Genomic DNA, 143,202 nt, shown 5'->3' on the forward strand with positions numbered 1-143,202 from the left:
AAGGTCTCGTCTCAAAGGTAGCTTCCAAGGTGGAGCCGATGACATATTCACCAGATCTGCATACCAAGTCCTGCGTGGCCACGCAGGAGCTATCAAGATCACCGACGCCCTCTCCTGATTGATCCTGGCTACCAGCCTGGGGATGAGAGGAAACGGCGGGAACACATAAGCTAGTTTGAAGGTCCAAGGTGCTACTAGTGCATCCACTAGAGCCGCCTTGGGATCCCTGGATCTGGACCCGTAGCAAGGAACTTTGAAGTTCTGACGAGAGGCCATCAGATCCATGTCTGGAATGCCCCATAGTTGAGTGACTTGGGCAAAGATTTCCGGATGGAGTTCCCACTCCCCCGGATGCAATGTCTGACGACTCAGAAAATCCGCTTCCCAATTTTCCACTCCCGGGATGTGGATAGCAGACAGGTGGCAGGAGTGAGACTCCGCCCATAGAATAATCTTGGTCACTTCTTCCATCGCTAGGGAACTCCTTGTTCCCCCCTGATGGTTGATGTACGCAACAGTCGTCATGTTGTCTGATTGAAACCGTATGAACTTGGTCCTCGCTAGGTGAGGCCAAGCCTTGAGAGCATTGAATATCGCTCTCAGTTCCAGAATATTTATCGGTAGAAGAGATTCTTCCCGAGACCAAAGACCCTGAGCTTTCAGGGATCCCCAGACCGCGCCCCAGCCCATCAGACTGGCGTCAGGTCGTGACAATGACCCCACTCTGGTCTGCGGAATGTCATCCCTCGTGACAGGTTGTCCAGGGACAGCCACCAACGGAGTGAGTCTCTGGTCCTCTGATTTACTTGTATCTTTGGAGACAAGTCTGTATAGTCCCCATTCCACTGACTGAGCATGCACAGTTGTAATGGTCTTAGATGAATGCGCGCAAAAGGAACTATGTCCATTGCCGCTACCATCAACCCGATCACTTCCATGCACTGAGCTACGGAAGGAAGAGGAACGGAATGAAGAATTCGACAAGAGTCCAGAAGTTTTGTCTTTCTGGCCTCTGTTAGAAAAATCCTCATTTCTGAGGAGTCTATAATTGTTCCCAAGAAGGGAACCCTTGTTGACGGGGATAGAGAACTCTTTTCCACGTTCACTTTCCAGCCGTGAGATCTGAGAAAGGCCAGGACAATGTCCGTGTGAGCCTTTGCTCGAGGGAGGGACGACGCTTGAATCAGAATGTCGTCCAGGTAAGGTACTACTGCAATGCCCCTTGGTCTTAGCACCGCTAGAAGGGACCCTAGTACCTTTGTGAAAATCCTTGGAGCAGTGGCTAATCCGAAAGGAAGCGCCACGAACTGGTAATGTTTGTCCAGGAATGCAAACCTTAGGAACCGATGATGTTCCTTGTGGATAGGAATATGTAGATACGCATCCTTTAAATCCACCGTGGTCATGAATTGACCTTCCTGGATGGAAGGAAGGATAGTTCGAATGGTTTCCATCTTGAACGATGGGACCTTGAGAAATTTGTTTAAGATCTTGAGATCTAGGATTGGTCTGAACGTTCCCTCTTTTTTGGGAACTATGAACAGATTGGAGTAGAACCCCATCCCTTGTTCTCTCAATGGAACAGGATGAATCACTCCCATTTTTAACAGGTCTTCTACACAATGTAAGAACGCCTGTCTTTTTATGTGGTCTGAAGACAACTGAGACCTGTGGAACCTCCCCCTTGGGGGAAGTCCCTTGAATTCCAGAAGATAACCCTGGGAGACTATTTCTAGCGCCCAAGGATCCAGAACATCTCTTGCCCAAGCCTGAGCGAAGAGAGAGAGTCTGCCCCCCACCAGATCCGGTCCCGGATCGGGGGCGAATATTTCATGCTGTCTTGGTAGCAGTGGCAGGTTTCTTGGCCTGCTTTCCCTTGTTCCAGCCTTGCATTGGTCTCCAAGCTGGCTTGGCCTGAGAAGTATTACCCTCTTGCTTAGAGGACGTAGCACCTTGGGCTGGTCCGTTTTTACGAAAGGGACGAAAATTAGGTCTATTTTTTGCCTTGAAAGGCCGATCCTGAGGAAGGGCATGGCCCTTACCCCCAGTGATATCAGAGATAATCTCTTTCAAGTCAGGACCAAACAGCGTTTTCCCCTTGAAAGGAATGTTTAGTAGCTTGTTCTTGGAAGACGCATCAGCCGACCAAGATTTCAACCAAAGCGCTCTGCGCGCCACAATAGCAAACCCAGAATTCTTAGCCGCTAACTTAGCCAATTGCAAAGAGGCGTCTAGAGTGAAAGAATTAGCCAATTTGAGAGCATTGACTCTGTCCATAATCTCCTCATAAGGAGGAGAGTCACTATCGAGCACCTTAATCAGTTCATCAAACCAGAAATATGCGGCTGTAGTGACAGGGACAATGCATGAAATGGGTTGTAGAAGGTTACCTGCTGAACAAACATCTTTTTAAGCAAACCTTCTAATTTTTTATCCATAGGATCTTTGAAAGCACAACTATCCTCTATGGGAATAGTGGTGCGTTTGTTTAAAGTAGAAACCGCTCCCTCGACCTGGGGACTGACTGCCATAAGTCCTTTCTGGGGTCGACCATAGGAAACAATTTTTTAAATATGGGGGGAGGGACGAAAGGAATACCGGGCCTTTCCCATTCTTTATTAACAATGTCCGCCACCCGCTTTGGGTATAGGAAAAGCTTCTGGGAGCCCCGGCACCTCTAGGAACTTGTCCATTTTACATAGTTTCTCTGGGATGACCAAATTTTCACAATCATCCAGAGTGGATAATACCTCCTTAAGCAAATGCGGAGATGTTCCAATTTAAATTTAAAAGTAATCACATCAGATTCAGCCTGCTGAGAAATGTTCCCTAAATCAGTAATTTCTCCCTCAGACAAAACCTCCCTGGCCCCCTCAGATTGGGTTAGGGGCCCTTCAGAGATATTAATATCAGCGTCGTCATGCTCTTCAGTAACTAAAACAGAGCATCCACGCTTACGCTGACAAGGGTTCATTTTGGCTAAAATGTTTTTGACAGAATTATCCATTACAGCCGTTAATTGTTGCATAGTAAGGAGTATTGGCGCGCTAGATGTACTAGGGGCCTCCCTGAGTGGGCAAGACTCGTGTAGACGAAGGAGGGAATGATGCAGTACCATGCTTACTCCCCTCACTTGAGGAATCATCTTGGGCATCATTGTCATTATCACATAAATCACATTTATTTAAATGAATAGGAATTCTGGCTTCCCCACATTCAGAACACAGTCTATCTGGTAGTTCAGACATGTTAAACAGGCATAAACTTGATAAGAAAGTACAAAAAAACGTTTTGAAATAAAACCGTTACTGTCACTTTAAATTTTAAACTGAACACACTTTATTACTGCAATTGCGAAAAAACATGAAGGAATTGTTCAAAATTCACCAAACTTTCACCACAGTGTCTTAAAGCCTTGAAAATATTGCACACCAATTTTGGAAGCTTTAACCCTTTAAATAACGGAACCGGAGCCGTTTTAAGCTTTTAACCCCTTTACAGTCCCTGGTATCTGCTTTGCTGAGACCCAACCAAACCCAAAGGGGAATACGATACCAAATGACGCCTTCAGAAGTCTTTTATAAGTATCAGAGCTCCTCTCACATGCGACTGCATGCCATGCCTCTCAAAAACAAGTGCGCAACACCGGCGCGAAAATGAGACTCTGCCTATGCTTTGGGAAAGCCCCTAAAGAATAAGGTGTCTAAAACAGTGCCTGCCGATATTATTATATCAAAATACCCAGAATAAATGATTCCTCAAGGCTAAATAAGTGTTAATATCAATCGATTTAGCCCAAAAAAGGTCTACAGTCTAAATAAGCCCTTGTGAAGCCCTTATTTACAATCGTAATAAACATGGCTTACCGGATCCCATAGGGAAAATGACAGCTTCCAGCATTACATCGTCTTGTTAGAATGTGTATACCTCAAGCAGCAAAGGACTGCAAACTGTTCCCCCAACTGAAGTTAATTGCTCTCAACAGTCCTGTGTGGAACAGCCATGGATTTTAGTTACGGTTGCTAAAATCATTTTCCTCATACAAACAGAATTCTTCATCTCTTTTCTGTTTCTGAGTAAATAGTACGTACCAGCACTATTTGAAAATAACAAACTCTTGATTGAATAATGAAAAACTACAGTTAAACACTAAAAAACTCTAAGCCATCTCCGTGGAGATGTTGCCTGTACAACGGCAAAGAGAATGACTGGGGTAGGCGGAGCCTAGGAGGGATCATGTGACCAGCTTTGCTGGGCTCTTTGCCATTTCCTGTTGGGGAAGAGAATATCCCACAAGTAAGGATGACGCCGTGGACCGGACACACCTATGTTGGAGAAATTTATAAGCATTTTCCCAAAAAAATTATACTGGCAGTCTGAAAGAAGGAATACTGATTATCCTGAATCATGGCAAATATAAGTTTAAACACATATATTTAGAACTTTACATATAAAGTGCCCAACCATAGCTTTGAGTGTCATGAAAAGAAATAAGACTTACTTACCCTAAGACACTCATCTACATATAGTAGATAGCCAAACCAGTACTGAAACGAGAATCAGTAGAGGTAATGGTATATGAGTATATCGTCGATCTGAAAAGGGAGGTAGGAGAAGAAATCTCTACGACCGATAACAGAGAACCTATGAAATAGATCCCCTAGAGGAAGACCATGGTAATCAAATAGGCAATACTCTCTTCACATCCCTCTGACATTCACTGCACTCTGAGAGGAAAACCGGGCTTCAGCCTGCTGCGAAGCGCATATCAACGTAGAAATCTAGCACAAACTTACTTCACCACCTTCATGGGAGGCAAAGTTTGTAAAACTGAATTGTGGGTGTGGTGAGGGGTGTATTTATAGGCATTTTGAGGTTTGGGAAACTTTGCCCCTCCTGGTAGGAATGTATATCCCATACGTCACTAGCTCATGGACTCTTACTAATTACATGAAAGAAACACCTTTCTCTGAAGAATCTTCTTTCTTCAACCACCTCCACTAGAGGCAAAGTAAAGACTGAGGTATGTGTGGAGTTTTATAGAGCTCTTGGGGTTTGGGACTCTTTGCTGTGGTAAGGAAGGGTAATTCCCATGAGTAATGGATCGTGGACTCTCACTACCTGTATGAAAGAAATCAAATTGTTATCAGTTATTATTAAAGGCTAATGTAAGGTAGTGTGGACAAATTTTAGCATGCTCCATGAAATACACAAATGAAATAAATGAAGACAACCACCATTTTTTTTACTGTACATACATGTAAAAACAGTATATAAAATGTTTGGAAACAATGCAACTGGGACCGTGTAGAATAAAGTCAGACATATGAGATATACAACCTTGGACAATAAGAATTATGTATTGTGTAATAATATAATAATGAAGTACTCTTAGAGCTTTTGGGGATCTTTGTCTCCTCCTAGTGGCCAGAAGTTGAATCCAAGGAGTGATGGCTTATGGACTCATCACCTTTTGAAAGAAAATCAACAAACATTAATTTGCATGCTGTAGAATCTGCTAACTTTTGAGTTACTGTTTCCTCACTAATATTACCTTTATCTTAGGAAATCAGGACGCTGCTTGATGAAATTATTTCTTTTATTATACAGAAAATAAGTATTTACATAGAAACAAGTTACTGACTAATTTAAGGGGAGGAAAGGGAAGGGGGAGAGAGAGAGATGGAAGGGAAGAGGTGAGTGAGAAGAGAGCTTAGCCTACATACAATGGCAACTTACTAACATATATCCATTCTCTCACACATCCCAGCCCACACTCAGCTGTACATTCCTCAGTCAGAGACAAGATGACTTTATTATATGAGTGGGGGTAGAAGTCACTTTCTTAGGCTATTGGTGAACAGAGATAACATCAGGGCCTTGTACACCATCTGTGCTAAAAAGGCCATCTGTGTTGAAATGCTAAATTTTGTAAGGGTTGTAAAATGTCTTAGTGAATCCTGTGGTATCCTTCTGATCTATTGTTTACATACAGTGGTTCATCAGATTTCCAACTGGTTTCCACTTATCTTTGTCTTGTCACCTCTGAACTGGAAAAGCTGGTTAACTGAGGTCAGTGTGCATTTAACCCTTTGTATCCTTGATGTTGTAGACAAATGTCCCTTAGCATTTCAATATTCAATAATGTCCATGGAAATAACAGTCTGATATTAAAGTTAGGTGTGTTCATAAAATACAACACATGCTTTGTATTTATTCAGTCGGTGTCTACATAATTCATTCTCTCTCTCAAATTTACTATTGTGATTCAGACAGAGCATGCTATTTAAAAAAAACTAAATGTATGCTTACCTGATAAATTTCTTTCTTTTCGAACATAGAGAGTCCACAAAGTCATTCCAATTACTAGTGGGATATTCAACTCATGGCCAGCAGGAGGAGACAAAGAGCACCCCAGCAAAGCTGTTAAGTGTAACTTCCCTTACCCACAATCCCCAGTCATTGATGTAAAAAGAAGAAACAAGGGTGTAAAGGTGCCTGAGGTTTACTCAAAAAACTGCTAAATTAAAAATAAAAAAGGAGGACGGGGCCGTGGACTCTCCATATCCCGAAAGAAAATTATCAGGTAAGCATAAATTTTGTTTTCTTTCCTAGGACATGGAGAATCCACGTCATTCCAATTACTAGTGGGAACCAATACCCAAGCTAGAGGACACGGAATGAACAGGGAGGGAGAAAAAAGGCAGGAGGACCTAAACAGAAGGCACCACCGCTTGAAGAACCTTTCTCCCAAAAGAAGCCTAAGCTGAGGCAAATGTATCAAATTTGTAGAATTTGAAAACAGTATGCAAAGAGGACCAAGTAGCAGCCTTGCAAATCTGTTCCACAGAAGCTTCATTTTTGAAAGCCCAAGAAGAAGAGACAGCCCTGGTGGAATGAGCCGTAATTCTCTCAGGAGGCTGCTGTCCAGTAGTATCATAAGCCAAACGAATCAAACTTCTCAACCAAAGAGATAGAGTAGAAGTGGCCTTCTGACCCTTACGCTTTCCAGAGAAAGCGACAAAAAGGGCAGAAGTTTGTCTAAAATCTTTAGTAGCTTATAAGTAAAATTTTAGAACCCGCATAACATCCAAGTTATGCAAAAGACATTTCTTATAAGGAGGATTAGGACAAAAGGAAGGATCTACAATTTCCTGATTAATGTTCCGATCTGACACTACCTTAGGGAGAAACCCCAAGTTAGTGCAAAGGACCGCCTTATCTGCATGAAAGATAAGGTACGGCGAATCACACTGCAGAGCTGAATGTTCAGAAACTCTGCAAGCGGAAGAAATATCAAGGAGAAACAAAACCTTCCAAGATAACAACTTGATATCAACAACATGCATCGGCTCAAACGGAGCCTGCTGTAAAACTATAAGAACTAGGTTAAGGCTCCATGGAGGAGCAACAGGTTGAACGCCAGACGTTTATGCAAAAGGATAGACAAGGCAGAAATATGACCCTTGAGAGTACTGACCGACAAACCCTTTCCCTTTACGCCATATCGTGTGGCAAATCTTACGAGTAACTGGTTTGCGAGCTTGAAGCATAGTCTCAATGATCGCTTCAAAAAAAACCACGCCTAGACAGAACTAAACGTTCAATCTCCACGCAGTCGGCTTCAGAGAAGCTAGATTTGGATGGAGGAAAGGACCCTGAATTAGAAGTTCCTTCCTCAGAAGTAACCTCCAAGGAGGTAGAGATGACTTGCGACCCAGATCCTGCAAGGTCATGCAGGAGCTATTAGGATCACCGACGCTCTCTCCTGTTTGATACAAGCAATGACTCGTGAAAGGAGAGCAAACGGAGGAAATAGATATGCCAGAGAGTACGACCAAGGAACCGCTAGAGGATCTATCAGAGCGGCCTGAGAATCTCTTGACCTTGAAACGTACTTTGGAGTCACCTCCTTCATGGCTAAGGAACTCCTAGTCCCTCCTTGGTGGTTGATGTACGCCACTGAGGTGATGTCTGACTGGAATCTAATAAACCGGACCAAGGATAATTGAGGCCACGCAGTAAGGGCATTGAAGATTGCTCCCAACTCCAAGATGTTTATGGGGAAAGAGGACTCTTCCCGAGACCACAGGCCTTGAGCCTTTTTGAGGACCCCAGACCTCCCCAGCCTAACAGGCTGGTGTCCGTAGTCACAATCTCCCAGGAAGCAAGTGCCCTGAGACAGATGTTCCCGAGACATCCACCACGAGAGTCTCTTGTTAGGGGGTCCAGACTTATCCTCTGTGACAAATCTGAATGGTCTCTGTTCCATTGACAGAGCATGCAAAGCTGCAGCGGTCTTAGGTGGAACCATGCAAAAGGGATGATGTCCATGAAAGCAACCATCAGACCAATCCCCTCCATGCTTTGAGCCACGGATGGGTGAAAGGCAGACTGAAGGGAAAGGCAGGAAGCAAGAAGTTTGGATTTTCTGACCTCCGTCAAGAAAATCTTCATGGACATGGAATCTATTATTGTCCCTAGGAAAACACAGTTGTAGATGGAATTAGAGAACTCTTTTACATTTTCACCTTCCACCCGTAGGAACGTAGAAAAGACAACAGCATCTCTGTATGAGATTGGGCTAGCTGAAAAGATGACGCCTGAACCAAGATGTCGTCTAGATAGGGCGCCACAGCAATTCCCTTAGATTTGATCACTGCCGATAGCGCCCCCAGAACTTGTGAATGTTCTGGGAGCCGTGGCCAGACCAAACTGAAGCGCAACAAACTGGAAATGCTTGTCCAGAAAGGCAAATCTCAAGAACTGGTGATGTTCCCTGTGAATGGGAACATGAAGGTATGCGTCCTTTAGGTCTATCATAAACTTACCTTCCTGTACCAAAGGAAGAATGGAACAAATAGTTCCCATCTTGAAGGAATGGACCCAAAGAAATTTGTTGAGGCACTTGAGATCTAGGATTGTACGAAAAGTTCCTCCTTTTTGGGAACCACAAATAGATTTGAATAAAATTCTAGACCCTGTTCTCATAGAGGGACTGGTACAATAACTCCCAGGGAGGATAGGTCCTTTACACAATTTCAGAAGGCCTCCTTTACCTGGTTTGAGGATAGTTTTGACAGGAGAAATCTGCCCCTTGGAGGGCAAGACTTGAATCCCATTCTATAACCCTGGGATACTATGTCCACCGCCCATGGATCTGGGACATCGCGTATCATGGCTTGACGAAAAAGGGAAAGCCTGACCCCCACCTGATCCAAACTTGAATTGGGGGCGGAAACTTCATGCTGATTTAGAGTCAGCGGAAGGTTTCTTGTTCTGCTTTCCCTTATTCCAGGGCTGATTGGATTTCCAAGAGGACCTGGATTGGTCTGGTTTTGCAGAGGAAGAGGACGTCTGTCCTTTAAAGTTGCGAAAGGAACGAAAATTAGAAATCTGTTGACCCCTAGGTCTATTCTTCTTATACTGAGGCAGGAAAGAACCCTTTCCACCTGTAATTTCTGAAATCATCTCCACCAGACCTGGTCCAAACAGAGTCTTACCCTTATAGGGTAAACCCAAAAGATTGGCCTTAGAAGAAACATCAGCCAACCAGGACTTTAACCACAAAGCCCTGCAAGCTAGTACAGTGAAGCACTGGCATCACAGATAAAAGGTATTCGCCAGTTTGAGAGCTTTGATCCTATCTTGGATCTCCTCAACCGTAGTTTCCTCTGTAATAAGATCAGCCAAGGCATTGCACCAATAAGACACTGCTCCCGCAATCGTGGCGATACTTGCTGCAGGTTGCCGCTGTAATCCTTGATGGATATACATCTTTTTTAAGTAAGCCTCAAGCTTCTTATCCATGGGATCCTTTAAAGAGCAACTATCCTCTATAGCAGTGTTTCCAAACCGCGGTCCTCAAGTACCCCCAACAGTCCTGGTTTTCATTATAGCTGAACTAGAGCACAAGTGAAATAATCAGCTGATGGATGAGAGCAGGTTGGTTACTGATTAGCTGATTTCACCTGTGCACTGGTTCAGCTATAATGAAAACCAGGCCTGTTGGGGGTACTTGAGGACAGGAGTTGGGAAACACTGCTCTATAGGAATGGCAGTTCTCTTGGCAAGAGTAGAAATAGCTCCTTCTACTTTAGGTACAATACGCCAAGAGTCACAAATAGAGTCAGCAACAGGAAACATTTTCTTGAAAACAGAAGAAGGGTAAAAAGGAACCCCTGGCTTATCCCACTCCTGAGTCATAATTTCAGACATTTTCCTTGGAACTGGAAAAACTTCCTCTGAAGAATCAAACTATCCAATTTAGAAGACGTTGAGGGGTTGACAGCAACCGAAAGTTCAGAGTCGTCTATAGTAGCTAAAACCTACGGGATATGACAAGGTGTTGGACTGGGAAGGGCTCAAAGATGTATACGTGTGTGTATGTAAATATGTTTATGTATATTTAACACATTCATATGGTGTTTGTATATTTTACATCTCTCATACTGGACACAAGGTAAAAAAAAAGCACAAATATATTCCAGAAGGATGATGCTGACAGATCTGGGTTTATTTAGTTAGAATAGGTCACTGTCAATAAAACATCCTCTCAAGTAAGTAGTGCATTAATGGGTTACAAAAAGGCCCATTGTATATAAATGGACAATTCTATTCATTGGTCCCTTTAAAGAATGGGAAAATAAAACTACTGCAGTTCAACGGATAACACCAGAGACAGGCACTTATGTTCCTAACTCACATTTTCCTTAACATACTGCAATATATAATTATACTTACAGCATAATAAATATATATTATATATATATATATATATATATATATATAATATATATATACACACTCACATACACATATAAACACACACACACATACAGATGTTTAAAATGCCACAGTGATGTAAGCCAAGGCACACCGCACAGTATTTAGTGATATATTCTATATTATATAGAACTAATGTCTGTTGCTTTGGAATAAAAATAAAAGTGCTGTTTAGTAAGCGATTCCATGACAGCCTGGTTGTGAATAATCACCAGGTTTTAAACGCATGAGAGAAAAACAGGCTTGCGTTACATATAAAAAGCAAAACTTTAATGTGGCTCAGATGGTCTATTACTAAAAATTTTGCAAAATCAAAATGAACTTGCAGTATTAAACAATTAAAACACAAACCTAATTCCTCATTACTAACATTGTGGGGTTTTTGTCCCACATTTTTGTTGCATAAGGAAAAACATTTTGAATAGCTAGTCTTTTAAAATTGCAAGAAACAAAATAAAGCATATACTAACACAGAGTACCAAAATGATACTTTAAATAAATAGTTCATCATTTTGATGAATATATACAATTACACATTGTCCCATTGCTTAGTCCAGAAGTGGCATATCACTGTCCAGAGGAGTTGGGGCCAGTTCACATAAATAGAACAGTGTGGCTTCGCTGGCCTCTGCTTCAGTCAATGGCTCCAATCGCACTAATTTGCTTTGTGTAGGTTCTGAGTCCAAGCTAGAGTCTAGAAATGTGTCTACTTCAAGAGGCTGGTCTGTTTGTGCTTCTGCTGTTAATTCTCCAGAATCTCCGTCAAGAAGAGCCAGAAGAGGAAATGTGGAATATTGCACAAGTTGATGGTCTATGGATTTAAACACAAGAGTTTTTTTTTTTAATTATTATTATTTACAAACGTGCCAGCAAATATTTTACAATGTATTTTTTTTGGAACAAACCCTTACTATAAAAACATAATTTATGCTTACCTGATAAATTCCTTTCTTCTGTTGTGTGATCAGTCCACGGGTCATCATTACTTCTGGGATATAACTCCTCCCCAACAGGAAATGCAAGAGGATTCACCCCAGCAGAGCTGCATATAGCTCCTCCCCTCTACGTCACTCCCAGTCATTCGACCAAGAATCAATGAGAAAGGAGAAACCAAGGGTGAAGTGGTGACTGGAGTATAATTTAAAAGATATTTACCTGCCTTAAAAAACAGGGCGGGCCGTGGACTGATCACACAACAGAAGAAAGGAATTTATCAGGTAAGCATAAATTATGTTTTCTTCTGTTATGTGTGATCAGTCCACGGGTCATCATTACTTCTGGGATACCAATACCAAAGCAAAAGTACACGGATGACAGGAGGGATAGGCAGGCTCATTATACAGAAGGAACCACTGCCTGAAGAACCTTTCTCCCAAAAATAGCCTCCGAAGAAGCAAAAGTGTCAAATTTGTAAAATTTGGAAAAAGTATGAAGCGAAGACCCAAGTTGCAGCCTTGCAAATCTGTTCAACAGAGGCCTCATTCTTAAAGGCCCAAGTGGAAGCCACAGCTCTAGTAGAATGAGCTGTAATTCTTTCAGAAGGCTGCTGTCCAGCAGTCTCAGAGGCTAAACGAATTATGCTACGAAGCCAGAAGGAGAGAGAGGTAGCCGAAGCCTTATGACCTCTCCTCTGACCAGAGTACACGACAAACAGGGAAGACATTTGTCGAAAATCCTTAGTTGCCTGCAAGTAGAACTTGAGGGGCACGAACTACATCCAGTTTGTGTAGAAGTCGTTCCTTCTTTGTAGAAGGATTCGGGCACAGGGAAGGCACCACGATCTCTTGATTGATGTTCCTGTTAGTGACTACCTTAGGTAAGAACCCAGGTTTTGTACGCAGAACTACCTTATCTGAATGAAAAATCAAATAAAGAGAATCACAATGTAAAGCTGATAACTCAGAGACTCTCCGAGCCGAAGAAATAGCCATTAAAAAAAACACTTTCCAAGATAACAACTTTATATCAATGGAATGAAGGGGTTCAACGGAACTCCTTGTAGAACGTTAAGAACAAGGTTTAAACTCCATGGCGGAGCAACAGTTTTAAACACAGGCTTGATCCTAGCTAAAGCCTGACAAAAGGCCTGGACGTCTGGATTTTTGACAGACGCCTGTGTAACAAGATGGACAGAGCTGAGATCTGTCCCTTTAATGAACTAGCCGATAAACCCTTTTCTAAACCTTCTTGTAGAAAGGACAATATCCTAGGAATCCTAACCTTACTCCAGGAGTAAACCTTTGGATTCGCACCAGTATAGGTATTTACGCCATATCTTATGGTAATCCCTTCTGGTAAACAGGCTTCCTAGCCTGTATCAGGGTATCAATAACCGACTCAGAAAAACCACGTTTTGATAAAATCAAGCGTTCAATTTCCAAGCAGTCAGCTTCAGAGAAGTTAGATTTTGATGTTTGAATGGACCCTGTATCAGAAGGTCCTGTCTTAGAGGTATAGACCAAGGCGGACAGGATGACATGTCCACTAGATCTGCATACCAAAGTCCTGCGTGGCCATGCAGGCGCTATTAGAATCACTGATGCTCTCTCCTGTTTGATTTTGGCAATCAATCGAGGAAGCAGCGGGAAGGGTGGAAACACATAAGCCATCCCGAAGTTCCAAGGTGCTGTCAAAGCATCTATCAGAACCGCTCCCGGATCCCTGGATCTGGACCCGTAGCGAGGAGAGTTTGGCGTTCTGGCGAGACGCCATGAGATCTATCTCTGGTTTGCCCCAACGTCGAAGTATTTGGGGCAAAGACCTCCGGATGAAGTTCCCACTCCCCCGGATGAAAAGTCTGGCGACTCAAGAAATCCGCCTCCCAGTTCTCCACTCCCGGGATGTGGATTGCTGACAGGTGGCAAGAGTGAGACTCTGCCCAGCGAATTATCTTTGATACTTCCATCATTGCTAGGGAGCTTCTTGTCCCTCCTTGATGGTTGATGTAAGCTACAGTCGTGATGTTGTCCGACTGAAACCTGATGAACCCCCGAGTTTTTTAACTGGGGCCAAGCCAGAAGGGCATTGAGAACTGCTCTCAATTCCAGAATGTTTATTGGCAGGAGACATTCCTCCTGATTCCATTGTCCCTGAGCCTTCAGAGAATTCCAGACAGCGCCCCCAACCTAGTAGGCTGGCGTCTGTTGTTACAATTGTCCAGTCCGGCCTGCTGAATGGCATCCCCCTGGACAGATGTGGCCGAGAAAGCCACCATAGAAGAGAGTTTCTGGTCTCTTGATCCAGATTCAGAGTAGGGGACAAGTCTGAGTAATCCCCATTCCACTGACTCAGCATGCACAATTGCAGCGGTCTGAGATGTAGACGTGCAAAGGGTACTATGTCCATTGCTGCTACCATTAAGCCGATCACCTCCATGCATTGAGCTACTGACGGGAGTTGAATGGAATGAAGGACACGGCATGCATTTAGAAGCTTTGTTAATCTGTCTTCTGTCAGATAAATCTTCATTTCTACAGAATCTATAAGAGTCCCCAAGAATGGAACTCTTGTGAGAGGAAAGAGAGAACTCTTCTTTTCGTTCACTTTCCATCCATGCGACCTTAGAAATGCCAGAACTAACTCTGTATGAGACTTGGCAGTTTGAAAGCTTGAAGCTTGTATCAGAATGTCGTCTAGGTACGGAGCTACCGAAATTCCTCGCGGTCTTAGTACCGCCAGAAGGGCCACCCAGAACCTTTGTGAAGATTCTTGGAGCCGTAGCCAATCCGAATGGAAGAGCTACAAACTGGTAATGCCTGTCTAAGAAGGCAAACCTTAGATACGGTAATGATCTTTGTGAATCGGTATGTGAAGGTAAGCATCCTTTAAATCCACTGTGGTCATGTACTGACCCTTTTGGATCATGGGTAAGATTGTCCGAATAGTTTCCATTTTGAACGATGGAACTCTTAGGAATTTGTTTAGGATCTTTAAATCCAAGATTGGCCTGAAAGTTCCCTCTTTTTTGGGAACCACAAACAGGTTTGAGTAAAACCCTTGTCCTTGTTCCGACCGCGGAACGGATGGATCACTCCCATTAATAACAGATCTTGTACACAGCGTAGAAACGCTTCTTTCTTTATCTGGTTTGTTGACAACCTTGACAGATGAAATCTCCCTCTTGGGGGAGAGAATTTGAAGTCTAGAAGGTATCCCTGAGATATGATCTCTAGCGCCCAGGGATCCTGAACATCTCTTGCCCAAGCCTGGGCGAAGAGAGAGAGTCTGCCCCCCACTAGATCCGGTCCCGGATCGGGGGCCCTCGATTCATGCTGTCTTTGGGGCAGCAACAGGTTTCCTGGCCTGCTTGCCCTTGTTCCAGGACTGGTTAGGTTTCCAGCCTTGTCTGTAACGAGCAACAGCTCCTTCCTGTTTTGGTGCAGTGGAAGTTGGTGCTGCTCCTGCTTTGAAATTCCGAAAGGGACGAAAATTAGACTGTCTAGCCTTAGCTTTGGCTTTGTCTTGAGGCAGGGCGTGGCCCTTACCTCCTGTAATGTCAGCGATAATTTCTTTCAAACCGGGCCCAAATAAAGTTAGCCCCTTGAAAGGTATATTAAGTAATTTGGACTTAGAAGTTACATCAGCTGACCAGGATTTTAGCCACAGCGCCCTACGTGCCTGAATGGCGAATCCTGAGTTCTTAGCCGTAAGTTTGGTTAAATGTACTACGGCCTCCGAAATGAATGAATTAGCTAGTTTAAGGACTCTAAGCCTGTCCGTAATGTCGTCCAGCGTAGCTGAACTAAGGTTCTCTTCCAGAGACTCAATCCAAAATGCTGCCGCAGCCGTAATCGGCGCGATGCATGCAAGGGGTTGCAATATAAAACCTTGTTGAACAAACATTTTCTTAAGGTAACCCTCTAATTTTTTATCCATTGGATCTGAAAAAGCACAGCTATCCTCCACCGGGATAGTGGTACGCTTAGCTAAAGTAGAAACTGCTCCCTCCACCTTAGGGACCGTTTGCCATAAGTCCCGTGTGGTGGCGTCTATTGGAAACATCTTTCTAAATATTGGAGGGGGTGAGAACGGCACAACCGGGTCTATCCCACTCCTTAGTAACAATTTCAGTTAGGAAAAAACGTCAGTACTCGCCGGTTACCGCAAAGTATTTATCCAACCTACACAATTTCTCTGGTATTGCAACAGTGTTACAATCATTAAGAGCCGCTAAAACCTCCCCTAGTAATACACGGAGGTTCTCCAATTTAAATTTAAAATTTGAAATATCTGAATCCAATCTGTTTGGATCAGAACCGTCACCCACAGAATGAAGCTCTCCGTCCTCATGCTCTGCAAGCTGTGACGCAGTATCAGACATGGCCCTAGTATTATCAGCGCACTCTGTTCTCACCCCAGAGTGATCACGCTTGCCTCTTAGTTCTGGTAATTTAGCCAAAACTTCAGTCATAACAGTAGCCATATCTTGTAATGTTATCTGTAATGGCCGCCCAGATGTACTAGGCGCCACAATATCACGCACCTCCCGGGCGGGAAGATGCAGGTACTGACACGTGAGGCGAGTTAGTCGGCATAACTCTCCCCTCGCTGTTTGGTGAAATTTGTTCAATTTGTACAGATTGGCTTTTATTTAAAGTAGCATCAATACAGTTAGTACATAAATTTCTATTGGGCTCCACCTTGGCATTGGAACAAATGACACAGGTATCCTCCTCTGAATCAGACATGTTTAACACACTAGCAATAAACTTGCAACTTGGTTACAATCTTATTTAACAAAAACGTACTGTGCCTCAAAGAAGCACTAAACGATTAAATGACAGTTGAAATAATGAACTGAAAAACAGTTATAGCATCAATCCTTGAAAACAACACAACTTTTAGCAAAGGTTTGTTCCCATTAGAAAGTAACAATAATTAAATTTGAAACATAAAAATTACAGAGCAACGTTTTTAATCACAGTCAATATATAAGTCTCACAGCTCTACTGAGAGAATCTACCTCCCTCTCAAAGAAGTTTGAAGACCCCTGAGTTCTGTTAGAGATGAAACCGGATCATGCAGGAAAATACAAGAGTAACTGACTGGAAATTTTTGATGCGTAGCAAAGAGCGCCAAAAACGGCCCCCTCCCCCTCACACACAGCAGTGAGAGAGAAACCAAAACTGTCACAATTAAAACAAGCAACTGCCAAGTGGAAAAAATAATGCCCAAACATTTATTCACTCAGTACCTCAGAAAATGCAAACGATTCTACATACCAGCAAAAACGTTTAACATAATAAATACCTATTAAAAAGGTTTAATGTACTTTTAACAGAGTAATTCCAGTGAATACCATCCCCAGAATACTGAAGTGTAGAGTATACATACATGTCATAACGGTATGGCAGGATTTTCTCATCAATTCCATTCAGAAAATAAAAAACTGCTACATACCTCAATGCAGATTCATCTGCCCGCTGTCCCCTGATCTGAAGCTTTTACCTCCCTCAGAAGGCGAGAAACAGCAATATGATCTTAACTACTCCGGTTAAAATCATAGTAAAAAACTCTGGTAGATTCTTCTTCAAACTCTGCCAGAGAGGTAATAACACGCTCCGGTGCTATTGTAAAATAACAAACTTTTGATTGAAGTTATAAAAACTAAGTATAATCACCATAGTCCTCTCACACATCCTATCTAGTCGTTGGGTGCAAGAGAATGACTGGGAGTGACGTAGAGGGGAGGAGCTATATGCAGCTCTGCTGGGTGAATCCTCTTGCATTTCCTGTTGGGGAGGAGTTATATCCCAGAAGTAATGATGACCCGTGGACTGATCACACATAACAGAAGAAATACTGTTTTTGTAATAAGTGTGCAACATGTATGAGAATATTAAGAGACAATATATATGTATTAAAAAGCTTTAATCATATGGGTTATTATTATATGATGATGTAAGGTGAAAATTAATTCTCTCTACCTACCTCTAAAGATGTCTGGTCTACCTGTCTTTCCTGTTAAATAGAGTGAAGTGTGCCACTCAACTTCCTTAAAAGGGACATTAAACACGAAATACATTTAATAAAGCATAGTACTGAGCTTATTCCCTGTCGCCATGTTGAAATTTGTCTTTCACTACAATCCAGTGCTGATGTGTTTGCAGATGTGCAGCAACTCTCCTTAAGATACCTGCAGTATAACCTAGATTCCATAATGGCAGCACTCATGATTAAAGGGAGGTGCATGAAATGTATTTAGCGTCCCATTATACATTGTTTTGAACCATACATTATGACATACAGAATATAACCACCCATAAAACTCAAACTGCTTAAATAAGTATTTAATAAAGTGAAAAGGTAAAAAGTGCAAAAAATAAAATAAATAACATGCTTACCTGATAAAACATCATTTATGCAAGGACTTACCTGATAAATTCATTTCTTTCATATTGGCAAGAGTCCATGAGCTAGTGACGTATGGGATATACATTCCTACCAGGAGGGGCAAAGTTTCCCAAACCTCAAAATGCCTATAAATACACCCCTACACCACACCCACAATTCAGTTTAACGAATAGCCAAGAAGTGGGGTGATAAGAAAGGAGCGAAAGCATCAACAAGGAATTGGAATAATTGTGCTTTATACAAAAAAAACATAACCACCACAAAAAAGGGTGGGTCTCATGGACTCTTGACAATATGAAAGAAATGAATTTATCAGGTAAGTTCTTACATAAATTATGTTTTCTTTCATGTAATTGGCAAGAGTCCATGAGCTAGTGACGTATGGGATAGCAAATACCCAAGATATGGAACTCCACGCAAGAGTCACTAGAGAGGGAGGGATAAAATAAAGAAAGCCAATTCCGCTGAAAAAACAACCCACAACCCAAATCAAAAGTTTTAATCTTTATAATGAAAAAAAAACTGAAATTATAAGCAGAAGAATCAGACTGAAACAGCTGCCTGAAGTACTTTTCTACCAAAAACTGCTTCTGAAGAAGAAAAAACATCAAAATGGTAGAATTTAGTAAAAGTATGCAAAGAAGACCAAGTTGCTGCTTTGCAAATCTGATCAACAGAAGCTTCATTCTTAAAAGCCCAGGAAGTAGAAACTGACCTAGTAGAATGAGCCGTAATCCTTTGAGGCGGGGATTTACCCGACTCCACATAAGCATGATGAATCAAAAGCTTTAACCAAGACGCCAAAGAAATGGCAGAAGCCTTCTGACCTTTCCTAAAACCAGAAAAGATAACAAATAGACTAGACATCTTACTGAAATCTTAGTAGCTTCAACATAATATTTCAAAACTCTGACCACATCCAAAGAATGTAAGGATATTTCCAAAGAATTCTTAGGATTTAGGACACAAGGAAGGAACAATAATTCCTCTATTAATGTTGTTAGAATTCACAACTTGAGGTAAAAATTTAAATAAAGACAGCAAAAACCGCCTTATCCTGATGAAAAATCAGAAAAGGAGACTTACAAGAAAGAGCAGATAATTCAAAAACTCTTCTAGCAGAAGAGATGGCCAAAAAGAACAATACTTTCCAAGAAAGTAATTTAATGTCCAAAGAATGCATATGCTCAAACAGAAGAGCCTGGTAAGCCCTCAGAACCAAATTAAGACTCCAAGGAGGAGAAATTGGCTTAATGACAGGCTTGATACGAACCAAAGCCTGAACAAAACAATGAATATATCAGAAAGATTAGCAATTTTTTCTGTGAAACAGCACAGAAAGAGCAGAGATTTGTCCTTTCAAGAAACTTGCAAACAAAACCTTATGAAGAAACTATAAAATCCTAGAAATTCTAAAAGAATGCCAAGAGAAATTATGAGAAGAGCATCATAAGATGTAAGTCTTCCAAACTCGATAATAAATCTTTCTAGACACAGATTTACAAACCTGCAACATAGTATTAATCACTGAGTCAGAGAAACCTCTATGACTAAACACTAAACGTTTTAATTTCCATACCATCAAATTTAATAATTTGATTTCCTGACGGAAAAAAAACGAATCTTAAGGTCTGGCCTAAATGGAAGTGACCAAGGTTGGCAACTGGACATCCGAACAAGAACCATATACCAAAAACCTGAGCGGCCATGCTGGAGCCACCAGCAGCACAAACGATTGCTCCATAATGATTTTGAAAAATCATTCTTAAAAAGAAGAACCAGAAGGAGCAAAAATATAGGCAGATTGATAACTCCAAGGAAGTGTCAATGCATACACTGCTTCCGCCTGAGGATCCCCGGACCTGAATAGGTACCTGGGAAGTTTTCTTGTTTAGATGAGATACCATCAGAACTAAAACTGGAAACCCTCACATCTGAACAATTTGAAAAAACACATCTGGGTAAAGAGACCATTCTCCCGGATGTAAAGCTTGATTGACAGAGATAATCCGCTTCCCAATTGTCTAAACCTGGGATATGGACCGCAGAAATTAGACAGGAGCTGGATTTAGCCCAAGCAAGTATCCGAGATACTTCTTTCACAGCCTAAGGACTGAGAGTCCCACCCTGATGATTGACATACGCCACAGTTGTGACATTGTCTGTCTGAAAAACAATAACGTCTCTCTCTTCAAAAAGAAGCCAAAACTGACGAACTCTGAGAATGCACGGAGTTCCAAAATATTGAATGGTAATCTCGCCTCCTGAGATTTCCAAACCCCTTGTGCTGACAGAGATCCCCAGACAGCCTCCCAACCTAGAAGACTTGCATCTGTAGTGATCAAGGTCCAGGTTGGATGAATCGAAGAAACCCGTAGAACTATATGATGGTGATCTAACCACCAAGTCAAAAGATAGTTGAACATTGGAATTCAAAGATATTAAAAATGATATCCTAGAATCCCTGTACCATTAATTCAGCATAAAAAACTGGAAAGGTTTCATATGAAAATGAGCAAAGGGAATCGAATCCAATGCTGCAGCCATGAGACCTAAAACTTCCATGCATATAGCTACTGAAGGAAATAATAGAGACTGAAGGTTCCGACAAACTGAACCCAATATAATTGTCTCCTGTCTGTTAGAGACAAAGACATTGACACAATCTATCTGGAAACCTAAAAAAAGGTGACCCTTGTCTGAGCAATCAAGGATCTTTTGATAAAAAGATCCTCCAACCATGTCTTAGAAGAAACAACAAAAGTTGAATTGTATGAGATTCTGGAGAACGAAAAGACTGAGCCAGTACCACGAGATCGTCCAAATAAGGAAACACTGAGAACCTTGAAAAGATTCTCAGAGCGGTCGATAGACCAGAAGGAAAAGCAACAAATTGGTAATGCTTGTCAAAAAAAAGAGAATCTCAGAAAATGAAAATAATCTGAATGAAAACAGAAGAAGAAGATATGCATCTATTGTATCTATTGTAAACAAATAATGCCCCTTACTGACCAAAAAGGCAGAATAGACCATATAAACACCATTCTGAAAGAAGGAACTCTTATATGAGAAATCAAAAAGATTTTCTTTCTTTGGGACAATGAATAGTTTTGAACAAAACCCCCAAACCCTGTTCCTGAAATGGAACTGGTATGAATTACCCCAGATAACTCCAGGTCTGAGCAGCGCCCTTGAGACCCCAACGGGTAACCAGCCGCGCCTCACAAGACCCAACGCATACAGGTCTGAAACATACTCAGAAAAGTAGTGAGCCTTTACTGGAATAGCTGGAACATGCTAGAGAGAAAAAAAAAACTTCTCACAGGCGGTTTTACTCTGAATCCTATTCAGTACCCCAATCTAAGAAGTTTGGACCGAATTGAACCAAACAAATTAAAAAAAAAAAAAAATCTTAACCTGCCCCTTACCAGCTAAGCTGGAATAAAAAAACCGCACCTACATGCAAATTTGGGGGGCTGACTTTGATCTTTTAAATAGCTTAAATTCATACCATGTTGAAGAAAGCTTCCAATTATAAACATGTTACTTGGGGAAGAATTAGGATTCCGTTCCCTATTAAGAACAAACTAATATAAGCTTAAGATTTACTCTTAGAACTCAATCTTGAAGCAACAAAAAACTCCCCTTCCTCAGAGTAACAGTTTGAAAAAAATGAATCCAATTGTGAACCAAATAATTGATTACCTTGGAAAAAAAGAAATATGGATTTTAGAAATCAAATTAGCATTCCAAGATTAAGTCACAAAGTTCTTCTAGCTAAAATAGCTAAAGACATAGATTAACCTCATTTGTGAAAATATAAAAAAAAATGACGACACAAATGAATTATTAGCATGTTGTTCAACTTAACCAACGCTAAAACAAATCATAATCCGACTATTGTTGCCACAAAGTACCCAAACCAGAAAGTTGAAGCATTTGCAAAATCAGCCAAATAAATTTCAGGCCTAAGAAAAGGACCTGAAATAAAATATTTTTCCTTAATAAGATACAAGTTTCCCATCTGAAGAAAAAAATTAAATACTATTTTCTATAGGACTAGTAGTATGTTTTAAGGAAGAGTAGAGATAGCCCATTAACTTTGGGGATCTTTCCTCAAAACTTTTTAAAACCTAACTGCCGGCAAAGGATACAATTTAAAAACCTTAAAGAAGGAATAAAAGAAGTCCCAGGCCTATTCCATTCCCTAGTATCATGAACTGGGAAAAAAAACCTCTGAAGAAACCACAGGAGGATAATGAGCAGAATTTAAATGTTAGCTAGTCTTAAATCAAAAGAACTAGACTCCTCAATATCCAATATAATCAACACCTTTTCAACAACGAATGTACTCTATTTAAAAATAAAAAAGTAGATTTGTTAGTGTCAAATATCTGATGAAGTATATTCTAAATGAGAAAAAACAAAATTTATGCTTACCTGATAAATTTATTTCTCTTGTGGTGTATCCAGTCCACAGGTTCATCCATTACTTGTGGGATATTCTCCTTCCCAACAGGAAGTTGCAAGAGGACACCCACAGCAGAGCTGTCTATATAGCTCCTCCCCTAACTGCCACCCCCAGTCATTCGACCGAAGACAAGCAAGAAAAAAGGAGAAACTATAGGGTGCAGTGGTAACTGTAGTTTAAAAATAAAAAACACCAGCCTAAAAATGACAGGGCGGGCCGTGGACTGGATACACCACAAGAGAAATAAATTTATCAGGTAAGCATAAATGTTGTTTTCTCTTGTAAAGGTGTATCCAGTCCACGGGTTCATCCATTACTTGTGGGATACCAATACCAAAGCTTTAGGACACGGATGAAGCGAGGGACAAGGCAGGCACTTAAATGGAGGGCACCACTGCCTGTAAGACCTTTCTCCCAAAAATAGCCTCTGAAGAAGCAAAAGTATCGAATTTGTAGAATTTAGAAATAGTATGAAGCGAAGACCAAGTCGCCGCCTTACAAATCTGTTCAACAGAGGCCTCATTTTTAAAAGCCCATGTGGAAGCCACCGCTCTAGTGGAATGAGCTGTAATTCTTTCAGCAGGCTGCTGGCCAGCAGTCTCATAAGCTAAGCGGATTATGCTTCTTAGCCAAAGAGAAAGAGAAGTTGCCAAACCCTTTTGGCCTCTCCTCTGTCCAGAGTAGACAACAAACAAAGCAGATGTTTGTCGAAAATCCTTAGTAGCTTGTAAATAAAACTTTAAAGCACAAACCACATCAAGATTGTGTAAAAGACGTTCCTTCTTTGAGGAAGGATTAGGACATAATGAAGGAACAACAATCTCCTGATTGATATTCCGTTTAGATACTACCTTAGGAAGAAACCCAGGTTTGGTACGCAAAACTACCTTATCTGCATGGAAAATCAGAATAGGGGAATCACACTGTAAAGCAGATAACTCCGAAACTCTTCGAGCAGAGGAGATAGCTACTAAAAACAGAACTTTCCAAGATAAAAGTTTAATATCTATGGAATGCAAAGGTTCAAACGGAACCCCTTGAAGAACTAAATTTAAACTCCATGGCGGAGCAACAGGTTTAAACACAGGCTTGATTCTAACTAAAGCCTGACAAAAACGCCTGAACGTCTGGAACCTCAGCCAGACGTTTGTGCAAAAGAATAGACAGAGTAGAAATCTGTCCCTTTAAGGAACTAGCAGATAATCCTTTCTCCAATCCCTCTTGGAGAAAGGATAAAATTCTAGGAATCCTGATTTTACTCCATGAGTAACCCTTGGATTCACACCAATGAAGATATTTACACCATATCTTATGATAGATTTTCCTGGTGACAGGCTTTCGAGCCTGAATTAAGGTATCAATGACCGATTCGGAAAAAACCACCGCTTCGATAGAATCAAGCGTTCAATCTCCAAGCAGTCAGACGCAGAGAATTTAGATTTGGATGTTTGAAATGGACCTTGAAGTAGAAGGTTCCTGCCATAGTGGCAGAGTCCATGGTGGAAAGGATGGACATGTCCACCAGATCTGCATACCAGTCCTGCGTGGCCATGCAGGAGCTAACAAAATCACTGAAGCTCTCTCCCTGCTTGATCTTGGCAATCAGCCGAGGGAGCAGAGGAAACGGTGGAAACACATAAGCCAGGCTGAAGGACCAGGGCGCTGCTAGAGCATCTATCAGCAACTGCCTTGGGATACCTGGACCCCGTAACGAGGAAGCTTGGCGTTCTGACCGAGACGCCAGGAGATCCAGTTCTGGTTTGCCCCATAGTTGAATCAACTGCGGCAAATTCCCTCCGGATGGAGCTCCACTCCCCCGGATGAAAAGTCTGCCGACTTAAAAATCCGCCTCCGAACTGAGCAGACGTGTTTTTTTACAGCTCCGGCTCTAAGCCGACAAATTATATGTTTCTAACTGCTCAATATCATCTATTTTGCGATATGGCTGCTGCTAACAAACTGCACCCTGACAAAAGGATAACTCTAACTCTGAAAAAAACAACCTAAAGTGCGCTAAATGTCGTTTTGCTTCCACATCACAGCCAGACCGTTTGGAGTACTGGTGAGCGGCCATCTTTAATATCTAAGCAGCACCCCTACTATTATGCGATCCCCTACAGAGGTGTGAATTGGTTTGCAGTCTATCCACACATGGAACCTGCTACTTTCTCAGAGCTTTGGAGGGACTCCTACACCAGCATTTTCATAAGCTGGAAAGACACATGGCGGCGGGCTTTCAGCTTCAGCCCAGATCCCTTTTCAGAGACCCCCTTGAAGCTGGGTGCTGACAACGAAGAACCACCTGATGGTCTCAAATATCCTGGCGACCGAGTGGACTCCCGGACCACCCAGGGCATAACAACAGTGGACTCTCAGGTACTCAGTATGGCCCCACTGCGCACTCATCTTAAGGGACAAATCAGATGCTCGCGCTCAGCTGCTGCACGCGAGCCGACACAGTGTTCCTTGCTAGCCACGCACCTGAAACTGACCCTCAATTTACTCACCATCCTCCTTGAAAGCCTTACCCGCGTGGGTGACGGAGCACAACTGTCACAGTCGCCTGTCCAACAACCCTGCCGCCACTACCGCTATGCCCAATGCTTCGATAGGCAGTGGGACCCTGGAGGCACTTTTTTTTTGTGAGGATAACCTGAGGGGCTGATAGCCCTGATAGAACCATTAACAGACTGACACATCTCATTCTAATCCTACACAAGTTCTGGGACGCTTTCACATCTGGCGAGCAGATGTAGGGTGAGATCGTGCAGCCGGTGAAATCTTGTGCCGCTGTACTATTGAACTCTCTTACTGCACTTCTTCCCAGTGAACTTTATAGATAGCCCATGTTAGATACTGGTTATTACGTTCTGCAGTTATGTCCAGTTGAATGTTTTACTGTGCTTAGTACTTCTGTATGTTTTTAGTTACAAGTGAGCAATTTTGACATATATAAAGATCTGTAGACGCTCAGACTCTAACGCTATTTTTCCACTTTACCCTACACCTAGTAGGTTAGCAGCGTGTTTGTTCACATATACATATTTAACCTCTAGATATAGGTGGCATAACATTATTACGGATGTGTATTCATTTGTGAGTCCCCTTGAACTGACTTCATAAGAACTGACTAGTTGTACCAAGGACGCCTTTTTACCGTTTATTGCAGGTTTGCATTGGGTGCTGGACATTATGTTTTATGGATATTCCTTAGTTCCATGTTATATATTATGTTCATTATACTTTTAATCATACTACTGTCTAACTCCTAAACTAGCATTTTACTACAGTTTTCCTCATGTCTCTTATTGTTTGCCTGCATACTGTACCTCTCAACTGTTAACTAAGATATTCAGATGGAGAGACTTAGCCATAATAGGCATGCACATTCAGATTGTTATTTATAATAGCCTGCAGACTGAGAGATACTAAAAACTGTATGACATGTATACGGTGCACATGTTTTATCTGTTGTGCAGGTTGCTGGGGTATCTTCTTGCTTTAAGATTCAAATGTTATGGTTATAGAGATGAAACATTTTAAACTGCTTTTGTTATCACAACTAAGGATCTCTTCTATATTTATAAGTTTGCTAGGAGCAATATTCTGTATAGCTTGTGACTGTTTTTATGGCTGTTTACAATTACCATACTTAAGCCTGTAATGTTCTGTACTTTCTTGCAATATAGTCCTATTTGTGGTTGTAAGGACATTCCTATAAATTCATAGCTACAAGACATACTCTGACCATAATCACATTTTCTTTTCCACCCATATAAGCCTGATGCTTTGACAAATGCAGAGACTGTTTGGTTGCTATCTAACCTTCCTAAATATATTATGAAACCTATTACGTTAACCTTTTACTGTAAGTTTCATCTGTAGGTAATGCCCTTTTAAAGGGGTTGCTTGCAGCTACATACTGCCCTGTTACAACACAACATTGGCAACTTTCTGTTAGTTATGAGCAAACTATTGTACTCCTCAATGTGTTATTAATAGTATGCTACTTCTCATTTATTGTATGCTTTGAAAGGTTGACTATTATTATGTTTAATGTTCATAGCCATCTGACATGTAACCGTTACAGCACTTATATTTGTGTATGAATGCTGACTATACCAGGCGCCAACAATTTTTTTTTTTTTTTTTTTTGCCGCAGATCCTGTAAAATTATAGCTAACCCCCCTCTATATAGTGCGTGCTAAAACCTACAGTTTAACTACCCCTATAGCCAAGATCACTAATCGATTTCTCATAGACCCCTCAGCAACAGCCGCCATCCCCGCAGAGACATAAAGATCACCCAGATTTTAATTGCACTACATTATAATTAATACAAAGGGTATTGAATAAATCATTTGACCAAGTTGAGACGGGCGAGTGAGCAACTTGTGGGAATAATTCATCTATACACATAAGAGTTGTGCCTGTTGTCTAGACATAGGGCCCGTGCCTGGGCGGCAGTGCATAACAGCCACAAGTTTGTAAAACAGCCGTATTCCCTATTCTTACTATAATGCCCTTCATGAAGTCTGTTAACCCTTGGTTTATGCTATGTTCTACAGTCTCCCACATATCACTGCAGGGATAGTACTTCCTGTAGAGGTTGGGATATCTATCAAGCCTGGTCTACCAATGTATATAATTCTTATGACTGGTCCTACTAGCTAATGTCACATAGTGAGGGAACTCTTGTCCCCGATTTCACTTAGTTACATCTAACTCCTCTTCTTACACCGCATTTCTCAATATGCCCTGTTGCACAACCAGAAGTATAACTATCTCACTATTAGCATATATAACGTATTATATCCCATTATATTGCATTTGCATAGCTTATCAGTATGTGTTTAAATTCTCCCAATTCATGCTTTTTATGACAAGGATAGTTCTATGTCCATTCCATTATGTTTCGGTGCTCCTAAATAAGGAGATAATGCTGAAAACATGAAAACCACCACCTCCCCCCCCCCCCAACAATAATGTATCCCTTACTATAGGGGAACTAACAAAGCGGTTTATCTCGTTTATACCGCACCTAAATTATAGCTCTTAATTGCTCCCTAAGTACCCAACCCTCCATAACATAATAGCAATACGTTTATATGCCCTGTCTTGATCAGCAGGACTGATCACTGTTACGTATCGCCTACGCATGCAACTTTAACATAGCTGGTAGTTAACTTTATGGAGGTGTTCCAATGTTTCATTATAAATCTATCTCTTAGTAAGGGGGCTCGACATTATATTACTCTAGAAAATAAAAAAAAATAAAAAAATGAGGTCGGTTTGAGGCCCAAATGTGGTCTCCCTTATCCTATATTAACCTTCAGCAGTTGTTTTATTTTGCTTATGTTTGAGGTTCTGGAGAGGCCTCTAGAGTTCATTAGAAGGTTCACATTTAAATTGGCAAATCACACCTGTAATCTAGTGTTGGTCACTAATGCTTGTTCTACTTCCTAGATTGTTTGTATACACTCAACATTATAATGTATTTGACATTCTTTGTAATGACTAATTGTGCATACTGTATTTTCTTCTTTTATTGTGATTTGCTTTTTGAAACCTCAATAAAAAAATATTAAAAAAAAAAAAAAAAAAAAAAAAAAAAAATCCGCCTCCCAGTTCTCTACTCCTGGGATATGGATAGCTAAAAGATGGCAAGAGTGAACCTCTGCCCATAGAATTATCTTTGAAACCTCCAACATTGCCAGGGGGCTTCTTGTCCCCCCCTGATGGTTGATATAGGCTACAGTTGTGATATTGTCCGACTGAAATCTGATGAACCTGACCTCCGCTAGCTGAGGCCAAGCCTGAAGAGCATTGAACATCGCTCTTAGTTCCAGAATGTTTATCGGAAGGAGGGCTTCCTCCTGAGTCCACGAACCCTGAGCCTTCAGGGAGTTCCAGACTGCGCCCCCGCCCAGAAGGCTGGCATCTGTCGTCACTATAGTCCATTCTGGCCTGCAGAAGCTCATTCCCCTTGACAGATGGACCCGAGATAGCCACCAGAGAAGAGAATCCCTGGTATCCTGATCCAGATTTAGCAGTGGGGACAAATCTGTGTAATCCCCATTCCACTGACTGAGCATGCAAATTTGCAGCGTTCTGAGATGTAGGCGGGCAAACGGAACTATGTCCATTGCCGCTACCATTAAGCTGATTGCTTCCATACACTGAGCCACTGACGGCTGAGAAGTGGAACAAAGAGCACGGCAGGAAGTTAGAAGTTTTGACAACCTGACTTCTGTCAGAAAAATCTTAATTTCTACTGAATCTATCAGAGTTCCTAGGAAGGAAACTCTTGTGAGAGGGGAGAGAGAACTCTTTTCTTCGTTCACCTTCCACCCGTGAGACCTCAGGAATGCCAGAACAATGTCCGTATGGGACTTGGCGATTTGAAAAGTCGACGCCTGTATCAGAATGTCGTCTAGGTAAGGAGCCACCGCTATGCCTCGTGGCCTTAGAACTGCCAGTAGGGACCCTAGAACCTTCGTAAAGATTCTTGGTGCCGTGGCTAACCCGAAGGGAAGAGCCACAAACTGGTAATGCCTGTCTAGGAAGGCAAACCTGAGAAACCGATGATGATCTCTGTGTATCGGAATGTGGAGATAAGCATCCTTTAGATCCACGGTAGTCATATATTGACCCTCCTGGATCATAGGTAGGATGGTCTTGAAGGATGGGACCCTGAGAAATTTGTTTAGGATCTTGAGATCCAAGATTGGTCTGAAAGTTCCCTCTTTTTTGGGAACTATGAACAGATTTGAATAGAATCCCTGCCCCTGTTCCTCCCTTGGAACTGGGTGGATCACTCCCATGACCAGAAGGCCTTGAACACAACGTAAGAATGCCTCTCTCTTTATCTGGCTTGCAGATAATTGTGAGAGATGAAATCTCCCCTTTGGAGACAAGGCTCTGAAATCCAGAAGATATCCCTGGGAAACAATCTCCAGAGCCCAGGGATCATGGACGTCTCTTGCCCAAGCCTGGGCGAAGAGAGAAAGTCTGCCCCAACTAGATCCGGTCCCGGATCAGGGGCTACTCCTTCATGCTGTCTTAGAGGCAGCAGCAGGTTTTTTGGCCTGCTTTCCCTTGTTCCAAGCCTGATTAGGTCTCCAGACTGGCTTGGACTGGGCAAAATTTCCTTCTTGTTTTGCAGCAGAGAAAGTTGAAGCTGCGCCACTCTTGAAGTTTCGAAAGGAACGAAAATTGGTCTGTTTGGTCCTTGATTTGTTGGACCTATCCTGGGGAAGGGCGTGGCCTTTTCCTCCAGTAATATCAGAAATGATCTCCTTCAATCCAGGCCCGAATAGGGTCTGCCCTTTGAAGGGGATGTTAAGAAGCTTAGACTTTGAAGTAACGTCAGCTGACCAGGATTTAAGCCATAGCACCCTACGCGCCTGAATGGCAAAACCTGAATTCTTAGCCGTTAGCTTTGTTAAATGAAAAACGGCGTCAGAAATAAATGAATTGGCTAACTTAAGAGCTCTAAGCCTGTCTAGGATATCATCCAACGGGGTCTCCACCTGTAGAGCCTCTTCAAGAAACTCGAACCAGAAAGCCGCTGCAGCAGTGACTGGGGCAATGCATGCAAGAGGCTGGAGAATAAAACCTTGTTGTATAAAGATTTTCTTAAGGAAACCCTCTAGTTTTTTATCCATTGGATCTAGGAAAACACAACTGTCCTCGACGGGAATAGTTGTACGTTTAGCTAGGGTAGAGACTGCTCCCTCCACCTTAGGGACCGTCTGCCACGAGTCCCGTGTAGCGGCATCTATGGGAAACATCTTTTTAAAAGCAGGAGGGGGAGAGAACGGTACACCTGGTCTATCCCATTCCTTCGTAATAATTTCTGAAAACCTCTTAGGGATTGGAAAAACATCAGTGTAAACAGGCACTGCAAAGTATTTGTCCATTTTACACAACTAAAACCTCCCTGAGCAACACGCGGAGGTAATTTAGTTTTGAATATGGCAGCTGAGAGTTGGTTTGTATAGCCTGTTGAAACAGTGTGTTGCACTGAGAAACGCGTTGCCGTTTTTATTATAATAAATTTTAATCCTTTTTTTAACTCTCCATCTGCTGCTGACTCATTATATTTGTCCTTGGTGAAATATTCCCTGGACTTTCTCCACACGTTGCATTGAACTTCTGGACCTGCTGGTTGATCCCCACTGACTCCCGCTCCATTGGCATATTCTAACCACTCCATTCTGGGTATCTCTGGACTCTCCCTGGTGAGACGAGGATTCCCATTGGTGATATCTTCTGCTGGTCTACCGGACGACGTGTGGTTCCGGACTGCTGGTACTGCACATCTGTGCTTTACTTTGTGTGAGTAGGATTTCACTTATCTTACCGCTCACCATTTAAAGTTGTTTATGATCTGCACTATGTGGCGCCCTCTATTCTGTTCCTCTTAGATTATCATTCTGAGAGACATGAGACTCAGCAAGAAGAAGTTTTATCTTTACATTTTAAAGTCTGTTCTAAACATGAGGAACAAAATTGCATAGGTAAAACAATTTTGACCTCAAGACACAATAAGCATTTATCCATAGGAGCAGACCCCTGTTCCATGTCCATGATAAAAAGAATACCAAATTAACTGGAATGACCGGAAAATAAAATGACAATGTCAGTTTAAAATTATTCTTTAATTTTTATTTCCTCAGAAAGATCTCTCATAGAATTGAAGTTTACTCGCTATCTTAAACAAAAAATAAAATGGTACTTTGACTGAGGTATCCTACCTGCCCCTTGATCTCAAGAGATAGGAAAACAGCTGCACAATCGATCGATAAACTATCAGACACTTAGAGGCAGCTTAAAATGGCGCTGCTCCGTTCAGGAACTCAGCCGGATGAAGGGGAGGGGTCATGAGATCGGCAGAAAATAAAATGTGCAGCAAAACGAAAAGTGCGCTTTTTTCAACATAACTGCCGAGTACATCTAGACAAAGATGACAAAGCTAGATAGAACAATCTTGCCCATAATAAAATAACGGTCCCAAAGTTTAAAAGTCTTGCTGAAAAAAAACTTATATAAACGGCCTCAGGGGAGACATCCCAAAACCATATTGAAATGAACCCCTTAGTCTTACACATATATCAAGTGCCTGCACACTGCCAAATAAAATCCTTCCTAAAGGATTAAATCTGTCCCAATAATTACTGCAGAAAACTCTTCAGTGCAAGTCTCTAACACCTAGAAGACAAAAGCACTTACCTACAATCTAGCTGTCTGGCAGGAAGACGCTCACCAGGCATAACAGGACACATACTCCTTACAGAGACCTGTGGAAAAAGAAAGAACAGAGTAACCAACTCTGACTTTCTGTGACTAGGGCAGCAAATATGTTAGGGAAACAAAGCAAGGACCACCTCACCACTTCCTAACTGCTTAAAAGCCACCACTATTCTTACTCAAGAGATTAACGTGGACACAGCTAAACCCAATATCTTCAGACATCAAACTTCACCTCCTCCATTGACAGAGGCAAAGAGAATGATTGGGGGTTATGGGTAAGGGAAGTGAAGTGAAACTTAACAGCTTTGCTGTGGTGCTCTTTGCTGCCTCCTGCTGGCCAGGAGTGAATATCCCACTAGTAATTGGAATGACGCTGTGGACTCTCCATGTCTTAGAAAAGAGACAGATGATTCATTACAACCTGGTTAATATCAAGCCACCGCATAGAAAAAGATAGAAGATTCAGAACAAACTACCTTAGAGCAGGAATCCCTTCGTATTCCGTCCATTTCTCTTTTAGGCATGATGTGTCTCTGTCCACAGTGAGGAAGAGTTGCTCAGTTAGAGACCACAGAGGTTTGATTTACAGCTTACTAGTTTGGGTTGGTGGGTGGTGAGTTGGAGTCTGTCTGGAGCTGCTCTGTGCAGGATTTTTAATTTACAACATTCCAGTACCAGTAATAAAACATAATTTATGCTTACCTGATAAATTTATTTCTCTTGTAGTGTAGTCAGTCCACGGGTCATCCATTACTTATGGGATTATATCTCTCCCCAACAGGAAGTTGCAAGAGGATCACCCAAGCAGAGCTGCTATATAGCTCCTCCCCTCACATGTCATATCCAGTCATTTGACCGAAACAAGACGAGAAAGGAGAAACCATAGGGTGCAGTGGTGACTGGAGTTTAATTAAAATTTAGGTCTGCCTTAAAAGACAGGGCGGGCCGTGGACTGACTACACTACAAGAGAAATAAAATTTATCAGGTAAGCATAAATTATGTTTTCTCTTGTTAAGTGTAGTCAGTCCACGGGTCATCCATTACTTATGGGATACCAATACCAAAGCTAAAGCACACGGATGATGGGAGGGACAAGGCAGGAACTTTAAACGGAAGGAACCACTGCCTGAAGCACCTTTCTCCCAAAAATAGCCTCCGAAGAAGCAAAAGTGTCAAATTTGTAAAATTTTGAAAAAGTGTGAAGTGAAGACCAAGTTGCAGCCTTGCAAATCTGTTCAACAGAGGCCTCATTTTTAAAGGCCCAGGTGGAAGCCACAGCTCTAGTGGAATGAGCTGTAATTCTTTCAGGAGGCTGCTGTCCAGCAGTCTCATAGGCTAAACGTATTATGCTACGAAGCCAAAAGGAGAGAGAGGTAGCCGAAGCCTTTTGACCTCTCCTCTGTCCCGAGTAAACAACAAACAGGGAAGAAGTTTGACGAAAATCTTTAGTTGCCTGTAAATAGAACTTCAGGGCACGGACTACGTCCAGATTATGCAAAAGTCGTTCCTTCTTTGAAGAAGGGTTAGGACATAATGATGGAACAACAATCTCTTGATTGATATTCCTGTTAGAAACCACCTTAGGTAAAAACCCAGGTTTAGTACGCAGAACTACCTTGTCTGAATGGAAAATCAGATAAGGAAAATCACAGTGTAGGGCAGATAACTCAGAGACTCTTCGAGCCGAGGAAATAGCCATCAAAAACAGAACTTTCCAAGATAACAGCTTAATATCAATGGAATGAAGGGGTTCAAACGGAACACCTTGAAGAACTTTAAGAACTAAGTTTAAGCTCCACGGCGGAGCAACAGTCTTAAACACAGGCTTAATCCTAGCCAAAGCCTGACAAAAAGCCTGAACGTCTGGAACATCTGCCAGACGTTTGTGTAACAGAATAGACAGAGCAGAAATCTGTCCCTTTAATGAACTAGCAGATAAACCCTTTTCTAAACCCTCTTGTAGAAAGGACAAAATCCTAGGAATCCTAACTTTACTCCATGAGTAACGCTTGGATTCACACCAATATAAGTATTTACGCCATATTTTATGGTAAATTTTTCTGGTAACAGGTTTCCGAGCCTGTATTAAGGTATCAATAACCGACTCCGAGAAGCCACGCTTTGATAGAATCAAGCGTTCAATCTCCATGCAGTCAGCCTCAGAGAAATTAGATCTGGATGGTTGAAAGGACCCTGAATTAGAAGGTCCTGTCTCAGAGGTAGAGACCATGGTGGACAGGACGACATGCCCACTAGATCTGCATACCAGGTCCTGCGTGGCCACGCAGGTGCTATCAGAATCACTGATGCTCTCTCCTGTTTGTGAATTAGTTGAGCAAAGACCTCCGGATGAAGTTCCCACTCCCCCGGATGAAAAGTCTGACGACTTAGGAAGTCCGCCTCCCAGTTCTCCACGCCTGGGATATAGATCGCCGACAGGTGGCAAGAGCTGGACTCTGCCCAGCGAATTATCTTTGATACTTCCAACATCGCTAGGGAACTCCTGGTTCCCCCTTGATGGTTGATGTAAGCCACAGTCGTGATATTGTCCGACTGAAATCTGATGAACCTCAGTGTTGCCAACTGAGGCCAAGCTAGAAGAGCATTGAATATCGCTCTTAATTCCAGAATATTTATTGGGAGGAGTTTCTCCTCCTGAGTCCACGATCCCTGAGCCTTCAGGGAGTTCCAGACTGCGCCCCAACCTAGAAGGCTGGCATCTGTTATTACAATCGTCCAATCTGGCCTGCGAAAGGTCATCCCTTTGGACAGATGGAGTCGAGAAAGCCACCAGTGAAGAGAATCCCTGGTCTCTTGATCCAGATTTATTAGAGGGGACAAATCTGAGTAATCCCCATTCCACTGACTGAGCATGCATAATTGCAGCGGTCTGAGATGCAGGCGCGCAAATGGTACTATGTCCATTGCTGCTACCATTAAGCTGATTACTTCCATGCACTGGGCTACTGACGGGTGTGGAATGGAATGAAGGGCACGGCAAGCATTTAGAAGTTTTGATAACCTGGCCTCCGTCAGATAAATTTTCATCTCTACAGAATCTATAAGAGTCCCTAAGAAGGGAACCCTTGTGAGTGGTAATAGAGAACTCTTTTCCACGTTCACCTTCCACCCATGCGACCTCAGAAATGCCAGAACTATCTCTGTATGAGACTTGGCAGTTTGAAAACTTGACGCTTGTATCAGAATGTCGTCTAGGTACGGAGCCACCGCTATGCCTCGCGGTCTTAGTACCGCCAGAAGTGAGCCCAGAACCTTTGTAAAGATTCTTGGGGCCGTAGCTAACCCAGAAGGGAAGAGCTACAAACTGGTAATGCCTGTCTAGGAAGGCAAATCTTAGATACCGATAATGATCCTTGTGAATCGGTATGTGAAGGTAGGCATCCTTTAAGTCCACTGTGGTCATGTACTGACCCTCTTGGATCATGGGTAGGATGGTTCGAATAGTTTCCATTTTGAATGATGGAACTCTTAGGAACTTGTTTAGGATCTTTAAGTCCAAGATTGGTCTGAAGGTTCCCTCTTTCTTGGGAACCACAAACAGATTTGAATAAAATCCTTGCCCTTGTTCCGACTGCGGAACTGGGTGGATCACCCCCATTAATAAGAGGTCTTGTACACAGCGTAGAAACGCCTCTTTCTTTATTTGGTTTGCTGATAACCTTGAAAGATGAAATCTCCCTTGTGGAGGAGAAGCTTTGAAGTCCAGAAGATATCCCTGAGATATGATCTCCAACGCCCAGGGATCCTGGACATCTCTTGCCCAAGCTTGGGCAAAGAGAGAAAGTCTGCCCCCCACTAGATCCGTTTCCGGACAGGGGGCCCTTACTTCATGCTGTCTTAGGGGCAGCAGCAGGTTTTCTGGCCTGCTTGCCCTTGTTCCAAGACTGGTTGCCTTTCCAACCCTGTCTAACGAGTAGCAGTCCCTTCCTGTTTTGGGGCGGAGGAAGTTGATGCTGCTCCTGCCTTGAAATTACGAAAGGCACGAAAATTAGACTGTTTGGACTTTGATTTGGCCCTGTCCTGAGGAAGGGAGTGACCCTTACCTCCAGTAATGTCAGCAATAATTTCTTTCAAGCCAGGCCCGAATAAGGTTTGCCCTTTGAAAGGAATATTAAGCAATTTAGATTTAGAAGTTACATCTGCTGACCAGGATTTAAGCCATAGCGCTCTGCGCGCCCGGATGGCGAATCCGGAGTTCTTAGCCGTTAGTTTGGTTAAATGCACCACGGCATCCGAAACAAATGCATTAGCTAGCTTAAGGGCTTTAAGCTTGTTCATAATCTCATCCAATGGAGCTGTGCGAATAGCCTCTTCCAGAGACTCAAACCAGAATGCCGCCGCAGCAGTGACGGGCGCAATGCATGCAAGGGGCTGTAATATAAAACCTTGTTGAACAAACATTTTCTTAAGGTAACCTAATTTTTTATCCATTGGATCTGAGAAAGCACAACTATCCTCCACCGGGATAGTGGTACGCTTGGCTAAAGTAGAAACTGCTCCCTCCACCTTAGGGACCGTCTGCCATAAGTCTCGTGTGGTGGCGTCTATTGGGAACATTTTTCTAAATATCGGAGGAGGGGAAAAAGGCACACCGGGTCTATCCCACTCCTTGCTAATAATCTCTGTAAGCCTTTTAGGTATAGGAAAAACGTCAGTACACACCGGTACCGCATAGTATTTATCCAGCCTACATAATTTCTCTGGGATTGCCACCGTGTCGCAATCATTCAGAGCCGCTAACACCTCCCCTAGCAATACACGGAGGTTCTCAAGCTTAAATTTAAAATTTGAAATTTCTGAATCCGGTCTCCCCGGATCAGATCCGTCACCCACAGAATGAAGCTCTCCGTCCTCATGTTCTGCAAATTGTGACGCAGTATCTGACATGGCTCTTGTGTCATCGGCGCGCTCTGTCCTAAACCCAGAGCTATCGCGCTTGCCTCTTAACTCAGGCAAATTAGATAATACTTCTTTCATAACATTAGCCATATCATGCAAAGTGATTTGTAAGGGCCTTGATGTACTTGGCGCCACAATCTCACGCACCTCCTGAGCGGGAGGCGAAGGTACTGACACGTGAGGAGAGTTAGACGGCATAACTTCCCCCTCGATGTCTGGTGATAATTTCTTTACCGGTAAAGACTGACTTTTATTTAAAGTAACATCAATACAATTGGTACACAAATTTCTATTGAGCTCCACATTGGCTTTTAAACATAATGAACAAGTAGATTCATCTGTATCAGACATGTTTAACAGACTAGCAATGAAGGCTAGCAAGCTTGGAAAAAAACTGTCAGTGAATTTACAAGCAATATGAAAAAACGCAGCAGCGCTTTTAAAAACACAAAAAAAAACTGTCACAGTTGAAATAACAATGAACTAATTCAGTTATAGCCAACAATTTTAACAATAAATGTATGAATTTAGCAGAGGATTGCACCCACTAGCAAACGGATGATTAACCCCTCAATACCCACAACCGGATAATCAATTTTAGATTTAACGTTTTTCTCACAGTCAAACACACTGTCACAGGTCTGCTGTGACGGATTACCTCCCTCAAAATTGAATTTTGAAGACCCCTGAGCTCTCTGGAGACGTCCTGGATCAAGGAGGAAAAGGCAGGAAGACTGTGCTAGAATTTTATCTGCGCAACAAGGCGCTAAAAAAGGCCCCTCCCACTCATATTACAACAGTGGGAGACCTGTTACAACGGTTTCTATGCAGAAATAAACGTTAGCCATGTGGAAAAAAAATCATGCCCAAAAAGATTTATCACCAAAGTACCTCACAAAACGAATAACATGCCAGTAAACGTTTTAAAAACAACTTTTCCAGTGTTATGTAAAGTTATCACTAAGCCTGCTACCAGTCGCTTCTACTGCAGTTAAGGCCTATACATTTATTTCAGTATTAACAGTATTTTCTCAGTCAAATTCTAGTCCCTAGAAAATAACTCAACTGTGCATACATTTAACAGCCTGATACCAGTCGCTACTACTGCATTAAAGGCTGTACTTACATCATATGGGTAACGGCAGTGTTTTCTTAGTCAATTCCATTCCTAGAAAATATTTTACTGCACATACCTCATTTGCGGAGGACCCCGCATGCTATTCCCCTTTCTGAAGTTACCCCTCCTCAGAATGCGCGAGAACAGCCAGTGGATCTTAGTTACGTCTGCTAAGATCATAGAAAACGCAGGCAGATCTTCTTCTTCTAAATACTGCCTGAGAGAAAAAACAGCACACTCCGGTGCCATTTTAAAATAACAAACTTTTGATTGAAGTATTAAGTAAAAAACTCCTGTCTCCTCTCACAACCTCCTTTGTTGAGACTTGCAAGAGAATGACTGGATATGACATGTGAGGGGAGGAGCTATATAGCAGCTCTGCTTGGGTGATCCTCTTGCAACTTCCTGTTGGGGAGAGATATAATCCCATAAGTAATGGATGACCCGTGGACTGACTACACTTAACAAGAGAAAGCTGATTTTTGTGTGTGATCTAATAATGCTAAAAATGAAATTTATGTTTACCTGATAAATTTGTTTCTTTTACGATATGACGAGTCCATGGATTTCATCCTTACTTGTGGGATATCGCCTCCTGGTCAGCAGGAGGAGGCAAAGAGCACCACAGCAGAGCTGTATATATAGCTCCTCCCTTCCCTCCCACTCCAGTCATTCGACCGAAGTTAGGAAGAGAAAGGAAAAGCCAAGGTGCAGAGGTGACTGAAGTTAAACAAAATTAAAGACCTGTCTTAGAAAAAAACAGGGTGGGCCGTGGACTCATCGTATCGTAAAAGAAACAAATTTATCAGGTAAGCATAAATTTAATTTTCTTTTACAAGATACGATGAGTCCACAGATTTCATCCTTACTTGTGGGATACAATACCAAAGCTATAGTACAAGGAAGAAAAGGGAGGGACAAGACAGGGAACCTAAACAGAAGGCACCACTGCTTGAAGAACTTTCCTCCCAAAAACAGCCTCAGACGAGGCAAAAGTATCGAATTTGTAAAATTTGGAATAAGTGTGAAGAGAAGACCAAGTTGCAGCTTTGCAAATCTGTTCGACAGATGCATCATTTTTGAATGCCCATGAGGAAGCCACAGCCCTAGTAGAATGAGCCGTAATTCGTTCAGGAGGCTGCAGTCCAACAGTCTCATATGCAAACCAGATGATACTCTTCAGCCAAAACGAAAGAGAGGTAGCCGTAGCCTTCTGACCCCTACGCTTCTCAGAAAACACAATAAACAGGGAAGACGATTGACGAAAATCCTTAGTGGCCTGTAAGTAAAACTTTAAAGCACGGACCACGTCCAAATTATGTAACAGCCGATCCTTCTTAGAAAAAGGGTTAGGACACAAGGAAGGAACAACAATTTCCTGATTAATATTTTTATTAGAAACAACCTTAGGAAGAAAACCAGGTTTGGTACGTAACACCACCTTATCAGACTGGAAAATAAGATAAGAAGAATCACATTGTAATGCCGAAAGCTCAGAAACTCTGCGAGCAGAAGAAATAGCAACCAAAAATAAAACCTTCCAAGATAACTTAATATCTATGGAATGCATAGGTTCAAACGGAACCCCTTGAAGAACATTAAGAACTAACTTCAAACTCCAAGGAGGAGCAATTGGTCTAAACACAGGCCTGATTCTAGTCAAAGCCAGACAAAAAGATTGAACATCTGGAACATCTGCCAGACGCTTGTGTAGTAAAATAGACAGAGCAGAAATCTGTCCCTTTAAGGAACTTGCTGACAATCCTTTCTCCAATCCTTCTTGGAGAAAAGACAAAATCCTGGGAATCCTAACCCTACTCCATGAGTAGCCCTTGGATTCGCACCAATAAAGATATTTACGCCATATCTTATGGTAAATCTTTCTAGTAACAGGCTTACGTGCATGAATCAAGGTATCTATGAACGAATCAGAAAACCCTTGTTGAGATAAAATCAAGCGTTCAATCTCCAAGCAGTTAGCTGCAGAGAAACTAGATTCGGATAATGGAAGGGTCCCTGAATGAGGTCTCAAGGTGGCTGAGATGACATGTCCACCAGATCGGCATACCAAGTCCTGCGAGGCCACGCAGGCGCGTTTAGGATAACTTATGCCCTCGCCTGTTTGACTCTAGCAATCACCCGGGGAAGGAGAACAAATGGAGGGAACACATAAGCTAGGCTGAAAGACCGAGGAACTGCCAAGGCATCTATCAGCTCGGCCTGGGGATCCCTGGACCCATCTCGGAAGCTTGGCATTCTGACGAGATGCCATAAGATCCAACTCCGGCCTGCCCCACTTGAGAATCAGGTTGGCAAATACCTCCGGATGGAGTTCCCATTTCCCCAGATGAAAAGTCTGTCTGCTCAGAAAATCCGCTTTCCAGTTTTCCACTCCTGGGATGTAGATTGCCGACAGATAACAAGAGTAAGCCTACGCACACTGAATTATCTTGGCTACTTCTGTCATCGCTAAGGAACTTCTTGTTCCTCCCTGATGATTGATGTAGGCTACAGTCGTGATGTTGTCCGACGGGAATCTGATGAATTTGGCCGAAGCCAACTGAGGCCAAGCCTGAAGCGCATTGAATATTGCTCTCAACTCCAGGATATTGATGGGAAGTAGAGACTCCGATCGAGTCCACACACCATGAGCCCTCAGGGAGTTCCAGACTGCTCCCCAACCTATCAGGCTGGCGTCCGTTGTCACCATCACCCATGAAGGTCTGCGGAAGCATGTCCCTTGGGACAGATGATCCGGCGACAACCACCATAGAAGAGAGTCCCTTGTCTCGTGATCTAGATCTATTTGAGGAGACAAATTTGCATAATCTCCATTCCATTGTCTGAGCATGTTCAGCTGTAGAGGTCTGAGATGAAAACGAGCAAACGGAATGATGTCCATTGCCACTACCATCAATCCAATTGCCTCCATGCACTGAGCCACTGACGGCCGAGGATTGGACTGAAGGGTTCGGCAGGTATTCAGAATCTTTAACTTTCTGACGTCCGTCAAAAAGATCTTCATGGACAGAGAGTCAATTAGAGTTCCCAAGAAAGGAACCCTGGTCTGTGGAACCATCAAACTCTTTTCTAGATTCACTTTCCACCCGTGAGTCCTTAGAAAGGACAAAACAATGTCGGTATGAGACTTGTTAGCTGATAAGACGACGCCTGGATCAGAATATCGTCCAGATAAGGCGCCACTGTAATGCCCCGCGGCCTGAGAACCACTAGCAGAGACCCCAGAACCTTCGTGAAAATTCTGGGCGCCGTGGCCAGACCAAAAGGAAGAGCCACTAACTGAAAATGTTTGTCCAGAAAGGCAAAACGGAGGAACTTGTGATGATCTTTGTGGATAGGAACATGAAGATATGCATCCTTTAGATCCATGGTAGTCATAAATTGACCCTCCTGGATCAATGGAAGAATGGTACGAATAGTTTCCATCTTGAAAGATGGAACCCTGAGAAACATTTTTGAGATCTAAAATGGGTCAGAACGTTCCCTCCTTTTTGGGAACTACAAACAGATTTGAATAAAATCCCTGTCCCTGTGTTGGAACGGGACATATTACTCCCATGGAAAAAGAGGTCTCCTACACAACGTAAGAACGCCTCTATTTTTATCTGGTCTACAGATAATCGAGAAAGAAGAAACCTTCCTCTGGGGGGAGAATTTCTGAACTCCAGCTGATAACTCTGAGACACAATTTCTAGTGTCCAGGGATCCTGAACATCTCTTATCCAAGCCTAATAATTCCCTTCCTGTTTAGCAGAAGAGGAAGAGGGAACTGCCTTGAAATTTCGAAAGGAACGAAAATTACTCTGTCGCCCAATCTGTTTGGACTTTTTATCCCGAGGGAGGAGATGACCCTTGCCTCCCGTTATGTCAGAAATAATTTCCTTCAAGTCAGGCCCGAACAGGGTCTTCCCCTTGTAAGGAATAGCCAAAAGCTTAGACACATCCGCAGACCAAGACTTCAACCATAAAGCCCTGCGTACTAAGATGGCAAAGCCTGAACTCTTAGCCGCCAATTTAGTGATCTGCAGAGAAGCATCCGTAATAAACAAAATTAGCTAACTTAAGAGCTTTAATCCGATCCTGTATCTCCTCCGGAGGAGTCTCCATCTTAAGAGACTCTTCCAGGGCATCGAACCAATAAGCGGCCGCGGTGGTAACTAACAATACAGGCCAACGGCTGCAAAATGAATCCCTGGTGAACATACATCTTCTTAAGGAGACCCTCCAACTTCTTATCCTTGGGGTCCTTAAAAGCACAACTATACTCAATAGGGATAGTAGTCCGTTTGGCAAGGGTAGATATGGCTCCCTCAACCTTGGGAACCGTCTGCCAAGAATCCCTAATAGCGTCAGTTATAGGGTACATTTTCTTAAAAATAGGAGAAGGGGAGAATGGAATACCTGGCCTCTCCCACTCTTTAGCAAGGATCTCCGAAGTTCTCTTAGGAACTGGAAAAACATCAGAGTAAGAAGGAACTTCCAAATATTTGTCTAACTTACTCAATTTTTCTGGAGGGACCACTATTGAGTCACAATCATCCAGAGTAACCAACACCTCCCTTAGTAATAGGCAAAGGTGTTCAAGCTTAAACCTGAAAGATACTTCAGAGTCAGTCATGGGCAAGGCGCTCCCAGAATCAGAGAGTTCACCCTCAGACAGGACCTCCGTGTCCTCCCGTTCACTGCGGACGCGGACATCCTCAATTGCCATCAGAGAATCAGAGGCTGAATTGACCACACAATGGTCTCTTCTTGAACGCTTGCCGTGTGATATATTTGGAAAATTAGATAACGCATCAGAAAGAGTAGAAGACATCACTGCAGCAATGTCTTAATGTAAATGCGTCAGGAACTGGCAAAATACCTGGCACCGCTTGAGCGGGAGTTAAAGGCTGTGACGCTTGGGGAGAAAGCTGCAGCATACTCTGCATCTCATCTGTAGACTCTTGAGAAGCATCCGCTTTAGGCAATGATGTATCAAAAAAAATATGGGCTTTATAGTGTAAAGCCCTCTGAACACATGAAGGGCAAAAAGGAACAGGAGGTTCCACAGGGGCATTCAAACAAATAGAACATGGAACAGTTTGAATTACATCTGAATCCATTATTTGACAGAGAAACATAAACAACAACTTGTCTCTTTAAAATAAAATATTTTTTAACTGAAAGAGAAAAACTAACTGTCAGTACCCAGATACACCGGATGGAACTCACTGACACAATAATAGTAGGGAAAATGCTTGTTACTAGCAAAGGGCAATAATTTTGAAAGACTTCAGACACCCATGAAAAATACTGGCACCTCGCCTCAGCAGCTCTGATCGACTAACAGTCAAATCCACCTCTAAATTCAGGTCCGGATCAGTACTATGACGCTGCAAACCGCTTGCTTCTAAACCATGCGGTTGTAGCGTTTCACTATCATTACATAACAGCAACTTCCAGAAGTGAGTGCTGCACGGAATAACTACAGCCCCAGCACGCCAAGAAAGTTCCGCCTATCGTGGGCGTGATCTAAGCCCATAGTAATCAGTGATACTGCCATATTGTCAGACCGGGCAAGAATGTAAATGAAGCCCACGAGGTTGTGACGTCTCCGCAATAGGAAACACAGAAATTAGCCCTATAATGTGAACCGGATGGCTCCGGCAATAAAAAAGGCACATAACATCCCCAGCGTCCGCCAAAAAAAACAAACTTGAGGCATACACATCAATAACCATGAGCCCTATAATCGTGTCATCTTTAAGTAACACACAGCTTTAGGGAGAGTAACATATCAGTGTGGGCGCTACCTAACCCTAAGAGCACCCACACTCTGTAGACAAGGAGCCCTGTGAGAGCCCATGATCTGTCCAGCAGAACAAAAACGTACAGCCATATCTGAGATTTTTTGCACCCAGAAAAAGTAAGGCTGCACTTACCTCAATGCTGAGTAACAGCATAAAAACGTCCCACAGTGTCAAGAGGTCTTCTCCCTCCAGCAGCTCTGTGGACACAGAAGGGCCTTAATTACTATATGCTAAGACCATAATCCAGAAGGGCAGCACAAGTATGGGAGGCGCAGTGAGGCTAAAACCCCACCAGTTCCCACTGCTCTAAAGCCACCTGTAGCTCTACTCAAGAGGCTGACAAGGAATACGGCTACACCCTATAGTAAAATAGTACACTTTGGCACCATTTTAAAAATAATAAACTCTTGACTGAAGAATCTAAACTAACACCTCACTTTACCTCTTCCTATCACTAACACAGGCAAAGAGAATGACTGGAGTGGGAGGGAAAAGAGGAGATAGAGATATATATATATATATATAAATATAAATAAAACACACATATATATATATATATATATATATATATATATACACACACACTCCTAATAGGAAGGCGGATTTGTCATCGATATGCTAATAAAGCAGCAGATGAGGGCGGAGGATCGGCGTTATGTTTACCATAACGCAAAGATAAGTATTTTAAAAAATAAGCATCTTTGTAAACTTTATTGAATTAAAGTACCCCGGTTTAAGAGTATTATGTGATACTGAGCTTTTACTCGTTCCATAAGCCAGGATCACATGGGCTCATTTAATATCATTGGTCTGGGACAATAAGAATTAGAGCTATGCTGAACTACAGGCTGGCTGACGTAACAGAGAATGCAAAGTACGAGCAGCACAATCAAAACTAATAAAAACTAAAATGTATCCAAACTATTGAAGGGACTATTATTTTAATGGTTTGAATACATTTTAATTAGATGGTTTGCTACTGCTGTTCATACTTTGTATTTTTTGTTGACAGAGTCAATGGAAATCTCTGTACCTGGCATGGACCAAACAATTTACCTCAACGGAACAGAGCGATCAGTAAGATCCAGCTAAGAAGTAATGGTAGAATCCTTGCAGTTTACATGAATGGAAAAGACAGAGTTGTGTATACAAGAGAAATAATTAATCCAGTAGTATGAGAATTATAAAAGGAGAAATGTTAAATAAAACAGGAGAAGAAAGCAGGCAGGAATAGTAAAGCTGTTTCTCTTAAGCAGTTTGTATGCAGTTGTGATAACTTGCCATAGAACAAGCTATTAAGCTGGTAGAGCACTTTTCTATGCAATGTCTGCCTTTTTTAAGTTATGGCTTGATATAGTAGTAACAAATTACAATACTACATTATGTGTAGTCATATAATATGTGAGAGATTTAATTACAGTTTATACATTGCACACTCTTTCATAGCAATTTACTTTAAAAAAAAAAAAAAAAAAATACTTGTGGCTTGGACTAGGGTTGCTAAATACAAGGGAGAAAAAAAAACAAAAAAACACCCACATACCAGATTTGTAGTTATCCCCTTTGCAACCTTCAGATTCTTTAAAGCCAGTGCTTTTCAGAGACTCCAAACCTTTTGATTCCAGCTGTAAGCAAAAAAAAAATCAGAAAAGGTATTTATGAAATCATAAGCAAGAAATGCAAATGATGTTGTTTATATTGAGCATTTTTTTAAGTAAAATGTAAACAAGAGAGGTTATTTTTCTGACAAAGTTAAACATGCATAAAATGAGAGCTTACCGAGAGAAGCAGATGTCTCAGGCTACAAACTATATGATTAAACACACTCTTTAGAACACAAAGGAAATTCACATTTTGCTGCAACACAATGAAAAGTTCCCTGTGAAGGTATGCAGTGGTACATGGGCAAATGCAAAGTGTTTGTACTGATCACAGATTTTCAGACTTCCAAAACAGCACCTACTCAGAGAGCATAGAAGTGCATGTACATTCAATGGTGACACAAACTGAATTAGCACCAACACAATATACGCTCTTTGAGCAGGCCGTTTTTGAATGCACATGCATAAGGCATATAGGGATAGGTTTTACTAGAAGAAGTTTTACCAATAAAAACAAACATTCTAGTAATAGTTCTATTAAAAACACATTAAGCTGCTGGACACAACTACCCTAGAATAGTTACTACTCAAAATCGTATTGCATTTGATCCAGCAAGTCTTTTCAAATCTGTTCTTTCTTAATAGCTTAAAGGTGCCAGATACTGAAGCTCCACCTCTTTGTATTGGGGGCTGCCATCTCGGAGCTAAGGTATTCTCTCAGCCCGTGACAGAAGCTGTGCACACTCACAGATCAGTAATATTGCCTATTTTTTACAGCTGTATAATGTATTTGAGGTCAGGATGCATGATACAAAGCAGGAGCTATTAATTTTTTGCTGTGGCTGCATTGCTTTATATAACTGTTGAATGCTTTTCTAAATATATTTTGTGTAAATGTAAAACTGTGTAAAAAATTTAAAATGTAAAGCTGCCATTGTATCATGCACACTAACATGAATCACATTACAGAGCTGTAAAAAAAGTGGACAATTTTAATGATCTGTGAGTGTGCACAGCTTTTGTCACAGGCTGTGAAAATACCTGCGTTCCAAGATGGCAGCCCATAATACAAAGAGGCAGAGCTTCAGTATCTAGCACCTTTAACCCTTTAAGGACACAGCTTTCAGTTTGCTCAATTGTTTTATGACGGAAAAATTCCGTCATATGTCCTTAAGAGGTTAAAGCTATTAAATCAGGAGAACCGATTTGTAAAGAGCTGCAGGGACAAGATAAAATGCAATAGCATGGTGAGTAGTTGCTATTCATTTGTACACAGCAATTTAATGTCTCTTTAACTCATGTATGTTTTCAATTTTGCGTTTTAAGTCCCTTTAATAAAGTAAAGGATATTTCGTAGTAATGGACATAACTTGATTAAAGGAACGAGAAACCCAAACTATTTCTTTCATGATTCGGTTAGAGCATCCAATTTTTTTTTAAAAAAAATTCCAGTTGCCGTCTTTTATCAAATTTATTTCATTCTCTTGATATATTTTGCTAAAAGAGAAGCAATGCACTACTGGGAGCTAGCTGAGCCAATGAGGAGGTGGCATATATGTGCAGCCACTAATCAGCAGAACATTGCTGCTCGTAAGCCTGCCTAGGTATGCTTTTCAACAAAGGATACCAAAAGAACAATGCAAATTTGATGATAGATGTAAATTGAAAAGCTATTTAAAATGACATGCTCTATCTAAATCTTGAAAGTTTAATTTTAACTTTACTCTGCATTTAATATATGACACTTGATTTTCTTCTTTTCTTGAACAAGAGCCATAAGCAACCGGATATTTAGGGCTCTATTTATCAAAGCTGAGGCGGACAGGGGCGCATATACGCGCCTCTGCGGGGCGAATTTCTCTGGAGGAAATTACCATTGCACACAAGCGCTATTTTGCACTCACGTGCAATCCCGCCCCTTGCCCATGAACAGCCAATCATACGTTGGCAGGAGCTGTCAATCTCCTCGGGTCGGACTAGACCGCAGAGACTGAATTTCGTCACCTTAGAGGTGGCGAAGAGGTTAAGAAAGCAGCGGTCTAATGACTGCCGCTTGTTAAATACGGCGAGCAGGTTCTTGTGAGAACTTGCAGCTGTAGGGGCTTTGATAAATTGAGCCCTTAGACTACACTGCCTGTTATTGCTCTGAGCAGGGAAACTCAGATGCAATAAGGAGGCTGTATCCATTTTGAGATACATACCTTTGAACCATTTAAGTCTGTAGAACTAATTTGCACACTACTGGAGAAAATCTAAAAAAGGAAAAGTAAAAAATATGAAAAAGAACAAGAAAAAAACAAACAAAAAAAAAAACCGGTCAGCAAAGTTTCAGTTTTTGCAACTTGAATGTTGTCAAAGGAAGTAGTAAGTCAATCCAGTAAACCAATATAATATATATATATATATATATATATATATATATATATATATATATATATATATATATATATATATATATATATATATATATATATATATATATACCCTGTATTCAACAAGTATTTGGATTTCAGTATTGCCAAGCAAAATGTTTTTTCCGTCAAGTATTTGCATGTATTGCTTGAAAAATAAAAATTATATGTGTGTGAATTAGATATACTATAATTTGATTCATTAACTAAAATATATAGGTATGATGATGGATACATTTGGAAAATCCACAGCGATTGCAAATTCAAACAGCATGCTGTTACATATTATACATATTACTAGAATAGTTGGACCTCAATTCACCCCACTACAATATTGTTGGGATTAGCATAAAGCTAATCTGAAAAACTTTCCATGCAAATCAATAACAAAATATACATGAAACCATACTTACCATAATTTTCATAGGTTAGCTCCTCAATGAATATTAGTCCCTTTTAATGAGGGCCATAAACATAAAAAATAAGCAAGGTGGATGTCAGTCTCCTTTCCTTCTTATATTTATCTTGGCTCACTCTAGTAGCATTCACCAACAAAAGTTAAAATACATTGTTGGTGCAAAAAATGTCAAGCAAGCATCAATTTATGCTGACAATATATTCTTTATTTGAAAGGGAAGAACTTTTCTGCAGAACTTGGCTTCAAACAACAGTACTCAAACATTAAAATGAGAACTTCACCTGTTTCACCTGCTCAAGCAAGATAAGAAAGAAAATGTCATCAAAGATGTAGGACATCTCTCATTTACTAGATACTGAAAGAAAAACAGATGGGAAGACATCTGTCCTTAGGGACATGAAATGGACTACTAAGAGTTGAGGCGGATCTAAAAACAGTGGAAGTCACGCAAAAGGCAAAAGGTGCCTGGTTCAGTTTACTAAACATGAAAAGAGCATGTCGATTTCAATTTGAACAGTAATACAGGGCCTGCAGTTATGTTTGGCTTTCTATGTTTCTAATGCAAAACAAATAAGACAGCAGCATATAAAAGTTTTAAAAGGCACCGTCACTCTCAGTGCAGTCATAACAAGAAAGAAAAGAAAGGCGGTGTAATTTGTACCTTCATATTTCCCAGGTAGATATAGTGTACAAAAATAAATAATGCAATAAAAAAAAAAATCCAATTATCTAGCATCTGCTGTTAACTAATAGCCAGTATTCTCAACTATATGTATTGCCAGCCTATACAACGAATAGAAACACAAGTGAAAACGACTGAAAGCAGCTAATACTCCTATCAAATAACATTAAATATTGCACATATATGAGTCAGAAAGCATGATGTGACACCCAATCCTTGCATCAGAGAAAAAAAAGTGTGTGCACCGTGCACACTTGTGTTTGAGCCCCAAAACAGATGTGTATCACTGCGTCTAAAAAAGTTGGACCTCCAACATAGATGCAAAGCTGAATTAAAAAAACTGTCAAACAATAATAAGAATTGAGGGTTTCAACATATTGGGCAACCTACTGAATGTGGAAAAATCCTAGAGTTCCAGATTAGACAAACCCAACCACTTCAACTATTATGAAGAGAGAGGATAAAAAAAAAACAAAAAAAAAAATGAAAAAGAAAAAAAAACCTTGTAGCAGAAAGGGGAAGAGTCAAAGGGATTTAGGTTCTCTCTTTTGGGCCCCTTTTAAAACAGTCCTGTAAATGCTACTAGGATAAACCAAAATAGTACTCTTGCTTCAGTTGTACTACAATCTCGCACTTAGGATACTAAACTTTATTTTTAAATATAAAAATAGCCACCAATCAGCAAGCGCTACCCAGGATGCTGAATCAAAAATGGGCCGGCTTCTAAGCTTACTTTCTTGCTTTTTCAAATAAAGAGACCAAGAGAACTAAGAAACATTGATAATATAAGTAATTTACAAAGTTGCTTAAAATTGCATGCTCTATCTGAATCATAAAGGAAAAATTGTGGATTCAATATCACTTTAATTACTAAGCACATTATGTAAAATCCAAAATTGTAACTCTGCGCCTAAACAACCAGAATGTAGTAAAGATCTGCATAACTGCTCTGAAAATACCAAAATGGATGCCCAGCAGATAAAACCTGGACTATTCTGGAAGAACAAAGACAGACTTAAGACTACACAGAAAACCAATAGAAAAAAAACTTATTTGGGACCATTATATGTGTTGCTCTGATAGCACCATATTTCGTAACCCCTGTAAAAGAGCATATTTAATTAAACATTTCATCTATGAATATTTTTACTGTCAGGGTTTTATCTACTTAACCAATTGATCTTGTGGTGCAAAATACTTCAGGATTATGTAGTCACACTGCACTTACTTCATATACTGCAGTCAAGTTTTTTTATGTATCTGATTACCTAGAGATTTATTAATGTTGGTCTATATAACACAACAGGAATTTTACCCTTTATTTCGAAATAGTAAACAATTAATTCATTGTAAAAATGTGGGAAAATGTTTGTCAAGTTGTTTAAAATATATCAATGTCATCTACTTAATTCCATGGCCCTAGTAGTCCATTATAAAGAAAACCTGGACAATTCACATTAATATTCTGCGCCAAACAAAATAAATGCACAGAAATAACTGAAACTTAAAGACTTATTTACTGCTATTAGCCATGATGAGCAATTTACCTATTTGCACAACTATCTTTAAAGAGCTGCTAATGCTGCATAAGGACTATAAACTACAGACCACAACATTTACAACTTTCTAGACTCATCTACAGATTTGAATGCCTGCTTTAAGTAACGTATTAATTTATTCATTCAGATTTTCAGCCTGTATTTTTTATTTTTTTTACCATAGGATTTATTCAATATAACCAATATCTTATTTTTAATTTCAAAGAACACAAAATAAATTTGAATAAATTGTGTTATTTACTGGACTAAAACAAGTTAAAAATATATAGATAGTATACTATAGCAATAAACACAGGGCTAGATGTATCCATTTGTTAAAATACAGGGTTCACATGTTGTAAACCAGTCCGCATTACATTAAAATTGTTTAAACCACTGCTTTATAAATATAATTTGAAGGCTCAAATGAGAAAGCCTGCAGCCAATCAGGGCATTCAGACAATGCTAAATCTAGTCTGCAATATGTTGCTTTAAGAGGTACTTAATACATTCTATACCTCAATACACTTGAGATCTAAAGATATAGAAAAGATACAGAAAAAATTATAACACTTTTTTTTGCGTTAATAATTAATGTTAGTATACCGCACATTGTTTTGCCTTTGTTATAGGGTAAAGCAAATTAAATATATGTAGCAAAGTAAGCCTTGGGAAGTCAGCAGGGTACGTTACAAGTTCTGAGAGCGATAAAATCCTTAATATTCATAGCTAAATTTCAAGACAAAGGGGCAAAATATTGAAAGTATATTGCAAAGCAATTCTACTATGTATTACTAAACATTTTTATTAAAAATCTCGAGGTATTTACTGTCCCTTTTTACACTTTGAATGTTAATGTTCAAATTTTACACTCAGTATTCAAACTGTATGGAAAATTGAAGATGTATAAACAATCATCAGCATGGGGTATAGAGACGTTGTTTTACAGGCCTATACGTTATTGTTATCAATGCATATATTAAGTTAAAAAATATCTTACATCTAACAGCAAATCTCGCTCTAGGCCAAACTGTCTCCCAGAAAGTAGAGCTCTGAAATCGTCTAGGGTGCAGTCAATACTGTCCAAATAATCCAACAATTCCACTCTGGGTGGGAAACAAAAAAAAATGTGGTTACTTGTGCATAAGTGTATTTGTGTGTGTTTTAATGTAAATTCTGTAAACACTCTCATTTATGACTTTATTTAAAACAAAAACTGTAATTTGAACCTGTGTTCTATCCCTGTGAATATTTCTTTTTGCAGGTTACTATTTTACGACTCTCCCGAGATGTAGAGTTTTGGTGTATTAAACGCAACGGTTGCAAACATATTACATTTGAAGATTACCATAAAATAAGCTACTTTTATTTTTTTCCTATTTCTTTTAAATATGAAATTATCAGGTTTATTCCAGTTAGTTGGTTCCACAGTCGAGGTGTGGAGAACTCCCCAAGACAGAGAGTAGTCAGAAGTTTAATGCTAGAAGCACATTGCATTGTCCATAGCTCTGGTAGTAGTGGGCTGTTTTAAGCAGTAAAATATCAGCTTGCCTGCGTAGCACAACTGTGTACACTATATCAATTCTTCTACAATATAAACTATGTGGGGCCCTCTGTTATGATGTGTTTCATATTTGAGACTTAGACGTTATAGAGCTATTGATCACCCTAAGAAGTTTAAATGATATGAAATGTACACCTTCTAATTACTGGAAGCTATTATATTATTCTTAACTGTGTACCAAAATGTGACTTGTTTAACAGCACGGCAGACAATACTATGCATGTATTTGCAACAATTAAAAAATATTTCAAAGCAAGTATCTTCTACAAATGAAATTTAAGTAGAAGCATGAACTCACTTGCCAAGTAGGTTTATGTTCTGGGAAATGACGCCACTTTCTTTGAGAATAGAATCCATCATAGCAACAGGGTCTTCTGAGTTTAAAAAAGATTGGCTATTTAACTGCAAAGCACTGGACATGAGAGGATTTGAAAACCCCTCATCAAGTGGGCTCAATGGACCAATTTCATCTGTCTTTTTTTTTTCTTGTACAACTGGGATATCATCTTCCTCACTGTCATCTTCTACAATTACAATTTCAGGTGAAAGCCTGTCCCTAAAAAAAAATAAAAAAAATAATAATAATAAATAAATATAATCCAAAATGGTACAATTCAAAATGCACCCATACATAACACCATGTAATATGTTTTTAAAGAAACAGTGTACTGTAAAGTTGTTTTTTTAATTGCATGCTCTATGCTTTCAATTTAAGTTTAATTTTGACTTTACTGTCCCATGAAGGAGACAGAATGTATTTAATATATATATATATATATATATATATATATATATATATATATATATATATATATATATATATATATATATATATATTTGCAGTCTTAAACTATACAATGCTGCTAGTGTTTGCTCTAGTGCCACAAACATACATTCCCACCCAAATGTTTCAGTTCAGAAACACTTTGACGGCAGATAAGAACCATAGGCCCAACAAGTGTGTCCAAAATTTCCTAGAAGTATAAACTTATTTTGTGGGTAGGATAGCCTTATTTTTATCCCAGGCATCCTTGAAGCCCCACCAGTGTTTGTCATTACCACCTCTTGGAGAAGTATTTTCCATGAATCCATCACCCTTTCTGTAAAGAAGTGCTTTCGCAAATTACTGCTGAATCAAACCACGGACCGAATTAAATTCATCCAGACACCACTGTTGATCCCACAGAGAGAAAACTCCCCGAACACACCTCGGAAAAGTCCATGTGTAAAGTATTGCATCACAGAACCACCACAAGGTGAAAGGACATGCACTGTGAAGGACAGCCATAGCCGGAATTTAACTCAATTATCAGTTTACAAGCCCACAAAGCCCATCAACTAGACCATTGCGGGACCCTTCCAAGGACAAAATAGGCCATAAGGAACATGCCAGCACCCGAAGGTGAACGCCAATCCCGGCTCAGCTGCTTGCAGGCTCAACTAGCAAGCCATTAAGCCAACGCCTGTGTTCCTGGGAAAAATTGGGTCACCCTGAACCAGTCTGCAGGATCATAAGTCCCCAGACATCCCTAATATCCAAGACAAGAACCCTGTGCCCCAGATCGTCTAAAATCAAACACCCCAGGGAACACCCATACCTCGTCTGAAGGAATCAGACCTCACAGAGGAAGATAATCGTACTAAACCAGAGACCGGGAACAAGACTAACTTGTAATTCCCAGCCCAAGGGAAAAGACACCCCTAGCAGAGTCCACCCTCCAAAAAAGCTAGGGCCCGACAGTCGTGCAAATACTCTAGAACCTAAGGGCGTCAAGGACAACACACAGGAAGTCCAAGACCAAGGGAAAAAACCAAGGACAGAGTCACCTGAAGGTAGGGGTAGAACAAAGGCTAGTCTCCATAGTCCCCTCAGGATACATAACTAGAGGACCACACCCAAGGAAAAAGAATGCAGAGCATCCCAAACCCCAGTAGAAAGACCCCTAAACGAAGCTTGGAGAAGGAGACAACACAGCCTATCGTCCATGACATGGAGACGACTAACTCCCGGAAATAGGAAAAGCCACGAGGCCCTCACTCCTAATAAGACGGCAAAGCCATCAAAAAGACAAGACCCAAACAGGGGCAATTCCAAAGAGCCCCTGAAGGCAAGATCGGCAGGAACCAGCAGCAAGTAGGTCTGAAGTCCTCCTAACCTCCAACCCACGCGGGCAAGGAGACACTCCAAGACCCGACAGAAAAACGGATCAATCGAGTGTGTCGTCGTAGAACTCCTAGTCCCCGCAGACCAACAAGAAGACTGAGGACTGAATTAATTCCCCATGTCTCACGGACCCTCAGATCCTCTCAAAATGCTTAGCTGAGACTTGTTAAAAAAAACAAGAATTAACACAATAATAATGTGAAGCACTCGGTGCCCTAACCTGGCCAGCTAGGCAAACAGGTGCCACATGTATGATTAGGCCTCAAGACAGAAGATCTGAACCCAATCAGGACCAGCCTGAAAACAAGGGCCCTCACTGTCAAAGCCGCATAGAATCTCCCCTAGACCGCAGACAAATAGAGGACTAAAACGCTTCCAGAAAAAACTTCCTTAGAAATAACAGTGCAATCAAACAATCGCGAGTATCGATTCCAGATAAAATTCCCGAAGGAATATATAACTAACATGAGCTTTAAACCAAATAAAAACAATCCTCACCAGATAAATAAAAGATAAGGCAACCCACAGGTTATCACTTAAAAAGAACAGGCGCACCCGCAGGACCAGTCCAACAGGGACCCTGTTCTTCCAAGCTCAGAACTGGAAAAGAACTCAATAAACAAGACTATAAGAAGATTACTTCATCCTCTTACGTCTAATTCTGTAAGCTATTCGAATAAGCAGACTGAAAATTCTCAGATCCATTAAGGATGGGATCTTCCGACAACGCCACAGCGTGCCTCAATAAAACACGAAGGCACACAAGTCTATACGGAAAAGCACAGCATACCCCCACTGGAGCAAAAGACGACTCCGGCCCTGAAGGTTGACCCCCTGAAGCCTCAGGGACAGTCGTTCCCCCGAGAGCTGAACAAGCCATTCCATGCCTGAAGAGCCCTGGATAACAGAACACGAACAATATCTTAAGCCACCTTCTGAAATTTGTAGATTCGCCAGCACCAAAATTATGGACATACAACATCGTGCCGAAAACCCCCGGCGGGAACAAGCCACCTTCCAGAGAAGGATAAGCAAAGTCTGGGTTACCTGCATGCGTAGTAAGCGATGGTGGAAGGGAACTCGACACTCGGAGGACAGAAGCACCAGAACCTGAGGAATTGAGCACTCTAATATGGCATTCAGAACATAACTGATAGGCTTGTATTATGCGGGGCAATACGCATTCTGCGCAAGGAGTAGAAAATGAGACAGACGTCTATCTCCACAATATCAGACTCATCCATAACTAGGATATTAAACAAAAATCTAAATGGCACCTGACACCCACAATGGCTGGGACACCCGCCACCTCCTATGAACCCGACACCAGCAGAATTTCTCTATCTCCACACGGTCAGGAATGCGGAAATGGAGGCCAAAAACGTGACCACCCCCGGTCACCAGGACAACCGTATAGTCCAAAAAACCATAAGCCGTTATGTTCCACAGCCATGAGCCAAATACACTACACATAAGCAGGTTGAATCATATAACAGACATGATTAAACCCCCACACCCCTGTTCAATAACTCCCCTCAGGAGATATCACCCTTGATTCCAAGATACAAAAGAAGCCTCACTGAGATGCTGTGTTATAAGTTAAGCCTGTGAGCTGGTAGCCCGTCCAGAAAACATCTTTTACAGTACATTTCATGTTGAAAGTAAAATGAAACGATCTTACCGGAGTCTATGCCATGGAACAGGAACACAGCCCTTCAAGTGTGACACATAGTAGCATCGCTTCTGCCATGGACTTAAAAGAAGAAAGCAGGCAGCGAAACTCGTCAATGCCGATTGTTTGTGGAGCTGGTAATATGAGCCGGGATGGTTTTGCAGAAAGACTCTCCCAGCATCTCCGGACTCTAACTTTCATCCAAGCTTTCACTGAAAGGCTGACAGGACTACTTAAAACTCCAGTCCCATGCCGAAGAGTACTACCCTCCATAAGAGACTAAATCAAAACTTCTGACACTTCTCTGCCAACCTCCAGGGACAAAAGGCAAAGAATGACTGTGGGATGAGGGAAGTGGGGGAGGTATTTAAGCCTTTGGCTGGAGTGTCTTTGCCTCCTCCTGGTGGCCAGGTTACTGAATTCCCAAAAGTAATGAATGCAGCTGTGGACTCTTTCCATTTATGAAGAAAAAACAGAATTTATGTTTACCTGATAAATTACTTTCTCCAACGGTGTGTCCGGTCCACGGCGTCATCCTTACTTGTGGGATATTCTCTTCCCCAACAGGAAATGGCAAAGAGCCCAGCAAAGCTGGTCACATGATCCCTCCTAGGCTCCGCCTTCCCCAGTCATTCGACCGACGTAAAGGAGGAATATTTGCATAGGAGAAATCATATGATACCGTGGTGACTGTAGTTAAAGAAAATAAATTATCAGACCTGATTAAAAAACCAGGGCGGGCCGTGGACCGGACACACCGTTGGAGAAAGTAATTTATCAGGTAAACATAAATTCTGTTTTCTCCAACATAGGTGTGTCCGGTCCACGGCGTCATCCTTACTTGTGGGAACCAATAACAAAGCTTTAGGACACGGATGATGGGAGGGAGCAAATCAGGTCACCTAGATGGAAGGCACCACGGCTTGCAAAACCTTTCTCCCAAAAATAGCCTCAGAAGAAGCAAAAGTATCAAATTTGTAAAATTTAGTAAAAGTGTGCAGTGAAGACCAAGTCGCTGCCTTACATATCTGATCAACAGAAGCCTCGTTCTTGAAGGCCCATGTGGAAGCCACGGCCCTAGTGGAATGAGCTGTGATTCTTTCAGGAGGCTGCCGTCCGGCAGTCTCATAAGCCAATCTGATGATGCTTTTAAGCCAAAAAGAGAGAGAGGTAGAAGTTGCTTTTTGACCTCTCCTTTTACCAGAATAAACAACAAACAAGGAAGATGTTTGTCTGAAATCCTTTGTAGCATCTAAATAGAATTTTAGAGCACGAACTACATCCAAATTGTGCAACAAACGTTCCTTCTTTGAAACTGGATTCGGACACAAAGAAGGCACGACTATCTCCTGGTTAATGTTTTTGTTAGAAACAACTTTCGGAAGAAAACCAGGTTTAGTACGCAAAACCACCTTATCTGCATGGAACACTCTTCTTGAAGAAAGGATAGAATCTTAGGAATTTTTATCTTGTTCCATGGGAATCCTTTAGATTCACACCAACAGATATATTTTTTCCATATTTTATGGTAGATTTTTCTAGTTACAGGCTTTCTGGCCTGAACAAGAGTATCAATGACAGAATCTGAGAACCCTCGCTTTGATAAAATCAAGCGTTCAATCTCCAAGCAGTCAGTTGGAGTGAGGCCAGATTCGGATGTTCGAACGGACCTTGAACAAGAAGGTCCTGTCTCAAAGGTAGCTTCCATGGTGGAGCCGATGACATATTCACCAGGTCTGCATACCAAGTCCTGCGTGGCCACGCAGGAGCTATCAAGATCACCGATGCCCTCTCCTGATTGATCCTGGCTACCAGCCTGGGGATGAGAGGAAACGGTGGGAATACATAAGCTAGGTTGAAGGTCCAAGGTGCTACTAGTGCATCTACTAGAGTCGCCTTGGGATCCCTGGATCTGGACCCGTAGCAAGGAACCTTGAAGTTCTGACGAGAGGCCATCAGATCCATGTCTGGAATGCCCCACAATTGAGTAATTTGGGCAAAGATTTCCGGATGGAGTTCCCACTCCCCCGGATGAAATGTCTGACGACTCAGAAAATCCGCTTCCCAATTTTCCACTCCTGGGATGTGGATTGCAGACAAGTGGCAGGAGTGAGTCTCCGCCCATTGAATGATTTTGGTCACTTCTTCCATCGCCAGGGAACTCCTTGTTCCCCCCTGATGGTTGATATACGCAACAGTCGTCATGTTGTCTGATTGAAACCGTATGAATTTGGCCTTTGCTAGCTGAGGCCAAGCCTTGAGAGCATTGAATATCGCTCTCAGTTCCAGAATATTTATCGGGAGAAGAGATTCTTCCCGAGACCAAAGACCCTGAGCTTTCAGGAGTTCCCAGACCGCGCCCCAGCCCACCAGACTGGCGTCGGTCGTGACAATGACCCACTCTGGTCTGCGGAAGCTCATCCCCTGTGACAGGTTGTCCAGGGTCAGCCACCAACGGAGTGAATCTCTGGTCCTCTGATCTACTTGTATCGTCGGAGACAAGTCTGTATAATCCCCATTCCACTGACTGAGCATGCACAGTTGTAATGGTCTCAGATGAATTTGCGCAAAAGGAACTATGTCCATTGCCGCGACCATCAAACCTATTACTTCCATGCACTGCGCTATGGAAGGAAGAGGAACAGAATGAAGTACTTGACAAGAGCTTAGAAGTTTTGATTTTCTGGCCTCTGTCAGAAAAATCCTCATTTCTAAGGAGTCTATTATTGTTCCCAAGAAGAGAACTCTCGTTGACGGAGATAGAGAACTTTTTTCTACGTTCACTTTCCACCCGGGAGATCTGAGAAAGGCCAGGACAATGTCCGTATGAGCCTTTGCTTGTGGTAGGGACGACGCTTGAATCAGTATGTCGTCCAAGTAAGGTACTACTGCAATGCCCCTTGGTCGTAGCACCGCTAGAAGGGACCCTAGTACCTTTGTGAAAATTCTTGGAGCAGTGGCTAATCCGAATGGAAGTGCCACAAACTGGTAATGCTTGTCCAGAAAGGCGAACCTTAGGAACCGATGATGTTCCTTGTGGATAGGAATATGTAGATACGCATCCTTTAAATCCACCGTGGTCATGAATTGACCTTCCTGGATGGAAGGAAGAATTGTCCGAATGGTTTCCATTTTGAACGATGGAACCTTGAGAAACTTGTTTAGGATCTTGAGATCTAAGATTGGTCTGAATGTTCCCTCTTTTTTGGGAACTATGAACAGATTGGAGTAGAATCCCATCCCTTGTTCTCCTAATGGAACAGGATGAATCACTCCCATTTTTAACAGGTCTTCTACACAATGTAAGAATGCCTGTCTTTTTATGTGGTCTGAAGACAATTGAGACCTGTGGAACCTCCCCCTTGGGGGAAGCTCCTTGAATTCCAGAAGATAACCTTGGGAGACTATTTCTAGCGCCCAAGGATCCAGAACATCTCTTGCCCAAGCCTGAGCGAAGAGAGAAAGTCTGCCCCCCACCAGATCCGGTCCCGGATCGGGTGCCAACATCTCATGCTGTCTTGGTAGCAGTGGCAGGTTTCTTGGCCTGCTTACCTTTGTTCCAGCCTTGCATTGGCCTCCAGGCTGGCTTGGTTTGAGAAGTATTACCCTCTTGCTTAGAGGATGTAGCACTTGGGGCTGGTCCGTTTCTGCGAAAGGGACGAAAATTTGGTTTATTTTTAGCCTTGAAAGACCTATCCTGAGGAAGGGCGTGGCCCTTACCCCCAGTGATATCAGAAATAATCTCTTTCAAGTCAGGGCCAAACAGCGTTTTCCCCTTGAAAGGTATGTTAAGCAATTTGTTCTTGGAAGACGCATCCGCTGACCAAGATTTTAGCCAAAGCGCTCTGCGCGCCACAATAGCAAACCCTGAATTTTTCGCCGCTAATCTAGCCAATTGCAAAGTGGCGTCTAAAGTAAAAGAGTTAGCCAATTTGAGAGCATGAATTCTGTCCATAATCTCCTCATAAGAAGAATCTTTATTGAGCGACTTTTCTAGTTCATCGAACCAGAAACACGCTGCTGTAGTGACAGGAACCATGCATGAAATTGGTTGTAGAAGGTAACCTTGCTGAACAAACATCTTTTTAAGCAAACCCTCTAATTTTTTATCCATAGGATCTTTGAAAGCACAACTATCTTCTATAGGGATAGTAGTGCGTTTGTTTAGAGTAGAAACCGCCCCCTCGACCTTGGGGACTGTCTGCCATAAGTCCTTTCTGGGGTCGACCATAGGAAACAATTTCTTAAATATAGGGGGAGGGACAAAAGGTATGCCGGGCCTTTCCCATTCTTTGTTTACAATGTCCGCCACCCGCTTGGGTATAGGAAAAGCTTCGGGGGGCCCCGGGACCTCTAGGAACTTGTCCATCTTACATAATTTCTCTGGAATGACCAAATTCTCACAATCATCCAGAGTAGATAACACCTCCTTAAGCAGAGCGCGGAGATGTTCCAATTTAAATTTGAATGTAATCACATCAGGTTCAGCTTGTTGAGAAATTTTCCCTGAATCTGAAATTTCTCCCTCAGACAAAACCTCCCTGGCCCCCTCAGACTGGTGTAGGGGCACTTCAGAACCAATATCATCAGCGTCCTCATGCTCTTCAGTATTTTCTAAAACAGAGCAGTCGCGCTTTCGCTGATAAGTGGGCATTTTGGCTAAAATGTTTTTGATGGATAATGCAAGACTGGCGTAGACGAAGGAGGGGATGATGCAGTACCATGCTTACTCCCCTCACTTGAGGAATCATCTTGGGCATCATTTTCTCTAAATTTTGTGTCACATAAATCACATCTATTTAAATGAGAAGGAACCTTGGCTTCCCCACATACAGAACATAGTCTATCTGATAGTTCAGACATGTTAAACAGGCATAAACTTGATAAAGTACAAAAAACGTTTTAAAATAAAACCGTTACTGTCACTTTAAATTTTAAACTGAACACACTTTATTACTGAAAATGTGAAAAAGTATGAAGGAATTGTTCAAAATTCACCAAAATTTCACCACAGTGTCTTAAAGCCTTAAAAGTATTGCACACCAAATTTGAAAGCTTTAACTCTTAAAATAACGGAACCGGAGCCGTTTTTATATTTAACCCCTATACAGTCCCTGGTATCTGCTTTGCTGAGACCCAACCAAGCCCAAAGGGGAATACGATACCAAATGACGCCTTCAGTAAGCTTTTTCTATGTATCTGAGCTCCTCACACATGCATCTGCATGTCTTGCTTCCCAAAAACAACTGCGCAATAGAGGCGCGAAAATGAGGCTCTGCCTATGATTAGAGAAGGCCCCCAGTGAAAAAGGTGTCCAATACAGTGCCTGCCGTTTTTTTTACATAATTCCCAAGAATAAAATAACTCCTCAAAACTATGAAGTATTAAAAATGCTTATATATCAAAGGTTTTAGCCCAGAAAAATGTCTACCAGTCTTTAAAGCCCTTGTGAAGCCCTTTATTCTTATTTAATAAAAATGGCTTACCGGATCCCATAGGGAAAATGACAGCTTCCAGCATTACCAAGTCTTGTTAGAAATGTGTCATACCTCAAGCAGCAAAAGTCTGCTCACTGTTTCCCCCAACTGAAGTTAATTCCTCTCAACAGTCCTGTGTGGAAACAGCCATCGATTTTAGTAACGGTTGCTAAAATCATTTTCCTCTTACAAACAGAAATCTTCATCTCTTTTCTGTTTCAGAGTAAATAGTACATACCAGCACTATTTTAAAATAACAAACTCTTGATTGAAGAATAAAAACTACATTTAAACACCAAAAAACTCTAAGCCATCTCCGTGGAGATGTTGCCTGTACAACGGCAAAGAGAATGACTGGGGAAGGCGGAGCCTAGGAGGGATCATGTGACCAGCTTTGCTGGGCTCTTTGCCATTTCCTGTTGGGGAAGAGAATATCCCACAAGTAAGGATGACGCCGTGGACCGGACACACCTATGTTGGAGAAACCAAATATACTTCAATTGAGTGCAAAAGAAAATATATAATAAAAACATAATTTATGCTTACCTGATAAAATTCTCTCTTGTGATGTATCGAGTCCACGGATTCATCGAGCACCCACAGCAGAGCTGTCCATATAGCTCCTCCCTTAGCTCCAACCCCCAGTCATTCGACCGAAGGCTAGGAAGAAAAAGGAGAAACTATAGGGTGCAGTGGTGACTGAAGTTTTTTAAATAAAAATATACTACCTGTCTTAAATAGACAAGGAGGGCCGTGGACTCGATACATCACAAGAGAAATTTTTTTATCAGGTAAGCATAAATTCTGTTTTCTCTTGTAAGATGTATTGAGTCCACGGATTCATCCATACTTATGAGATACCAATACCAAAGCTTTAGGACACGGATGAAGGGAGGGACAAGACAGGTACCTTAAACGAAAGGCACCACTACTTGTAGAACCTGTCTCCCAAAAATAGCCTCCGAAGAAGCAAAAGTATCAAATTTGTAAAAATTTTGAAAAAGTATGAAGCGAAGACCAAGTCGCCGCCTAACAAATCTGTTCAACAGAAGCCTTATTTTTAAAAGCCCATGTGGAAGCCACTGCTTTAGTAGAATGAGCAGTAATTCTTTCAGGAGGCTGCTGGCCAGCAGTCTCATAAGCCAAACGGATGAAGCTTTTCAGCCAAAAGGACAGAGAGGTAGCCGTAGCCTTTTGACCTCTCCGTTTACCAGAATAAACAACAAACAATGAAGATGTTTTACGGAAATCTTTAGTTGCTTGTAAGTAGAACTTTAAAGCACGAACCACATCAAGATTGTGCAACAGACGTTCCTTCTTTGATGAAGGATTAGGACACAGAGAAGGAACAACAATCTCCTGATTGATATTCCTATTAGAAACAAACTTAGGAAGAAACCTAGGTTTGGTACGCAAAACCACCTTATCTGCATGGAAAACTAGGTAAGGTGAGTCACACTGTAAAGCAGATAACTCAGAAACTCTTCGAGCCGAAGAGATAGCTATTAAAAACAAAACTTTCCAAGATAGAAGCTTAATATCTATGGAATGCATAGGTTCAAACGGAACCCCTTGAAGAACTTTAAGAACCAAGTTTAGGCTCCATGGCGGGGGAGCAGCAGGTTTAAATACAGGCTTGATCCTGACTAAATGCTTGAACGTCTGGAACATCTGCCAGACGTTTGTGTAAAAGAATAGACAAAGCAGATATTTGTCCCTTTAAGGAACTAGCTGATAATCCTTTCTCCAATCCTTCTTGGAGAAAGGACAAAATTCTAGGAATCCTAATCTTACTCCATGAGTAACCCTTGGATTCACACCAACAAAGATATTTGCGCCAAAACTTATGATAGATTTTCCTGGTAACAGGCTTTCTAGCCTGAATCAGGGTATCAATGACCGACTCAGAGAAACCACACTTTGATAGAATCAGGCGTTCAATCTCCAAGCAGTCAGACGCAGAGAAATTAGATTTGGATGCTTGAACGGACCTTGGATTAGAAGGTCCTGCCTCATTGGCAGAGTCCACGGTGGAACAGATGACATGTCCACCAGGTCTGCATACCAAGTCCTGCGTGGCCACGCAGGCGCTATCAGAATCACTGAAGCTCTCTCCTGTTTGATTCTGGCAACCAGACGTGGGAGGAGAGGAAACGGTGGAAATACATAAGCCAGATTGAAGGACCAGGGCACTGCTAGAGCATCTATCAGTACCGCCTGGGGATCCCGGGACCTGTAACGAGGAAGTTTGGCATTCTGTCGGTACGCCATCAGATCCAATTCTGGTGTGCCCCATAGCTGAGTCAGCTGGGCAAATATCTCCGGATGGAGCTCCCACTCCCCCGGATGAAAAGTTTGACGACTTAGGAAATCCGCCTCCCAGTTCTCTCCCCCTGGGATATGGATTGCTGAGAGATGGCAAGAGTGATCCTCCACCCATCGGATTATTTTGGTTACCTCCATCATCGCTAGAGAACTCCGTGTTCCTCCTTGATGATTGATATAGGCTACAGTCGTGATGTTGTCCGACTGAAATCTGATGAATTTGGCTGAAGCCAGCTGAGGCCACGCCTGAAGCGCATTGAATATCGCTCTCAGTTCTAGAATGTTTATCGGGAGGAGATTCCTCCCGAGACCATAAGCCCTGTGCTTTCAGGGATTTCCAGACTGCACCCAAGCCTAGCAGGCTGGCATCTGTCGTTACTATGAGCCACTCTGGCCTACGGAAACACATTCCCTGAGACAGGTGGTCCTGAGACAACCACCAGAGAAGAGAATCTCTGGTCTCTTGGTCCAGATGCAGTTGAGGAGATAAATCTGCATAATCCCCATTCCACTGTTTGAGCATGCATAGTTGCAGTGGTCTGAGGTGTAGGCGGGCATAGGGAACTATGTCCACTGCCGCTACCATGAGTCCGATTACCTCCATACACTGAGCCACTGATGGCCGAGGAATGGAATGAAGAGCTCGGCAAGTGATTAAAAGTTTGGCTTTTCTGACCTCCGTCAGAAATATTTTCATTTCTACCGAGTCTATCAGAGTCCCTAGGAAGGAAACTCTTGTGAGAGGGATGAGAGAACTCTTTTTTTATGTTCACCTTCCACCCGTGAGATCTCAGAAAAGCCAACACGATGTCAGTGTGAGACTTGGCTAGCTGGAAAGTCGACGCCTGAATTAAGATGTCATCTAGATAAGGCGCCACTGCTATACCCCGCGGTCTTAGAATCGCCAAAAGGGACCCTAGCACCTTTGTGAAAATTCTGGGAGCCGTGGCCAACCCAAAGGGAAGGGCCACAAACTGGTAATGCCTATCCAGAAGGCGAATCTGAGGAATTGATGATTTCTGTGAATAGGGATGTGTAGATACGCATCCTTTAAATCCACAGTAGTCATATATTGACCCTCCTGGATCAGAGGAAGAATAGTCCGAATAGTCTCCATCCTGAAAGAAGGTACTCTGAGGAATTTGTTTAGAATTTTGAGATCCAAGATTGGTCTGAAAGTTCCCTCTTTTTTGGGAACCACAAACAGCTTGGAGTAAAAACCTAGCCCTTGTTCAGCTCTTGGAACTGGGCGGATCACTCCCATGGTATGTAGGTCTTCTACACAGCGTAAGAACGCCTCTCTCTTTGTCTGGTTTGCAGACAATTGAGAAATGTGAAATCTCCCCCTGGGGGGGGGGGGGGGGGGGAGTCTTTGAAGTCCAGAAGATATCCTTGGGACACAATTTCTAAAGCCCAGGAATCGTGAACATCTCTTGCCCAAGCCTGAGCAGAGAGAGAGAGAGAGAGTCTGCCCCCTACTAGATCCGGTCCCGGATCGGGGCTACCCCTTTATGCTGTCTTACAGGCAGCAGCAGGCTTCTTGGCCTGTTTACCTTTGTTCCAAGCCTGGTTAGGTCTCCAGACTGATTTGGATTGGACAGAATTCCCCTCTTGCTTTGCTGCAGGGGAAGCTGAAGAGGGACCACCCTTGAAGTTCCGAAAGGAACGAAAATTATTTTGTTTGGTCCTCATCTTATTTGTTTTATCCTGAGGGAGGGCATGGCCTTTCCCTCCAGTGATGTCTGAAATAATTTCTTTCAGTGCAGGCCCGAATAGGGTCTTTCCTTTGAAAGGGATGTTCAACAATTTAGATTTTGATGACACATCAGCAGACCAGGACTTAAGCCATAACGCCCTGCGTGCTAAAATGGCAAAACCTGAATTCTTTGCCGCTAATTTAGCCATTTGGAAAGCGGCATCTGTAATGAAAGAATTAGCCAACTTAAGGGCCTTAATTCTATCCATAATATCCTCTAATGGAGTCTCCACCTGAAGAGCCTCTTCTAGAGCCTCAAACAAGAAAGCATCTGCAGTAGTTACAGGAACAATAGTTGTACACTTAGCAAGAGTAGAAATAGCTCCCTCCACCTTAGGAACAGTCTGCCACGAGTCCTGTATGGTGTCAGATATGGGAAACATTTTCTTAAAAACAGGAGGGGGAGCGAACGGAATACCTGGTCTATCCCACTCCTTAGTAACAATAGTCACAATCCTCTTAGGGACTGGAAAAACATCAGTGTAAACAGGAACCTCTAAGTATACGTTCATTTTACACAATTTCTCTGAGACCACTATAGGGTCACAATCGTCTAGAGTAGCCAATACCTCCTTGAGCAATAAGCGGAGGTGTTCAAGCTTAAAAATGTAAAGGCCGTCGTATCAGAATCTGTCTGAGGGAGCGTCTTTCCTGAAATCTCTTCCTCAGATAACAAATCCCTTACCCCTACTTCAGAACATTGTGAGGGTATATCGGATACGGCTACTAAAGCGTCAGATGGCTCAGCATTTGTTCTTAACCCAGAGCTGTCACGCTTTCCTTGTAAACCAGGCAGTTTAGAGAAAACCTCTGTGAGGGTTTTATTCATAACTGTGGCCATGTCTTGTAAAGTAAATGAATTAGACGCACTAGAGGTACTTGGCGTCACTTGTGCAGGCGTTACTGGTTGTGACACTTGGGGAGAGCTAGATGCTAAACCCTCATTTCCTTCTAACTGAGAATCATCTATTGCAATCTTTTTAAGTGCTAAAATATGCTCTTTATAATTTATAGACATATCAGTGCAAGTGGGACACATTCTAAGAGGGGGTTCCACAATGGCTTCTAAACACATAGAACAAGGATTTTCCTTGGTGTCAGACATGTTAAACAGGCTAGTAATGTAACAAGCAAGCTTGGAAAACACTTTAATCAAAGTAAATAACACTTTAAACAAAAACGGTACTGTGCCTTTAAGAGAAAAAAAGCTGCACAAACTCTGCAAAACAGTGTAAAAAAGCAGTAAACACAACAATATTTTTTACAGTAGCATCATAAAGCCTTAGTAACTTGGCACCACTATGCAAATAAACAATTAACCCCTTAAAGTAAAAACTGGATTGAAAAAACTTCAAAACCGGTAAAACAACGTTCAGCACCTTGCCACAGCTCTGCTGTGCCGCCTACCTGCCCTTTAGGAACGATTTGTGGGGGAAAAAACCTCTTTACAGCCCTCAAATACAGCAGGAATCTCTGGAGAAGTAGCTGGATGCTTCTGAGGTAAATAAACTGTGCAACTGAAAATAGGCCCCTCCCACCTCACTCGAAGTTATGGGGCCTAAAAAACACCACAGAGTGTTTGTTTCTTAAACTAGCCATGCGGGTTAATAACCCTTAAACAAGCCACAAAGACCCCTTAAAGTCCCTCAAAAAACGTTTTATTTGTAATTAAACCAAAATGTTTTTTCCTATTAGTGTCACCAGTAACTATGAGCCCTTTATGCAAGCTTGGATTCCTCTTTTACTGAATACAGCTTACCATTCCCTCATGGGGATATTGCCAGCCTTTTCTAGAAATAACAAAGTCTGTCTAGAAAAAAATAGATTGAACATACCTTAATGCAGTTTAGCCTGCAAACCGTTCCCCCAACTGAAGTTTTCCTGTACTCTTCAGCCCTTGTGAGAACAGCAGTGGATCTTAGTTACAAAATGCTAAGATCATCATCCTCCTTGCAGAAATCTTCATCCCTTTTCTGCCAGAGAGTAAATAGTACACACCGGTACCATTTAAAATAAACTTTTGCTTGAGAAAATAAAAACTAACATTTTTGTCACCACACTCACTTTGCCCTTCCTAGCAGTTAAGCAGGCAGAGAGAATGACTGGGGGGTGGAGCTAAGGGAGGAGCTATATGGACAGCTCTGCTGTGGGGGCTCTCTCTGCCACTTCCTGTAGGGAAGGAGAATATCCCATAAGTATGGATGAATCCGTAAACTCGATACATCTTACAATAGAAAGTAACATATTTTAGCAACTACTTTTACAGGATGTTTGAGTACATGTTTGAGTACTGCTTTGTTTGTCAGCGCAGCCTCAATTTAATTGTTTAAAAAAAATAAAAAAAAATAAAGTACAGAGCGCAGTAGCAGAAGTTACATGAGCTTACGTTAAAGTATCAGAGGTACTTTCATCAGAAATTTCAGGAGTGGGTTGACTGCTTGTTTCCTGTTGGTCATCATCCTCCATATTGTCTGTGATGTCATATATTATAATGTCTTCAGAAATGTCTCCCCTCTTTTTTAATCCTTCTGCCATAATGGGAACCTAAAAGGTAGGTGTATTTAAAAGGGAGAAAAAAAACAAACAAAACATGCTTATTGCAATTAAGATGACATTTTTAAAACTTTTTTTAATTGTTTTTTTATGGCTGCATAGTTACTGCTTATGTTCAGACTGAGCATTCAAAGTAACTAACTCTACCTACGACTTTACATAGAGGGGGTTAATAAACCTCATCAAAATAGTTATCACCTGCCCCAATAGACACCACTAATTTGGGCACAAAAATTCCAGGCAGTGATTCTCAATTAGCCAAAATTGAAAATGAAAAATTAATTGCCAAGGATTCTAAGTCTAACCCTAAAAGGTTCTTTAAGTACATAAATAGCAAAAAATCTAAGAAGGATAATATAGGTACATTAAAATGTGTGGAGGGTAGCATGATAAATAATGACAGGGAGAAGGCTGAGGTACTAAACCATTTTTTTTCTTCAGTATACACAAGAGAGGAACCATTGAATGATACTTTGGAACAGAATAGAACATGCCAGTCCATACCACTAACTGGGTTTTGTTTAGAGGATATCAGGAAAAAACTAAAAAATATTAAAGGTAAATAAAACTCCAGGCCCAGATGGAATACACCCAAGGGTGTTAAGTGAACTTAGCACTGTTATAGACAAACCTTTACTCTTAATTTTTCAAGACTCATTATCCTCAGGCATGGTACCCCGGGATTGGCGTAAAGCTGATGTGCTGCCACTCTTCAAAAAGGGAAGCAGGGATGATCCAGGAAGCTATAGACCAGTTAGTCTGACATCAATAGTGGGGAAGATATTTGAAGGGATTATATTGATGAGCATATTTGTGTAAACAAGATTATGAGTTCTAATCAGCATGGCTTTAGGAGAAATAGATCATGTCAAACTAATCTAATTAGATTCTACGAGGAAGTAAGTAAAAATATAGATAAAGGGGAATCAGATTTTGCAAAGGCATTTGATACAGTGCCACATGAGAGATTAATGCACAAAATTAAGGGACTGGGAATAGCTGAAAATGTTAGCTCATGGATAAATAACTGGATAAAAGATAGGGAGCAACGAGTAGTAGTAAATGGATCATACTCAGATTGGACAAAGGTAATCAGTGGCGTCCCCCAGGGATCAGTACTGGGCCCTGTTCTTTTTAATATTTTTATAAATGACTTGGAGCAAGGATTAAATAGCGACATCTCTATTTTTGCAGATGATACTAAGTTAAGTAAGGTCATTAGGTCAGAGCAGGACGAACTCTCTTTACAAAGGGATTTGCTAAAATTAGAACTATGGGCAAGTGAATGGAAAATGAGATTTAATACGGAAAAATGTAAGGTTCTACATTTTGGAAGTAAAAATAAGCAGGCTACGTACTTTTTAAATGGGACAAGACTTAGCCAAACACAGGAGGAAAGGGATTTGGGAGTAGTAATAGATAACAAGCTAAAGATGAGTGCACAATGCAGGGCAGCGGCTTCAAAGGCTAATAAGATACTAGCATGTATTAAAAGAGGCATTGATTCAAGGGAGGAAAGCATAATTCTGTCATTATATAAAGCCCTGGTAAGACCTCACCTTGAGTTTGGAGTGCAGTTCTGGGGACCGATTGCTAAAAAAGATATTGCAGAACTAGAAAAAGTTCAGAGAAGGGCCACAAAGCTAATAAGGGGATTGGAGAAATTAACCTATGAGGAGAGGCTAGCCAAACTGGGTCTGTTCTCTTTAGAAAAAAGGCGCTTGAGAGGTGACATGATTACTTTATATAAATATATTCAAGGCCCATATACAGAGATGGCAGAAGCTCTTTTTATTCCAAGAAAATTGTTTCTGACAAGAGGTCATAATTTAAGGTTGGAGGAAAGGAGATTTAATCTCCTGCAATGGAAACGTTTTTTCACTGTAAGAGCAATAAAATTGTGGAACTCATTACCAAAGGAGGTAGTGAATGCCAATACCATAGATTCATTTAAAAATAGTCTGGATAAATTTCTGTATATAAACAAAATTCATGGATATGATTGCTAGTATTAAATGGGTCACATTTTAATGGGGCTATTTAAGCTTAACTGGAGCTTTTTGTAAGTATTTTAGATTTGTATAGGTTGAACTCGATGGACTTCAGTCTTTTTTCAACCTTATCTACTATGTTACTATGTTCTTGCATTATTTTTAAATTACTCATCCTGTTTAACATTACATATGAATTTAATATGTAGAAATATTTACGTGATGGTTGTCTTTATCTGCTTCCTTTACAATTGGCTGCAAAAGGGAGGACTTTGAAGAACTGTTTGTGTTGAGAAGCAGTGGCCTAAAAAGAAAGAACATATTACATTACTAAAACATTTTACACAAAAAGAGGATAAATCAGCATTGTTTTGTGCAGTAAGTAATTTCAGAAGATTTTATTAATGTATTATTAATTTAAGAATGTGGATCTACGAAGTGTCAAAAAAGCTTACTGTTTCCGCTTTAGGCTGACTAATCTGTTATTCTGTACCAAGGTCACAATAAATTGAACAATCTGCATTTAAAAAAAGAAAAGAAAAAAATACAGCATTAACCATTACAGCATATAAGTGAAACGTGAACAAAATTAAGATATGTATGACAATTTGTACAGTACATTTTAAAATCAACTCACATGCACATTTTAAAAAGGTCCATAACTCCACAGTCTCCAACCAAAAACACTTCCTAATGATTACTATAAGCTTATAAAATGTTTTGTATCTGTTATCTTTCAGAGCTCAAAAGCCTTGGGTAAAATATTTATCAAGGTTAAATGTTAGACACAAAGATTACTGTAGATAGCCACATGTGTTCTATTTTTAACTGTAGAGCTATGCATCAAAGCATATCAAAGGTTATTTTAAAAGTATGGGTTAGAATGATGAAGAGATTTTTTATTCAAGTCAGATTAGAAAAGGAGAAAAACTGGATGTGAACTAGACTAATGAACTAAGCAGGACTCCTAAAATAAAATGGCAGCATATTACCCTGGTAAGGTCAGTGTGTTTCATAAGAATAAAAGAATGGGTACAATTAAATGAGATACCTGCTAATTTGATTTACATTAAAAAAAAAAAAAAAAACACACAAAAAAAAACTCCTAAACAGACTTGTCCAACCTAAGTATCAGGTGCCTCACTGAAGACCCCCTTTGTTTTTTGAGATAAATGGTATATGTATCTAAGCCTGGGAGATATATTTGATCACTGTGATTTTCTAATATAAATACAACACTTCTAGCAGAAAATGTGTGATAAAAATATAGAAGGTGGAAAAAATAGAGGATATCTTGTGTGTCTGACATGCCTCTACAATATCTCTTCATAATGTTATTGCATAGACTCTGAAACCTGTACATACCAGATTATTGTTATAAAGCATTGCACTTTTTAAGTTTGCTCTATTCCATTGGAGAATTTTTTTTTGTAAACAAATTCCATTTGACTATGCGATAACCCTTTAGGAATGTTGTAAATACATATTAAACGTTGCAATCATGCAATTTCCGATTGTGCTCGAGGTGAGGAAATGGCCATTGCCTGCAGCATAATGTATGTTTTTCATTTCCTCACTTGCAAGCTAATATGCTAATTTCTAAGCCCCTGAAGGCCGTCTCTTCTGAATGCATTTGACAGTTTTTCGCAGCTAGAGGGTGTTAGTTCATGTGTGCCATATAGATAACATTGTGCTCAAGCCCAAGGAGTTACTTATGAGAGGGAACGTCTGTCAAAAGAACTGAAATAAGGGGGCAATCTGCAGAGGCTTAGATACAAGATAATCACAGAGCTAAAAAATATAATATAACTTTGGGTTATGCAAAACCGGGGAATTGGTAAAAAAAACGAATTATCTATCTTTTAAAAACAATACAATTTCTGGAGTAGATTGTCCCTTTAATATCAACAGAATGCACAGGCTCAAACGGAGCCTATTGAAGAACTCTAAGAACAAGATAGAATAGGATAGGAGCAGATAGAAGTGAAGATGAATGTTAAAACAATTTATTAAAACGCGTTAAAGTCACAGGGGTTTACAGAAAACAACCACAGCTAGAACATCCGTATATTACACAGACTGTATACTGTAAACAATGTCTATGATTACGATTTGCAGTTAAGTCTCCGCCCACAACGTGACATCACACGCTCAAATCCAACAATCGTTTCACCAAATAGTCGCTTGGCTTTTTTAAGGATCCTTGCTGTGGTTGTTCTCTGTAAACCTCTGATTTTAACACGTTTTAATACATTGTTTTAACATTCATCTGAGTTCACTTCTATCTGCTCCTGCTGAAGTCTCCCATTGTTTTTATATCTAGAGCATGATGTGAAGCTCTGCAGTATTTGAGTATACAGCTTACATGTGAATTAACCCTGTAGTCTCACAGGACTTCACCATTGATCTGTTTTATTTGAGGATAACCATTGGAGCTCGACTGCAGCATTAATTTCCACTGATAATTCCTTTGGATCACTTATGCACATTTGGAGTTAGGATTTAGTCTCCAATTTACTTTTTTGGACATATCCTTTTTGCACTAACACATTGTTTTTTGTTGGAAACCACATCTGCTGACTAATATTTGAGCCAGAGAGCCTTCCTAGCTAGAACAGCGAGGCCAGGGTTTTTGGCATTAAAGGGACACTCAGGTCAAATTAAATTTTCATGATTCAGATCATGTAAATTTTAAACAACTTTCCAATTTACTTTCATTAAAAAAAATGTGCAGTTTTATATTTACACTTTTTGAGTCACCAGCTCCTACTGAGCATGTGCAAGAATTCACAAACTATACGTATATGCATTTGTGATTGGCTGATTGCTATCACATGGTACAGGAGAAGTGGAAATAGACATAACTTTGAAATTTGTTAGAAAAAAATCTACTACTCATTTAAAATTCAGAGTAAGTGCTATTGTATTGTCTTGTTATCTTGCATTCGTTGATTATGCAAATCTATTGTGTTTAATGGTCCTTTAAAGGATTACTTTCTGTGTTAATTTTTAAGCTAAACAACTAATATATTAAAGTTAATAAACATTCATTAAAACCTACTGACCTATATTTTCTCCAAAACGAAGTTTCATAACGTTCTAAAAGTTATATCTTTTATTCGCCGATGATGTCACGTTATCCTGCCCACTATTTTCAGCACTGAGTGTTCAAAATACTTAAACCAATAACTTTGTGTTTAAAGCCCCATTTTGGAACCTAGGTATTGTAAACGGATTGGTACAGAGCAAAGGATACCCACGGTGTGGGTGTGGAAAACAAATTTGCAGACAAGATTTCTGATATACGGTAGAGATATGTTAATGAAATGCTATTGAGAAAAAGCATATTTGGGGTAATTAGTTAGTAACAGGCATAGAAAATATTTACTTACAGTGGCCCTTTAAGCTATACGATTTGAATAATGGCATCAAATATGAAGGAATTGGCCGTCTTTAAGGCCTGAATGCTGTCTTGGATATCCTCCAAAGGGGATTCTACAGAAATCAGATCAGATAAAGAGTCACACCAAAAATGTGACAGCCCCATTTGCCTGAACTGGAGGATAGCATAGTTAAGCTGGAAGAGGCTTAGGAACTTCCCTGCGACATTCAGTAGCTAGCACACACTAAAACTCTTAAGAGAATTACATGGCTTACAACAACTCCCCTGCTCTCTCTTGAAGGAAACAATCCATTGAGAGCATAAAAATCACAATCTTCAGCAGAGCACCTCTCTCTGCCTACCTCCATGAAACGAGGCAAATAACTACTGAGAGGGTAAGGGGAAGTGGGAGGGATACTTCAATGCTCTGTTTGGGGTTTCTGTCTCCTCCTGGTGGCCAGGTGAAGTATTCCCCATAGGTTATAAATGCTTTTGTGGACTCTCACTGCAATTAGAAGGAAATCATTTTTATTCAATATTCATTTGTAATAAAGTGTTATGCTGTGTATTTACTGTAAATATTTCACATTCCAATGTTCTGCACATAGCAGAATATGTTCTAAGTATTTTTAAATATATACTCCTATCTCTTCTGAAGAAGAAGGGACCTGAGGGTCGTCACCTTCAAAAAACACGTAAGGAATATATACAGAACGGCTTTTTGCACCACACAGTGAACTTTATTCGTTTGTGGAGTTACACCTACGAAACTGCCAGTTTGACTGGTTTTTATAATAAGAGCGAATACATTACCTCATATTTGATTGAGGTTGGAAATTGTAAGCAGTTTGTGTTTAGAGTGTTTTGTTTGTTATAGTAGTGCCAATAAAAGTACGATATTGCACTCTCTCTGCTTTCTCTTTATTCTTACTGCATGAGATCCGGAGCCTCAAGTGGAGGAAAATTCTACCATTCCCCTAAGAAAAGCGGAGTATTAATAGAGAAAGATTCTACCATCCCCTAGCAGGCATAACAAGGACGTTGTGGATATCTCTGTGTTTGTTCCTCCTTATGGTGCGGCACTTACCTCATTAGATTGAGGTCAAGGAATGTAAGTAGGAACCCCGACGGGGATTATCATTACTCACCTTGGTTCAACTTTGGATTACTCATACGAACTGAACACTATATAGATGATTGAAACATCAAATTATTGCTATAGAGTGTATTAGAAGGGGGTTTATTATCCAATATTACCTATAAGAGTGATATAGAACAAGTTTTATTAACCGCTATATCATTACAGTGTTATCCAAACAATAATAAAAGAGGTTGAAACTCAGTACAACCGCTGTGCTTAACCTACAAAAAGGGGTGCGCCAAACCGAATAAATCTAAATATATATACACCAGTAATAAATCTAATTGAACGTGTCAAAAGATGAATAAATATATGTAGATTAAAAGTGCCAAATAAAATTAATAGTGCCAAATAAAATTAAATAAAATATAAAAATATGAAAATTAAAATTAAATAAACAAGTAATAACCAATATTGTGAACTAGAGTCCTTTTAGATGGGTTTTAACCCAAATTAGATAGAGTTCATCAATCCAGTGGTGAGCCGCTCTCTCCAAGTTGTAGGCAAAAAATGTGAGTGTCCTGAAAAACAGAAAAAGAAGAGGCGCTCTTTGTGCAGCGAGTTCCAAACAGCTGAAAATCTACCAATAGTGCTCAAGGTAATATACTCACAAACATGAGTGCACATACAGTGCAATAGTAGACAGGCCGAAACTTCAGAGCCGTTCGGCTGACTCCTCAATGGCGACTCTGCCAAACAACTACAGAAGCCCAGGTGCTGGTAACGATGGTCCGGTTTCTCCAAACAACCTCCGTGATAGGCTGCAATAAACAGCTTATGAAGGATCCAGTAGCTTATTGTAAAGCAGATTGCTCACAATACATTCCAGCTTCTGCTCCGCTCACTGCAAGACTTAATACAAGGCCATTCGAGGTTCCTCCAACCTTTCCCCTCTGCATTTGAGTTTCCCCGGAGCTGGTCACGTGACCTTCAGGCTTTTATTTTATTGGTCCTTTAACGTTAAGGCTAGAAGTTCTCCTTATATTAAAACAAGCACTGTTTTCTTGCATGTCCAACTGCAGTTATTTTCCAAGAAAAATATGCTAGGGAATTTTCCCATAGCCTTAACGTTAAAGGACCAATAAAATAAAAGCCTGAGGGTCACGTGACCGGCTCCGGGGAAACTCAAATGCAGAGGGGAACGCCATTGAGGAGTCAGCCGAACGGCTCTGAAGTTTCGGCCTGTCTACTATTGCACTGTATGTGCACTCATGTTTGTGAGTATATTACCTTGAGCACTATTGGTAGATTTTCAGCTGTTTGGAACTCGCTGCACAAAGAGCGCCTCTTCTTTTTCTGTTTTTCAGGACACTCACAAATCATTACAGTGTGTTGGACTGAATACAAGAACATAATTTACTTTTACTATCAAAATGACTTTTTGTTCTCTATGTATCTTTTGTTGAAAAGCAGGGACGTAAGCTCAGAGTGTGCACATGTCTGGAGCACTATATGGCAGCAGTTTTGCAACAATGTTACCCATATGCAAGATCCCTAGATGGCAGCACTATTTCCTGCTATGTAGGTAATTTGTCAATACAGAATAACATGGGAATGAAGCAAATTTGATTAAAAAAAAAAAAAAGCTTTCTGTTTATTTCTTTTAATTGTATGGTCTGAAAATGCTTTGGTTTCTTAAACGAAAATGGCAAAGAGGGGAGCACAAGTGGTCACATCCTATCATTTATTTGAAATGTTTTACAGACATAAAAAACCCTGTAGTAATTGTATACAAGAGCTCGCTGCTGTAGTAATTCTGTACATGCATAATCCTGAATTTACCTTACGAATGACTTGTTGCTGTTGGGAATGTTTGGCACGAAGATCTGATATTTCCCTCCACAATGCTTCATTTTCCCTAAATGATTAAAACAGAATAAAAATAAACACAATAATAAATTAACTAAAAGAGTATGGATTTGTTTTAATTACGCTCACTGTAACCATTGCTATCATTCAGACTAAAAATGTAATGTTCTTCAAAGACGTAGCAAGTCAAACATTTTCTCCAAATCCTTTGAAATACTCCATTCTGAACAGGAAATTAAAACGTCAGTAGTGATTTAAAAAAAAAAAATATTTGCTCACTATTATAATTAATTCAGTTGATTGGAGAAAAAAAGCCCTATCAGAAAATCAGTCTGTGTATAAAACACACAATATACAAATAAGTCAGAGGTTAAAAATAAGTTTTTCTGATTTTACCTGTCTGACTTGAAGATCAATTAAAAATAATTTAAGAAAAAAAATCCGTCAAAGCTAAAATGAAACCCTAATTTTGTCATTGCTAGTATTTTGTCAAACTAACGGCTAGATTTAGAGTTTTGTCGGTAACGACCCGCATATCTAACACTGTCTTTTTTTCCCCCGCACCTTTTAAATACCGCTGGTATTTAGAGTTCACAGAAGGGCTGCGTTAGGCTCCAAAAAGGGAGCGTATAGCATATTTACCGCCACTGCAACTCTCAATAACAGCGGTGCTTACGGACGCGGCCAGCTTCAAAAACGCGCTCGTGCACGATTCCCCCATAGAAAACAATGGGGCATTTTGAGCTGAAAAAAAAACCTAACACCTGCAAAAAAGCAGCGTTCAGCTCCTAACGCAGCCCCATTGTTTCCTATGGGGAAACACTTCCTATGTCTGCACCTAACACACTAACATGTACCCCGAGTCTAAACACCCCTAACCTTACACTTATTAACCCCTAATCTGCCGCCCCCGCTATCGCTGACACCTGCATATTTTTTTAACCCCTAATCTGCCGCTCCGTACACCGCCGCAACCTACATTAATCCCTATGTACCCCTAATCTGCTGCCCCTAACACCGCCGACCCCTATATTATATTTATTAACCCCTAATCTGCCGCCCCCAACGTCGCCGCTACCGACCTACAATTATTAACCCCTAATCTGCCGACCGGACCTCACCGCTACTATAATAAATGTATTAACCCCTAATCCGCCTCACTAACCCTATAATAAATAGTATTAACCCCTAATCTGCCCTCCCTAACATCGCTGACACCTAACTTCAAGTATTAACCCCTAATCTGTCGACCGGACCTCACCGCTACTCTAATAAATGTATTAACCCCTAAAGCTAAGTCTAACCCTAACACCCCCCCTAAATTAAATATAATTTAAATCTAACAAAATAAATTAACTCTTATTAAATAAATTATTCCTATTTAAATCTAAATACTTACCTGTAAAATAAACCCTTATATAGCTACAATATAAATTATAATTATATTGTAGCTATTTTAGGATTAATATTTATTTTACAGGCAACTTTGTATTTATTTTAACCAGGTACAATAGCTATTAAATAGTTATTTACTATTTAATAGCTACCTAGTTAAAATAATTACAAAATTTCCTGTAAAATAAATCCTAACCTAAGTTACAATTAAACCTAACACTACACTATCAATAAATTAATTAAATAAAATACCTACAATTATCTACAATTAAACCTAACACTACACTATCAATAAATTAATTAAATACAATACCTAAAAATAAATACAATTAAATAAAACTAACTAAAGTACAAAAAATAAAAAACAACTAAGTTACAAAAAATAAAAAAATAATTACAAACATTAGAAAAATATTACAACAATTTTAAACTAATTACACCTACTCTAAGCCCCCTAATAAAATAACAAAGCCCCCCAAAATAAAAAAATGCCCTACCCTATTCTAAAATTAAAATAGAAAAGCTCTTTTACCTTACCAGCCCTTAAAAGGGCCTTTTGCGGGGCATGCCCCAAAGAATTCAGCTCTTTTGCCTGTAAAAAAAAAAACATACAATACCCCCCCCCCCCCAACATTACAACCCACCACCCACAAACCCCTAATCTAACCCAAACCCCCCTTAAATAAACCTAACACTAAGCCCCTGAAGATCTCCCTACCTTGTCTTCACCACACCGGGTTGACCGATCCGTCCTGGCTCTGACGTCTTCATCCAAGCCCAAGCGGGGGCTGAAGATGTCCATGATCCGGCTGAAGTCTTGATCCAAGCGGGAGCTGAAGAGATCCATGATCCGGCTGAAGTCTTCTATCAAGCGGCATCTTCAATCTTCTTTCTTCCGGATCCATCTTCATCCCGCCGACGCGGAACATCCATCTTCACCGACGACTTCCCGACGAATGACGGTTCCTTTAAGGGACGTCATCCAAGATGGCGTCCCTCGAATTCCGATTGACTGATAGGATTCTATCAGCCAATCGGAATTAAGGTAGGAAAATTCTGATTGGCTGATGGAATCAGCCAATCAGATTCAATTTCAATCCGATTGGCTGATCCAATCAGATTGAGCTTGCATTCTATTGGCTGTTCCGATCAGCCAATAGAATGCGAGCTCAATCTGATTGGCTGATTGGATCAGCCAATCTGATTGAAATTGAATCTGATTGGCTGATTCCATCAGCAAATCAGAATTTTCCTACCTTAATTCCGATTGGATGATAGAATCCCATCAGCCAATCGGAATTCGAGGGACGCCATCTTGGATGACGTCCCTTAAAGGAACCGTCATTCCTCGGGAAGTCGTCGGTGAAGATGGATATTCCGAATCGGCGGGATAAAGATGGATCCGGATGAAAGAAGATTGAAGATGCCGCTTGATAGAAGACTTCAGCCGGATCATGGACCTCTTCAGCTCCTGCTTGGATCAAGACTTCAGCCGGATCATGGACCTCTTCAGCTCCCGCTTGGATCAAGACTTCAGCCGGATCATGGACATCTTCAGCCTCTGCTTGGGCTTGGATGAAGACGTCGGAGCCAGGACGGATCGGTGAACCCGGTGTGGTGAAGACAAGGTAGGAGATCTTCAGGGGCTTAGTGTTAGGTTTATTTAAGGGGGGTTTGGGTTAGATTAGGGGTATGTGGGTGGTATTGCATGTTTTTTTTTTTTACAGGCAAAAGAGCTGAATTCTTTGCGGTATGCCCCGCAAAAGGCCCTTTTAAGGGCTGGTAAGGTAAAAGAGCTTTTCTATTTTAATTTTAGAATAGGGTAGGGCATTTTTTTATTTTGGGGGGCTTTGTTATTTTATTAGGGGGCTTAGAGTAGGTGTAATTAGTTTAAAATTGTTGTAATATTTTTCTAATGTTTGTAAATATTTTTTTATTTTTTGTACTTTAGTTAGTTTATTTAATTGTATTTATTTGTAGATATTGTATTTAATTAATGTATTGATAGTGTAGTGTTAGGTTTAATTGTAGGTATTTTAATTAATTTAATGATAGTGTAGTGTTAGGTTTAATTGTAACTTAGGTTAGGATTTATTTTACAGGTAATTTTTGTAATTATTTTAACTAGGTAACTATTAAATAGTTAATAACTATTAAATAGCTATTGTACCTGGTTAAAATAAATACAAAGTTGCCTGTAAAATAAATATTAATCCTAAAATAGCTACAATATAATTATTATTTATATTGTAGCTATATTAGGATTTATTTTACAGGTAAGTATTTAGCTTTAAATAGGAATAATTTATAGGGACCACCAAATCCCCCCTTCAAGTAAAATGGGAATTAGACCTAAATAAAGAATATGACATACATTCCTGGAATGAAATTATTTACGGGGCAGGGAAGGGGCTACTAGGAGCTGACATGCTTGAAAACGTAATTAAAACCAACTTTCGTTGGTACCTTACACCACTTATTACCTCACATGCCATCAGACACGGATCCAAACTCTGCTACAGAGGCTGCGATGTAGAAGGTTCCTATAGACACATGTGGTGGGACTGCCCTCATTCACATAGAACATGGAACAGACTATCACACTTTTTGAGCTCTCTTTTAGATAGTCCAATTACACTTTCATTAGAACAAGCACTACTGCACACTAAACTTAAGGAGTTCAATAAACACATAAACCATTTCATAAAGATAACATGTACAGCAACTAGGGTGTGTATAGCACGCCGATGGAAGGAATCTGCCCCTACATGGGGAGAGGTTATTGTTAAAATCAGACACTACTATAACATGTCAGCACAGGCTGCCATATTACAAGACACACAGGAAACCTTCCAGAAGGTTTGGTTTTACTGGATTATGCACGACACATCAAACTCCAGAATAGAGGACAAGTGAAAGGTTAACTTCAAGGAAGCGCTTCTATTAAAGCATTGAAAGGCTCCCTCAGCCCCAATAGATACTAACTTGGAACTTACAAAGTTAGGGCAGAGATCCTGGCTAAGTCCTCCCCCATCCCCTTACCCACCCTCTTTCTCTCCATTTCTACATCATCTCTTTCTTCTTCTTTACCCTATACTTTAGGCCTAACGAAAAAATGTTTACATTGTTTTTACATGATTCAGTTTAATTATATTTGTTAGGTCCATCGCCGGACTCTGTACATGCAGATGGTCGACTAATTGTAACATCGGCATTTTTCCCTTTCCTTTTCTTTTACTCATATCTTGTTATTGTCAAAAATATACTCAATAAAAATTTATTTCAACTAAATAGGAATAATTTATTTAATAAGAGTTAATTTATTTCGTTAGATTTAAATTATATTTAATTTAGGGGGGTGTTAGTGTTAGGGTTAGACTTAGCTTTAGGGGTTAATAAATTTAATAGAGTAGCGGTGAGGTCCGGTCGGCATATTAGGGGTTAATACTTGAAGTTAGGTGTCAGCGATGTTAGGGAGGGCAGATTAGGGGTTAATACTATTTATTATAGGGTTATTGAGGAGGGAGGCGGATTAGGGGTTAATAACTTTATTATAGTAGCGGTGAGCTCCGGTCGGCAGATTAGGGGTTAATAATTGTAGGTAGGTGGAGGCGATGTTGGGGGCGGCAGATTAGGGGTTAATAAATATAATATAGGGGTCGGCGGTGTTAGGGGCAGCAGATTAGGAGTACATAGGGATAACGTAGGTGGCGGCGGTGTGCGGTCAGCAGATTAGGGGTTAAACATTTTTAATAGAGTGGCGGCGATGTGGGGGGGACCTCGGTTTAGGGGTGCATAGGTAGTTTATGGGTGTTAGTGTACTTTAGAGCACAGTAGTTAAGAGGTTTATGAACCGGCGTTAGCCCAGAAAGCTCTTAACTCCTGGCTTTTTTCTACGGCTGGAGTTTTGTCGGTAGATTTCTAACGCTCACTTCAGCCAAGACTCTAAATACCGGCGTTAGAAAAATGCCATTGAAAAGATAGGATACACAAATGGCGTAGGGGGATCTGCGGTATGGCAAAGTCGCGGCTAGAAAGTGAGCGTTAGACCCTTACCTACAAGACTCTAAATACCAGCGGTAGACCAAAACCAGCGTTAGGAGCCTCTAACGCTGGTTTTGACGGCTAACGCAGAACTCTAAATCTAGCCGTAAGTAATTTAAATAAAACATAGGTACTCAAACTAATTTTTTAATATAAAATTCTATTTTTATTTCAAATATGCTAATTTTAGAAGACACACTCATACTTTCTTACTACTGTTTGTTTGGGCTTTTAGAGATATGCTATTTCAAGTGCACCAAATACATATATATGTAGGGAATAAATAGGAATCATCAGATGCTATAGTGGTCAGGAAACAGCACATGAGCTGCATTTGACAGAATACTATATCTTTGGGTTATCTGCGAGAAGATAACACCAAAGGACATTTCAAATCCCAGCTTTGTAATTTCTTGCACATTAGTTAGTTCTTGAGGCATTTAGATATCTTTAACACTGGTATATGAATTTACAGAAACTTTCTGTCAAGTCACACAAATGTAAAACGGGTTTGAGTCATGTATTCCATTTCTGAATTAGTAGCTTATCCTCCGAACTGAATTGCATTGGCAATAACAAACTGTGCTTTTTATGAGCATAGCAGGCCCCTCAGTCATGACTAGATTTTTAAGAAAAAAAAAATCTGAAATAAGCAAGCATCCTGCTACTGCAATAAAAAAATAAATGCACTGTGCATATTTATCCAGTCCCATCCCAAGTGGGGATCTTGACACTTACCCCAAGAATACTGGGGGACCCCGTTGTTTGAACCTCCTGAAGGGATTTCCTACACACGAACCCAGAGGATCACCTTCTTTGATCGTAAGCTGGGATTCCACTGCCTGAAGGATAAGGATTTACCACACGGCATTGCTTCTCATTGATCCTCCTAATGGAGGTTCCACTTTTATAGGCCGAATATCTATTAAGCCTATCCAGTGAAAGTTTTGTCAATTTTAGTTTATCAGGTTGGACGAGTCAAAATCCTAATGGCCAAGAACTTCGGTTATATAAATGCGTTTCCCCGATTCAAGTCCTCGGGGCACACTAACAAGTCAGATTTCCAGGATATATGAACTACAGCACAGAAGAAATAAATGAGCTGATCAGTAACCATGGTTAGTACTCCTTTCGCCAAGTTAATCCTGAAACTCTGTCCTGTGAGTGGGTTCTGAGTACTGAAATTGAGAATCACTGTGCTAATGTACACTATAAGCAATGCATAAATTCAGATATTTATGTATGCATGTTTTTGTATTTTTTTTTCTTATATCTACTGGACAGTTTTTTTGTTTTTAAACATTTTAAATAATTTCAAACAAGTGAGATACTAGCCATTGCTTAATGGCATTTATAACATTTCTCTGCTTTCATAAATAATTGACTTATATTTGTTGATAAAAAAAACACAGTCTTAAAGGCACAGTAAATCCATGTTTGAGATGGCCAAAAAAGAGCACTCGCACTTCAAATATAGCTAGCAGGGTGCCAGCTAAAGTATAAAGTAGCAAGGATTCAGGCAGGCACTTGCTAGATTTTAAAGATAATCACACTTTCATTCTCTAAAAAATGTGATATTTTGGTGTTAAACCACCACATCATCAGACAAAAATGGAACTTATCAGAATGAAATTTATACACATATAGCCCCTCCTCTCAGTGAAAAACCATTAAATAGAGGTTGCCTTGGCAACCAAAAACAGAATAGCAGTGTCAGTATAACATCATCAGATAAATCAAAAATATATGAGCAAATTATATCAAGTGAAAATAAACAATTGCTATGAATAAAAGTGAGTGCTGTGATTGATCATGATGATCGTGAACTACAGCGATAAATTTACATAGGAATAATGGATGTTTACAGGGACCGGATTCAATATTAACTACAATTCAGTCACCAGCAATCATAACGTATCAAAAATATTGACTTAACCGTTAATATAGTTAAAATATTAGCAAGTTAATAGCACATTCAGGCTGTAATATTCGGCTACAGAAAATCCCATGCCATGGGAAGCCATTCTCAGCCATCAGCGTTTTAGTGGGTAGTCCACACCCTTCAAGGCACCACTCAAGTTTAAGGGTGGATCTTGGTACTATTAGCTATAACACTATAATATTATATCAGGATACCGACATGCCTTCAAAAGTAATAACACCTCAGGGTGGGACCCATTAATCATTGCCTCCCAATACGGTAAACAGGGAGATAAGGAGATAGAAACACAGTTCAGTAATTAGCATTACAAAAGCCACATACCCTTTTATCACAGAGTAAAATAAATAAAATGAAGTTTCAATGTGTCGTCATAAAATAAACAGTTATAGAAAACGCTGTTGGTTTAATCTCATTGTATATATCCAGCGGTTAAACTGCAGCTCGCCTCTCATGGAGTCGCATAATTATTGTAGGAACATGGCAATTACTAGACATGTGCATTTGTTGCTTTTCAGGTTGCAACAAATGCTGAATATGCCAGCATCATTCGGAGCCAGATATCGTCGTATAAAAGCGCAACACAAAAATTCACTGGCAGCGTACATATTCGACATTCGTTGCTACCCGAAAGCAATTACAAATGATGAGAATTATCAAAAGTAAATTCCATTGTTATAAGCCAGTTCTATAAAACTTTGTTAATATCATTGAGTGTAAAAAGAAGCACAATAAAACCCACTAAATAGGAAGCTACATAAAAAGGACCAGTAAATACAGTACAATTGCATAATTAAGTGCATAATAAAAAGACAATGCAGTAGCACTTACTCTCAATTTAAAATAAGCAGTAGAATTTTTCTCTTCCAAATGTATTTTTTCCAATTTGCCAGCCCCCTGTATCATGTGACAGCCATCAGCCTCAAACTAATATATACACACACACTGCTCAGCAAGTACCTCAGAAAGTATGTTTACCTATCTCAAAATCTAGCTGTATTTAATTAAAAAAAAAAAATTAATCAATGCAAATAGGAACAACTAGGCACTCAAACAATAGGTACAGCAAAAACATTAGTCTTGAAATATAGGACATAATTAACCCCTTAAGGCCCAGCGACGTCCTGGGCTTCTCTCTGCCGCGATCTCGCTCAAAATAGCAACATCAGGCTATTTCTGAATGCCCCACAAGTGGGGCATTGCAGAAATAGATTTGCAGAGTTACCGATGCAGAGGGGGCCACTCTGCATTTGGAGAGAGCGGTGGTGCCGATCGTTGGTGGGCGGGAGGGAGGGACCGTTCTGCGATGCTAGAGGGAATAAAAAAAAATAACCGTCATTGAGGGGGAGTAGGGGCAATGAGGGGAATCCCATGTGGGATCCATTAACGGAAAGGGATCTGGGAGAGGGGTAGGGTATTGGGGGGGGGCAGCTACACTACAGAAAAAAATGGGTCTTATATTTAAAGAGCTTTTTTTTTGGGGGGGGGGGAAGAGAATCAGGGAGGTTGGGGGAACCTACACTGCACCAAATAAAATGTATATATATATATATATATATATATATATATATATATATATATATATATATATATATATATATATATATATATATATATATATATATATATATCTTTTATTTTCATACTGGCAGAGTTTCTGCCAGTACTTAAGATGGTGGTGACAATTGTGAGGTAGGGGGAGGGAAGAGAGCTATTTGAGAGTGGTCAGGGAGGGATCAGGGGGTGGGATGTGTCAGATGGGAGGCTGATCTCTACACTAAAGCTAAAATTAACCCTACAAGCTACCTAATTAACCCCTTCACTGCTGTGCGCACAGCGGCATTTAGCGCCCTTCTAATTACCAAAAAGCAATGCCAAAGCCATATATATGTCTGCTATTTCTAAACAAAGGGGATCTCAGAGAAGCATTTACAACAATTTGTGCCATGATTGCACAAGCTGTTTGTAAATAATTTCAGTGAGAAACCTAAAATTGTGAAAAAGTTAGATATTTTTTTTTTCTTATCACATTTGGCGGTGAAATGGTGGCATGAAATATACCAAAATGGGCATAGATGAATACTTTGGGTTGTCTACTAAAAAAATATATATAGTTTTGATAGGTAAATATATAAAAAACAAAAAGGTTCTATCTCTGTTTAAAAATGTAGTGATGGCACAAATGCTCTGGTCTTTTGGGGAAGTTTTTGTCTGAAATGCCCGGTCCTTAAGGGGTTAAGGATACTCTCGATAAAGGATGCGAGATGTAGGTATTTATAGGTATGATCATTAATCCATTACAAGTTACAAAACCAATTTGACCAATCCTTAATACATTACCAAAAATTCACAAAAACTTGGAAAATCCCCTGGGAAGACCAATCGTCTCAGCAAGAGACTCGTGTCTCCCCTAGCAATTGACCATTTTTTACAGTCCTGTGTTCAGTGTATGGATTCTTATTTTAAGGCATTCTACACGTTTCTTACAAAAACTTTAAAGGAAATACAATCTGAGCATGAAAAAAGTTTTGTTAGTCATTGCAGATGTGACTAGCCTATATACCAAGATCCCCCACAATGAGGATAAACAAGCAGTGGCTAATGCTTTGAATCTAGTTCCTTATGCCGGACCTCCTATAAAATTCCTACAGTAGTTATTAGATCTAAGCTTGTGGCTAAATTATTTTAACATTTGAGTCCCTATATTACCTACAGACATCACAGTCATAGGGTCAAATGTGGCACCATCATTTGCCATTTTATTCATGCAAGATTATGAGGACACCATCATGGAAGTATCCAAGAACCCACATATACACCTATAGAGTAGATACATAGATTTGTTTTTTTTAACGTGTGGGTTGAAATCGAATCTGAACTCTTGAAATGATTTCATAGAATGGTAAGTTGGACCATCTGGTTAAAATGTAAGATCTCTTACAGCAGGGAGCAGATTAAATTCCTGGATCTGAGGATTTATAAAAAAAGGTAATGATAACACATTGGCAACTACTCAAAACCATAAGCCAACAGATAGAAATTCTCTGCTACTATCTTCTAGTTGCCAGTGCCACCATCCTGCATTAATGAGAGCTATACCACAAGCAGAGATGGAAAGAGTAATGAAAAAACATAATTTATGCTTACCTGATAAATTTATTTCTCTTGTAGTGTATCCAGTCCACGGATCATCCATTACTTATGGGATATTAACTCCTCCCCAACAGGAAGTGCAAGAGGATTCACCCAGCAGAGCTGCTATATAGCTCCTCCCCTAACTGCCATTACCAGTCATTCGACCGAAAACATGCAGAGAAAGGAAAACCATAGGGTACAGTGGTGACTGTAGTTTAATGGAAAAATTACCTGCCTTAAAGTGACAGGGCGGGCCGTGGACTGGATACACTACAAGAGAAATAAATTTATCAGGTAAGCATAAATTATGTTTTCTCTTGTTAAGTGTATCCAGTCCACGGATCATCCATTACTTATGGGATACCAATACCAAAGCTAAAGTACACGGATGACGGGAGGGACAGGCAGGCTCTTTATACGGAAGGAACCACTGCCTGAAGAACCTTTCTCCCAAAAACAGCCTCCGAAGAAGCAAAAGTGTCAAATTTGTAAAATTTGGAAAAAGTATGAAGAGAAGACCAAGTTGCAGCCTTGCAAATCTGTTCAACAGAAGCCTCATTCTTAAAGGCCCAAGTGGAAGCCACAGCTCTAGTAGAATGTGCTGTAATTCTTTCAGGAGGCTGCTGTCCAGCAGTCTCATAGGCTAACCGTATTATGCTACGAAGCCAAAAGGAGAGAGAGGTAGCCGAAGCTTTTTGACCTCTCCTCTGACCAGAATAAACGACAAACAGTGAAGACGTTTGTCGAAAATCCTTAGTTGCCTGTAGATAAAATTTCAGGGCACGGACTACATCTAGATTGTGTAGCAGACGTTCCTTTTTCGAAGAAGGATTAGGACACAAAGATGTAACCACAATCTCTTGATTGATATTCCTGTTAGTGACCACCTTAGGTAGGAACCCAGGTTTAGTACGCAGAACTACCTTGTCTGAATGAAAAATCAGATAAGGAGAATCACAATGTAAGGCAGATAACTCAGAGACTCTTCGAGCCGAGGAAATCGCCATTAAAAACAGAACTTTCCAAGATAACAACTTGATATCAATGGAATGAAGGGGTTCAAACGGAACCCCCTGTAAAACATTAAGAACTAAGTTCAAACTCCATGGTGGAGCAACAGTTTTAAACACAGGCTTGATCCTAGCTAAAGCCTGACAAAAAGCTTGAACGTCCAGAACTTCTGACAGACGTTTGTGTAAAAGAATGGACAGAGCTGAAATCTGTCCCTTTAAGGAACTAGCGGATAAACCCTTTTCTAAACCTTCTTGTAGAAAAGACAATATCCTCGGAATCCTAACCTTACTCCATGAGTAACTCTTGGATTCGCACCAATATAAGTATTTGCGCCATATCTTATGGTAAATCTTTCTGGTAACAGGCTTCCTAGCCTGTATTAAGGTATCAATAACTGACTCAGAAAAAACACGTTTTGATAAAATCAAGCGTTCAATTTCCAAGCAGTCAGCTTCAGAGAAATTAGATTTTGATGTTTGAAGGGACCCTGGATCAGAAGGTCCTGTTTCAGAGGTAGCGACCAAGGTGGACAGGATGACATGTCCACTAGATCTGCATACCAAGTCCTGCGTGGCCATGCAGGCGCTATTAGAATCACTGATGCTCTCTCCTGTTTGATTCTGGCAATCAATCGAGGAAGCATCGGGAAGGGTGGAAACACATAAGCCATTCCGAAGGTCCAAGGTGCTGTCAAAGCATCTATCAGAACCGCTCCCGGATCCCTGGATCTGGACCCGTAACGAGGAAGCTTGGCGTTCTGTCGAGACGCCATGAGATCTATCTCTGGTTTGCCCCAACGTCGAAGTATTTGGGCAAAGACCTCCGGATGAAGTTCCCACTCCCCCGGATGAAAAGTCTGACGACTTAAGAAATCCGCCTCCCAGTTCTCCACTCCCGGGATGTGGATTGCTGACAGGTGGCAAGAATGAGACTCTGCCCAGCGAATTATCTTTGATACTTCCATCATTGCTAGGGAGCTTCTTGTCCCTCCCTGATGGTTGATGTAAGCTACAGTCGTGATGTTGTTCGACTGAAACCTGATGAACCCCCGAGTTGTTAACTGGGGCCAAGCCAGAAGGGCATTGAGAACTGCTCTCAATTCCAGAATGTTTATTGGTAGGAGACTCTCCTCCTGATTCCATTGTCCCTGAGCCTTCAGAGAATTCCAGACAGCGCCCCAACCTAGTAGGCTGGCGTCTGTTGTTACAATTGTCCAGTCCGGCCTGCTGAATGGCATCCCCCTGGACAGATGTGGCCGAGAAAGCCACCATAGAAGAGAATTTCTGGTCTCTTGATCCAGATTCAGAGTAGGGGACAAGTCTGAGTAATCCCCATTCCACTGACTTAGCATGCACAATTGCAGCGGTCTGAGATGTAGACGTGCAAAGGGTACTATGTCCATTGCTGCTACCATTAAGCCGATCACCTCCATGCATTGAGCTACTGACGGGTGTTGAATGGAATGAAGGACACGGCATGCATTTTGAAGCTTTGTTAACCTGTCTTCTGTCAGGTAAATCTTCATTTCTACAGAATCTATAAGAGTCCCCAAGAAGGGAACTCTTGTGAGTGGAAAGAGAGAACTCTTCTTTTTGTTCACCTTCCATCCATGCGACCTTAGAAATGCCAGTACTAACTCTGTATGAGACTTGGCAGTTTGAAAGCTTGAAGCTTGTATCAGAATGTCGTCTAGTTACGGAGCTACCGCAATTCCTCGCGGTCTTAGTACCGCCAGAAGAGCACACAGAACCTTTGTGAAGATTCTCGGAGCCGTAGCCAATCCGAATGGAAGAGCTACAAACTGGTAATGCCTGTCTAGAAAGGCAAACCTTAGATACCGGTAATGATCTTTGTGAATCGGTATGTGAAGGTAAGCATCCTTTAAATCCACTGTGGTCATGTACTGACCCTTTTGGATCATGGGTAAAATTGTCCGAATAGTTTCCATTTTGAACGATGGAACTCTTAGGAATTTGTTTAGGATCTTTAAATCCAAGATTGGCCTGAAAGTTCCCTCTTTTTTGGGAACCACAAACAGATTTGAGTAAAACCCTTGTCCTTGTTCCGACCGCGGAACCGGATGGATCACTCCCATTAATAAAAGATCTTGTACGCAGCGTAGAAACGCCTCTTTCTTTATTTGGTTTGTTGACAACCTTGACAGATGAAATCTCCCTCTTGGGGGAGAGAATTTGAAGTCTAGAAGGTATCCCTGAGATATGATCTCTAACGCCCAGGGATCCTGGACATCTCTTGCCCAAGCCTGGGCGAAGAGAGAAAGTCTGCCCCCCACTAGATCCGTTCCCGGATCGGGGGCCCTCGATTCATGTTGTCTTAGGGGCAGCAGCAGGTTTCCTGGCCTGCTTGCCCTTGTTCCAGGACTGGTTAGGTCTCCAGCCTTGTCTGTAGCGAGCAACAGCTCCTTCCTGTTTTGGTGCAGAGGAAGTTGATGCTGCTCCTGCTTTGAAATTACGAAAGGAACGAAAATTGGACTGTCTAGCCTTAGGTTTGGCTCTGTCTTGAGGCAGGGCATGGCCTTTACCTCCTGTAATGTCAGCGATAATTTCTTTCAACCCGGGCCCGAATAAGGTCTGCCCTTTGAAAGGTATATTAAGCAATTTAGATTTAGAAGTAACGTCAGCTGACCAGGATTTTAGCCACAGTGCTCTGCGTGCCTGAATGGCGAATCCGGAATTCTTAGCCGTAAGTTTAGTTAAATGTACTACGGCATCTGAAATAAACGAGTTAGCTAACTTAAGGGCTTTAAGCTTGTGTGTAATCTCATCTAATGGAGCTGATTCAAGTGTCTCTTCCAGAGACTCAAACCAAAATGCTGCTGCAGCCGTGACAGGCGCAATGCATGCAAGAGGTTGCAATATAAAACCTTGTTGAACAAACATTTTCTTAAGGTAACCCTCTAACTTTTTATCCATTGGATCTGAAAAGGCACAGCTATCCTCCACCGGGATAGTGGTACGCTTAGCTAAAGTAGAAACTGCTCCCTCCACCTTAGGGACCGTTTGCCATAAGTCCCGTGTGGTGGCGTCTATTGGAAACATCTTTCTAAATATCGGAGGGGGTGAGAACGGCACACCGGGTCTATCCCACTCCTTAGTAACAATTTCAGTAAGTCTCTTAGGTATAGGAAAAACGTCAGTACTCGCCGGTACCGCAAAAACATAATTTATGCTTACCTGATAAATTCCTTTCTTCTGTTGTGTGATCAGTCCACGGGTCATCATTACTTCTGGGAATATAACTCCTCCCCAACAGGAAATGCAAGAGGATTCACCCAGCAGAGCTGCATATAGCTCCTCCCCTCTACGTCACTCCCAGTCATTCGACCAAGAATCAACGAGAAAGGAGAAACCAAGGGTGAAGTGGTGACTGGAGTATAATTTAAAAGATATTTACCTGCCTTAAAACAGGGCGGGCCGTGGACTGATCACACAACAGAAGAAAGGAATTTATCAGGTAAGCATAAATTATGTTTTCTTCTGTTATGTGTGATCAGTCCACGGGTCATCATTACTTCTGGGATACCAATACCAAAGCAAAAGTACACGGATGACGGGAGGGATAGGCAGGCTCATTATACAGAAGGAACCACTGCCTGAAGAACCTTTCTCCCAAAAATAGCCTCCGAAGAAGCAAAAGTGTCAAATTTGTAAAATTTGGAAAAAGTATGAAGCGAAGACCAAGTTGCAGCCTTGCAAATCTGTTCAACAGAGGCCTCATTCTTAAAGGCCCAAGTGGAAGCCACAGCTCTAGTAGAATGAGCTGTAATTCTTTCAGGAGGCTGCTGTCCAGCAGTCTCATAGGCTAAACGAATTATGCTACGAAGCCAGAAGGAGAGAGAGGTAGCCGAAGCCTTATGACCTCTCCTCTGACCAGAGTACACGACAAACAGGGAAGACGTTTGTCGAAAATCCTTAGTTGCCTGCAAGTAGAACTTGAGGGCACGAACTACATCCAGATTGTGTAGAAGACGTTCCTTCTTTGAAGAAGGATTTGGACACAAGGATGGAACAACAATCTCTTGATTGATATTCCTGTTAGTGACTACCTTAGGTAAGAACCCAGGTTTAGTACGCAGAACTACCTTGTCTGAGTGAAAAATCAGATAAGGAGAATCACAATGTAAGGCTGATAACTCAGAGACTCTTCGAGCCGAGGAAATAGCCATTAAAAACATAAAATTGTTATCTTGGAAAGTTCTATCAATGGAATGAAGGGGTTCAAACGGAACACCCTGTAAAACGGTAAGAACTAAGTTTAAACTCCATGGCGGAGCAACAGTTTTAAACACAGGCTTGATCCTAGCTAAAGCCTGACAAAAGGCTTGGACGTCTGGATTTTCTGACAGACGCCTGTGTAACAAGATGGACAGAGCTGAGATCTGTCCCTTTAATGAGCTAGCCGATAAACCCTTTTCTAAACCTTCTTGTAGAAAGGACAATATCCTAGGAATCCTAACCTTACTCCAGGAGTAACCTTTGGATTCGCACCAGTATAGGTATTTACGCCATATCTTATGGTAAATCCTTCTGGTAACAGGCTTCCTAGCCTGTATCAGGGTATCAATAACCGACTCAGAAAAACCACGTTTTGATAAAATTAAGCGTTCAATTTCCAAGCAGTCAGCTTCAGAGAAGTTAGATTTTGATGTTTGAATGGACCCTGTATCAGAAGGTCCTGTCTTAGAGGTAGAGACCAAGGCGGACAGGATGACATGTCCACTAGATCTGCATACCAAGTCCTGCGTGGCCATGCAGGCGCTATTAGAATCACTGATGCTCTCTCCTGTTTGATTTTGGCAATCAATCGAGGAAGTAGCGGGAAGGGTGGAAACACATAAGCCATCCCGAAGTTCCAAGGTGCTGTCAAGGCATCTATCAGAACCGCTCCCGGATCCCTGGATCTGGACCCGTAGCGAGGAAGTTTGGCGTTCTGGCGAGACGCCATGAGATCTATCTCTGGTTTGCCCCAACGTCGAAGTATTTGGGCAAAGACCTCCGGATGAAGTTCCCACTCCCCCGGATGAAAAGTCTGGCGACTCAAGAAATCCGCCTCCCAGTTCTCCACTCCCGGGATGTGGATTGCTGACAGGTGGCAAGAGTGAGACTCTGCCCAGCGAATTATCTTTGATACTTCCATCATTGCTAGGGAGCTTCTTGTCCCTCCTTGATGGTTGATGTAAGCTACAGTCGTGATGTTGTCCGACTGAAACCTGATGAACCCCCGAGTTTTTAACTGGGGCCAAGCCAGAAGGGCATGGAAAACTGCTCTTAATTCCAGAATGTTTACTGGCAGGAGACTTTCCTCCTGATTCCATTGTCCCTGAGCCTTCAGAGAATTCCAGACAGCGCCCCAACCTAGTAGGCTGGCGTCTGTTGTTACAATTGTCCAGTCCGGCCTGCTGAATGGCATCCCCCTGGACAGATGTGGCCGAGAAAGCCACCATAGAAGAGAGTTTCTGGTCTCTTGATCCAGATTCAGAGTAGGGGACAAGTCTGAGTAATCCCCATTCCACTGACTCAGCATGCATAATTGCAGCGGTCTGAGATGTAGACGTGCAAAGGGTACTATGTCCATTGCTGCTACCATTAAGCCGATCACCTCCATGCATTGAGCTACTGAAGGGAGTTGAATGGAATGAAGGACACGGCATGCATTTAGAAGCTTTGTTAATCTGTCTTCTGTCAGATAAATCTTCATTTCTACAGAATCTATAAGAGTCCCCAAGAATGGAACTCTTGTGAGAGGAAACAGAGAACTTTTCTTTTCGTTCACTTTCCATCCATGCGACCTTAGAAATGCCAGAACTAACTCTGTATGAGACTTGGCAGTTTGAAAGCTTGAAGCTTGTATCAGAATGTCGTCTAGGTACGGAGCTACCGAAATTCCTCGCGGTCTTAGTACCGCCAGAAGGGCACCCAGAACCTTTGTGAAGATTCTTGGAGCCGTAGCCAATCCGAATGGAAGAGCTACAAACTGGTAATGCCTGTCTAAGAAGGCAAACCTTAGATACCGGTAATGATCTTTGTGAATCGGTATGTGAAGGTAAGCATCCTTTAAATCCACTGTGGTCATGTACTGACCCTCTTGGATCATGGGTAAGATTGTCCGAATAGTTTCCATTTTGAACGATGGAACTCTTAGGAATTTGTTTAGGATCTTTAAATCCAAGATTGGCCTGAAAGTTCCCTCTTTTTTGGGAACCACAAACAGGTTTGAGTAAAACCCTTGTCCTTGTTCCGACCGCGGAACCGGATGGATCACTCCCATTAATAACAGATCTTGTACACAGCGTAGAAACGCTTCTTTCTTTATCTGGTTTGTTGACAACCTTGACAGATGAAATCTCCCTCTTGGGGGAGAGAATTTGAAGTCTAGAAGGTATCCCTGAGATATGATCTCTAGCGCCCAGGGATCCTGAACATCTCTTGCCCAAGCCTGGGCGAAGAGAGAGAGTCTGCCCCCCACTAGATCCGGTCCCGGATCGGGGGCCCTCGGTTCATGCTGTCTTTGGGGCAGCAGCAGGTTTCCTGGCCTGCTTGCCCTTGTTCCAGGACTGGTTAGGTTTCCAGCCTTGTCTGTAACGAGCAACAGCTCCTTCCTGTTTTGGTGCAGTGGAAGTTGATGCTGCTCCTGCTTTGAAATTCCGAAAGGGACGAAAATTAGACTGTCTAGCCTTAGCTTTGGCTTTGTCTTGAGGCAGGGCGTGGCCCTTACCTCCTGTAATGTCAGCGATAATTTCTTTCAAACCGGGCCCAAATAAAGTTTGCCCCTTGAAAGGTATATTAAGTAATTTGGACTTAGAAGTTACATCAGCTGACCAGGATTTTAGCCACAGCGCCCTACGTGCCTGAATGGCGAATCCTGAGTTCTTAGCCGTAAGTTTGGTTAAATGTACTACGGCCTCCGAAATGAATGAATTAGCTAGTTTAAGGACTCTAAGCCTGTCCGTAATGTCGTCCAGCGTAGCTGAACTAAGGTTCTCTTCCAGAGACTCAATCCAAAATGCTGCCGCAGCCGTAATCGGCGCGATGCATGCAAGGGGTTGCAATATAAAACCTTGTTGAACAAACATTTTCTTAAGGTAACCCTCTAATTTTTTATCCATTGGATCTGAAAAAGCACAGCTATCCTCCACCGGGATAGTGGTACGCTTAGCTAAAGTAGAAACTGCTCCCTCCACCTTAGGGACCGTTTGCCATAAGTCCCGTGTGGTGGCGTCTATTGGAAACATCTTTCTAAATATTGGAGGGGGTGAGAACGGCACACCGGGTCTATCCCACTCCTTAGTAACAATTTCAGTTAGTCTCTTAGGTATAGGAAAAACGTCAGTACTCGCCGGTACCGCAAAGTATTTATCCAACCTACACAATTTTTCTGGTATTGCAACAGTGTTACAATCATTAAGAGCCGCTAAAACCTCCCCTAGTAATACACGGAGGTTCTCCAATTTAAATTTAAAATTTGAAATATCTGAATCCAATCTGTTTGGATCAGAACCATCACCCACAGAATGAAGCTCTCCGTCCTCATGTTCTGCAAGCTGTGACGCAGTATCAGACATGGCCCTAGTATTATCAGCGCACTCTGTTCTCACCCCAGAGTGATCACGCTTGCCTCTTAGTTCTGGTAATTTAGCCAAAACTTCAGTCATAACAGTAGCCATATCTTGTAATGTTATCTGTAATGGCCGCCCAGATGTACTAGGCGCCATAATATCACGCACCTCCCGGGCGGGAGATGCAGGTACTGACACGTGAGGCGAGTTAGTCGGCATAACTCTCCCCTCGCTGTTTGGTGAAATTTGTTCAATTTGTACAGATTGGCTTTTATTTAAAGTAGCATCAATACAGTTAGTACATAAATTTCTATTGGGCTCCACCTTGGCATTGGAACAAATGACACAGATATCTTCCTCTGAATCAGACATGTTTAACACACTAGCAATAAACTTGCAACTTGGTTACAATCTTATTTAACAAAAACGTACTGTGCCTCAAAGAGCACTAAACGATTAAATGACAGTTGAAATAATGAACTGAAAGACAGTTATAGCATCAATCCTTAAAAACAACACAACTTTTAGCAAAGGTTTGTTCCCATTAGTAAAGTAACAATAATTAATTTGAAACATAAAAATTACAGAGCAACGTTTTTAATCACAGTCAATATATAAGTCTCACAGCTCTGCTGAGAGAATCTACCTCCCTCCAAAGAAGTTTGAAGACCCCTGAGATCTGTTAGAGATGAACCGGATCATGCAGGAATACAAGAGTAACTGACTGGAATTTTTTGATGCGTAGCAAAGAGCGCCAAAAACGGCCCCTCCCCCTCACACACAGCAGTGAGAGAGAAACGAAACTGTCACAATTAAAACAAGCAACTGCCAAGTGGAAAAATAATGCCCAAATATTTATTCACTCAGTACCTCAGAAAATGCAAACGATTCTACATTCCAGCAAAAACGTTTAACATAATAAATACCTATTAAAAGGTTTAATGTACTTTTAACAGAGTAATTCCGGTGAAATACCATCCCCAGAATACTGAAGTGTAGAGTATACATACATGTCATTATAACGGTATGGCAGGATTTTCTCATCAATTCCATTCAGAAAATAAAAACTGCTACATACCTCAATGCAGATTCATCTGCCCGCTGTCCCCTGATCTGAAGCTTTTACCTCCCTCAGATGGCCGAGAAACAGCAATATGATCTTAACTACTCCGGTTAAAATCATAGTAAAAACTCTGGTAGATTCTTCTTCAAACTCTGCCAGAGAGGCAATAACACGCTCCGGTGCTATTGTAAAATAACAAACTTTTGATTGAAGTTATAAAAACTAAGTATAATCACCATAGTCCTCTCACACATCCTATCTAGTTGCTGGGTGCAAGAGAATGACTGGGAGTGACGTAGAGGGGAGGAGCTATATGCAGCTCTGCTGGGTGAATCCTCTTGCATTTCCTGTTGGGGAGGAGTTATATCCCAGAAGTAATGATGACCCGTGGACTGATCACACATAACAGAAGAAATAAGAACTTTCAAAATATAAAACATCCAATGATGCCCACATTAGAATGGCAAATAGTAGAAAGCAATATGGAACAAAGAGTGACAAACCGGTGGCAAAACATTTATCAGAGGCGGGACATAATGTGAGTGACTTAGGTTTCACACTAATTGATCATGTCCCACCACTAAAGAGAGAAGAGGACAGACATAAGAGGCTAATCCAAGTTGAGAGTAGATGGATTTACCGTATAAACATGCTACTGCCCTATTAGCCAATTAGACTGACACGGTTTCTTATTTATTTTCATGATTCGGGTAGAACATACAATTTTAAATAACTTTCCAAATTACTTCTATTATCAAATTTACTTAATTCTCTTGGTATCATTTGTTGAAGGAGCAGCAATGCACTACTCGTTTCTAACTGAATGCATGGGGTGAGCCAATGTTAATCTGTATCTATATGCAGCCACTAATCAGCAGCTAGAACCTAAATTCTTTGCTGCTCCCGATTTTACCTAGATAAAACTTTCAGCAAAGGATAACAAGAGAAGGAAGCAAATTAAATTAAATAGATGATTAAAATTGTCTCTCTAAATCATGAATGTCTAATTATGACTTTAATGTCCCTTTAAGCTCACATTATAAACAGTTATATTTCTAGAACAATGTTTTAGATTTACCTATTGTTGAGTGCATAGCTGTTCCTATTTGCATCAGATTACTTTGCCACATTTTATTAAATACAGCTTTCTAGATTTTGAGAGAAGTAAGCAGTATCTCAATGTATATATAAATTACCATAATGGTATTTACCAAGTGCCTCGAAGGGTGTGGACTATATACTACAAAGCTGATGTGTGTGCTACTAGTGACAGTCTACTCCAGAATATTTATTGTTTAAAAGATAGATAATCCCTTTATTACCCATTTCCCAGTTTTGCATAACCAACACGGTTATATTAATATACTGTTTACCTCTGTGATTACCTTGTATCTAAGCCTCTGCCGACTGCCCCCTTATTTTAGTTCTTTTGACAGACTCGCATTTTAGCCAATTAGTGCCGACTCCTAGGTATCTCCAGGTGCGTGAGCATGTTATCTTTATGGCACACATGAACTAACTCTAGCTGTGAAAAACTGTCAAAAGGCACTGAGATAAGAGGCGGCCTTCAAGGGCTTAGATATTAGCATATGAGCCTACCTAGGTTTAGCTTTCAACAAAGAATGCCAAGAGAACAAAGCAAATTGGAAAGTTGCTTAAAATTGCATGCCCTATCTGAATCATGAGTTTAATTTTGACTAGACTGTCCTGTTAATTTTTAATCCGGTCCCTGTACGTATCTGGTATTCCTATGTAAATTATCACTGGAGTTCACGGACATCATGATCAATCACAGCAATCTCTTTAATTCATAGCAATGGTTTATTATTCACTTTGGATATAATTTGCTCATATATTTGATGAAACTTATTGTTGTTATAAGGACACCGATATGCTGTGTTTGTGGGTGCCAAGGCAACCCGTATGGCAGTTTTTCACTGAGGGGATATATATGTAAAAGCACGATCATCGTCAAAAACCAGCGAGTGCCTGCCTGGATCTGCAAGGTTGATTATTTTGCAGTGTAGGGGGGCATATATGAAAAATCTCAAGTACATGGTTTATCTGCTTTCCTGTGCAGAATGTTGCAGTGTCACTGTTTTGGATCATGCATTATACAATTAAAGGTAAAGCAGCCAAAATAAAAGGACATTATAAACATATCTTTACTACACAAAATTATATATTTTATGAAGAATCCAATTTTGAGTTGTATGTCCCTTTAATTATACTATTTGTTCTACCCGAGTTATTTAGGTAGGTGTTTATTTAATCTTAAAATGTCTAGATTAGCAGGAAAAGGAAGTACTACTACTACTAGCACACAATTGTTAATGGTTTCTAAGTTTCTTACCTTTTTAATGTAAACAGCCTGGAATCAAGAGCATCCTGCTTGATTTGCACTTTGGCAGCATTGTTTAAGATTTTATCTACGTCTTCCTGTCGCACTTTGGTTTCTTCAGGTCTTGTTGAGGACACCTGAAAAAAAAAAAGAGAGAAAATAAAATAAAAATAAAAAAAACTGTTGTTTATCTTTCCCCAAAACTACATAAACAGCCAAAAACAAACAAATGAACAAGTGGACATAAATTGTACAAAATAGCGTAGAAGTGCAGTAGATGCCACTAAATATGCTTAAAGGCACGACAGCACAAATCTATGTTACCAAAAGTGTCAGTTAGCGTAAATACATATGCTTTCTGATAAATCTATAGAAATATATTGTGTCTTGAATAAATGGAACAAAATGTATTCCCTATAAAAAAGGGAACCAAAATAGTATACACACAGAAATCATATATAAATTACACACTCATCAAAGGTGCCTATATTAAAACATAAAAAAAGTGTCTGCATATTGTGTGAAAGTCTTGCTGATTTTTACATTGAGGTATAAAGTGTTGAACTAGAAATTCAGAAGAGCTAAATTACTAAACAAGAGAGAAAATAAATGATGATTTTTAAATAGTAAGATAGATAGATATATATATATATATAAACCCAGTAGTGCATTGCTGCTCCCAGTAGTGCATTGCTGCTCATTAGCTTACCTAGGTATGCTTTTCAACAAAGGATACCAAAAAACAAAGCTAAGTAGACAACAGAATGTAGCACACTCCTGCCTTAAGTAAAGCAACTGATAGCTTAACCTAGCGCAGGAGCTTGCTACATTAAGTTGAATGGTACAATCAGGCACGGTGTAATTAGACAGTGAGCATGCAACGTGGCTGTGAAAACAAATTTCTGCGCCAAAGAGGAATTTTAAAAAGCAAATGCTATCCTTATGTTACATAATTTGGCACATAGTGCAGAATTATGAAACGTAAACAATGTTGACTGTCCTCTTTAAACTTCATGATTTAAACAGAAGTCCATTGAAAATTTGTTTAAAATGGCATGCCCTATTATCCAATTTGCTTTTTTTATGGTATCCTTAGTTGAAAAGCATACCAAGGTAAGCTCTGGAGCAGCAATGCACTACTGGGAGCAAGCTGTTGATTGATGGCTGCACATGTATGTCTCTTGTCATTGGCTCACCTGTTCAGAAAGCTCTAAGTAGTGCATTGCTGCTCTTTCAACAAACATGAAAAATCATTAAGTAATATTTTAAACAATATTGGCTGTCCTTTTAATTTTGACTATGTTAATGTCATTATGTACATTCTCATTTAAATATTCAAAAGCCAACTTCAAAACTATCTTCCTGTAAATTATTTTTGCAATATCAAGGATGTTATTCATAATATGACATCAGATATTTGTGTAATTGATGATATCACATAACACCATATGCAACAAACACTGGCATTAACTTACAGGGACAGTCTAGTCAAAATTAAACTTTCATAATTCAGATAGGGCATGTAATTTGAAACAACTTTACAATTTACTTTTATCATCAATTTTGCTTTGTTTTATTGGTATTCTTAGTTGAAAGCTAAAACTAAGAGGATCATGTGCTAATTTCTTAGCTTTTGAAGGCCGCCTCTTATCTGAATGCATTTTGACATTTTTCACAACTAGAGGGCATTAGTTCATGTGTGCCATATAGATAACATTGTGCTCAATAAAAACCTCTAGGGCAGACTGTCCCCTTAAAGGACGGTTAAATGCAAGGTTTTCAATAGTTGTGAAAAGTAGAATATATCAGCACTATCAAGTATATTGAAATTAATCAATTTAAATTTTAAAGAAATTACCCTTTTAATTTCTCCGGTTTGTCTAAACAAACCACCAGTGTAATCCAGACTTCCATCTATTAAAAGGATATTCCTGCACAGTAACTAAAAATGTGTTGTGTCCAATAATATTGCACCTATGCAAAGTGAATGTGCACCCATGATATATTTCAAAGGAACACTACAGCCACAAACCAACAAGTGCTTGAAGTTGTCGACTTTCTCGTCTATAATAGTACACTTACTCACCCTGACCATACTAAAGAAATAACTTGCAAGTAAGTCCAAAAATAGTAATAGTAAAAATAATCAGCCCTAACAATAAAATAATGGAATCAGATAAAGTTGCCTACCTGTGTGCAGTTTAAAGGGATACAATTAAACGGAATACCATGAATAGCCTAAATATCTAACTTTTTGGTAAATCATATGTTGCATTTAAAGGACCAGTAAACACAGCAGATTTGCATAATCAACAAATGCAAGATAGCAAGACAATACAATAGCATTTACTCTGAATTTCAAATTTGTAGTAGATTCTTTTCTAACACATTTTAAAGTTATGTATATTTCCACTCCCCCTGTACCATGTGATAGCAATCAGCCATTCACAAATGCATATACGTATAGTCTGAGTTCTTGCACATGCTCAGTAGGAGCTGGTGACTCAAAAAAGTGTAAATATAAAAGACTGTGCACATTTTTTTTAATGGAAGTAAATAGGAAAGTTGTTTAAAATTACATGCTGTATCTGAATCATTAAAATTTAATAAAACCTGAGTGTCCCTTTAAGTGAAGAATTAGTCCCTTGCACTGTCAGTCTAAAGCTTCAAAAATAAATGTGTTTCTCCCTGCAGCAGTAATCTATTCAGGAACTCCTAGCTGATTCAGCTCTGCCACATAGGGCCCTCTGCACTAGTTTTTGTGGCACCCAGCAGAACTAAAAGTATATATAGGTTTTATCGCCATGAAAGAGCAGAACTAAAATTCTGTTAGCTTTGGGTGTGCAAACCAAATTAGCACAACTCAGGAGGGGAAAGCAGCAGATAAAGGGGTACTTTGCAACCATCAGTAAGTCAACCCCTAAATTCCAAAAAGCCTTTGTTAATCTTGTTTTACTTTAGAGAAGTTCTTAATTTAAAAAAAATCTATTATGTACCATTAATAAGAATAATTATGAAAATAAGATTAGAAAAATAATAATAATAAAAAATAAAAAAAAATCATGTTGCTGTTATCGGAACATCTAGCTTTTGTTCTGGCAGGATAGTGCACTGGTTTAGGTGCAATTTACCTGCGTCTGAGCACATTCAGGGTGTACTGGTGACTTTGTCCCTGGCTCCACAAAGCATGCATAAAATGTCACAGCTCATATACATATATAAAAGTTTGTGATAGGTTAACAGCCACCAAATGATTCAGAGGGACAGGGAAATTAAATGACAACTTCCTTGCAGATAAGCCCATGTTGACATTTTTCTTTACATTAACTGTTTGCACTGAATTTAATGGTCTTTTAAAGGCCCTTTACAGTTGACATTTTTAATGTTAGAACATATACTTTAAGGCTAGCAACCCTCTACCTCTGTGTTTAACTTCCACAAAGAGGTTAAATAGTAGAAGTACTGCTCTGCACCAACAGAGCACTGCTGGTTCCAAGCGTAAACAGACACTGACCAAATCAGCTATGAAACACTGAGGTATGGGGTCGCTAGTATTAAAATAATATGTTCTAACAAATTAGAGCATGCAATTTTTTGACTATAATGGCCCTTTAACTTTTTTGCCCATGAATTTGGTCAAATTATTTGAGTTTGTTTACCACAGTGTTTAAAAGACACACATAAAAAAACTACCTTTCTCTTAATATTTTCCAATAGTTCATCCTGCCCTTGGACAAAGTATGGATGTTGAAATTCAACTGGTCCATCGCGCTCCTGCTTCACAATACCAGAGTCAACATGGACCACTTTCCGGAAGCCATCTAATGGGAAAATGTTTTTAAATAAATAAATAAAAACACAATGTGCCGATGAATTCTCTTTGCAGTAATAAAGTCTTAACTTTTTATCCTAAATAGTTTTATTATGAAAAACCATGTTAATCAGGAATAACAATTCTCTATAATAATCTGTTCATCATGAGATATATATATATATATATATATATATCAGTATGGTCAATTTTCCTCAAATTTTATTCTCTGTCTTCAGAGATGCTTCCTAAAGGATTCTAAATCTTGACCTTACAACTTTTTTCACAGTAAGTTTTCATTTAGTGCTACCCCTTATTGGCCAGCAAAGGAGATGCAATAGACAAAATGTAGGCCTTTCAAAGAGCATATCCTCCGATTGCAGAACAAAGCAACTTTTACCAATAGGATAAAAAATTTGTAGCAGATATTTTGCAATACAGATATATACTATGCAATTATCCCTTGACCCAGCTTCCCCCTTTAAATACTGCACTCTCTCTTTACCTTTGGACACATCACATATCACACACTGCATGATGACACTACATGTAAGATCAGCAACCAATAAGGATTTGGTCGAGAGATGCTGTTGTCAATCTTAATTTAAGAGAAATGTGAATGACCACAAGTCGAGTTTTCTAAATGCTGTAAATATTTGCAAGTTACAGAAATTGATTCTTGACCCTCTAGGGAGGATGGTAAATGCAGAATTTTAAATAATGTTAATGTTATTTCAACACGATAAAAAAAATCCTATAAATTTAGAATAAACCAATATAGCAGCAGGAGCCAACACAAAGCCTCAGCATAAAGGGAGTAATATGTTAGTAATTAAACATAAGTGTATCACCAGTTATACAAACAAATTAAATATACAGCATAATTTATCTGACCACAGTAGGGTTATACTGTTCATGAAATGTAAAAGGACCACACAATAGTAAAAGCTATATCAAACAACTTGCTTCATAATTTACCTCAACCAAAAGATACATAGTAATTAAAGGGACAGTAAACCCAAAAATGTTCTCTCATTATTTAGATAGAGAATACCATTTTTAAAAAGTTTCCAATTTACTTCTATTATCAAATTTGTTTTGTTCTTATGTTATTCTTTGTTGAAGTGATACCTAGGTAGGTAGCGTGCACATGCCTGAAGCACTACATGACAGGAAATAGTGCTGCCATCTAGTGCTCCTGCTAATGTATAACATTGTTGCAAAACTGCTGCCATATAGTGTTGTGGACACGTGCACACTCATGAGCTTACATCCCAGCTTTTTAACAAAGGATAACAATAAAACAAAGAAAATTTGGTAACAGAAGTAAATTGGAAAGTTGTTTAAAATTGTATGTTTTATCTGAATCATGAAAGAAAAAATTTGGGTTTTATGTCCCTTTAAAAAGAAAAATACTATGTAAAACTCTACCTTATTCTAATCCTTATAGGATATAAAGGTGTAATGTTTTAAAAAAAATGTCTATTTGTAGCTTAAAGTGATTGTAAAGTTGAATGATTTAAAGCCCAGTAATTAAAAATACTCTAAAAAACATGGGCACTTTAAAAGGGACATAAAACCCAATTTTATTTTATTTCTTGATATAGAAAGATCATGCAATTTTAAACAACTTTCTAATTTGCTTCTATTATCTAATTTGCTTCATTCACGTGATATCCTTTGCTGAAAGAATATCTAGATAGGCTCAGTAGCTGCTGATTGGTGGCTGCATAGATGCCTCATGTGATTGGCTCACTCATGTGCATTGCTATTTCTTCAACAAAGGATATCTCAAGTATGAAGCAAATTAGATAATAGAAGTAAATTGGAATGTTGTTTAACCCCTTGATTGCCAACGACGGTCCTGAGCCGTCGCAGAGTTTCTCACTCTGGTGCTAACGACACCTCAGAGCCGTTGCTAGCACTCTCCCACCTCGAGGGAGATCTGGGGGCTCCCACCCTCTCCAACCCCGGCGATCGAGCCTGCATAGTGACAGGCATCGCTGGGGCTTCACGTTATGCAAGGTGACGTCACTGCGCAACTTTATTTAAAAGTAACAATGTTAAGTATAGGAGCAGGAGGCATGCTGCTTAGAAGCCTGTATCTCAGGCATCTAAGCAGCTACAGATCCCCAAGACCCATTGTTGGAAAGGTAATCGCATAAAAAAGCTTAGCACTTAAAGGGTTAAAAATGTATGCTCTATCTGAATCATGAATGAAAAAAAATTGGGTTTAGTGTGCCTTTAAGTCATTAAACTTTACAATTATGCTTTTTTAAAATACTTACGGTTTTGTTACTGTAAACACACAAACGACCCTCCGCCCGCATCTCCTTCAGTATTGAGCAGATCGATGATGAATCTGGCTTCTTCCAATCGTTGCGTGCCCCCTTTGGAGTTCAGCTCGTGAGGCACACAGTGATTGGAGGAAGCCGGATTCATCATCGATCTGCTCAATACTGAAGGAGATGCGGACGGAGGATCGTCTGTGTGTTTACAGTAACAAAAAGCTAAGTATTGTAAAAAAGAAGCGTAATTGTAAAGTTTATAATGACTTAAAATGCTTGTTTTTAATTGTATTTTTAAATACTGGGCTTTAAATCATTTAACTTTACAATCCCTTTAAAAAGTACCTTATAATTATGTTTTCTTCTAATACTCCACAGTCTTTTCTCCTGGAAGCGGTTTTTAATTTTAATTAGTAGCGAGCAGTTCTGCCTAACTGGATCATGGGGATCAACATAGAACACAATATTTTGGGGCGGTCCCCTTAGTCATGTGATCTCGTTGTGTTCTATTTTGATCCCCATGCTCCAGAAATAAAGGAATTTTTATTTCTGACACATTTTTTTATTTTCTACTTTTGCTCGTGGGCTTGACCGTGGCCCACAGCTGTATCAGACTGCCTGGTGTTAGTGTTGGTCTAACCTTGACTTTGTTAACAGACGACAACTACCAGCAATGCAAGCTCACAGACATAGCAAGAGGAAGATTGCATAAACGCTCGCCAGTTTCACCCAACCTGACAGTGGAGTGTAAACAGTAGATAGTGATGTGTATGGCATAACAATCCACTGTTTACACTGCCTTGCAGAGTGAAGATTCTGCACATGCTACTCAATTCAGTCTTCATGAGAATGCCTATGGAACAAAGATTATGGTGTGCGGTCCCCATCTGATTGGACAAACCAATCAATGCAGAAGAAAATGTAATTTTTTTTAAAAAAAAAAAAGGAGCAACAAAGGGGCAATTTCAGAGGTATGTTTAAATAAATGGCAATTTTATACATTTTAAAATTACTTTTTATAGGTTATTTACTCTGAGGTTTGCTTTAATGGAAAGTAATAATGTTTACTGTCCCTTTAAATGAAAGAAAGAAAAAACAGATGTGTTTCCAAAACTTACACATATTCAGTTGTCTTACGAAACTAGCCATGTTGTTGTGCTTGAAGTACTTTGGGAGGATTTCTTTGGCAAACCTTTGCTCATCTAGAACCAAGAAACTCTGTCCATTCTGAAATAAAAATAAGTATTTAAGTATAAAGTTGTTCAATTTTGAAGGTAGATTTTTAAGATCCTAGAAATAATTGTAAAACATATTACATTTTGTTTGTTTTTGTAAAACAGATGTTTCTACACTGAGAAAAAAAAGGTTTTTTTGTTTGTTTTTATGCTTGTGAAGTGTGTTGCTGTAGACCAATAAAGCAGTATGAGTTCTGTTTATTATCCGGTAAAGTCAAAAGTATACTGGGGCTATATAGTTCTAAAATACATTATTATTACAATTATCCAATACAAGGAATGTTGAATAAAACATAAAATGCACAGAATGGCACAATATACACTCACCTGGCGCAAATCTCAGAGCCTACATAAGTAATCTTTGGACCTATGACTTTTTTCTCTCTTTTCATTATATAACTGTGTGCTTAAAGGGACACTGAACCCAAATGTTTTCTTTTGTTATTCAGATAGAGCATGCAATTTTAAGCAACTTTCTAATTTACTCCTAATTATCAAATTTTCTTCATTCTCTTGGTATCTTTATTTGAAAAGCAAGAATGTAAGTTCTTACTCATTGGTGGATAAATTCACCCACCAATAAACAAGTGCTGTACATCGATCTGAATCAAAAATTGGCTGGCTCGTTAGCTTAGATGCCTTCTTTTTCAAATAAAGATAGCAAGAGAACGAAGAAAAAATGAAAAATAAATTAGAAAGTTGCTTAAAATTGCGTGCTCAGAATCACGAAAGAAACAATTTGGGTTCAGTATCCCTTTAACCACTTTTACACTGTTTTATACAATGGACTGTACAATAACAAAAAGTGATCTAACACATTTGGGAATTTACTTTTTTTTTGCACTTTTATGTCCCATTGATTTTTGTTATTGGTCAATCTGACTTGCTATTTAAACAGTGAAACCAGCATCTCCATTTTTGGTAAAGCTTAGCCAACCACCATTTTTTTTTTAATTTTTTTTATTTGTACTGCTTGGTGCTCATCTTTGAATTACTTCCATACTTATCCTTTAGTTATGGGGCTGTGTTCTCTCCAAGCCTGTGATAAGTTTTTAACCTGAATTAAAAAATATATGCAAGACTTATGTGTTGTGGTTTTTTTTTAGTTTGTGATACTGTAAATGCCCAGGTCATGCAGATAGTTTATGCAGCAATAAGAAAGATTAACTTAAAAGTCCTTATTCCTTCAACTATATATAAAATGACAAGCAAAGCTATCTAGCCCCTTTATTGTTAAAGGACTGTTCTGACATCAATAATTTAAGATAGCAGTAAGCAGAAGAATCATGAATACTAAAGGAGATATGATAATGTAGGCCTTGCCAATCTCTGGCAACACATACAAGAAAATATAGCATGGCAACAACAGGGCGGAGCTAGACTTTTCACTTCCTCCCATATATAACTAAACATAAAATAAGATGAAGGCCGAAATGTGTGGTAGGCAAGCCTGGCATCACGGTAATGCCCACATCTCCACATTACCTGGCTCCAAGTTATAAACTCGTTGGTGTCCGCGTCCTCCACCAACGTCCACAGCTTGCTGAGAAATGCCGGCACATTGGAGTTTTGTTTCATTGTCTCGCAATACAAGCCCCGTACTCCGTTACAAAACCTAAAATCAGAATGAGGGCAAAACACACACCCCACAGCAGCCGGTGGCCCAGGCTGATTCACACACTGCGCATGCGCCACTGTACTTCCACAGTAACAACCCAATATGGCACTCCCTCTTCGTCATAACGATCATGCATCAGATTGGTTATTGAGAAAAGAAGAGTCTCAGACATTGGCTCCGCATTACATAACGGGCAGGGTCTCACGTGTAGAGTACAGGTGGACAGGAGGGCTTTCATTGCAATTGGGTATCCGTACTATCCGCTCGCTGGCATGGGGGAGCTTCGCTTTCACTATCGCTTGGGTTTTGGAGATTTTCTGTACAAGCTGCGGAGTTTCACCGCGCAGTGACATGTGGAACTGTTTAACACTTTTTATAGGCATATCACAGGAGTGATTACATAGACAGTCTAGTAAAGATTAAACTTTCACGACTCAGTACATGTAATTTTAAATAACTTTGCAATCTAATTTTATCATCAAATTTGCTTTGTTCTCTTGATATTCTTTGTAAAAAGCTAAACCTAGGTAGGCTCATGTGCTAATTTCTTAGCCTTTAAAGGGAGTCTCATATATCTCAGTGCATTTTGAATTTGTTCACAGCTATACAGGGCTAGTTTATGTGTGCCATATACCGGTAGATAACATTGTGCTCACTCCCTTGGAGTTATTTATGAGTCAGCACTGACTGGCTTAAATGCAAGTCTGTTAAAAAAAACTGAAAGAAGGTGGCATTCTGCAGAGACTTAGATACAAGGTAATCTCAGAGGTAAAGAGTATTTTAAAGTGATAGTAATCTCTCTCCTTTATAAAATGAGATCCCGAATGTTAGTGATATTTTATACAGTGTTTCATTCATCAGTTTAATGAATTACTTTTTAATATAGATATTCAATTCAAATACCACACGCTCCACCGCCCTCTTCAAAAGTAAATTTTTCTGTGAGCTAATGGTTTGAATTGTTCTCAAATCAGCTACAAAAAAGTGCCATATGAGGAGAGTCAAATTTTAAAGGAAAGATTTTCTAGAAAAAGGTTATTCATCTAAAACAATATAATAAGATAGTTTATATGAAAAATATTGAAAGAAGCATAATGTTATCTGAGAAGAAGCGTACATTAATGTTTCAAATTTAGTGCCCTTTGTAACTAATAGTAAACTACTTTTAATAAGGAATATAGACTGATAGATCATATTATACATAAACAGTATATTCTAAAAGAGGATGAGACATTTAAACAAATTATATATAAAAAAAAAAAACAATTTTAGCATGTCTGTAACATAACAAAATGTGAAAAAATGGAGGGTTCTGAATACTTTCTGAATGCATTGTATGTGCAGCCACCAATCAGTAGCTCATGAGCGTACCTAGGTATTTTATTCAACAAAGTATACTAAGAGAGCAAAAACAAATGAGATAATAGAGTTAAATTAAAAAGCTGTTAAAAAAATTGGGTTTCATGTCCCTTTAACTTTCCTTACTTCTCAACACAGCAAGGATATCAATGTAATATTTCAATGCCCTAACAACATACAAAGTATCCAATGGTCTCTCTAAAGCATTCTTAGGGTGTGGACACAAAGAAGCAACAACATGCTCGCTGCTAATGTTTTCTGAATATTTTGGAGATCAGACTGTAAATGTTCGAAGAACCCTTGGAGGTATTCATGCAGTTTTGCATAAGTTATGGTCTAGGGAATTCCCCTAATTCTTAGATTATTGTGGCATCCTCTACTGTCTAATTCCACCAATCTATGTTGAAGTGCGTCTAATTTTGAATCTTGTACATTAACTTGCATTGATATGTTATCAATTATAGTATTAATAGCACCTTGTGTTTTTTCAACATATTTCATCCTTTGACCTATGTCTGTGATATATTTTCTCATTTTCGCCATTTCTGTGGTGATCAAGTTTTTGAGTGAATCAAAGTCATCTTTCCTGGACAGTTTAGTTTTTCAGAGCTCTGTGCATGATCTGCCACATATGGCAATGAGTTATCTTGAGCAGAATGTTTTTTACTAACAGACGTAGGCAGACCGAATTATGTTTTTGATAGCTTACCCAACTTTTTTTTGTCAAATAATCAGCATTAACAAAAGCCAGGTATAGATAAAGTAGTAAATCCACTTCTGTAAAATATGAGGTATCTATATAAAGGAGTCTAGCACTGCTAAATCGACTGTTAGACTACACTTCTCGATCTCTGCATTTTACTATTCACATGTGTCCTATAATTATGATCCCCTTCTTTTTTGTGCAAAATCCTGTATAGCTTAGTTGGAGGATTTCTTTGTATATAACTGGTATATAGCTAAGTGATTGAAGTGGTATACAAGATAAACATTATATAGAATGTGCAATGTAAGAAATAAATATGAAGGGAAAAGACTTTGTTTAGCACTCTTGATAACCATACAGAACTAGAGTGATTTGGCTGTTGCGCAATAACATAGGCATATCGCCATTTTCAGGCCTCCATTACTTGTTATTTCAGTTCTATGCTTTTTACATGTTGTATAATGATCAGATATTATATCTTAGGTCAGTGAATGCATCTTCCAAGCGTTCTCTGTGTTCTGTAGGCTATCCAGAACTAATATGAGCAGCTCAACTCCCCCAAGGCAGAACATAGAGTGATCTGAGATGTCATCGCAGAAAATGCAGCATGTCTGCAGAAAGAACAGCAATTGTTAGCACTTTAACTTTTTAGTGCTGCTCCACATTAGGCTGTTCTTTTTAAACAGAGCTGTTCTCTGGCTGCATTGTATAAGTTTTCCTTAACACAGTGCATCCAGAAAAAAGTGCTGTTTGAAGACAACAGTCAAATATGCAGTAGTGCTGCAAAGCAGCAGTGCATTGATTGTTGTCTGGCTCTGAGATTTTTGCAATCTCGTTCCCTAGCTTTTCACAGTCTGCAAAGCTGTTTTCCTCTGAATGTAAGAGGTTCGTATTAGCAATGCACCTTTTTAATTACTACATTTCTGTGTTAGACTAAGAGAAAAGGAAACAAATTAATTCAAGAGACATTTTACAATTACTTTTTATGCCTGTAACTAATTTGTAATGCAATTTTCAACTACTGCACTAGATTATACAACTTTAAATATTGCTTTATTATCCAGTTAACCAACACATTGCAATTGATCTGGTGCTTTTGTGTAACTGACAAATTTACAATTTTATTTAAAAATGACCTGCAGAAAATTTTTTACTAAAACAATTTCATTGCAGAAAGTGAAAAAAAGTTCTGTCTCTGGGCTCAACTCCAAAGCCGTTGTTTCACTTATCCCACATGGCCTCCTCCATTCTAGCCGGTGTCGGAGGACCCGTGGTGGCGATTTCCTCTTGCAGCTGCACTAAATAGTAAATAAGTGCGGTATAGTAATGCGGGTCAAGCCGGCTGTCTCAGGGTTACATTTATACAGTTTTGGGTACTCAGGATAGTCCTATATTACGGAGAAATGACTGTGCTCGCAAGGAGCTCTAAACTTTTGTGGCCATTTTGCTCCTGGCCTAGCTCCGCCTCCCAGAATGGTGTTTTTTTTTATATACACATATAGTGTATACAAATAGGTAGCAAGTACTGAATAGCAGAAACCACACCTATTTTGACATTTCAGGGATCACTGAAAATCTGCACATTATTAAACAAATCTATTCACTACACCTGGCCTCTGTTGTGAAAAATATAAGAGGCAAATATTTTATATATGAGCAGCACAGAAACTAAATACAGAACAGATTTATTTATATATTAATATATATTCAAAGAAAAGTAGCTAAGTACAATTCCTGCGCTTAACTGAAACAGAAAACACACTAAGAAATTCAAAATAATGTTGCTTAAACAGACATCCCAACCTGCAAAAACCCATTTCAGGGAGGTGCCCCCCCCCACGCCCGTAACTATACTACATCACTGCATGCCAACCTCACTATAGTTCCTCACTGTACCACCTCTGTATAGTACCTCACTGTACCACCTCTGTATAGTACCACCTCACTATTGTACCCCCAGCCCCTCCAATTCCGAATTCCTATGATTATGAAATAATTGAAAATGTTATCACATTATACAGTATGGGAGCCTGCACAATATATAGAGTATGAGAGCCTGCACAATATATAGATTATGGGAGCCTGCACAACTCGCCTATATCAGGTCTGCTGCGCACCGCACTAGAGAATAATTCAGGAAGGGGGAGAAAAGTCTAGAGAGGAACGCAGAAACTATTTACATTGAGTTATAATGGAACAGAGACACCTAGAGGTAGAAATGAAAAGTGCAGGCACAAATTTGATTTTCTCTAGAACCGCTATTTCCGGGAGATTGTGTTTAATTTGCAGGTGTCAGGGAGCAACTTTATCAATGCGGGAGACTCCCAGACCTCCCGGGAGAGTTGGGATGTCTGCTTAAAACACATACACAATGCCAATGTATCAACAGAAATCTCAGCAAAAGTTCAAATATGAGCACTATTCTTCGATGTGCTGTGCTGCCAGGTAACACCACTCAATCCTTGTTTCTCTTTCTAAATATATGAGGATATCCCTTTGTTGAACTTTCATTGTTTGGGATTTCATCTAGCAACATTTTGAACTGTTTTGTTTCTTTGTTTTATTACTGTGTTACTTGAGCCTGTGATATCTCCATTTTATTACAGCAGAGACTTAAAGGGACAGTACACTGTAAAATTGTTTTTATATTAATGTATTTTCAATTGCTTGTTATACCAGCTGCAGAGTATAAAATGTATGAGAAATTGCATTTTCAGGTTTGTGTATATAAAGTATCTGGTTTTGTGCTTTTAAACTACTGCCTATTATAATGGGTTGAGTTTTAGGTAATATCATGCCTCATTATTTTATCACTTTGTGTACACACACTTGCTTCCTTATCTTATATTTATCTGGAAAACCAAAGCTCAATACTTAGAGAGAACAATGGAAAATTATAATTTTATTTCTAAACTACCCTGCACCCCACTGGGAGTGTAATTTCTTCTGCTGGCTGTGTTTACTAAGGCTATTCAATAGCCTATACTCCAGTATACAAACTTTTACTTTAGATATGGATACCACAGGCTAAATCAGCTATTTCAAATGCCAAAATAGGGGTAAAAGAGCTACTTGTAAATAATTTAATAAACGCCAGCAGGTAAAATGGATCATTGGGAACAATTTAATGGGGAGAAAAGTTTTGGGTGAACTGTCCCTTTAAGTTCCTCTTGCCTCTATGATCAAACACAAAATTCTCACTCTGACATACAAAGCCCTCAACTGCACTGCTCCCCCCTATATCTCAGACCTTGTCTCCAGATACTCTCCCTCCCGTCCCCTTCGCTCTGCTCATGACCTCCTACTCTCCTCCTCTCTGGTTACCTCATCGCACTCCCATTTACAGGACTTCTCCAGACTGGCTCCCATCTTGTGCCTCGCCCCACAAGACTCTCCCCTAGTTTTGAAAGCTTCAAGCGCTCCCTAAATACTCTACTGTTCAGGGATGCATACAACCTATGCTAACCTTACCTTATACCAGTTCCACTCCTCCATTGCTATCCCCTGAACCCCCTTAAGTCCAGCTGTTTGTAGATCACCTTCTTAAGAGCTAATTACAACAGTGCAACTCTTGGCGGGGCCCTCTACCCATCTGATCCCTTTAATTTGTTTTGTTGTTCTACCCTCTGTTTACAGCGCTGCGGAATTTGTTGGTGCTCTACAAATAACCGATAATAATAATAATAATAAGCAACATTGTGTTTTCGGTTTCTTAGTGTCTTTTCTTTTTCAGTTAAGCACAGGAATTCCCAAAGACAACCTCTGGATATGATGCTGAGCATGTGCACTCAACTTCTGTGGTCGACCATGGCGATGCCTGTTCTGAGTGGAACCTGTCCTCTGAAACCACTGTATGGTCTTGCCCACCGTGCTGCAGCTCAGTTTCAGGGTCTTGGCAATCTTCTTATAGCCTACGCCACCTTTATGTTGAGTAACAATTCTTTGCTATGAGGTGCCATGTTGAACTTCCAGTGACCAGTATGAGAGAGTGTGAGAGCGATAACACCAAATTTAACACACCTAAGACCTTGTAACACTAACGAGTCACATGACACCGGGGAGGGAAAATGGCTAATTGAGCCCAATTTGGACATTCCCACTTAGGGGTGTACTCACTTTTGTTGCCAATGGTTTAGACATTAATGGCTGAGTGTTGAGTTATTTTGAGGGGACAGCAAATTTACACTGTTATACAGACTGTACACTCACTACTTTACATTGTAGCAAAGTGTTATTTCTTTAGTGTTGTCACATGAAAAGATATAATAAAATATTTACAAAAATGTGAGGGGTGTACTCACTTTTGTGAGATACTATATATATATATATATATATATATATATATATCTACAGGAGATCACTGTGATTAAACACAGTCGTGGAAGAAAAAAGCATGAGATATTGCATATCTAATTTGTATATGTTACCCATAGTTCTCTGGTGCATTGGCAACAATGTACACAGAATTCTTTTGGGGAAAAAGCAAGCTTCTTCTGGGAAAAATACTTGCCTAGATGCCTAGACGTGCTAATGGTTTATACAATAATTATATGGTTCTTTAAATATATTTATACATGCATATATTACCCTTATACAGTATTTGTGTCTGTTTCATTATCACATTAGAAGGCCTTTTGCATTGAAAATTATTAGTGGCCCCCCCAAAGCAGAACATGCAGTGATCTGAGATGTCATTGCAGAAAATGCAGCATGTCTGCAGAAAGAAAAGGACACATGCAGGAACTGTTAAGAATTTAACTTTGCAATGCTGCTCCACATTTGGCTGTTCTCTTCAAACAGCGGTGTGCTTTGGCTGTACTGTGTTAGTTTTCCTTTTCACAGTGCATCCAGAGAAAAGTGCTGTTTGAAGAGAACAGTCAAAATATGCAGTAGCGCTGCAAAGCATCAGTGCATTTGTTTACTAGCTCAAACCCACCCTTAGCCTTTCCCAGTCTGCAAAGCTGTTTTTTACTGAATCTAATACGTTCTTATGAGCAATGCATGTTTTTATTACATTTTTATGTTAGACCAAGAGAAAAGGAAACTAATTTATTCAAGAGATATTTTTTACAATTTCTTTTGTCTGCAGCTAATTTGCAATCCACTTTTCAACTATTGCACTATATTATAAAACTTTAAAAAACATAATTTATGTAAGAACTTACCTGATAAATTCATTTCTTTCATATTAGCAAGAGTCCATGAGCTAGTGACGTATGGGATATACATTCCTACCAGGAGGGGCAAAGTTTCCCAAACCTTAAAATGCCTATAAATACACCCCTCACCACACCCACAATTCAGTTTAACGAATAGCCAAGAAGTGGGGTGATAAGAAAAAAGTGCGAAAGCATATAGAATAAGGAATTGGAATAATTGTGCTTTATACAAAAAAATCATAACCACCACAAAAAAGGGCGGGCCTCATGGACTCTTGCTAATATGAAAGAAATGAATTTATCAGGTAAGTTCTTACATAAATTATGTTTTCTTTCATGTAATTAGCAAGAGTCCATGAGCTAGTGACGTATGGGATAATGACTACCCAAGATGTGGATCTTTCCACGCAAGAGTCACTAGAGAGGGAGGGAAAAAATAAAGACAGCCAATTCCTGCTGAAAATAATCCACACCCAAAATAAAGTTTAATGAAAAACATAAACAGAAGATTCAAACTGAAACCGCTGCCTGAAGTACTTTTCTACCAAAAACTGCTTCAGAAGAAGAAAATACATCAAAATGGTAGAATTTAGCAAAAGTATGCAAAGAGGACCAAGTTGCTGCTTTGCAAATCTGATCAACCGAAGCTTCATTCCTAAACGCCCAGGAAGTAGAAACTGACCTAGTAGAATGAGCTGTAATCCTTTGAGGCGGAGTTTTACCCGACTCGACATAGGCATGATGAATTAAAGATTTCAACCAAGATTCCAAAGAAATGGCAGAAGCTTTCTGGCCTTTTCTAGAACCGGAAAAGATAGACAAATAGACTAGAAGTCTTTCGGAAAGACTTAGTAGCTTCAACATAATATTTCAAAGCTCTAACAACATCCAAAGAATGCAACGATTTCTCCTTAGAATTCTTAGGATTAGGACATAATGAAGGAACCACAATTTCTCTACTAATGTTGTTGGAATTCACAACCTTAGGTAAAAATTCAAAAGAAGTTCGCAACACCGCCTTATCCTGATGAAAAATCAGAAAAGGAGACTCACAAGAAAGAGCAGATAATTCAGAGACTCTTCTGGCAGAAGAGATCGCCAAAAGGAACAAAACTTTCCAAGAAAGTAATTTAATGTTCAATGAATGCATAGGTTCAAACGGAGGAGCTTGAAGAGCCCCCAGAACCAAATTCAAACTCCAAGGAGGAGAAATTGACTTAATGACAGGTTTTATACGAACCAAAGCTTGTACAAAACAATGAATATCAGGAAGATTAGCAATCTTTCTGTGAAAAAGAACAGAAAGAGCAGAGATTTGTCCTTTCAAAGAACTTGCGGATAAACCTTTATCTAAACCATCCTGAAGAAACTGTAAAATTCTCGGAATTCTAAAAGAATGCCAAGAAAAATGATGAGAAAGACACCAAGAAATATAAGTCTTCCAGACTCTATAATATATCTCTCTGGATACAGATTTACAAGCCTGTAACATAGTATTAATCACAGAGTCAGAGAAACCTCTTTGACCAAGAATCAAGCGTTCAATCTCCATACCGTTAAATTTAAGGATTTGAGATCCTGATGGAAAAAAGGACCTTGCGACAGAAGGTCTGGTCTTAGCGGAAGAGTCCACGGATGGCAAGAGGCCATCCGGACAAGATCCGCATACCAAAACCTGTGAGGCCATGCCGGAGCTACCAGCAGAACAAATGAGCATTCCTTCAGAATCTTGGAGATTACTCTTGGAAGAAGAACTAGAGGCGGAAAGATATAGGCAGGATGATACTTCCAAGGAAGTGATAATGCATCCACTGCTTCCGCCTGAGGATCCCGGGATCTGGACAGATACCTGGGAAGTTTCTTGTTTAGATGAGACGCCATCAGATCTATTTCTGGAAGCTCCCACATTTGAACAATCTGAAGAAATACCTCTGGGTGAAGAGACCATTCGCCCGGATGCAATGTTTGGCGACTGAGATAATCCGCTTCCCAATTGTCTATACCTGGGATATGAACCGCAGAGATTAGACAGGAGCTGGATTCCGCCCAAACCAGAATTCGAGATACTTCTTTCATAGCCAGAGGACTGTGAGTCCCTCCTTGATGATTGATGTATGCCACAGTTGTGACATTGTCTGTCTGAAAACAAATGAACGATTCTCTCTTCAGAAGAGGCCAAGACTGAAGAGCTCTGAAAATTGCACGGAGTTCCAAAATATTGATCGGTAATCTCACCTCCTGAGATTCCCAAACTCCTTGTGCCGTCAGAGATCCCCACACAGCTCCCCAACCTGTGAGACTTGCATCTGTTGAAATTACAGTCCAGGTCGGAAGCACAAAAGAAGCCCCCTGAATTAAACGATGGTGATCTGTCCACCACGTTAGAGAGTGTCGTACAATCGGTTTTAAAGATATTAATTGATATATCTTTGTGTAATCCCTGCACCATTGATTCAGCATACAGAGCTGAAGAGGTCGCATGTGAAAACGAGCAAAGGGGATCGCGTCCAATGCAGCAGTCATAAGACCTAGAATTTCCATGCATAAGGCTACCGAAGGGAATGATTGTGACTGAAGGTTTCGACAAGCTGAAATCAATTTTAGACGTCTCTTGTCTGTCAAAGACAGAGTCATGGACACTGAATCTATCTGGAAACCCAGAAAGGATACCCTTGTCTGAGGAATCAATGAACTTTTTAGTGAATTGATCCTCCAACCATGATCTTGAAGAAACAACACAAGTCGATTCGTATGAGATTCTGCTAAATGTAAAGACTGAGCAAGTACCAAGATATCCTCCAAATAAGGAAATACCACAATACCCTGTTCTCTGATTACAGACAGAAGGGCACGAGAACCTTTGTAAAAATTCTTGGAGCTGTAGCTAGGCCAAACGGCAGAGCCACAAACTGGTAATGCTTGTCCAGAAAAGGGAATCTCAGGAACTGATAATGATCTGGATGAATCGGAATATGCAGATATGCATCCTGTAAATCTATTGTGGACATATAATGCCCTTGCTGAACAAAAGGCAAGATAGTCCTTACAGTTACCATTTTGAACGTTGGTATCCTTACATAACGATTCAATATTTTTAGATCCAGAACTGGTCTGAAGGAATTCTCCTTCTTTGATACAATGAAGAGATTTGAATAAAACCCCATCCCCTGTTCCAGAACTGGAACTGGCAAAATTACTCCAGCCAACTCTAGATCTGAAACACATTTCAGAAATGCTTGAGCTTTCACTGGATTTACTGGGACACGGGAAAGAAAAAATCTCTTTGCAGGAGGTCTTATCTTGAAACCAATTCTGTACCCTTCTGAAACAATGTTCTGAATCCAAAGATTGTGAACAGAATTGATCCAAATTTCTTTGAAAAAACGTAACCTGCCCCCTACCAGCTGAGCTGGAATGAGGGCCGCACCTTCATGTGGACTTAGAAGCTGGCTTTGCTTTTCTAGAAGGTTTGGATTTATTCCAGACTGGAGATGGTTTCTAAACTGAAACTGCTCCTGAGGATGAAGGATCAGGCTTTTGTTCTTTGTTGAAACGAAAGGAACGAAAATGATTATTAGCCCTGTTTTTACCCTTAGATTTTTTATCCTGTGGTAAAAAAGTTCCTTTCCCACCAGTAACAGTTGAGATAATAGAATCCAACTGAGAACCAAATAATTTGTTACCCTGGAAAGAAATGGAAAGTAGAGTTGATTTAGAAGCCATATCAGCATTCCAAGTTTTAAGCCATAAAGCTCTTCTAGCTAAAATAGCTAGAGACATAAACCTGACATCAACTCTGATAATATCAAAAATGGCATCACAGATAAAATTATTAGCATGTTGAAGAAGAATAATAATATTATGAGAATCATGATCTGTTACTTGTTGCGCTAAAGTTTCCAACCAAAAAGTTGAAGCTGCAGCAACATCAGCCAATGATATAGCAGGTCTAAGAAGATTACCTGAACACAGATAAGCTTTTCTTAGAAAGGATTCAATTTTCCTATCTAAAGGATCCTTAAACGAAGTACCATCTGACGTAGGAATAGTAGTACGTTTAGCAAGGGTAGAAATAGCCCCATCAACTCTAGGGATTTTGTCCCAAAATTCTAATCTGTCAGACGGAACAGGATATAATTGCTTAAAACGTTTAGAAGGAGTAAATGAATTACCCAAATTATTCCATTCTCTGGAAATTACTTCAGAAATAGCACCAGGAACAGGAAAAACTTCTGGAATAACCACAGGAGATTTAAAGACCTTATCTAAACGTTTAGATTTAGTATCAAGAGGACCAGAATCCTCAATTTCTAAAGCAATTAGTACTTCTTTAAGTAAAGAACGAATAAATTCCATTTTAAATAAATATGAAGATTTATCAGCATCAATCTCTGAGACAGAATCCTCTGAACCAGAAGAGTTATTAGAATCAGAATGATGATGTTCATTTAAAAATTCATCTGTATAAAGAGAAGTTTTAAAAGATGTTTTATGTTTACTAGAAGGAGGAATAACAGACATAGCCTTCTTGATGGATTCAGAAACAAAATCTCTTATGTTATCAGGAACATTCTGAACATTAGATGTTGATGGAACTGCAACAGGTAATGGTACATTACTAAAGGAAATATTATCTGCATTAACAAGTTTGTCATGACAATTAATAGAAACAACAGCTGGAGGAATAGCTACCAAAAGTTTACAACAGATACACTTAGCTTTGGTAGTTCCAGCACCAGACAGCGATTTTCCTGAAGTATCTTCTGACTCAGATGCAACGTGAGACATCTTGCAATATGTAAGAGAAAAAACAACATATAAAGCAAAATTGATCAAATTCCTTAAATGACAGTTTCAGGAATGGGAAAAAATGCCAGTGAACAAGCTTCTAGCAACCAGAAGCAATAAATAATGAGACTTAAATAATGTGGAGACAAAAACGACGCCCATATTTTTTTAGCGCCAAATAAGACGCCCACATTATTTGGCGCCTAAAGGCTTTTGGCGCCAAAAATGACGCCACGTCCGGAACGCCGACATTTTTTGGCGCAAAAGAACGTCAAAAATGACGCAACTTCCGGCGACACGTATGACGCCGGAAACAGAAAAGATTTTTTGCGCCAAAAAAGTCCGCGCCAAGAATGACGCAATAAAATGAAGCATTTTCAGCCCCCGCGAGCCTAACAGCCCACAGGGAAAAAAGTCAAATCTTTAAGGTAAGAAAAATATTTGATTCAAATGCATTATCCCAAATATGAAACTGACTGTCTGAAAATAAGGAATGTTGAACATCCCGAGTCAAGGCAAATAAATGTTTGAATACATATATTTAGAACTTTATTTAAAAAGTGCCCAACCATAGCTTAGAGTGTCACAGAAAATAAGACTTACTTACCCCAGGACACTCATCTACATGTTTGTAGAAAGCCAAACCAGTACTGAAACGAAAATCAGCAGAGGTAATGGTATATTTATAAGAGTATATCGTCGATCTGAAAAGGGAGGTAAGAGATGAATCTCTACGACCGATAACAGAGAACCTATGAAATAGACCCCGTAGAAGGAGATCATTGAATTCAAACAGGCAATACTCTCCTCACATCCCTCTGACATTCACTGCACGCTGAGAGGAAAACCGGGCTCCAACCTGCTGCGGAGCGCATATCAACGTAGAATCTAGCACAAACTTACTTCACCACCTCCATAGGAGGCAAAGTTTGTAAAACTGAATTGTGGGTGTGGTGAGGGGTGTATTTATAGGCATTTTAAGGTTTGGGAAACTTTGCCCCTCCTGGTAGGAATGTATATCCCATACGTCACTAGCTCATGGACTCTTGCTAATTACATGAAAGAAATTACTTTATCTTCCAGTTAACCAACACATTGCAATTGAACTGATTCTTTAGTGTAACTGCCGAATTTAAAATTTAATTTAATTTAAAATTAGGATCTGCAGCAAATATTTAACTAAAAAAACTCATTGCAGAAAGAGAAATAAAGTTCTGCCTCTGGGGTGGCCCCCATACTTCTGAATGTGGAACCCTTTGTGCCCCCCTATATTTGGTTCCTGGAGATGCCACGGGCACCTAATGGGGCTAAAAACAAGAGTAAAAGTTACCTGCTAGTTGGCTAACAGAGGCGTAAAACAACTAAGAGGAAAATTTGTGGATTATTGTTTATTTTTTAAATAATACAGCTTTATTAGAGTACTGAAAACCAATACAATCAAAGAGATTCATACAAAAATTGACAAAAGCAATAAAATACAAAACAAGCACTTAATTGATAATTAAAAAAAAATCTGTAAAATTTAAAAGACACTGGAATGTATTTAATATAATATAACAATAAAATCTAAACTTTTGAAGTACACTTTGTAAAATTAACTTACAAAAAAGACTAGAGTAATATTCTCAAAACAACTCTTCATGGTAGTGTACACAGATATAACTGATTTTTTTATGGTTATAAAGTTATGTATCCCAAGTAGCATTTATGTATGCATAGGTGTCGGAATTGCCTTGTGCTAAATAATAACTAACTCTATAAGGTCTGTAAGCGTTGGATAGGAGGACACCAGTACCACACTTGTGCCATACTGCTATCAGTGTGCCCACATCTCCAGCATCTGGAAGATGGAAATAAACAATATAATTTCTGTAGCATATTATACCATCTAATTGACCTCTAACATCTGTACTAATATAAATGATTTAGCAGTTTTGAGAAATAAGATTTGGCTCTTCTGGGTAAGGATTATTGTATTAAATTCTTTCTCCCAGCTATCAATAATAGGTAATGTGAACACTGCAGGGCCAGATTTCCCATTAAGCACAGCAGGCATGTGCCTACAGGCTCTGGGCAGGTGCTGAAGCGCCGTTACGCCCGTTTTGCGGCGGGGAGGGAGGGTCCGAGGTGGAGATGAGGAGTGACTAGCGAGTAAGTACCCTCCCATGGTCTGGAAACACATCGCAGATTAATGTATTCAAACCCTATTCCTTCTGCAAAACAATGTGCAATTTTTTCTTCCTAGGAAACTTTGAGACCAGTGTCAGCTTTGGGGACTAGTGTCAGCTTTGGGGACTAGTGTCAGCTTTGGGGACTCCAATTGACAGCTATATAGGACTCTGTCATATACGTCTGGGATGTGATGGTGTGTGGTTACATAGCATATCTATACTATAATCGTGTTTGTAACACATCCGTCACCAGTTGTGCACACATCCTCAAAGGAATGTTGGCTGCGTGAGGCAGGCAAAAAATATTGTTGGCTGCGCGTGCAGCCAAAAGAATCCACCGAAGTTGATTCTTTCACCACCCTGCCATTTTCGGAATCCACCTGGATGCAGCGTAGGCAAACCGAAGCCTTTAAAAAAAACATAATTTATGTAAGAACTTACCTGATAAATTCATTTCTTTCATATTAGCAAGAGTCCATGAGCTAGTGACGTATGGGATATACATTCCTACCAGGAGGGGGCAAAGTTTCCCAAACCTCAAAATGCCTATAAATACACCCCTCACCACACCCACAAATCAGTTTAACGAATAGCCAAGGTAAGTTCTTACATAAATTATGTTTTCTTTCATGTAATTAGCAAGAGTCCATGAGCTAGTGACGTATGGGATAATGACTACCCAAGATGTGGATCTTTCCACGCAAGAGTCACTAGAGAGGGAGGGATAAAATAAAGACAGCCAATTCCTGCTGAAAATAATCCACACCCAAAATAAAGTTTAAATGAAAACATAAGCAGAAGATTCAAACTGAAACAGCTGCCTGAAGTACTTTTCTACCAAAAACTGCTTCAGAAGAAGAAAACACATCAAAATGGTAGAATTTAGTAAAAGTATGCAAAGAAGACCAAGTTGCTGCTTTGCAAATCTGATCAACCGAAGCTTCATTCCTAAACGCCCAGGAAGTAGAAACTGACCTAGTAGAATGAGCTGTAATCCTCTGAGGCGGAGTTTTACCCGACTCAACATAGGCATGATGAATTAAAGATTTCAACCAAGATGCCAAAGAAATGGCAGAAGCTTTCTGGCCTTTTCTAGAACCGGAAAAGATGACAAATAGACTAGAAGTCTTTCGGAAAGTCTTAGAGCTTTGAAATATTATGTTGAAGCTACTAACAACATCCAAAGAATGCAATGATTTCTCCTTAGAATTCTTAGGATTAGGGCATAATGAAGGAACTACAATTTCTCTACTAATGTTGTTGGAATTCACAACCTTAGGTAAAAATTCGAAAGAAGTTCGCAACACTGCCTTATCCTGATGAAAAATCAGAAAAGGAGACTCACAAGAAAGAGCAGACAATTCGGAGACTCTTCTGGCAGAAGAGATGGCCAAAAGGAACAAAACTTTCCAAGAAAGTAATTTAATGTCCAATGAATGCATAGGTTCAAACGGAGGAGCTTGAAGAGCCCCCAGAACCAAATTCAAACTCCAAGGAGGAGAAATTGACTTAATGACAGGTTTTATACGAACCATGGCTTGTGCAAAACAATGAATATCAGAAAGATTAGCAATCTTTCTGTGAAAAAGAACAGAAAGAGCAGAGTTTTGACCTTTCAAGGAACTTGCGGACAAACCTTTATCTAAACCATCCTGAAGAAACTGTAAAATTCTCGGAATTCTAAAAGAATGCCAGGAAAAATGGTGAGAAAGACACCAAGAAATAAAAGTCTTCCAGACTCTATAATATATCTTCCTAGATACAGATTTACGAGCCTGTAACATAGTATTAATCACAGAGTCAGAGAAACCTCTTTGACCAAGAATCAAGCGTTCAATCTCCATACCTTTAAATTTAAGGATTTGAGATCCTGATGGAAAAAAGGACCTTGCGACAGAAGGTCTGGTCTTAACGGAAGAGTCCACGGTTGGCAAGAGGCCATCCGGACAAGATCCGCATACCAAAACCTGTGAGGCCATGCTGGAGCTACCAGCAGAACAAACGAGCATTCCTTCAGAATCTTGGAGATTACTCTTGGAAGAAGAACTAGAGGCGGAAAGATATAGGCAGGAAGATACTTCCAAGGAAGTGATAATGCATCCACTGCCCCCGCCTGAGGATCCCTGGATCTGGACAGATACCTGGGAAGTTTCTTGTTTAGATGAGAAGCCATCAGATCTATTTCTGGAAGTTCCCACATTTGAACAATCTGAAGAAATACCTCTGGGTGAAGAGACCATTCGCCCGGATGCAACGTTTGGCGACTGAGATAATCCGCTTCCCAATTGTCTATTCCTGGAATATGAACTGCAGAGATTAGACAGGAGCTGGATTCTGCCCAAACCAGAATTCGAGATACTTCTTTCATAGCCAGAGGACTGTGAGTCCCTCCTTGATGATTGATGTATGCCACAGTTGTGACATTGTCTGTCTGAAAACAAATGAACGATTCTCTCTTCAGAAGAGGCCAAGACTGAAGAGCTCTGAAAATTGCACGGAGTTCCAAAATATTGATCGGTAATCTCACCTCCTGAGATTCCCAAACCCCTTGTGCTGTCAAAGACCCCCACACAGCTCCCCAACCTGTAAGACTTGCATCTGTTGAAATTACAGTCCAGGTCGGAAGAACAAAAGAAGCCCCCTGAACTAAACGATGGTGATCTGTCCACCACGTCAGAGAGTGTCGTACAATCGGTTTTAAAGATATTATTTGAGATATCTTTGTGTAATCCCTGCACCATTGGTTCAGCATACAGAGCTGAAGAGGTCGCATGTGAAAACGAGCAAAGGGGATCGCGTCCGATGCAGCAGTCATAAGACCTAGAATTTCCATGCATAAGGCTACCGAAGGGAATGATTGTGACTGAAGGTTTCGACAAGCTGAAATCAATTTTAGACGTCTCTTGTCTGTCAAAGACAGAGTCATGGACACTGAATCTATCTGGAAACCCAAAAAGGTTACCCTTGTCTGAGGAATCAATGAACTTTTTAGTGAATTGATCCTCCAACCATGATTTTGAAGAAACAACAAAAGTCGATTCGTATGAAATTCTGCTAAATGTGAAGACTGAGCAAGTACCAAGATATCGTCCAAATAAGGAAATACCACAATACCCTGTTCTCTGATTACAGATAGAAGGGCACCGAGAACCTTTGTAAAAATTCTTGGAGCTGTTGCTAGGCCAAACGACAGAGCCACAAACTGGTAATGCTTGTCTAGGAAAGAGAATCTCAGAAACTGATAGTGAGCTGGATGAATCGGAATTTGCAGATATGCATCCTGTAAATCTATTGTAGACATATAATGCCCTTGCTGAACAAAAGGCAGGATAGTCCTTACAGTTACCATTTTGAATGTTGGTATCCTTACATAACGATTCAATATTTTTAGATCCAGAACTGGTCTGAAGGAATTCTCCTTCTTTGGTACAATGAAGAGATTCGAATAAAACCCCAGCCCCTGTTCCAGAACTGGAACTGGCATAATTACTCCAGCCAACTCTAGATCTGAAACACATTTCAGAAATGCTTGAGCTTTCGCTGGGTTTACTGGGACACGGGAAAGAAAGAATCTCTTTGCAGGAGGTCTTATCTTGAAACCAATTCTGTACCCTTCTGAAATAATGTTCTGAATCCAAAGATTGTGAACAGAATTGATCCAAATTTCTTTGAAAAAAACGTAATCTGCCCCCTACCAGCTGAGCTGGAATGAGGGCCGCACCTTCATGTGGACTTAGAAGCTGGCTTTGCTTTTCTAGAAGGCTTGGATTTATTCCAGACTGGAGATGGTTTCCAAACTGAAACTGCTCCTGAGGATGAAGGATCAGGCTTTTGTTCTTTGTTGAAACGAAAGGAACGAAAACGATTGTGACAGACCCTTCGGTCAGGACTGAAAGTGTTAACTTTATTTTCTAACCACAAGTGGCTGGCTCCAGCTACAATCTAATTAATGCTTAGCATTCTATTGTTTGATCACCTCCAGAGAGAAAGTGATAAGAAGAGTCAAGAGTGTCTTGTGGTTGAAGTGTTTAAGTAATATAATCCTATTGTATCATGTCAAGGGCGCTTCTCCCTTTTATCTAATGTACAACATTCTTTCAACCCCCATCTGAGGGGGGGTCAAAAACCTGTATAAATCTGTGTGCTGCCTTCAAATAAAGTTGTCATTCTGTTTTAAACCTGAAACTGGCTGGGTTGTGAATTGCTGATTGTCTATGCAGGACATTGTTCATCTGGTATTAACCCTTGGTATACAGTTGGTACCGTAACAACGATTATTAGCCCTGTTTTTACCCTTAGATTTTTTATCCTGTGGTAAAAAAGTTCCTTTCCCACCAGTAACAGTTGAGATAATAGAATCCAACTGAGAACCAAATAATTTATTACCCTGGAAAGAAAGGGAAAGTAGAGTCGATTTAGAAGACATATCAGCATTCCAAGTTTTAAGCCATAAAGCTCTTCTAGCTAAAATAGCTAGAGACATAAACCTGACATCAACTCTGATAATATCAAAAATGGCATCACAGATAAAATTATTAGCATGTTGAAGAAGAATAATAATGTTATGAGAATCATGATCTGTTACTTGTTGCGCTAAAGTTTCCAACCAAAAAGTTGAAGCTGCAGCAACATCCGCCAAAGATATAGCAGGTCTAAGAAGATTACCTGAACACAAATAAGCTTTTCTTAGAAAGGATTCAATTTTCCTATCTAAAGGATCCTTAAAGGAAGTACCATCTGCCGTAGGAATAGTAGTACGTTTAGCAAGGGTAGAGATAGCCCCATCAACTTTAGGGATTTTGTCCCAAAACTCTAATCTGTCAGACGGCACAGGATATAATTGCTTAAAACGTTTAGAAGGAGTAAATGAATTACCCAAATTATTCCATTCCCTGGAAATTACTTCAGAAATAGCACCAGGAACAGGAAAAACTTCTGGAATAACTACAGGAGATTTAAAGACCTTGTCTAAACGTTTAGATTTAGTATCAAGAGGACCAGAATCCTCAATTTCTAATGCAATTAGGACTTCTTTAAGTAAAGAACGAATAAATTCCATTTTAAATAAATATGAAGATTTAGCAGCATCAACCTCTGAAACAGAATCCTCTGAACCAGAAGAATCATTAGAATCAGAATGATGATGTTCATTTAAAAATTCATCTGGATAAAGAGAAGTTTTAAAAGACTTTTTATGTTTACTAGAAGGAGGAATAACAGACATAGCCTTCTTAATAGATTCAGAAACAAAATCTCTTATGTTATCAGGAACACTCTGAACATTAGATGTTGAGGGAACTGCAACAGGTAATGGTATTTTACTAAAGGAAATATTTTCTGCATTAACAAGTTTGTCATGACATTTAATACAAACAACAGCTGGAGGAACAGCTACCAAAAATTTACAGCAGATACACTTAGCTTTGGTAGTTCCAGCACCAGGCAGCGGTTTTCCTGAAGTATCTTCTGACTCAGATGCAACATGAGACATCTTGCAATATGTAAGAGAAAAAACAACATATAAAGCAAAATTGATCAAATTCCTTAAATGACAGTTACAGGAATGGGAAAAAATGCCAAAGAACAAGCTTCTAGCAACCAGATTTAATGAAAAATGAGACTTAAATAATGTGGAGACAAAAGCGACGCCCATATTTTTTTAGCGCCAAATAAGGCACCCACATTATTTGGCGCCTAAATGCTTTTGGCGCCAAAATGACGCCACATCCGGAACGCCGACATTTTTGGTGCAAAAAAACGTCAAAAAATGACGCAACTTCCGACGACACGTATGACACCGGAAACAGAAAAGATTTTTTGCGCCAAAAAAGTCTGCGCCAAGAATGACGCAATAAAATGAAGCATTTTCAGCCCCCGCGAGCCTAACAGCCCACAGGGAAAAAGTCAAATTTTTTAAGGTTGGAAAAAATGATTGATTCAAATGCATTATCCCAAATATGAAACTGACTGTCTGAAAATAAGGAATGTTAAACATCCTGAGTCAAGGCAAATAAATGTTTGAATACATATATTTAGAACTGTATAAAAAAAGCGCCCAACCATAGCTTAGAGTGTCACAGAAAATAAGACTTACTTACCCCAGGACACTCGTCTACATGTTGTAGAAAGCCAAACTAGTACTGAAACGAAAATCAGCAGAGGTAATGGTATATATATAAGAGTATATCGTCGATCTGAAAAGGGAGGTAAGAGATGAATCTCTACGACCGATAACAGAGAACCTATGAAATAGACCCCGTAGAAGGAGATCATTGTATTCAAATAGGCAATACTCTCCTCACATCCCTCTGACATTCACTGCACGCTGAGAGGAAAACCGGGCTCCAACCTGTTGCGGAGCGCATATCAACGTAGAATCTAGCACAAACTTACTTCACCACCTCCATAGGAGGCAAAGTTTGTAAAACTGATTTGTGGGTGTGGTGAGGGGTGTATTTATAGGCATTTTGAGGTTTGGGAAACTTTGCCCCTCCTGGTAGGAATGTATATCCCATATGTCACTAGCTCATGGACTCTTGCTAATTACATGAAAGAAAAAAAACACGTAACCGCCCGCACAAAATAAATAAAAAAACATGTAACCACCCGCACAAAGATTAACAAAAAAAACCTAACCTCCCGCACAAAGTATTAACAAACACCTAAACCGCCAACCCCCACATCGCAAAAGAATAGAGTAATTAACCCCTAATCCGCAAATAACATAATTAAAATATTAACCTCTAAACCTCCAACACCCCACATTGCAATAAACTTAATTAATCTATTAACCCCTAAACCGCAAAAACCCCACATCGCAATAAACCTATTTAACTTATTAACTCTTAAACCGCCAAACTCCCACATCACAATAAACCTAATTAATATATTAACCCCTATACTGCCAACACCCCCACAACGCAAATAACTAATTACTAAGCTCCCTAACCTAACACCCCCTAAATTAACCCCAATTACTACTAAATTACAATTAAAATAAAAAATTCTAACATTAAATTACAAAAGATAAAAAAGTCTAACATTACAGAAAAATAAACAAAATGATCAAAAATAAAAAAAATTATACCTAATCCCTATGAAAATAAAAATCCCCCCCAAATAAAAACACCCCCTAATCTAAACTACCAATAGCCCTTAAGCGAGCCTTTTGTAGGGCATTGCCCTAAGTTAAACAGCTATTTTACATTTAAAAATTACTAAATACCCCTAACAGTAGAAACCCTCCACAATAAAAAAAACAACACTAAAAAAACCTAAACTACCCATTGCCCCTAAAGGGGAATTTGTATGGGCATTGCCCTTAAAAGAGCATTCAGCTGATTTGAACAGCCAATAGGATTTCAGAAGCTCTAATCCTATTGGCTGATTTAAAAAAGTCATCCAATAGGAATGCAAGGTATCCCAAATTGAATGCGTTACCTTGCATTCAATCTTCAGTGCATTCAAGCTGACCCATTTTTAGTTTACACTTTAACCTCAATCAAATCCACTGCACTCATTACACTTGCTGTATATTAACCGCATCTGTTGTTTGAATAACCTCACTAACTATACTAACATACTAACTAAATGTGCTGTGTATACTAACTATATCCTCTGCTCAGTACACTCACCTCACTTATATCTTTTCTTTTCATTTTTGCCTCTGTTATTTTTGCTGAAAAACATTATTATATCAGCTTTTTAATACAAAATTCAATTAAATTCTATTTTTAATCATTTTTTTAAAAAAATTTTAAAAAATTATTTTACTAATAAATTTTCAAAGAAAATATTTTAATCATCTCTTTTATTAATAATAAATATTAGCTCATATTTAACATATTTTATGTCCTGAGTGATCATTTCCATCTATTCAGTGTCACCTCAAATGTTTTAGCTTTAGGTCCACATAATCTGGCTTTTTAGCGCAGGAAGACTATTTACATAGATTTCAATCATCAATTTTATCTGGGGATTTTTTGATATCAACCTGTATACTTTGAAGTGAATTGTTTCAGCGCTCTCTCTCTCCCTAGATATATTCCAATTCAATCTTCAGTGTACAATGGACATCGGATGGAGAGGAGCCTCCACGCCGCCGCTGAGGATCCACGCATCGGGGAAGACAGCTCTGTACCTCAGCTCCGCACCTCCACGCCGCCTTCTTTCCAGATGAAGATATAAGATGATGGAGCCACCTGGAAGAAGACCTTCTCCTCTGGGCTTCAGGAATGGTGAGTGCCTATTTGGGGCTTAGTCTTAGGTTTTTTTTTTTTATTTTCTGGGGTGACTTTTTTTTAGATTAGGGTTTTTTGGGCTGGAAAAGAGCTGATTGCCCTTTTAAGAGCAATGCCCATACAAATGCCCCTTTAGGGGCAATGGGTAGTTTAGTTTTTTTTTAGTGTTAGTTTTTTTTTTTGGGGGGGTTTAGTGGGTGGGGGTGTTTACTGTTAGGAGGTAATTGGTAATTTTTGTAAGTAAAAGAGCTGTTTAACTTAACTTATATTAGATTTCAATATATATATGTGTGTGTGTGTGTATATATATATATATATATAATATATATATATATATATATATATATATATATATATTCATATATATATATATATATATATATATATATATTCATATATATATAGTCAGTTCAAAAGGATGCATTCCATTCAACTAGATAACAAATGCCAGGGTCCTTTACAATTAATAGGCAAATAGTAGTACAGAAGTCAGCACTCATTGGTCTTGTGTAATAAAACTTTGCTGTTTTTAAATATGGCTATTAAATGCTAACATTTTAAAGCCTAACTAGCCTCTGTCAATGCAAATATCTTACCTAAAGACCTTCCCTCTTACACCCCTTATATACACAGCTAATTTCACTTACAAGCTGCACACTTGTGCGATGTGAATGCTAAACACCATGTGTGTGTGTATCAGTGATGGGTGTTTCAATGATGACGTCATTCAAAAATTTCCAGCCTCCAAAAGGTAAGTTAAAAAACCTTTATTTGTTCACACAGGGTCCATAATACAGCAACAACATTTCACACCACAATTGGTTCTTAGTGATGTCATTGATTTTATGTACAGGTGTGTCTTTCATACCTATGCATCTCAACAATTAACTGCTATCTTGTGTTCATTTAACAGTATGCATAAGCATCATTTAATATGCATAGCTTGTATATATACATTTCTAAAATATAATTAAAAAAACAAACCTCCTACATAAACATTAAAAACAAAATTAGAATCATGCTACAGGTTACTTATTTCTTACAGGTATTCTAGAAGAACAGAGACCAGTCAAAATCTTTATTTAACCCTTTTGGTTCTAGGGTTTCCTGATCCAAAACATTTCCCTTTTCTTAAAGGTACAGTGAACCCAAATTTTATCTTTCATGATTCAGATAGAGCATTCAATTTTAAGCAACTTGCTCATTTACTCCTATTATAAAAAATGATTTATTCTCTTGCTATCTTTATTTGAAAAGCAAGAATGTAATTTTAGATGCCGGCCCATTTTTGGCTCACAACCTGAGTTGTCCTTGCTGATTAGTTGATAAATGCTGTCCAGGGTGCTGCACCTAAAATTGGCTGGCTTTTAAGCTTAGATGCCTTCTTTTTCAAATAAAGATAGCAAGAGAACAAAGAAAATTGATAATAGGAGTACATTAGAAAGTTGCTTAAAATTGCATGCTCTATCTGAATCATGAAAGACATTTTTTTAAGTTTAGTATCCCTTTAAGAATCAGTTCCCTATCACCTCCCCTCCTGGGTCTAGCCACATGTTTTATTATTTGAAATCACAATTTGCTAATATTATGACCCATGGAGAGGAAGTAAGAGGGTCATCTTTATTATTTGTCCGAATATTTGATTTGTGTTAGGTCATCCTTTCTCTGACTTTCCTACTCGTCTCACCCACATAAAGCCTAACACAGAGACATTTGATAATGTATATTACATAGGTAGACCTGCATGTTAGAAAATTATTGATCTTATATTTAGTCCCATTTATTGGGTGAAAAAAGTTTTCCCCTCTAATGATGGAGCTACAATGACTACAATGCAGACATGGATAACATCCGGTTTTATTAGGCCCAATTGTTGTCTGTATGCTTAATCTATTACTACCTATGTCAACATGTACCAAGGTATCTTTCAAACTCATGCTTTTCTTATAAGCTGTAAAAGGCCTCTCCTGAAAACATTCAATGTTAGGATTACATTCTTTTAAAATGTACCAATATTTGTTAAGGATGTTTGTGATTTTAGTGCCTAAGCTGTTTTATTAGGTTACAAATATCATTCTATGTGTGGATAAACAATTTTTTCTTCAACACTCGCCATAAAGATATTGGCATAGGTTGGGGCGACGTTGGAGCCCATGGCCGTCCCTTGAAAATAATTTTGATAGAGAATCAGAGACAATAAGTCAACCAAAAATTGTATTTCTAAGCACCTGTGTATGGGGCTATGGGAAATGAATTTATCTACAAAATATTCTGATAACCAATAGAAAACAGTGAACGGTTGTTGGACCTGAATGCTGTGTACCAGATAAATTAGACTGTGGTAATATAACACTACTCTGGACACTTAAGTAACAACAGATCGCCACGTACTGGATGTAGAGCATATTGGGAATTTGGGTGCTGCTAATTGCTAATGCAAGGAAGTCCTATGGGACCGATATACAGCTGGTACTCTAGGACACTGGTTGGTGATAAGCTGGTATAAGCAGTAACAGAAATGTCTGATGTGAATTATCAAGGATTAACATGTATAAGGAGAACCCGGTTTAACCACCTGGGGAATTGTGACCTGCATTATTCCCGCCCCTGATTTGATCTGGGGAAGGGAGACTGAAAGTAAGGTGACATACTCAAGGAGGTGACAGCAAGTTTAAATTGTACCCAGAGGTTGGGAAGCGATATTACTATAAGATTGAAGAAAAAGAAAATAGAAGTTTCCTGCAAACAATTCTTGATCCTGTTTCACCCTATGTTCCCGGCCCCACGTTAAAAACCATATCCCCTAGTGGTGAAACTTTCTGCTTTAGTCCTCTTTTCTGTGGACATAACAACAGGAAATAAAAGGAGAAAGGAAAAGAAAAAAAGAGAAATAAAGACAAAGGGGAAGCCGATAACCGAAAGAGAAGATCCTGGGATCATTATAGACTCTTAAGCTACTCATATTCTGTATAATTTATATGTATTATATTTGAAGTTAAGGTTGAGCATAGGATACAGCTACTGCAAGGGGAAAATTCCACACTTGCTGTGAATGAGAAATGTGAGATCTGGTGCTAGATAGAATGGTATTGTTATGCAAGTTAGTATTTTAGTAGTGTCTTGTAAAAGATGTCCTTTTATGTTTTTTTTAAGGCACGATTAAGGAAACAGCTTTCCTTCTTTGTTACTACCTCATCTGATTTCACTGAACTAGGGGGGTCAGAGCCTTACACTCCCTGAACAGGATATTTGTACACTTCACATATTTCACTTTTCACGACTTGTTTCTCGCGGTGAGATATTAAGTCATAGATATACTAACACCTTGTTTTTGTTTTTTTTGTTTGTGTCACGTTCACTGGGTGGTCCTTGTATAGAGGTCAATTTCACTACATATAAAAAATGATGTCCTCAATGGACAAATTTATTTCACAGAATAAAGTAAAAACACCCGCAATGGCCCAAAAAAGCAAGGATAAAAAATTAAACACAATAAAAACAGACACAAGCTTAATAGCAAGCGAAGATATGCATCTACAGATATATGATAACCAGTCTCTCTTGCAGCAAATTGCTGGGCTAATGACCCCCCACCCCATTTAGAGGGAATTAAAAAGGAAATTTCCAGCTTGACTGCTGAAATAAGGATCTTTTCCTCAAGACTATCTGAAGTGGAGACTAGGATATCCAGGGTAGAAGATCAGGTAAACAACCTGGATTTGAATGCAATGAAGCAGGAAAAAAGAGATTGCTGCACTGCGCACAAGGACTGAAGATCTCGAGGATAGATCAAGACGGAATAACGTTAAAGTGATTGGTCTTCCAGAGAACCTAGAATATCGGGATATCTTAGCCTTTGCGTCAGTGCAGCTGCCCCAAACTCAGGGCTTATCCGAGGCCACCCCTTTGCCGGTAGAAAGAGCACACCGAATAGGTCCACTCAGAAAATATATGGAAGGTAATACCAGAGGGCAACCTATAATGATCCGGTATCTGAATTTCCATGATAAGGTGGCTATTCTTAGAAATTATCGCAAATTGACCGAGTGCAGGATGGAGCAAGTAAAAAACATAATTTATGTAAGAACTTACCTGATAAATTCATTTCTTTCATATTAGCAAGAGTCCATGAGCTAGTGACGTATGGGATATACATTCCTACCAGGAGGGGCAAAGTTTCCCAAACCTCAAAATGCCTATAAATACACCCCTCACCACACCCACAATTCAGTTTAACGAATAGCCAAGAAGTGGGGTGATAAGAAAAAAAGTGCGAAAGCATATAAAATAAGGAATTGGAATAATTGTGCTTTATACAAAATCATAACCACCACAAAAAAAGGGCGGGCCTCATGGACTCTTGCTAATATGAAAGAAATGAATTTATCAGGTAAGTTCTTACATAAATTATGTTTTCTTTCATGTAATTAGCAAGAGTCCATGAGCTAGTGACGTATGGGATAATGACTACCCAAGAAGTGGATCTTTCCACACAAGAGTCACTAGAGAGGGAGGGATAAAATAAAGACAGCCAATTCCTGCTGAAAAATCCACACCCAAAATAAAGTTTAACGAAAAACATAAGCAGAAGATTCAAACTGAAACCGCTGCCTGAAGTACTTTTCTACCAAAGACTGCTTCAGAAGAAGAAAATACATCAAAATGGTAGAATTTAGTAAAAGTATGCAAAGAGGACCAAGTAGCTGCTTTGCAGATCTGGTCAACCGAAGCTTCATTCCTAAACGCCCAGGAAGTAGAAACTGACCTAGTAGAATGAGCTGTAATTCTCTGAGGCGGAGTTTTACCCGACTCAACATAGGCAAGATGAATTAAAGATTTCAACCAAGATGCCAAAGAAATGGCAGAAGCTTTCTGGCCTTTTCTAGAACCGGAAAAGATAACAAATAGACTAGAAGTCTTACGAAAAGATTTCGTAGCTTCAACATAATATTTCAAAGCTCTAACAACATCTAAAGAATGCAACGATTTCTCCTTAGAATTCTTAGGATTAGGACATAATGAAGGAACCACAATTTCTCTACTAATGTTGTTGGAATTCACAACTTTAGGTAAAAATTCAAAAGAAGTTCGCAACACCGCCTTATCCTGATGAAAAATCAGAAAAGGAGACTCACAAGAAAGAGCAGATAATTCAGAAACTCTTCTGGCAGAAGAGATGGCCAAAAGGAACAAAACTTTCCAAGAAAGTAATTTAATGTCCAATGAATGCATAGGTTCAAACGGAGGAGCTTGAAGAGCTCCCAGAACCAAATTCAAACTCCAAGGAGGAGAAATTGACTTAATGACAGGTTTTATACGAACCAAAGCTTGTACAAAACAATGAATATCAGGAAGAATAGCAATCTTTCTGTGAAAAAGAACAGAAAGAGCAGAGATTTGTCCTTTCAAAGAACTTGTGGACAAACCCTTATCTAAACCATCCTGAAGGAACTGTAAAATTCTCGGTATTCTAAAAGAATGCCAGGAAAAATGATGAGAAAGACACCAAGAAATATAAGTCTTCCAGACTCTATAATATATCTCTCGAGATACAGATTTACGAGCCTGTAACATAGTATTAATCACAGAGTCAGAGAAACCTCTTTGACCAAGAATCAAGCGTTCAATCTCCATACCTTTAAATTTAAGGATTTCAGATCCTGATGGAAAAAAGGACCTTGTGACAGAAGGTCTGGTCTTAACGGAAGAGTCCACGGTTGGCAAGAGGCCATCCGGACAAGATCCGCATACCAAAACCTGTGAGGCCATGCCGGAGCTACCAGCAGAACAAACGAGCATTCCTTCAGAATCTTGGAGATTACTCTTGGAAGAAGAACTAGAGGCGGAAAGATATAGGCAGGATGATACTTCCAGGGAAGTGATAATGCATCCACTGCCTCCGCCTGAGGATCCCGGGACCTGGACAGATACCTGGGAAGTTTCTTGTTTAGATGGGACGCCATCAGATCTATTTCTGGAAGTTCCCACATTTGAACAATCTGAAGAAATACCTCTGGGTGAAGAGACCATTCGCCCGGATGCAACGTTTGGCGACTGAGATAATCCGCTTCCCAATTGTCTACACCTGGAATATGAACCGCAGAGATTAGACAGGAGCTGGATTCCGCCCAAACCAAAATTCGAGATACTTCTTTCATAGCCAGAGGACTGTGAGTCCCTCCTTGATGATTGATGTATGCCACAGTTGTGACATTGTCTGTCTGAAAACAAATGAACGATTCTCTCTTCAGAAGAGGCCAAAACTGAAGAGCTCTGAAAATTGCACGGAGTTCCAAAATATTGATCGGTAATCTCACCTCCTGAGATTCCCAAACTCCTTGTGCCGTCAGAGATCCCCACACAGCTCCCCAACCTGTGAGACTTGCATCTGTTGAAATTACAGTCCAGGTCGGAAGCACAAAAGAAGCCCCCTGAATTAAACGATGGTGATCTGTCCACCATGTTAGAGAGTGTCGAACAATCGATTTTAAAGATATTAATTGAGATATCTTCGTGTAATCCTTGCACCATTGCTTCAGCATACAGAGCTGAAGAGGTCGCATGTGAAAACGAGCAAAGGGGATCACGTCCGATGCAGCAGTCATAAGACCTAGAATTTCCATGCATAAGGCTACCGAAGGGAATGATTGTGACTGAAGGTTTCGACAAGCTGTAATCAATTTTAAACGTCTCTTGTCTGTTAAAGACAGAGTCATGGACACTGAATCCATCTGGAAACCCAGAAAGGTTACCTTTGTCTGAGGAATCAAAGAACTTTTTGGTAAATTGATCCTCCAACCATGATCTTGAAGAAACAACACAAGTCGATTCGTATGAGATTCTGCTAAATGTAAAGACTGAGCAAGTACCAAGATATCGTCCAAATAAGGAAATACCACAATACCCTGTTCTCTGATTACAGACAGCAGGGCACCGAGAACCTTTGTAAAAATTCTTGGAGCTGTAGCTAGGCCAAACGGCAGAGCCACAAACTGGTAATGCTTGTCTAGGAAAGAGAATCTCAGAAACTGATAGTGATCTGGATGAATCGGAATATGCAGATATGCATCCTGTAAATCTATTGTGGACATATAATTCCCTTGCTGAACAAAAGGTAAGATAGTCCTTACAGTTACCATCTTGAACGTTGGTATCCTTACATAACGATTCAATATTTTTAGATCCAGAACTGGTCTGAAGGAATTCTCCTTCTTTGGTACAATGAAGAGATTTGAATAAAACCCCATCCCCTGTTCCGAAACTGGAACTGGCATAATTACTCCAGTCAACTCTAGATCTGAAACACATTTCAGAAATGCTTGAGCTTTTACTGGATTTACTGGGACACGGGAAAGAAAAAATCTCTTTGCAGGAGGTCTCAACTTGAAACAAATTCTGTACCCTTCTGAAACAATGCTCTGAATCCAAAGATTGTGAACAGAATTGACCCAAATTTCCTTGAAAAAACGTAACCTGCCCCCTACCAGCTGAGCTGGAATGAGGGCCGCACCTTCATGTGGACTTAGAAGCAGGCTTTGCCTTTCTAGCTGGCTTGGATTTATTCCAGACTGGAGATGGTCTCCAAACTGAAACTGCTCCTGAGGATGAAGGATCAGGCTTTTGTTCTTTGTTGAAACGAAAGGAACGAAAACGATTATTAGCCCTGTTTTTACCTTTAGATTTTTTATCCTGTGGTAAAAAAGTTCCTTTCCCACCAGTAACAGTTGAAATAATGGAATCCAACTGAGAACCAAATAATTTGTTACCCTGGAAAGAAATGGAAAGTAAAGTTGATTTAGAAGCCATATCAGCATTCCAAGTTTTAAGCCATAAAGCTCTTCTAGCTAAAATAAGAGACATAAACCTGACATCAACTCTGATAATATCAAAAATGGCATCACAGATAAAATTATTAGCATGTTGAAGAAGAATAATAATATCATGAGAATCACGATGTGTTACTTGTTGCGCTAAAGTTTCCAACCAAAAAGTTGAAGCTGCAGCAACATCAGCCAAAGATATAGCAGGTCTAAGAAGATTACCTGAACACAGATAAGCTTTTCTTAGAAAGGACTCCATTTTCCTATCTAGAGGATCCTTAAACGAAGTACCATCTGACGTAGGAATAGTAGTACGTTTAGCAAGGGTAGAAATAGCCCCATCAACTTTAGGGATCTTGTCCCAAAATTCTAATCTGTCAGGCGGCACAGGATATAATTGCTTAAAACGTTTAGAAGGAGTAAATGAATTACCCAAATTATCCCATTCTTTGGAAATTACTGCAGAAATAGCATCAGGGACAGGAAAAACTTCTGGAATAACTACAGGAGTTTTAAAAACCTTATTTAAACGTTTAGATTTAGTATCAAGAGGACCAGAATCCTCTATTTCTAAAGCAATTAGGACTTCTTTAAGTAAAGAACGAATAAATTCCATTTTAAATAAATATGAAGATTTATCAGCATCAACCTCTGAGACAGAATCCTCTGAACCAGAGGAATCATCAGAATCAGAATGATGATGTTCAGTTAAAAATTCATCTGTAGGGAGAGAAGTTTTAAAAGATTTTTTATGTTTACTAGAAGGAGAAATAACAGACATAGCCTTCTTTATGGATTCAGAAACAAAATCTCTTATATTATCAGGAACATTCTGCACCTTAGATGTTGAAGGAACTGCAACAGGCAATGGTACTTTACTAAAGGAAATATTATCTGCTTTAACAAGTTTGTCATGACAATCAATACAAACAACAGCTGGAGGAATAGCTACCAAAAGTTTACAGCAGATACACTTAGCTTTGGTAGATTCAGCACTTGACAGCGATTTTCCTGTAGTATCTTCTGACTCAGATGCAACGTGAGACATCTTGCAATATGTAAGAGAAAAAACAACATATATATAAAGCAAAATTGATCAAATTCCTTAAATGACAGTTTCAGGAATGGGAAAAATGCCAAAGAACAAGCTTCTAGCAACCAGAAGCAATAAAAAATTAAACTTAAATAATGTGGAGACAAGAGTGACGCCCATATTTTTTCGCGCCAAATAAGACGCCCACATTATTTGGCGCCTAAATGCTTTTTGGCGCCAAAAATGACGCCACATCCGGAACGCCGACATTTTTGGCGCAAAATAACGTCAAAAAATGACGCAACTTCCGGCGACACGTATGACGCCGGAAACGGAAATAGAATTTTTGCGCCAAAAAAGTCCGCGCCAAGAATGACGCAATAAAATGAAGCATTTTCAGCCCCCGCGAGCCTAACAGCCCACAGGGAAAAAGTCAAATTTTAAGGTAAGAAAAAATGTTAAATTAAAATGCATTATCCCAAATATGAAACTGACTGTCTGAAAAATAAGGAAAGTTGAACATTCTGAGTCAAGGCAAATAAATGTTTGAATACATATATTTAGAACTTTATAAACAAAGTGCCCAACCATAGCTAGGAGTGTCACAAAAAATAAGACTTACTTACCCCAGGACACTCATCTACATATAGTAGATAGCCAAACCAGTACTGAAACGAGAATCAGTAGAGGTAATGGTATATATAAGAGTATATCGTCGATCTGAAAAGGGAGGTAAGAGATGAATCTCTATGACCGATAACAGAGAACCTATGAAATAGACCCCTTAGAAGGAGATCACTGCATTCAAATAGGCAATACTCCTCACATCCCTCTGACATTCACTGCACGCTGAGAGGAAAACCGGGCCCCAACTTGCTGCGGAGCGCATATCAACGTAGAATCTAGCACAAACTTACTTCACCACCTCCATCGGAGGCAAAGTTTGTAAAAACTGAATTGTGGGTGTGGTGAGGGGTGTATTTATAGGCATTTTGAGGTTTGGGAAACTTTGCCCCTCCTGGTAGGAATGTATATCCCATACGTCACTAGCTCATGGACTCTTGCTAATTACATGAAAGAAATACTACTTTTCCATGACTATTCGCGGAAACATCCGCCAACAGGAAAGAAATGCCTCCGTTTTGCACGCGCTTAATTAAAGCAAAATTTAATGCTAAATTACTCTATCCGGCAAAGATTATTATAGATATTAATGGCACGACACACACAGTAAATAATGTCACTGAAGCACGTGCAATGTTGAAAGAACTCAAAATTGAGTAAAAGTTTTATTTTACTTGGCGCAAGCGCCGCCTCTAATCAGTATTTTTTGTTAACTGATGATGTCTATGAGTAAAATGAGTGGGTTTTTAAAAAAAAAAAAAAAAAAAAAAAAATATATATATATATATATATATATATATATATATATATATATATATATATATATATATATATATATACAGGGAGTGCAGAATTATTAGGCAAGTTGTATTTTTGAGGATTAATTTTATTATTGAACAACAACCATGTTCTCAATGAACCTAAAAAACTCATTAATATCAAAGCTGAATAGTTTTGGAAGTAGTTTTTAGTTTGTTTTTAGTTATAGCTATTTTAGGGGGATATCTGTGTGACTATTACTGTGCATAATTATTAGGCAACTTAACAAAAAACAAATATATACCCATTTCAATTATTTATTTTTACCAGTGAAATCAATATAACATCTCAACATTCACAAATATACATTTCTGACATTCAAAAACAAAACAAAAACAAATCAGTGACCAATATAGCCACCTTTCTTTGCAAGGACACTCAAAAGCCTGCCATCCATGGATTCTGTCAGTGTTTTGATCTGTTCACCATCAACATTGCGTGCAGCAGCAACCACAGCCTCCCAGACACTGTTCAGAGAGGTGTACTGTTTTCCCTCCTTGTAAATCTCACATTTGATGATGGACCACAGGTTCTCAATGGGGTTCAGATCAGGTGAACAAGGAGGCCATGTCATTAGATTTTCTTCTTTTATACCCTTTCTTGCCAGCCACGCTGTGGAGTACTTGGACGCGTGTGATGGAGCATTGTCCTGCATGAAAATCATGTTTTTCTTGAAGGATGCAGACTTCTTCCTGTACCACTGAAAGAAGAAGGTGTCTTCCAGAAACTGGCAGTAGGACTGGGAGTTGAGCTTGACTCCATCCTCAACCCGAAAAGGCCCCACAAGCTCATCTTTGATGATACCAGCCCAAACCAGTACTCCACCTCCACCTTGCTGGCGTCTGAGTCGGACTGGAGCTCTCTGCCCTTTACCAATCCAGCCACGGGCCCATCCATCTGGCCCATCAAGACTCACTCTCATTTCATCAGTCCATAAAACCTTAGATAAATCAGTCTTGAGATATTTCTTGGCCCAGTCTTGACGTTTCAGCTTGTGTGTCTTGTTCAAGTGGTGGTCGTCTTTCAGCCTTTCTTACCTTGGCCATGTCTCTGAGTATTGCACACCTTGTGCTTTTGGGCACTCCAGTGATGTTGCAGCTCTGAAATATGGCCAAACTGGTGGCAAGTGGCATCTTGGCAGCTGCATGCTTGACTTTTCTCAGTTCATGGGCAGTTATTTTGCGCCTTGGTTTTTCCACACGCTTCTTGCGACCCTGTTGACTATTTTGAATGAAACGCTTGATTGTTCGATGATCACGCTTCAGAAGCTTTGCAATTTTAAGAGAGCTGCATCCCTCTGCAAGATATCTCACTATTTTTTACTTTTCTGAGCCTGTCAAGTCCTTCTTTTGACCCATTTTGCCAAAGGAAAGGAAGTTGCCTAATAATTATGCACACCCGATATAGGGTGTTGATGTCATTAGACCACACCCCTTCTCATTACAGAGATGCACATCACCTAATATGCTTAATTGGTAGTAGGCTTTCGAGCCTATACAGCTTGGAGTAAGACAACATGCATAAAGAGGATGATGTGGTCAAAATACTAATTTGCCTAATAATTCTGCACTCCCTGTATATATATATATATATATATATATATATATATATATATATATATATATATATATATATATATATATACATACAAGACAATTTCCAGCTCAGCCCTCCAACGGTTAACAGCCTGGGTGCAAAAATAAAGTGCATATATTGAGAAAAAGATGCACTCGCAGGACTTTCACAAAAACCTTTTAATATAGGAACGTTTTCGGGGTTCTGATGAAGGGGTTGTGAACCCCAAAAACGTTCCTATATTAAAAGGTTTTTGTGAAAGTCCTGCGAGTGCATCTCTGCATCTCTCTCTCTCTCTCTCTGTGTGTATATATATATATATATATATATATATATATATATATATATATATATATATATATATATATTGTTGCTTGGGTGTTTCTTGATCTGCGCTGCGTATGCTGCAAATGGTTATTTTGCTCTAATTAGTTCCTCCTGATATATTTCAATGGCAGCTAGTTTCTGAATATTCCACTATCATCAAATGGAATGTGAAGGAAAAAGGTATGGAGTTGAGTTTCAGAGTTCAGAGCACATAGAATGGAGAAAAACAAAAACAAAACCAAATTATGGTGCAGTATGTCAGTACTAGGCAATCAAAAACTAAACGTGAGATTTAAATGTGCTCACCTTGTTTAACCTCAAACATGTGAGGTATGTTGGAAGCATGGAGGGGATGTAATCCCTATCTGTGGTAAAGATGTTTCCAGCTGGTATGCAGAAACTTTTAGCAGGTGGAAATCTTGATATCCCTGGAGTAGAAATATGTTGGTATTTCAGACAAACTTCTCCTCTCTGGAGTTAGGTAGAGACACTTTAATTCTTTTTGCTGGATTTCTTTCCTTGTTGCTGTTTATTTCTTTTCCCCTTCTTTATACTTGAAAGGCTTCTCATCTCTGGAGTATGGTATAAACTTTATGTATGCAAACCAATTAGTGCTCAGTTTACATACTATGAGATCAATTGTGGATATTAATTGCAGCACTCATGAGATGTGTATAAATGATGCTTGCAAGGACACAAAGTGAAATTTAAAATAAAAACACTTTTATTTTCCAATGTCCAATAAAAAATGATAAACAGAAATCCTCTTTGATAATAGTCCAGATCAGGGACAGAAATAGGTGAGCAGATGAAATATAGTATATTTCTTTAAATCCGGTAGTGAGTTTTTTTTATCAGGGCTGGTGCAAAAACAGCTTGCTGATAAAAATTAGTGATATTGTGATATAGGATGCTGTAAGTAC

General features: G+C 39.9%; 1 protein-coding gene across 1 annotated transcript; it reads right to left on the reverse strand.

The window, feature by feature from the left end:
- Positions 1-11,033: 11,033 nt before the first annotated feature.
- Positions 11,034-107,719, reverse strand: HSF2 (heat shock transcription factor 2). The gene is made up of 12 exons (XM_053710782.1): positions 107,526-107,719; positions 105,924-106,032; positions 102,400-102,527; positions 98,719-98,843; positions 76,173-76,248; positions 70,323-70,384; positions 70,087-70,171; positions 67,710-67,867; positions 52,228-52,485; positions 51,366-51,471; positions 45,259-45,340; positions 11,034-11,596 (listed from the first exon to the last, which is right to left on the reverse strand). The coding sequence occupies exons 1-12, from the start codon at positions 107,616-107,618 to the stop codon at positions 11,334-11,336; spliced, it is 1,545 nt and encodes a 514-aa protein (XP_053566757.1). The 5' UTR covers positions 107,619-107,719; the 3' UTR covers positions 11,034-11,333.
- Positions 107,720-143,202: the final 35,483 nt, after the last annotated feature.

This window comes from Bombina bombina, chromosome 4, assembly GCF_027579735.1.
Source record: "Bombina bombina isolate aBomBom1 chromosome 4, aBomBom1.pri, whole genome shotgun sequence".
In the NCBI taxonomy this organism is placed as follows: Eukaryota; Metazoa; Chordata; class Amphibia; order Anura; family Bombinatoridae; genus Bombina; species Bombina bombina.

Bases quoted from the DNA above. Each gene is read 5' to 3' on its own strand.
- HSF2 (XM_053710782.1), bottom strand. From the start codon at position 107,618: ATGAAACAAAACTCCAATGTGCCGGCATTTCTCAGCAAGCTGTGGACG. The intron at 52,486-67,709 runs GTAAGCTCATGT...ATTTTTTTTTAG, and splicing joins AGTACCTCTGATACTTTAAC to GGACAGGCTTTCACCTGAAA. The intron at 51,472-52,227 runs GTGAGTTCATGC...TTTCCCACCCAG, and splicing joins AACATAAACCTACTTGGCAA to AGTGGAATTGTTGGATTATT.